This window comes from Mobula birostris, chromosome 31, assembly GCF_030028105.1.
Source record: "Mobula birostris isolate sMobBir1 chromosome 31, sMobBir1.hap1, whole genome shotgun sequence".
NCBI classification, from domain to species: Eukaryota; Metazoa; Chordata; class Chondrichthyes; order Myliobatiformes; family Myliobatidae; genus Mobula; species Mobula birostris.
This window is the reverse complement of record NC_092400.1, coordinates 3452359-3595939: the sequence shown is the minus strand read 5'-3', so window position 1 is coordinate 3595939 and position 143581 is coordinate 3452359. Positions and strand designations below refer to the sequence as shown.

Here is a 143581-nt window from a genome sequence, read left to right as displayed (position 1 = left end):
TTCACAGGCACTTGCCAGGACTGTATTAATATTCATCATTCATATAGCGAGGGCAACAGTACTGGCAATCAAAACCAAAGCCACCAAACATCCCATTTGATGAGAGTCTCCACTTGTGAGCACAATCTCCACTGCACAGATGTGCACTCCGGAATGCACTCTAGAGTTTACAAATTCAAATCTTCTCATGACACAACAGGGGTAATATATACTTAGTGCCACTTTATCAGGGACACCTCAATAATGCAAATATTTAATCAGCCAATCATGTGGCAACAACTCAATGCATAGAAGCATGCAGACATGGTCATGAGGTTCAGATGTTTAGACCAACTGCCTTGTTAATGAGGTCCTGTTACCTTCTTGTCTGCTTGAAACAGTCTGACCATTCTCCTCTGACCTCTCTCATTAAGAAGGCCTTTTCAACCACAGAATTGCCACTCATTGGATATTTTTCATTTTTCACACCATTCTGTATAAACTCTACTGTTGTGCATGAAAATCACAGGGGATCTGCAGTTTGAGATACTCAAACCACCCTGCCTGGCAATCATTTCACAGTCAAAGACACTCAGGTCACATTTCTTCCCAATTCTGAGCAACAACTGAATATCTTGACCAAATCCATACATTGTTATGCATTGAGTTGCTGCCACAAGATCAGCTGATTAGATATCTGCATTAACAAGCAAGTGTACCTAATCAAGTGGCCACAGAGTGTATAGGAAAGTACATGTAAAACACAACGTGAAGGTTAGCTGCTTATTCTGGCATGGTCTAGATGTGACTGCAACTCAATGTCACAATGTTGACTCCAATTTTTCCCCCCCACACAGAGGGTGGAGGATATATACACAACAAGCTGCCAGAGGAGGCTATGATTACAACAGGTAAAAGATATTTGGGCAGCTTAATGGATAAGAGAGGGTCAGAGGGATTTGGGCCATATGCTGGGAGATCAGACTGGCACAGCAAGGCACCTTAATCAGCAGAACAAGTGGGGCCAAAGGGCTTGTTTTCCTGCTTCTTAACTCTGACTCCATGACCCCACATCATAACACAGTTCAGGTGGAGACAAGGAACAGTAAGGCAATGAAACCACTGGTGGGAAAGGGTACAGACTCCCAGTCACTGAGCTGTAGGGCAGAGTAGTCATTAAGTCGTACTGGAGTTGGCAGGAACAGTGGTGCACGAACTGTGGGTAAATTTAATCTTAACATAAAGCCATTTCATGTTGATTGACCAACATTTCTCCATTACATAAAGCCTGCAAGTCTCTGTCAGTCTGCTGGGGAAGTTGAATCCCAATATCTGCGAATGCACGAGTCTGCTGGAGGCCGAAGGTGACCTGCCCTGGGGTTGGAGGACTGTGTATGCGCATTGTGGGCATGCTATGTTGCCATCGGAACGTGTGGCAACACTTACAGGCCGTCTCCAGCACATTGTTGGTTGTTAACACAAATGACAATTTTCACTGTATGTTTTGATGTATTTGTCATAAATAAATGAATTCTGAATCTGAATTTGAGTCACATGGGATTAGAAGTGGAATTCAAAGTGGCTTTCTAATAAGCATTTTATGTCCTTCCAAGTCATCCTTCCTAATATGCATAGTCTATAATTGCACACAAATATCCATCTCAGATCAAGTTTTGAGGAATAAGTAGCAAAGGTAGCTTTAAGGATAAATGAATTGTGTGAATTCAGGGCAGTTACTTAAAACATGATGTTATGAGCCTATCAGGGAATTATTTATTTTATGGTCATGCATAGTAAGGCTGGATTAATTGATTAATTTTCTCAGAGTGGGAAGAGACAGCACAACATGATAGAATGAAATATTTCATTTAGGAGTGAGAAACTTGGATGTGAAACCTGTGCCTTTAATGACAACAAATACTAACAAAGGATTGAAGGTAGAGTTGGTTTAAGTGGACTGGGGAAAGAGATTACAAGACATTTAACGAGATAATTCATGGAGAAATAGAGATTAAAAAAGACGGGGATAGTAACATTTTATTTTAATTTTTTTAAATTTAGAGATACAGTGCAGAACAGGCTCTTCTGATCCAATGGGCTGCAGCATTCAGCAACCAGTTAATTAACACTCGTCTGATCACAGGACAGTTTACAAAGACCAGTTAAGCTACTAACCATACATTGTGTAGTAAATGGACAGCCAGGACAGAGTAGCCCTGTGACCATTCCCCTCAGTAGTAGGTATAGAGTACTGCATGCTGTTGAACGGGAGGACCCTCCAGGGGCAGGGCGGGGAGCTGCAGCGGCCAGCTCTCCTACACTGGGGGTCTGGCGCTGCTGCTCAGAAGGGAAGGAGAGAGAAGAGGACTGCAGTGGTGACAGGGGATTCCATAGCAAGAGGAGTAGACAAGGTTCTGTGGACATGAAAGAGACACCTGGATGATATGTTGCTCAGGTGCCAGATATCTCAGATCGGGTCCACAGCACTCTAAAAGGGGAGGGTGAGCGGCCAGAAGTCTTGGAACAAATTGGTATTGATGACATAGGTAGGAAAAGGGAGGAGGTCCTGAAGAGAGAACCTAGGGAGCTGAAAAGCAGGATGTCCAGGGTGGTAACCTTTGGATTGCTGCTTGCGTCCCGTGCCAGTGAGGGTAAGGATGGGATAATTTGGCAGATGAATGCATGGCTGAGGAACTGGTGCAGGGGGGAGGGGTTCAGATTTCTGAATCATTGGGATTTCTTCTGGAGAAGGTATGACCCGTACAAAAATGAAGGGTTACCCCTGAACCTGAGGGGGCCAATATCCTCTTGGACAGGTTTGCTAGAGCTATTCAGAAGGAGTTAAACTAAATTGGCAGGGAGATGATAACCAGTGTGACAGGGCTGAGAATGGGGCAGTTGGTATTCAACCAGATGCAGCGTGCAGTGAGACTGTCAGGAAGGACAGGCCAACGATAGGGCAAAATTACATTCAATTGGATGAGTTGCAATGTACCATAGGGACAAAATCAAAAAGGTTGATGAATACAGGACTGAAAGTGTTACATCTGAATGCACGCAGTATATGGAATAAAGTAGATGATCTTGTAGCACTTCTAGAGATTGACAGGTATAACATTGTGGACATCAGAGTCGGGGCTGAAAGAAGATCATAATTGGGAGTTTAACATCCAAGGGTGTGGGCATGTGGCCAAATGGTTAAGGCATTGGACTAGCAACCTGAAGGTCGTGAGTTCGAGCCTCAGCCGAGACAACGTGTTGTGCCCTTGAGCAAGGCACTTAATCACACATTGCTCTGCGACGACACTGGTGCCAAGCTGGATGGGTCCTAATACCCTTCCCTTGGACAACATTGGCATCATGGAGAGGGGAGACTTGCAGCATGGGCAGCTGCTAGTCTTCCATACAACCTTGCCCAGGCCTGCACCCTGGAGAGTGAAGACTTTCCAGGTGCAGATCCATGGTCTCGCAAGACTAACGGATGCCTTTACATTACATTAACATCCAAGGATACACCTTATATGGAAAGAACAGGCAGGTAGGCAGGGGGTGGGATGGCTCTATTGGTAAAAAAAAGAAATCAAATCCTTATAAAGAGGTGAGATAGGATTGGAGGAAGTAGAATCCTTGTAGGTAGAGTGGAGGGTAAAATGACCCTGATGGGAGTCATCTACAGGCCTCTCAACAGTAGCTAGGATGTGGGCTACAAATTACAACAGGAAATAGAAATCGTATGTCAAAAGAGTAATATTACAATAGTGATGAGGGAATTTCAATATGTAGATAGATTGGGAAATTCATGTTGTTGCTGGATACCAAGAGAAAGAAATTGTAGAATGCCCACAAGATGGTGTTCTAGAGCAGCTTGTGGTTGAGCCCACGAGGGGAAAGGCTATTCTGGATTGGGTGTTGATTAGGGAGCTTAAACAAAAGGAACCTTTAGGAGCCAGTGGTCATAATATGGAAGAATTCACCCTGTAATTTGAGTGGGAGAAGCTAAGGTCAGATGTATCAGTATAACAGTGGAATAAAGGGGGTTATAGAGACATGAGGGAGCAGTTGGCGAAAGTTCATTGGAAGAGGACGCAAGCAGGCATGGTGGCGGAACAGCAATGGTTGGAGTTTCTGGGAGAAATTCAGAAGGATCAGGATAGATACATCCCAAAGAAAAGGAAGTATTCTAAAGGCAGGATGACACAACCGTGGCTGACAAGTCAAAAACATAAAAGTAAGAGAGCATATAATAGAACAAGAAGTGAAAAGTTAAAGGATTGGGAAACACTTAAAAACAGCTGAAAGCAACTACAAAAGCCAAAAAGAGTGAAAAGATGAACTATGAAGGTAAGCTAGCCAATAGTATCAAAGAAGATACAAAAAGATATTAAGAGCAAAAGAGGTGAGAGTAGATATCGGACTCCCAGAAAGTGATATGAGGTTATAATGTGGGACAAGGAAATGGCAGAAAACTAAGTAAGAATTTCACTGTGAAAGACACTAGCTGTATACTGGAAGTTTGAGACTGTCAGGGCAGAAGAGAGTGGAATTGCTATTACTAGGGAGAAGGCAGTTGGGGAGCTGAAAGGTCTGAAGGCAGATAAGTCAGCTGCACCAGATGGTCTACACCCCAGGGTTCAGAAAGTGGTGGCGGAGAGATTGTGGAGGCATTGGTAATTATGTTACAAGGATCAACTGATTCTGGCATGGTTCCAGAGGAATGGAAAATTACAAATGTCACTCCACTGTTCAAGAAGGGAGGAGGCAGAAGAAAGGAAAGTATAGGCTAGTTAGCCTGACCTCAGTGGAGAGGAAGATGTTGGAGTTGATTGTGAAGAATGAGTTCTCAGGGTACTTGAGGGCACATGACAAAATAACCCAACATCAGCATGGTTTTCTTAAGGGAAAATTTCACATGACAAATCTGTTGGAATTCTTTGAAGAAAAGCAAGCAGGTTAGACAAAGGAGAATTGGTGGATTTTGTGTACTTGGATTTTCAGAAGGTCTTTGACATGCACCTTCGGGGTACGGCCCTGTAGATGAAACGATTCCATGCCGTTGTGACTGACTGAAGCATCACAGGAGACCCGAACATCGAGACAGCAGATGCAGTTGATGGAGGCCTCTCCACTTCAGCGATTTCTCTTCCTCACTCTCACTCGATAGGGGGGTAGAATCAGCTGGTTCCTGAGTTGGGTGAGCTCGAATAAGTGACGCTGCAGACTGTAACATCAAAACAGTGAGCTGTTGGTCTCCCCTCTCACTGTGGAAGGAGTAATATGTCTCTCTCCCTTGTTAGTGAGAGAAAGAGCACCTGTGGTATGTCAAGGTGCTGGGTTATAACTGCTGATTTTCATTGACTCTAGGTCATGGTCTGTCTGGGAGCTTTGCTATTGCCTGTATGGTGGGTGATGGGGCTGATGTTAGAACAAGTGGGGCGAGGGTGAGGGAGAAGGGGTTTGCTGCTGCTCGTGTGTGGGAGAGGGAAGGGGCTCTGGGGTTCCAACATTTTTCTCTCATTCATTCTTTGCTAGTTTTCCTTTTGTTTCGTGGATGTCTGCAGAGAGTAAGAATTTCAGGTTGTATACTTCATACATTCTCTGATATGAAATGGAACCATTGAACAAGGTGCGACACAAGAGGCTGATTAACCAGGTAAGAGCCATGGTATTACAGGACAGAAACTGGCAATGGATAGAGGATTGGCTGATTGACAGGAGGCGAAGGATGGGAATAAAGCAGGCCTTCCATGTTGGCCACCAGTGACTAGTGGTGTTCTGCAGGGGCCCGTGTTGGGGCTGCTTCATTTTACATTGCAAGTCAGTGATTTGGATAATGGTACCAATGGCTTGGTGGCCAGGTTTGTGGATGACACACAGACAGGTGCAGGGGCAGTTTGTGCTGAGGAAGCAGGAGTCTGCAGAAGGAGAATGGGCATAGAAGTGGCAGATGGAATACAGTGTCAGGAAAGTGTGTGGTCATGCACTTTGGTCAATGAAAATCAGCAGTCATAACCCAGCACCTTGACATACCACAGGTGCTCTTTCTCTCACTAACAAGGGAGAGAGACATATTACTCCTTCCACAGTGAGAGGGGAGACCAACAGCTCGCTGTTTTGATGTTACAGTCTGCAGCGTCACTTATTCGAGCTCACCCAACTCAGGAACCAGCTGATTCTACCCCCCCATCGAGTGAGAGAGTGAGAGTGAGAGTGAGAGAAAGGAAGAGAAATCACTGAAGTGGAGAGGCCTCCATCAACTGCATCTGCTGTCTCGATGTTCGGGTCTCCTGTGATGCTTCAGTCAGTCACAACGGCATGGAATCGGTTCATCTACAGGGCCGTACCCCGAAGGTGCATGTCAAAGACCTTCTGAAAATCCAAGTACACAAAATCCACCAATTCTCCTTTGTCTATCCTGCTTGCTTTTCTTCAAAGAATTCCAACAGATTTGTCATGTGAAATTTTCCCTGAAGGAAACCATGCTGATGTTGGGCTATCTTGTCATGTGCCCCCAAGTACCCTGAGAACTCATTCTTCACAATCAACTCCAACATCTTCCCAGCCACTGAGGTCAGACCTATATGTTTCAAAATGTATGTAACAAATGAAGCTAATTTTTAATTTTACCTTGGGGAAAAAAAAAAACACTTGGCAAATGGAGTATGATTTGAAAAGATGAGGTGTCCATTTTGGTAGGAAAAATTGAAAAGCAGCCCACCGTGTACATGGAGGGTGACCAGCACCAGAGGATCTGGTTATCCTTGTACATGGGACACAAAGTTAGCATGCAGATATTGCACGTATTATGTAAAGTGGATGGAATGTTGGCTTCCATTGTAAATGGATAGATTGGAAAGGTGGGACGGTCTTGCCACTGCTGTACGACCTATCACTTAGTCTTCTTCCCAAACACGGAGGTTCATTGCAGTCAGCTCAGAGACAGTTCACTGGGTTGGTTACTGGGATGATGGTTGACTCATAAAGAATGGTTGAGCAAGTTTGAGCTCTGCTCATTGGAGTTACAAAGCAATGTGCAATCGAAAGGAGAGTCATAGGTCACAGACGTCCGGCAGGAAAGTGGAACTGAGGCAAATGTCAGCACGGCAGACCAGGCTCAGGGGGTGAAACATCCTTCACCTTCTCATAGTCATACTTTATTGATCCCAGGGGAAACTGGTTTTATGTTACAGTTGCACCATAAATAAATAGTAATAACACCATAAATAGATAAATATAATATGTAAATTATTTATGCAGGAAATAAGTCCAGGACCAGCCTATTGGCTCAGGGTGTCTGACCCTCCAAGGGAGGAGCTGTAAAGTTTGATGGCCACAGGCAGGAATGACTTCCTATGATGCTCTGTGTTGCATCTCGGTGGAATGAGTCTCTGGCTGAATGTACTCCTGTGTCCAACCAGTACATTATGTAGTGGATGGGAGACATTGTCCAAGATGGCATGCAACTTGGACAGCATCCTCTTTTCGTTTTGTTCCCATGTGGAAACATGGCTTGATGCACAGCAATATTCCACAGTAGTTGAGTAATAGTTGTTTTTGCAAGATAAATTGTGGGCAGGACAGCATTGCTTTGTCATCTGTAAAAGTCATTCAGGGTCTCAATCGCCTGTTTCTGACCAAACATAGCTCCTTCAACAGTGTGGTGGTTTGTATTGTAATGTCAGTCCAAGATTAAGTAACAAAATCTCAAAAATTACATTTAAACCCATTGACTCAAGGACAAATAGATAGAGGAATTTTTCCCCCCATTTAGAAGGTGGAAACCCATGCATTTACAGGGAGAATAGAAACAGAGAACCTACAGCACAATACAGGCCCTTCGGCCCACAAAGCTGTGCCGAACATGACCCTATCTTAGAAATTATCTCGGGTTACCCGTAGCCCTCTATTTTACTAAGCTCCATGTATCTATCCAGGAGTCTCTTAAAATACCCTATTGTATCCACCTCCACCACCATCACTGGCAGCCCATTCCACACACTCACCACTCTCTGCGTAAAAAACTTACCCGACATCTCTTCGGTACCTACTTCCAAGCACCTTAAAACTGTGCCCTCTCGTGCTAGACATTTCAGCCCTGGGAAAAAGCCTTTGACTATCCATATGATCAATGCCTCTCATCATCTTATACACCTCTATCAGGTCAACTCTCATCCTCTGCCACTCCAAGGAGAAAAGGCCTGACCAGGGTCCTAGAAAGCTGCAACATTACCTCTACTCCTAAACTCCATCCCACAATTAATGAAGGCCAATGCACCGTATGCTTTCTTAACCATAGAGTCAATCTGTGCAGCAGCTTTGAGTGCCCTATGGACTCGGACCCCAAGATCCCTCTGATCCTCCACACTGCCAAGAGTCTTACTATTAATAGTATATTCTGCCATCATAGTTGACCTACCAGAATGAAGCACTTCACACTTATCTGGGTTGAACTCCATCTGCCATTTCTCAGCCCAGTTTTGCATCCTATTGATGTCCCGCTGTAACCTCTGACAGCCCTCCACAACACCTCCAACCTTTGTGTCATCAGCAAATTTACTAACCCATCCCTCTACTTCCTCATCCAGATCATTTAAAAAAAAAAAAAAAAAAATCGGAGTAGGGGTTCCAAAACAGATCCCTGAGGCACACCACTGGTCACCGACCTCCATGCAGAATATGACCCATCCGCAGCCACTCTTTGCCTTCTGTGGGCAAGCCAGTTCTGGATCCACAAAGCAATGTCCCCTTGGATCCCATGCCTCCTTACTTTCTCAATAAGCCTTGCATGGGGTACCTTATCAAATGCCTTGATGAAATCCATATACACTACATCTGCAGCTCTACCTTCATCAATGTGTTTAGTCACATCCTCAAAAAAATTCAATCAGGCTCGTAAGGCACGACCTGCTTTTGAACGTACAGACAGCAGCAGGAACTGAACCATGATCTTACTCTGGCACTGTAAAGTGTTGTGCTACTTCACAGTTTAATTTTTGACCCTTCCCGAATGAATATTTTGCCAGTCAGCAACAGTTCCCAGCCTCATCAGTTTTGTAGAGCACAGGAAATAGTTAACTGCACGAACCTGAAGGCACAAGTTAATCGGTTGACAAACCTTGCTGCATGTCAGCTTCTTCAACGTGCTTGCCAATTGACGGCTTTTGAATGTCAAAGTTCAGAAGTAACTCTGTTGACCTTAGCCGGTATGTGCATTGACTGGGAAGCTAGTTGGCATGAAGCCAGACCTTGTGACTTTGCTCTGTTGTACTTTCAGGTGCCAGGGAGCATCAGTAAAGCCCAACTACTCCATAATGTAGAGTAAAGGTTCCACTCTCCTTCCACGACTGGCAGTCATGAACTGTCAGCCCCCAAGTGGACGCTGCTTTCTTGTAGAGCTCTACGCAAAACAGTGACTCTCACCACCAATAGAGACTCTAAGGCTATGCGAAACACACACCTGAACACAGCGAGCAGCTCAATTCTTGATCCTAAACAAGGCAGATTAGATAAGTTTGTGAGTGTAATGAGAACAGAAGGAAATGGGCCATGTGCACACAGAAAGGATTCATTATAGGAAGGATGTGCAAGCTTTAGAGGGTGCAGAGGAGATTTGCCAGGATGCTGCCTGGATTAGAGAGCGTGTCTTGTGAGGACAGACTGAGGAAGCTAGAGCTTCCTTTACTCCAAAGAGAAAAGGTAAGTGGCAACTTGAAAGAGTTGTAGGAGGTTATAAGAGGCATAGATCTGAGGAGACTGAGGCCCTTTCAAGTATGCAGGCCTCTCCTTCACGTGTTCTACCTGTCTTCTGTCAGCAGTACAATCTTCAATGTGGTGGTGTGCTGGGGCAATGGCATCAACACGGGTGATGCCATAAGGCTAAATAAACTGATTAGAAAGGCTGGCTCAGTTATAGGAGTCAAATTGGACACACTGGAGGCTGTGTAGAGCAAAGGATACATCTCCAGACCCAAAGGCAAGGTGCTTGTGTTAGCAACGGGCTGTTGCTAGGCCGGTGACATTGCGGCATCTGCACCCGAACTTCGGAATAAGAGGTACCAGGTTTGAATCTGGCTGCCTCCTTGCACGCTTTCCATCTGTGCTGCATTGAACATCAAGCTAGCAACTCAGACTTGTACGCAGACAAACACTAAAGAAATGGCAAGTTTGTCACCCGATGGCACCAAACAGGGCAGGAACTTTTCCTTGTTCACCACATGAGGAAAGGTTAAACCAGGCAGGATCTTTTTGTTTGGAACAAAGGAGGATGAGAGGTGACTTGAAAGAGGTAGGAGGATAGGAGGCATGGAATGAGCAGATAGCCAGAAACTTTTCCTTGATCAGAAATGGCTGATATAAGGGGACATAATTCTAAGGTGATCAGAGGAAAGTATGGAGGTGAAGTCAGTGGTAAATCCTTTTACACAGAGTGGTGGATGCATGGAGCACCAGGGGTCGTGGTAGAGGCAGACATATTAAAGACACAAGAACCTCTTAGATAAGCACATGCATGATAGGAAAATGTAGGGAGGGGTTAGATTGATCTTCGTGTAGGATTAAAGGTTGGCACAACATTGTTGGACGAAAGACCCATTGTGCTGTAGGCATCCTTGAAAGAAAGTCAGCAAGCTGGGCAACATTGTATGGAAGACCGGCAGATGCCCATGCTGCAAGTCTGCCCTCTCCATGCCACCGATGTTGTCCAAGGGAAGGGTACTAGGGCCGATACAGCTTGGCACTGGTGTCGTCGCAGAGCAATGTGTGGTTAAGTGCCTTGCTCAAGGACACAACACGCTGCCTCAGCTGAAGCTCGAACTAGCGACCTTCAGATCACCAGACCGATGCCTTAACCACTTGGCCACACGCCAACACACCCAATAGATACACCTGGAGGAAACCTGGTCAAGAAGGAGCTGCGCTACATGGGACCAAGCGGCGGCTGTGGAAGGAGAGACGAAACTATCAAAAGACCCAGCCACTAATGACAGCCACCACTTACTCTTGCCCACACTGCACCAGGATACACGGATCTGGGATCAGCCTCTGCTGACACCTGAGGACCCACCAATAGACAACCCCTGAGGAAAACATCATACTCATCTCGAGTGATCGCATTACTGCAACCGCGCGGCAGTGCTCTTTGTTCAGTGTCATTAGCTCTGTTAGGTTGGCATTAGGTGGGCTGATGGGCCTGATCAGCTACTAAACAGATCAACTGTATGCTTTATGTTCTATGGATGAAGAAGGTAAATGATCAGGAAGAACAACAGCTAAGAAGAGAAGCAGTAGCAGGTCAGCTGTCAACTCTAGCCTGCCCTGATGAAGACTGAACTACCCTAGGCCTCAATTTCTCTTCTGTATCAGCTCCTCATCGTGCTCAATTCCCTGATCTTTACAAAACAAAGTTATCTGCCTTCTCTTTATATTACCCCAGTGATCTAGCCTCTGGAAAGCTCTGAGGTAGAGTATTTCCAGAGGCTGGCCACCCTCTGGGAATGCTCTGTTTGGATCTGGTGATGGTGAAATGACATTGGAAAAAGAGCAGCCTCAAAAACATGACAATGAAAGAATCTCTCCAGCTTATCTTTACTGCTGTGTTATTGTTGGATCTGGGTACTTCTGGGATCCAAAGGTTCTTTGGGAGTAAAGAATGAGGCATAAAACTTGCTGCTTATGTGGGTTTTATTTAGTATTATAATAATGAAGAACAAACAAATGGACAGTTGAGAGAACAAAGAAAACAAAAGAGGAAAAAGTTGTGGTCATCTCACACTCAAACAAGAGATTACAAAATACCTGTGATTAAAAATTAACCTATAAAATAGCCAGATTCAAATAGCATGACACATACTACAGAAAACTTAGATTTTTCTAGAAAAATGCTGTATCATGATTACTGAAATTTTCTGAACAATTACATGTACATATAGGAGTGATTATATAAAAATGTAAGTATAGGAATGTTAAACTACAAGTAAGATAACATTTCTACATCCCTATCCAACAGTGCCTCTCAGACACTACCTCGGCAGAGAGAAAAGTGGGAGTGTGTCATGAAGCAACACACACAAAATGCTGGAGGAACTCAGCAGGCCAGATAGCATCTCTGGAAAAGAGTAAACAGTCAATGTTTCAGGCCGAGACTCTTCAGCAGAGCTACTGAAGGGCCTCGGCCCGAAGCATCGACAGTACCCTTTTCCATAGATGCTGCCTGTCCTGCTGAGTTCCTCCAGAGTTTTGTGTGTGTTGCTCAGATTTCCAGCATCTGCAGATTTCCCCTTGGGTGTAATGGGAACAGGTGAGGCTGGGGTTGTTTCCCTTCAAGCCTGGAAGGGGAAAGGTAGGTGCATTTGACGCTCCAAAAAGCACTAAGCATGCTGAAATGTGACCCCTGTTTTCATCCAGGGGGTCAGTGTGGACATGGTGGAGGATTACAAATACCTGGGGATACATATTGACAATAAACTGGACAGGTCAAAGAACACTGAGGCTGTCTACAAGAAGGGTCAGAGCCCTCTCTATTTCCTGAGGACCTTTAACATCTGCCGGACGACACTGAGGATGTTCTATGAGTCTGTGGTGGCCAGTGCCATCATGTTTGCTGTTGTGTGCTGGGGCAGCAGGCTGAGGGTGGCAGACACCAACAGAATCAACAAACTCATTTGTAAGGCCAGTGATGTTGTGGGGATGGAACTGGACTCTCTGACAGTGGTGCCTGAAAAGAGGATGGTGTCTAAGTTGCATGCCATCTTGGACAATGTCTCCCATCCACTACACAATGTACTGGGTGGGCACAGGAGTACATTCAGCCAGAGACTCATTCCATCAAGATGCAACACAGAGCATCATAGGAAGTCATTCCTGCCTGTGGCCATCAAACTTTACAACTCCTCCCTTGGAGGGTCAGATACCTTGTGCCGATAGGCTGGTCCTGGACTTATTTCATAATTTACATATTACTATTTATTATTTATGGTGCAACTGTAACAAAAACCAATTTCCCCCAGGATCAATAAAGTATGACTATGAAAGAATGAATAAGTGGAAGGTCTTCTGCTAACAGAAGGATGACAACCAATGCACATAGCATTAAGACTAAAAGCAAAAGTGACAAAGATTTATTTTATACAACAAGTAATTATCTGACATAGCAGAGTAACAGACCCTTTCACCCATGACCTTTTAACCTACTCCATGATTAGTCTAACCCTTCTCTCCTACATAACCCATAATCCTCCATTTTATATTCTGGAATGCCCAGATTAAAAGAGCAATGGATGAAACAATAATAACAGTCAAAGGAACTGCAGGAGTAGCTGAGGTAAAGAAAATATCACAGCTGCAAAGGAAGAATACAAAGTGTTGGAGGAACTCAGCAGGTCAGGTAGCATCTGCAGATGAAGAGTCTCAACCTGAAACATCAATTGTTTATTTCCCTCCACAGATGTTGCTTACATTGTGAAATGTAGAAAAATACTGTGCTTCTGTGAAGTTCAGTAACAGTTCCAGATTTCACATCTTCAGTCTCTGGCATCTCTTATGGGAAAGTCTAGACAACCTCCCAAGAATAGGCAGTACATGGCAGGGTAAGCAGCTCCCTTCAGTTGTTCTGTGACCTTGGGATGACTTCAGCTAGATGGTACCACATAAAATATAGAGAAGAAATATAGAAATTGGTCAAGAAAATTGCAGGAAAACTTTAACTGAGTCAGGGAGTTGTTGGCAGATTCTATCAGGGGTTCAATCATTGTCCTAATGATTCCTCCAGCTTGTCAGGCCTTGAGGCTTACAATGGAAAACCAGCCTGAATAAAGTTGAAACCCCTAACAGAGGGGAGCTTCACTTGCAGTCTTCAATATTCTGGCACCCAGGTTGATGGCATGTTGCTGGGATGTCAGATTTACTAACAGAATCAGAATAATTGTCACTGACATACACCATGAATGTTGTTGTTTGGCAGTAATATACATATACTACATAACCAACATATATTGGCCATTGAAACAGTTTGGCAATTCTTCCCTCACCTCTCTTATTAACAAGGTGTTTTTGATCACACAGCTACTACTCACCAAATGATCTTTGTTTTCCACACCATTCTCCATAAACTTTCAAGACTTGTACTTGTAAACCCCAGATCAGCAATTCCTGAGTTACTCAAGCCACTCTCTTTAACACCAACAGTCATTCTCTAGTTAAGGCAACATAGACCACATTTCTTCCACCATTCTAACCCAACCATGTCTATGGTTTTATGCAGTGAGTTACCCCACATGATTGGCTGATTGGATATTTGCATTAATGAGCCGGTGTACAGGTATGTCTAATAAAGTGCTCACAGAGTATATATCCAGTGAAAAAAAAAGGAACAGAGACTGTGAGGTAGTTTCTGCATATCTCAATACTGGTTTATCCCCCCTTGCTCAATCCCTTCCTACCTATGTTTGTGACACTTCTCACACTCTGAATCTTTTCAATGATCTTAAGTTCCCTGGCCCCTACCACTTTATTTTCACCATGGATGTTCAGTCCCTATATAGCTCCGTCTCCCACCAGGAAGGTCTCAAAGCTCTCCGCTTCTTCTTGGATTCCAGATCTAACCAGTTCCCCTCTATTTTCACTCTGTTCCGTCTAGCAGAATTAGTCCTTACTCTTAATAATTTCTCCTTTGGCTCCTCCCACTTCCTCCAAATTAAACGAGTAGCCATGGGCACCCGTATGGGTCCTAGCTATGCCTGCCTTTTTGTTGGTTTTGTGGAACAGTCCATGTTCCAAGCCTATTCTGGTATCTGTCCCCCACTTTTCCTTCGCTACATCAACGACTGCATTGGCGCTGCTTCCTGCACGCATGCTGAGCTTGTTAACTTCATTAACTTTGCCTCCAACTTTCACCCTGCCCTCAAGTTTACCTGGTCTATTTCTGATACCTCCTTCCCCTTTCTATCTCTGGAGACAGCTTATCTACTGATGCCTACTATAAGCCTACTGACTCTCACAGCTATCTGAACTATTCCTCTTCTCACCCTGTCTCATGCAAAAATGCCATCCCCTACTCGCAATTCCTCCTCTCCGTTGCATCTGCTCTCAGGATGAGGCTTTTCATTCCAGGATGAGGGAGATGTCCTCCACCATCAACTCTGCTCTCAAATGCATCTCTCCCATTTCACGCACATCTGCTCTCACCCCATCCTCCCGCCACCCCACTAGGAATAGGGTTCCCCTTGTCCTCACCTACCACCCCACCATCCTCTGGGTCCAACATATAATTCTCCGTAACTTCCGTCACCTCCAACGGGATCCCACCACTAAGCACATCTTTCCCTCCCTCCCCCCTGCTTTCCGCAGGAATCGCTCCTTGCGCGACTCCCTTGTCCATTTGTCCCCCCCCCATCCCTTCCCATTGATCTCTCTCCCGGCACTTATCCTTGTAAGCAGAACAAGTGCTACAGATGCCCCTACACTTCCTCCCTTACCACCATTCAGGGCCCCAAACAGTCCTTCCAGGTGAGGCGACACTTCACCTGTGAGTCAGCTGGGGTGATATACTGCGTCCGGTGCTCCCGATGTGGCCTTCTATATATTGGCGAGACCCAACGCAGACTGGGAGACCACTTTGCTGAACACCTACGCTCTGTCTGCCAGAGAAAGCAGGATCTCCCAGTGGCCACACATTTTAATTCCAACATCCTATTCCCATTCTGATATGTCTATCCACGGCCTCCTCTACTGTAAAGATGAAGCCACACTCAGGTTGGAGGAACAACACCTTATATTCCATCTGGGTAGCCTCCAACCTGATGGCATGAACATTGACTTCTCTAACTTCAGTTAATGCCCCTCCTCCCCCTCGTACCCCATCCGTTATTTATTGATCTTTTATTATTTTCTCTCTCTCCTTTTTCTCCCTCTGTCCCTCTGACTATACCCCTTGCCCATCCTCCGGGTTTTTCCCCCCTCCCCCTTTTCTTTCTCCCTGGGCCTCCTGTCCCATGATCCTCTGGTATCCCTTTTGCCAATCAACTGTCCAGCTCTTGGCTCCATCCCTCCCCCTCCTGTCTTCTCCTATTATTTTAGATCTCCCCTTCCCCCTCCCCCTCCCACTTTCAAATCTCTTACTAGCTCTTCCTTCAGTTAGTCCTGACGAAGGGTCTCGGCCCAAAACGTCGACTGTACCTCTTCCTAGAGATGCTGCCTGGCCTGCTGCGTTCACCAGCAATTGTTATGTGTGCTGTGAGGTAGTGTTCATTGGTTCACGGACCCTTCAGAAGGCCGATGGTGGAGGAGAAGAAACTGTTCCTAAAGCACTGAGTGTGTGTCTTCAGACTCTTGCACCTCCTTCCTGATGGTAGCAATGAGATTCCCCCATCCAACCAATTTAACTTTCCCTACTAATTTCAGCCTCCACCCACCCAAGGGAAAGAGTGAGTCAGTCTTTAGGAGGTAAGACATGAAATGTAGGAGCAGAATTAGGCCATTTGGCCATTCAAGTCTGCTCTATCATGGTTGATTACTTTCCCTTTCAACCACACCCTCCTGCCTTCTACTCCCAACCTTTGATGCCTTTACTAAGGAAGAGCCTATCGGCCTCTCCAAGACCATTCTATCTAGGTCTTTCAATATTCAGTAGGTTTCAATGAGATCCCCCTTCATTCTTCTAAACTCCAGCGGGTATAGGCCCAGAGTCATCAAATGGACCTCATACATTAACCCTTTCATTACTGGGATCATTCTCATGAACCCTCTTCAATTCAAGCACATACCTTCTTTAAAGAAGGCAGCAGAGCATATAACGTATTGCCTGTTATTCCTTTGCATAGGTAACGTATTACATCAGGGGCAAATTTCTCAATTGAGCTCTTAAGTTACTGACACCAGCTTACATATTAAAAGTCGAGCAGGGAGCGTTGCTGTTGCACACGGCACCAGGTGACTGAGCGTGGAAATCGGACTGCAGCATGCTGAAGGAGCTGGTACGACTCGATTACTATGTGACTCTACAGTCCGGTTGTATTTAATGCGCTGCAGGTGCAGGTCAAGGGGAATCTTAACTCTTATTTAGCTCACAGCCATTGGACGATGTTAAGATTAACAAAACCAAGTCAAACACGCGGCGATCTGAACAGCACTTTTCCTTCCCGGAGATCTCTTTCAGCAGGTTTGATACCATTACAGATTTGAAGAGAGTGGCTAACTAGGAGTAAAGAGATGAGCTAATGAGAAGTAATTGTTGCAATTTTGCATTTATTTACTGTTTGCCTAAAACTGAAAAGGTAATTGAAGTGAGAAATTTCTTATCTCAGAGATCATTGGATCACTGTAGAAATGATCAAGTGGAAGTCATGAGGAAGCTGTTCTTCTCGGTTCTCAATTTGCATCAATGCTTATCTAATATCATGCTAAAAATTTGTTTTGATCGACAAACCTGATAGAAAATATCTTCAGGTAAATGTTGTGTTTTATGTTGTCTTAACTAGTGGATGTATATTTGAAGGCCATATACAATGTGAAGTAGGTTACACCATCTCCATGGAGATTTATGACTTAATGTTATTTTCTTCACAATAGTAAACTACTGACTTCTCTGTTTCCAACCATGGGAATTCCAGAAATTTGTCAGTCAGAGAACATGGAAACGAGCCTTTCAGCCCAACTCATCCATGCTGCTCAAGATGCCTACCTGAGCTGGTCCTATTTGGTCCTTATCCTCTAAACCTTTCCTCTCCGTGTGCCCATCTAATAAATATTGTAATTGTACTCACCTCTACCATATTCCCTGGCAACTCATTCAATATGTCCTCAAACCTCTGTATGAAAATAGTGTCCCTCAGACACCCTTTAAATCTTTCCCCTCTCAACTTAAATCTGCACCCTCTAGTTTTAGACTCCGTTCCCTCAGGAAAATGACTGTCACCATCCATCTTACACCACTCATAATTTTATAAACTTCCACGAGGTCATCCCAAAGCCTCCTATGCTCCAGAGATGAAAGTCCCAGCATATCCAGCCCAAGAATAACTAAAGGACTTAAGCTATCAGTTACAACCCTAAAACTTGTTTGCTTAACAATGGAGTAAACTGCAGGACAAGCAAAGCTGGTTATCTAAATGCAAATTAATCGAGCAACCTGCAAACTAGCATAGAGTAAAAAAAAAGTCAAAGAGTTGAAGCGTGGTGAAAACTGATGAGGCGTTGGAACCAGCGAAGGGGGAAAGGACTAGGAAGCTGTACTATAAGGAAACCTTGCATTCAGACCACACAGAAACCGGTGCTATGGTGAGCCACACAACTCCAAAAGCAGAGTGGATTTCAAACTAAAGAGTGGGAGCAAGGGATGAAAGTTAGGAAGATACGATCAATCAAAGATTGGAGAGAAACTCCACAGGAAACCATAGAAATGGTGCAGAGGAGATTTACAAGGATGTTGTCTGGATTGGGGAGCATGTCTTATAGGTTGAATGAACTTGGCCTTTTTTCCTTGGAGAAATCGGCAGTAGCTGAACATTGCATTCACAATGGCCATAGGATTGATTGTGACGGCACAAAGCTTCTGTGCTGCGCCAGTGGCTTTTGGGACTGCCTGGTGAAGGAAGCCATTGAAACAAAGCTAGACTAAAAGAATTTTAACAAAGACAAAGGCCTCGCTCTAAGTAAGAACTGGAATTAAATTGTAAACAAGGTGGGAGAGCAGAAACCTGATTGGATAAGCACTAACCAATCAGGAGGGATGGATGACGGGAGTATATATACCAGCGGTCTAAACACGCCCAGGTATCATCCCTGATGAAGATAACAGAGTTTATCATTGAAACGTTGGTTAAAATCGATACTTGCAGCTGTCTGGAAGCCTGAGAAGAGTTTATTCATCATATTGAATCTTCGTAAATTCCTAAGGAAGTAAAGGTGCCACTGTGCTTTCTTTGTGATTGCTCTTTTGTGCTGGGCTCAGGACAGATCCTCCGAAATGAAAACACAGAGGAGTTTGAAGCTGCTGTACATCTCTGATCCTCCAATGAGGACTGGCTCATGGGCTTCTGCTTTCCTCCTCCTGAAGTCAATAAGCAGCTGCTTGGTCTTACTGACATTGAGTGAGAGGTTGTTGTTGTGACGCCACTCTGCCAGATTTTCAATTTCCTCCTTTCTGCTGAGTCATCACCATCTTTGATTCAGCCTACAACAGCAAACATGTATCTGGCATTAGAGCTGTGCTTAGCCTCACAGTCATGAGTGTAAAGCAGGTAGAGCAGAGGGATAAACAAACAGCCTTGTGGTGCTCCTGTGCTGATGGAGATTGTGGAGATGTTGTTGCCAATCCCAATTGACTGGAGTCTGCATGAGGAAATCCAGGACCCAATTGCACAAAGGGACACTGAGGCCAAGGTCTTGAAGCTTATGGATTAGTTTTGAGAAGGTGGAGCTGAGCTGTAGTCAATAAAGAATGTCTTGATGCATGCTTCTTTGCAGTTCAGATGTTCCAGGGTTGAGTGAAGAACCAGTGAGATGGCATCTGCTGTGGACCTGTGGAAGGCAAATTGGAGCAGATCCAAGTCACTTCTCAGGCAGGAGTTATGTTTCATCACCAGCTTCTCAAAACACTTCATCACTATGGATAACGGTACAACAGCTAATGAGTTTGTGGATGGGCTGCTTCATAAAGGATGTCTTTATGAGACTCGACTGTGTTCTGAAGTGAGTGTGTTGAATGCCCACACAACAATCTGGGAGTGTATTTCTGGATTCTCTGGAGCTTCCCATGATCTGCAGAGATAAATATCCCAACAGACAGTCCCACCAGGGCTTGTCATTCAGAGAGCATATAGAAACATAGAAACATAGAAAATAGGTGCAGGAGTAGGCCATTCGGCCCTTCGAGCCTGCACCGCCATTTATTATGGTCATGGCTGATCATCCAACTCAGAACCCCGCCCCAGCCTTCCCTCCATACCCCCTGATCCCCGTAGCCACAAGGGCCATATCTAACTCCTTCAGGATATCTAACAGGTTTGACAGAAAGAACAATGTCATAAAGGACTGAACGCCCATGTGAATGATAATCACACCACACTGTAAGGGCCGCAGATTATTAATCAGCCTAAGAGCATTGAAGATCCTATCCCATTTCATCGGACCCTTTTATGTGGAGCTCCACTCTGGATCTTGAGGGATATTCCGTGGGATTGATTGGCTCCTGTCCTGATACCTTTAGTGGCCAATTTTCCACCTGCAATAGGTTGGATTCAAATTGAACCCAGTGGACAGTTAAGTTATATACATTCACCAGGGCCAGCTAGTCAGTGTTTGAATATTTACACTGACTTAGAGTAAACGTATGCTTTTCCTGGTATTGTAGGATTTTGTGAAAAAAATACGTGTCATTTTTTTTGTGCTTCACAAAATCTGCAGCCCTTTACTTCCACTGCATCAGACACCGTCTCGTAAAGTGAACTCAACAAGTCAATGACAGTGCTTGTGAACGATGTAGAAGATTCTATTCTGAACAACACACATGGTATTACATCACCCTACAGTAACACACTTCAGCAAGAGTTTGGAACAGGCTAATAAACTGCAGAAAATCATAGATGCAAGAGATTCAGATGGTGGAAATCTTCAGCAGCATGCACAAAATGCTAGAGGAACTCAGCAGGTCAGACAGCAAATATGATTGGGAATAAACAGTCGATGTTTCGGGCTAAGATCCGTCGTCTGTCCTGATGGAATGTCTCAGCCTGAAGCATCAATTATTTATCATTTTCATAGATGCTACCTGACATGTTGTATTCCTCCAACATTTTGTGTGTGTTAGTAGGTTACAGTAAATGCCGAGTATACTGTATGTACTTGTGATGGGCTAAAATGCAGGAGGAGTTTACTTTCATTTTATTTAGGTGATATGACCTCATCAGGATGGCAGACTGCTTGTGCTCCTGCACCAGCTGGTGGGCTGACTTGTGCACTCCAGATAAAGATTAGACATTGGATGTTTCATATTCCCTAAAACCTTAACAATGATAAGACCCATCTGAGTCTGCAGTTTTAGGTTGAAGCTCAGATCACACTGCAAATCCTTAAAGCCAGTGGAATTTCTTGGCAGAACTTCCACCAAGTTGTCTTCCCCTGCCCACTGAGCTGTGCTGAGCTCAGATCTAAGCTGGAGAGGAGGGGTGGAGCAGGAGCACTGGGTGAGCTGTGTATATATGGCCAATCTCTCATTGTCACTTTCCACATTGACCAAATCTTAGATCGATCCACAGGAACATGTTTGATAAACAAAGCTGAACCAGGTTTAATATCACTGACATGTTGTGAAATCAGTTGTTTTATGGCCACAGCACAATGATATATATAAAATATACTCTAAATTACAATGAGCTATATACACACACTCAGTGGCCACTTTATTAGGTACACCTGTACTCCTGCTTGTCAATGCCAATATCCAATCGGCCAAACATGTGGCAGCAACTCAATGCATAAAAGAGGTCAAGAGGCTCAGTTGTTGTTCAGACCAAACATCAGAATGGGGAAGAAATGTGATCTAAGTGACTTTCACCATACAATGGTTTGAGTATCTCTGAAACTGCTGATCTCCTGGGATTTCCATGCACTCAATGCCAGAGTTTAGAAAGGATGCTGTAAAAATCAAGTTGAATAAATATTGCAAACAGAGCAAAAATGAGTGTGATAGTGTCCATGGGTTCATAGACTGTTCAGAAATCTGATATCAGAGGGGAAAAGCTGTTCCAAAAATGTTCTGTGTGTGTTTTTAGGGTCTTGTACAACTTTCTTTCTTTTCAAATCTTTTTATTATTATTATTATCCAAAATTAACAAGAGGACATTGAAGTAGGCAACACTTACAGTGTCTCAAAAGAAAAAAAAACATTGTTTTAAGGTTTGAAAAAAATTTTGGTGACAAAAAAAAAGAAAAATAAACCCTAATAAACCAAAGAAAAGTGAGGGAAAAAAACCATTAGGTGTTCAACCCCGGAGCCACGCGTCATACAAAAAGCTTCTAAAGATAAACATCAACTGCCAGCAAGAAGAAAAAAGTACCAAAAATTTACAATTAGATCGTAGAGGAAATCTATCAATTAACTCAAATGATAGTAACGAGCAAATGAACCCCATCTTTTCTCAAAATCAAACATAGGTTCAAAGGTTCGACTTCTAGTTTTCTCCAAACTAAGACATAGCATCACTTGAGCTATACATCTTCCCGAATGGCCGCAATGAGAAGACGGCATGTCCTGGGTAGTGAGAGTTCTTAATGATGGATGCTGCCTTGTTGAGGCATCGCCTTTTCAGGATAATCATCAAAGGATCATAAAAGAATCCGTTGGACGCACAGTTTAGTTTCAAGCTGCCTGTCATTTGGCTTCTACCCAGAGTAATGCTGAAGCCCCTTTCACAATGTCTCAAGATGAGCTAGGGTTATCTGCTCTGTGAGTGTAGGCAGAATCTGTTACAGGCTGTTTGGAGAATCTCAACCCAGGTACCCCCTCATCAGCAAGCACTGAGATGTTGTAGGAAGACATCAAAGGAAATACTGCAATGATTCAGCTCTCGTGTGCTGTGTTCAGTGCAGATGGATGTGAGGGGATTTCTTGCATCTTCTGGTCTCTCCTGGGTGATTACTGATGCTGTTAAGAATTGATGTTGGTTTGCAATGTTGAATTTTATTTTGAAGGGTCTTTATCCAAATTGTTGTTCTGCGAGAGTGTCTGATGCTCTCTGAGGGCAGTGTCCAAAAACATGGCTCAGTGGGCATATGAGGCGGAGCAAGAATTATCACTTGATGATATTGAAGATCGAAGCCCGAAGGTGATCAGAAGTACATAATTTGAAGCCCGAAGGTCAATCAGAAATCTAGAAGTTGAAGCCCAATGGCCAGAGACTGGAGACCAGAAGGTCTGCCCTGCAGTTGGAGAATGGTCTGTGTGTGTGTGGGTAAGTAGGAAGGAGGGTAGAAGGGAGGAACAGGGCTTGCTTTTTTCTTTGCTTGCTGTGTTCTGTATTGTTCTACCAGGCATTGTGGGCATGCTATGTTGGCACCAGAATGTGTGGCAACTCTTGCGGGCTGCCTGCAGCATGTCCCTAGCTGTGTTAGCTGTTATTGTAAATGATACTTTCCACTCTATGTTTCCATGCACATGTGATAAATAAATCTGAATCTGAAAATCGGAAAAGCAGGCTGCACTATACATCATACATTTCTCCTCAATGAAGTCTCCAAGATGCACACAGGAATGCAGCCAAAGTCCATTATGTCCCTGTGGCAAGGACCTCAGAACACCTGAACCTGTTTAGTGGAGAGGGAAAGGTGGAATGGGCCTTGGAAGAGGGAGAGGCCTCTAATGCTCCTTTTTCAGAATGTGCGTCAGCTTCCTGCACACTTACAGGAATTACTGTGGACAATGGTCATGGGGTTGGAGTGAAGTTCTTTGAGTCACGGACTATGCTGTGGGCAGCAGAAGCATGGCCACAGAGCATCAGCCTGGAGATGTCATGAAGAACCATCCGTGTCCCTAGTCTTACTATATACCAGGCCCTGAAGCAGGAGAAGCAGGCTCCTCCAGAGAATCTCCAGGTTACAACAAGTCCTAACAACACTGCCAGGACAGGATCCCTCCAAACCTTCTTGTCTGTCACCTCCTCTGCCTGTTTGTCTTCCATCTCCAGGAGCCTTGTGACCCACACCACCAGCTTCAGCAATAGTTACTACCCTACACCCAACAGGCTCCTGAACCAGTGTGGATAACTTCGCTCAACTCATCTCTGAACTGGTTGCACAACCCATGGACTCACTTTGAAGGCCTCCACGGTTCGTGTTCTCAGTATCATTTATTTGCTTCTTTTTTAATTTGTACAGTTTGTCTTTGTTCGCTCATTGATTGTCAGCCTTTATGTGCAGTTTTTCATTGATTCCATTGTATTTCTCTGTTCTACTGTGAATGCCTGCAAGAAAATTAATCTTCGGGTAGTATATAGTAACATTTACGTGGCTTGACGATAAATTTGTTTTGGTGATTTGATCTCCTGCTACATTTGTAATAGAGCTCACAACCAACTACACAACATCCAGATCCCTCTGGAGAGTCGCAGAACACCAGGGCAGTGCAGACGCCAGAATATCATACACAGGAGCTCCTGATGCCACTCTCCAGGATGTTTCTTGTGGTCCCACAGTGAAGAGGAAATGCCTTTTGATGTCCAGAATCAGCTGTTATGGTGATGGGGTGGCTGGCACGTCAGGACCACTGCAGCTTGCCTGAGAATAACGGAGCTCCCTGAAGACATTGACCATGAGAAAGCTCCCCGCAGTGCTGACAGGGCAGTGGGACGTTCGAGGGTAGGTCCCTTGGCTCCTCAAGCCTGCCCTCCCTTCACTATGATCACGGCTGAGCGATGCCATACATAGCTCATTGTCTGTACCAGTCCACCACAGCCCTCAGTTCCTCAAGCTTTCAAAAACGTGCCTATTGTCACCTTAAATATAAAGATCTGACTCCACCTCCTTCCGGGGAAGAAAACTCCAGAGAGTCCCAGCCCTCTGCGAGAAAAGATGTCTGCTCACCTCAGTTTTAAACCACCAGTCATTTATCTGGTAGTTCTGTTCCTGACTTTACTACTGGAGAAAACATCTCAACATCCACCTTGTCAAACCCATATAGGATGTCAGGACGAAGGGTCTCAGCCCAAAACGTCGACTGTACCTCTTCCTATAGATGCTGCCTGGCCTGCTGCGTTCACCAGCATTTTTTGTGTGTGTTGCTTGAATTTCCAGCATCTGCAGATTTCCTCGTGTTTAGGATGTGATATGTTTGATAAAGTTCCCCTCATTCTTCTAAATTCAGGAATACAGACCCAAGCTCTATTGAAAGGATCACCAGTTACACAACCTTGAGCAGACAGCATTGATGACCTCCATGCTGCAGTGAGCTGCTAGCTAGAAGGTCAGGACTTTTGCCTCTCGGGAAATGGAATAGAGTCCTTGAGAAAATGGTGCTGTAACCCAGTGGTCCGTCCACCAAGTTAATGGGCATCACAGACTCAGCACGAAATGTTGCAGGGTGCTGAATACATTGCGTAGATCTGTGCTGTTGACAGGGATGATCAGAGCAGGAGCTCAGGATGAGAGCTCAGCCCACAGCAGGTCACACTGCCTTAGGAGTCCTCCACCTTGGGTGTGCTGCTGTGTGGAAGACTGGAGATCTCTGGAGTAGTAGAAACAACCTATTTGCTGAACACCCTCAGAGGTTATATTGCATAGGAATGAGTTCTTCTCTCTTCCTTCAGAACCCCCAGGCCTAGTATTGCCTCTGGCGCCTGTAATATAGCTCGTAAGTGAACGGGCTTGTAAATGAGGAAAAGACTCTCCTCGCTCAGAGTCCAAGGAAATTTTTCAACAAGGAACCTTTTCAACTTGCCTCCAAAGTCCAGCAGAGCAAACTCACAGGAGTAGAGTAAATGGAAAGTAACCGAGTAACTCTTTAACTTTCGCAGCTGCTCCGAATGGTTGAGTAGTACTATGAGGTAAGCAGGGGCCACTGCACTGGACCAGAAAAAGCTCAGCCAGTTCCATCACTGGCACCAGGCTCCCCACCATCAAGGTCATCTTTAAAGCCAATGCCTCAAAAAGGTGTCATCCATCATTAAAGAACTCCAACACCCAGGACATGCCTTCTTCTCATTGCTACCATCAGGGAGGAAGTACAGGAGCCTAAAGGCAAACACACAGCATTATAGGAACAGCTTCTTCTTCCCTCCACCATCAGATTTCTGAATGATCCAGGAACCCATGAACATTATCTCACTATTTCTGCTCTCATTTGGCATATATATATATTTCTTATTCTAACTTATAGTAGATTTATGTCGTGAACTATACTGCTGCTGAAAAACAACAATTTTACAACATAAATCAGTGTTAATAAACTTGATTTTGATGAGTTTGCTTGTCTGCTTTCCTTTCTGCTCAGAGATTCTGTGCAATGCAAATGGATTCCTTCATCTTTCTTTCTTCTGTACCAGCCTATGGAATGGGTGAGGTAGAAAGCAAAGCGGAGCTGTTAAGGTGCCTGGTTTCACAGGAGGAGCTGTTAAAGGTTACAGACTCACCTTGGAAGGGAGATGCGTTAATCAACACGGGCGTCACTCTAGTGAAGCCTCAGCTTTAGTAATTCCCTTGGACTGGAGTCTTCTCAAGAACTTATTAGTTACTTCTTAAATGAAAAGTAGCAAACTATTGACAGAAATGGATTGGAGGAAGCTAACACAGATCTGATGTTTTTGAAACTGTTTGAAATTTAAATTTAAATAACGGTAGAGTGATGCAGCTGGAAACCAGCCCTTTGGCCTACCAAGACCATGCTAACAACCGAGTACCCATTTTTACACACATCATAGCCTAACCCATTTTATCCAACAGAACTTCCCCTTTTTGTGCCCCTCAATTTAACTGGAGCCTTTTTGGAGTTCACTGTGTTTGAAACAGGGGAGGAAAGGACATCAGCCTACAGCTATTTTGTTGGGCCTAGCGACAGCCCATCCCTAAACACAAGCATCTTGCCTTTGAGTTCCTCACTGGCCTGCTCTTCAATTACTGCTCAACCAGCCTCAGTCACCCTACAGAAACCCACCACTTAACTCATTCCTTTGAGGAATTTGGGGAGTTCCTTTCTGGAAGAAGTCTTGCTGATGAGAATCCTGCTTTAGATGAGACCCTAGAGGTGATTAAGCTGGTGTACAATGTAACCTTTAGAATGTATAACATAGAACATTACAGTGCCGTACAGGCCCTTCGGCCTATGATCTTGTGCTGACCTTGTAACCTACCCTTAGATCAATCTAACCCTTCCCTCCTACATAGGCCTCCATTTTTCTATCATCCATGTACCTATCTAAGGGTTTCTTCAATGTCCCTAATGTATCTGTGTCCACCACCACCCTTAGCTGGGTGTTCCACACACCCACCACTCTCAGTGTAAAGAACATCGCCCTGCACTTCCCTCTGATCATCTTAAAATTATAACCTCTTGAATTTCCACCCTGTGAGAAAGTCTCTGCCTATCGACTTGATCTATGCTTCCTGTACTCTTCTATATCTCTATCAAGTGAGTTCTTATTTTCCTTCGCTCCAAAGAGAAACGCTTAGCTTGCGCATCCTCTCCTCTCTAATCCAGGCAGCATCCTGGGGAATCTCTTCTGGGCGGCAGTGGGATGCTAAGAGGATGCAGGGTGACTTGGATAGGTTGGGTGAGTGGGCAAATTCATGGCAGATGCAATTTAATGTGGATAAATGTGAGGTTATCCACTTTGGTGGCAAGAACAGGAAAACAGATTATTATCTGAATGGTGGCCGATTAGGAAAAGGGGAGGTGCAACGAGACCTGGGTGTCATTATACACCAGTCATTGAAAGTGGGCATGCAGGTACAGCAGGCGGTGAAAAAGGCGAATGGTATGCTGGCATTCATAGCAAGAGGATTCGAGTATAGGAGCAGGGAGGTTCTACTGCAGTTGTACAAGGCCTTAGTGAGACCACACCTGGAGTATTGTGTGCAGTTTTGGTCCCCTGATCTGAGGAAAGACATTCTTGCCACAGAGGGAGTACAAAGAAGGTTCACCAGATTGATTCCTGGGATGGCAGGACTTTCATATGATGAAAAACTGGATCAACTAGGCTATGAATAGGTTAGGACTTTATTCCCTGGAGCGTAGAAGAATGAGGGGAGATTTGATAGAGGTATATAAAATTATGATGGGTATAGATAGAGTAAATGCAAGCAGGCTTTTTCCACTGAGGCAAGGGGAGAAAAAAACCAGAGGACATGGGTTAAGGGTGAGGGGGAAAATGTTTAAAGGGAACATTAAGGGGGGCTTCTTCACACAGAGAATGGTGGGAGTATGGAATGAGCTGCCAGACGGGGTGGTAAATGTGGGTTCTTTTTTAACATTTAAGAATAAATTGGACAGATACATGGATGGAAGGTGTATGGAGGGATATGGTCCATGTGCAGGTCAGTGGAACTAGGCAGAAAATGGTTCGGCACAGCCAAGAAGGGCCAAAAGGCCTGTTTCTGTGCTGTAGTTTTTCTATGGTTTCTATACTCTCTGGAATTTAGAAGATTGAGGGGGGATCTTATTGAAACGTATAAAATCCTAAAGGGATTGGACAGGCTAGATGCAGGAAGATTGTTCCCGATGTTAGGGAAGTCCAGAACAAGGGGTCACAGTTTAAGGATAAAGGGGAAGCCTTTTAGGACCGAGATGAGGAAAAACTTCTTCACATAGAGAGTGGTGAATCTGTGGAATTCTCTGCCACAGGAAACAGTTGAGGCCAGTTCATTGGCTATATTTAAGAGGGAGTTAGATATGGCCCTTGTGGCTAAAGGGATCAGGGGGTATGGAGAGAAGGCAGATACAGGGTTCTGAGTTGGATGATCAGCCATGATCATACTGAATGGCGGTGCAGGCTCGAAGGGCCAAATGGCCTACTCCTGCACCTATTGTCTACGTTTCTGTGTTTCTGCACCCTCTCAAAAGCTTCTACATCCTTCCCATCATGAGGCTTCAGACTTGTCATGTTTTAGTCTTGGGATTGATGTTGTTTTGAAAAATCTTATTTAAGTGCAGCAGATGCCGTGAGATAATACAATGACTCTTGAATTGGACACAGAAAAAGCCCACTCAATTCAATCCTTTGATAAAGCTTTCCCATAAGTGACAGTTCCCTGCTCTATGGTCAAGTATATTTTTTAATGCATTTTTGTTTCTCTTGTCTATATTTTTGAAGTTAAATCTACTCTGTTTTTTCCTTCAAGTCATTTATTTTAGATCTCAGTACTTTATACTGGAGGAAAGCGATGACTAGAGAGCTACTACAGGGATCAGAGTATTCACTGTCTGGATCAATGATCATATTTCCAGGTTTAATAATGACAATAAACCAGGTGGGATTGTGAGTGCAGAGCACAATTAAAGATTTCAAGAGGATATACGTAGATAAGCTGTCTGTGGTTAAGTGGCAAGGGATTGAATAGTTATGATATTCAAAGAGACCTAGACATGATTGTACTTGACACTACAGTCAAAATGTAGGTCCATATGTGATTAGAAGGGCAAATAGTTTGCTAGCCTTTATTGGGAAAGCATTTGATTACAGGAATGAAGAACTATCTTTGTATTTGTCTGTACTTGTAAAGAGCCCTGTGTAAAACCAAGTACAGTTTTGTTCTTACTTCAGAAAGAATTACCTGCCACGGAGAAACACACACAAAATGCTGGTGGAACGCAGCAGGCCAGGCAGCATCCATAGGAAGATGCACAGTCGACGTTTCAGGCCGAGACCCTTCATCAGACCAGCCATAGAGGGAGTGTGGCAAATTTTCACTGGACTGGCTGTAGGGACAGGAGTCTGTATGAGGAGAGAATGAGTAGATTGGGACTGTACTCTAGAATTTAGAAGGAAGAGAGATTGCTTCAAAATTTACAAATTCATAAAATGACTGACAAGTATCTGATGCAGGTAAGATGTTTCCCAGACTACAGAATGTAGGATACACTTTGAGGATAAGGGAACTAAGATGAGTGAAATGTCTTCACCCAGCAAATCATGAATCTTTATAATTCTGAGGCATTATATCTTTTTTAAATTAGAGATTCATGGACATTAATCAAATTAAGTTCAAAGTTTAAAGTACATTTATCATCGAAGTATGTATATTGTATACAATCTTGAGATTTGTCTTCTTGCAGGCAGCCACAAAACACAGAAACTGCATAGAAACCATTAAAAGCCCCACACATCAAAGACAGTCAAAGACCCAATGTGTGAAAAAAAGAGCAAATTGTGCAGACAATAAAGAAGTAAACAAATAACACACAGAAGATGAACTGCAAAGTGGGTGCAGAGCCAAAGAACCAGTTCAGTGCTGAGGCGAGTGGGGTCAGTCCAGGAGTCCAATGTGTGCAGGCTACGGCCACGGATGATTATAAACAGCTTCTTCCCCTCTGTTGTCAGATTCCCGAACGGTCCATGAACCCAAGAACACAACCTCGCTGTTAGGGGTATGAGGAGGGTAATAAGATGGAAGATTTACTGTAACGCTGATGGCTCAATGTGACTGGTTTCAGTGTGTAATTAAGCTTGTATCTTCTAATTTAGTTTTCAGCAATAATCACAACTACTTTTTAATTCACAGTTTCTGCGAAGCAAGTTTTTCTTGTTCATCTTCGTGGTAGGAATTGGAGGGAGTTTCCAATTTGGATTCAACATATCTGCCATAAATACACCATCAGAGGTAATTTACTGACTCAGTCCGTCCTACGTGCACTCTTACCGACACACCCCACAGCTGCTTACACTACTAATGGCAAGGAAGGCAACTTTCTGGTTACGATCCAGAGACTCAGAGGTGTTGTGTTCAATCCACCCAAAACACAGGGCTGTTTGCTCACATACTATCAGCAGCAGAAGCTATTGAATTACTGTAATGACATTAAAAAACAGAGTCAGAATCAGACTTATTGTCAATGGCATATGTCATGACATCTGTTGTTTTGTGGCTGCAGTACAGTGTGAGATATGCAAATTGCAGTAAGTTACAAAAATAAATTAATAATGCAAAAGGGGAATAGTGTGGTGGTCTTGGGTTCGTGGTACCCCGGTCCATAATGACGGATGCTGCCTTCTTGAGGCCCCACTGTTTGAAGGTGTCCTCAATGGTGGGTATAGTTGGGCCTGAAATGGAAATAGTTGAGTCTACAACAGTCTGCAGCCTCTTTCCACCCCGTGCACTGGAGCTTCCGTACTAGGCAGTCATGCAACCAGTCTGGATGCTCTCCACTGTACATCTGTAGAAATTTGCTGGAGTCTTTGCTGACAAACCAAACCTCCTCAAACTCCTAATGAACTATAGCTGCCAGTGTACCTTCTACATGTTTTCATCAATATGTTGGGCCCAGGATAGATTCTTTGAGATGTTGCCACCCAGGAACCGGAAGCTGCTCACCCTTTCCACTGTTGGCCCCTCGATGAGGACGGATGGGTGTTCTCCCAACTTCCCCTTCCTGGAGGCCATAATCAGTTCCTTGAGCTTGCTGACGTTGAGCACAAAGTTGCTATTGCAACACTCCTCAAGCAGCTGACCTATCATGCTCCTGTGCCATCCTTGTCACCATCAACAGTGGTGTCAATGGCATTTGAGCTGGCATTTGAGATGGCATGCGGCCTGACCACATAGTCATGAGTATAGAGAGCGTAAGAGCAGTGGGCTAAGCACAGGTCCACGAGGAGTGCCCACACTGATTGTCAGTATGACTGAAGATGGACTTTGCTTTCTTGAGCCAAGTGTAAAAGGCTGCAGAATGTCCTGAATGGGTGGGCATCACCAAGTGCATCTCAGCAGTGAAAGTCAAGATCAAAGAGAAGCTTATTGTCATGTAGCTCTGAGTGAAATGAAAAACTTACTCACAGCAATATCATAGACACATAGCATCATTTACACTACACTCATAAGAAACACATAAATTACTCACGGAGTTTACAAGAAAGAACACAATCAGAAGTGATAAAACAACGAAATCTGTTGTTGTGCAAGGTGATCAGGGTGGGCATATTGATGTTATACTGAGGCCATGGTTAGGGTTTTGGAAGTCAGTTCAGGATTTAAATGATTGGAGGGAAGTAGGTGTTCTTGAAGCTGATGGTGTGGAACCTCAGGCTTCTGTGTCTCCTGCCCAATAATAGCTGTAAGAAGATGGTATGGGCCAGATGGAGGGGATCCTTGATGGATGCTCCCTTCCTGAGACCCTGTAGATCCTGCTGATGATGGGCAGGGATGTGCCCATGGTGTATTCGTCAGTCTCCCACTCTCTGCTACTTCTTATACATTGGAATTGCGGTACCAAGCCGGGATATAACCAGTCAGGGTACATTGATCTGTACATCTGTAGAAATTTGATGAGAGTGTGTGGTGACACACTGAACCTCGTTAACCTTTTAACGAAGTCAAGACGCTGGCATTTAGGTACTGGGCCCAGGGCAAGGTAGCTCTGGGGTCTGAGCTAACCTGCTAGTCCTTTCCAGAAAGAGACAGTGAGAAAACCAACACAAAGAGATAATCACTCCTGATCTTATCGCCTCTGATCTACCTGCTGCAGATGCATCTGATCAATACATGATTGCTAGGAGTGACCAGTTTGCTGTGCTTGTGGAAAGATGGTCTTGCCCTCACACTGAGCTGACCCATCCCATCATTGTGCTTTATGGCACCTTCACCAGACAAAATGCCGGGTAACAGTGGAAGGGGCAGCTCAGGATGAAGGTTCCCATGGCATTGAACTGCAGCACAGTTTTGTTCCACCAGGATTTTATTTCCCAGAGGCCATGCAACATTCTCTCTCTCTCTCTCACACACACACACACACCTTTTGCCATGACTTAACACTAAAGAGCAAATTAAAAACCACTACTCAGCCCCATAATGTGTAGGGAGATTAAATCTCTGAGTCTTACATCAGAGTAGGGATCACTGCTGCTCAGTAACTCATCAGCTTTGTACCAGGTCTGAGGTCTTCATCATTGATCAGATGAAGATTTACCTGGCATATTGAATTTCAATGTCTGTCTTCACTGGTACATGCCTCCTAAGATTCAGGAAGTGGTTCACATATTTCAGGATTGTACCATGACCGTTGTTTGGCCAGAGGTGGTGAATCTGTGGAATTCATTGCCACATACAGCAGTGGAGGCCAAATCATTGGGTATACTTAAAGCAGAGGTTAAAAAGTTCTTGGTTACTAAGGGTGTCAAAGGTTATGGGGAGAAGATGGTTGAGTGAACTCAGCCTTTTCTCCTTGGAGCGACGGAGGATGAGAGGTGACCTGATAGAGGTGTATAAGATGATGAGAGACATTGATCGTGTGGATAGTCAGAGGCTTTTTCCCAGGGCTGAAATGGCTAGCACAAGAGGACACAGTTTTAAAGTGCTTGGAAGTAGGTACAGAGGAGATGTCAGGGGTAAGTTTTTTATGCAGAGTGGTGAGTGCGTGGAATGGGCTGCCGGCAACGGTGGTGGAGGCGGATACGATAGGGTCTTTTAAGAGACTCCTGGATAGGTACATGGAGCTTAGAAAAATAGAGGGCTGTGGGTAACTCTAGGTAATTTCTAAGGTAAGGGCATGTTCGGCACAACTTTGTCGGCCGAAGGGCCTGCATTGTGCTGTAAGTTTTCTATGTTTCTATGTTTCTAAGATAGAAGAATAGTGTTGAAAAGGATAATAAATTAGCCATGATGGGATGGTGGAGCAGAGTCAATGGGCCACATAGCCTAATTCTGCTCCTATGTCTTATATAATCTTATGAAATTATTCTCAGAAGTCAGTGTGATATAACAGAAGCTGGGTGGTAAACATCTTTGTCAAGAAGATATTGAAATTCAGTGACATTTGCTGTCAGAATGACCTTATGTACAGACATTCCTGTACCTAGCATCTCTCCGTGTACACACAATCAATCGATGTATGTAAGCTACCTTATGTAATTATATTTATTGTGTAATTTTATTATTGCGTTCTTTATATCAGTGTGTTTTATATATGCTGCATCAGCTCCGGAGTATCAAATATTTCATTCCCCTTTACACGTGTGTACCGGAAATCACATGAAGCAATCCTGAATTTAATTTAGTAAATGCAAATAAAATGTTACAGATGCTGGAAATCTGAAATAAGAACTGGAAATGTTGGAAGTACCCAGCAGGTCAGGCAGCATCTGTTTTTAACCTGAGACATCACTTCTGCTACTATTACACTTTCTCTTTGTGACACTCTCACCAATAATCATTGTATCTGTAATTGTACTGATGCCTGACACTGAGTGTGATTTTCTGTGTTAATCCATTCCCCCAGTTTATTAAGAGCTTCACCAATGAAACTTGGATTCATCGGTATGAAACTCCTCTGCAGGAATACTCATTGAGGCTTCTTTGGTCTTTCATTGTATCCGTGTACTCGGTTGGAGGGCTGGTCGGAAGCCAAGTTGCTGCAGTTTTAACTGTGAAGTTTGGAAGGTGGGAACAGCGGCAAAGTGCCTATGTAACATAGAACATAGAATATTATAGTACAGTGCAGCCTACAATGTATCTCTGACCTTTTAACCCACTCCAACGTCAATCTAACCCCTCCCTCCCACACAGCCTTCCATTTTTCTATCATCCATGTTCCTGTCCAAGAGTTTCTTAAATGCCTCTAATGTATCTGTCTGTAGCACCACCCTTGGGAGAGTGTTCCATGCACCCACCACACTCTGTATAAAATACTTACCTCTGACATCCCCCCCCCCCATACTTTCTGCCAATCACTTCACAATTATATCCCCTGGTATCAGCCATTTGCACCCTGGGGAAAAGTCTCTAACTGTCCGCTCAATCTGTGCCTCTTATCATCTTGTACACCCCTATCGAGTCATCTCTCATCCTCCTTCGCTCCAAAGAGAAAATCCCTAGCTAGCTCAGACTTTCCTTATCGAGCATGCTCTTCAATCCAGGCAGCGTCCTGGTAGGTCTCCTCCGTACCTTCTCTAAAGCTTCCACCTCAATCCTATACTGTAATGAGGTGATCAGAAAGTGTGGTCTAACCAGGGTTTTATAGAGCTGAAACATTACCTTTCGGCACTTGAATTCAACCCTCCAGCTAATGATGGACAACACACCATACACTCTCTTAACCACCCTATCAACTTGCATGGCAACTTTGAGGGATTTATGAACATGGACCCTAAGATCCACATGTAGTTAGCTGTGAAACTATGCACACTGAATTTGTCTCATTTTACAACCTACTTTAAACAGAAAATAATTACTTTTAATAGGGGTGCACTCTGTATTTGCGAACTTGAGGATAAAACACAGAAAGTTAAGTGGCAATAACTCAGGGGAGCAAATGAAGTCAAATTAATAGCGCTGATGGGATAGACATTGAAACTTGGAGGGACGGATTACAATCTGTGATTGGGATGGAGACATTGAGTGTTTGGAATTGAAGAAATTGATGTACTGGATTGAATTGGAGGAGTAGATTTTATAAGGATTATACAACACATACACACACAGATGTGTGTGTGTGTGTGTTTGTGTATATACAGTATACATACTCAATGGCCACTTTATTAGATACACCTGTACATCTGCTCGTCACTGCAAATATCAAATCAGCTAATCATGTGGCCGCAACTCGATGCATAAAAGCATACAGACATGGTCAAGAGGTTCAGTTGTTGTTCAGACCAAGCACCAGAGTGGTGAAGAAATGTGATCTAAGTGTCTAGACCGTGGAAAGATTGTTGGCGCCAGATAGGGTGGTTTGAGTATCTCAGAAACTGTTGACCTTCCGGACTTTCATGCGCAACGGTCTCTAGTGTATACAAAGAACGGCGTGATAAACAGGTCACCCACTGAGCAGAAGTTGCGTGAGAAAGTCAGAGGTTCCAGCTGACAGGGGTGACAGTAGCCCAACATTATCACCTGTTACAACAGTGGTGTACAGAAGAGCATCTCTGAATGCACAACACATCACGCCTTGGAGTGGATGGGACACAGCAGCAGAAGGCCACAAACAGACACTCGATAGCCACTTACTGTGGTCCAGGAGGAACCACTGAGTGTCTATACTTTTGGAGGGCAGAAATCACTGACGAATCTCTGTGTGAACAGTCTGTTTGACGGAGTGTATGTGGGGTAGCTTGATAAATAGAGATTGGAGGTGATAGGAAGGATACACCAAGGGGCTAGAGATGAAGAGAGATAAGAGTTAGATTGTCGTAACATCTGAGGAATTGGTGAGACAGTGACAGGCTGAATATAGAACATAGAAGATTACAGCACAGGAATAGGCCACTTGGCCCAGAATGTTGTGCCAAACCAGCTAAAAAACAAATCAAAAACACCCAAGCACTAACCCCTCCTCCCTACACAATGTCCATATCACTCCACCTATCCAAACATCTCTTAAAAGCCTCTAATGTATTTGCCTCTACCACCAGACCAGGCAGCACCTTCCAAGAGTCCATGACTCTCTGAGAAAAAAAACTTATCCCCTTGAACCTACCCCCTCACCTTCAATGCATGCCCTCTGGTAATAGACGCTTCAATTCTGGAGAACAGATACTCCCTGTCCACTCTATCTATGCCTCTCATAATCTTGTAAACCCTCTATCAGATCTCCCCTCAGTTTCCGGCGCTCCAGAGAAAACAACCCAAGTTTGTCCAGCCTCTCGTGATAACACATGCCCTCTAAAACCGGACAGCATCTTAGTAAACTCCTTCAACACCCTCTCCATCATTCTTCCCAGAGCCGGGCGCCCAGAACTCCATACAATACTCCAGATGGAGCCTAACCAGGGTTCCATAAAGTTGCACCATACCCTCCTGACTTTTGAATTCAATGCCTTGATTAATAAAAGCAAGCATTCCATAAGCCCTCTTCACCACCCTGTCAACTGGGACAAGCAGTCATTTTCACAATGGGCATGAATATCTGGAGGAGGTGTGTCAGAACGAGGTATTCTAAACTGATGGTAGATACAACAGCTATCTCGATCCGTCTCTAAGTTAACCAAAGGTGAACAATAATATTGTTGGAGGTCTGTGGGTTTGCAGAAAATTACTGCCACTGGTTAACCAGGTGAATCTGGTTTTCAAGTAAATTTGCCTGATAATGAATGATTTTAATTAATCTCTTAGGCTTAACAAAGATGAAGGCATTAAGTAGCATTTACTCCAAATGGAATAATTGAAGTGGTGACTGATATCAGCTGTTTATGAGTGACACTTGTCCATTGCTCTCTGTTTTAATTGCTTCTTAATGGTTCAATGAATAGAGCATACACCTGGGATAATCCTGCCTTTTAAAGTGAAGGAGATAATTTGCCTTTTGCTATTACTTTGGACATCTTGTAATTATTTTGTATATATTCATCTAAGCTCATTCATTTGTGTTTCAGGAAGAAATGCCTGCTGTGTAATAATGTTGTGGCAATTGGTTCTGCACTAATAATGGCATTTAGCAGGATGTCAAGGTCATTTGAGATGATTGTGGTGGGAAGATTCCTGTATGGAATTAGCACAGGTAATGCTAATATATATTGTTTACAGTTCTAAAGTACATTATCTTCAGAAAGTAAAATAATAGCCATCAAATGTTGGGCAATTCAGTTTCAACCATCACCGAAGACCTCAGAGCCACACTGCTGGATTGCAACATAGTGAGAAATGGCACTTTCTGTATATAGAATCTTTTAAATGGATTCAGGGAGCACATTGAATGGGCATCAGGGGTTTTGGTGGGGAGAAGGTGCTCACATAATCACATAGGATCTCAAGGGTGGACTTTCAAACATGACAATGATTTGGATGATGGAATTGATGGCTTTGTTGTGAAGTTTGCAGATGATGTGAAGATAGGTGGAGGGGCAGGTAGTTTTGAGGAAGTAGAGAGGCTACAGAAGGACTTAGATTAGGAAAATGAGCAAAGAAATGGCAGATGAAATAAAGTGTCATGGTCATGCACTTTGGTAGAAGAAATGAAAGGGTTGACTATTTTCTAAATGGAGAGAAAATACAAAAAACTAAGGTGCAAAGGGATGTGGAAGTCCTTGTGCAAGATTCCCTTTGTAGGTTGAGTCTGTGGTGAGAAAGGCAAATGCAATGTTAGCATTCATTGGAAGAGGACTAGAACATAAAAGCAAGGATGTAATGTTGAGACTCTATAAAGCACTGCTGGGGCCTCACTTGGAAAATTGTGAGCTGTTTTGGGCCCCTTATCTTACAAAGGAAGTGGTGAAACTGGAGAGGGTTCAAAGGAGATTCATGACAATGATTCCAGGGTTAAACGACTTGTCATAGGTGGAGTGATTGATGGCTTGGGGCCTGTATTCTTAGGAATTCAGAAGAATGAGGGGCGACCTCATAGAAACCTATCAAATGTTGAAAGGCCTTGATAGAGTGGATGTGGAGAGGATATTTCCTATGGTGGGAGAGACTAAAACCAGAGCACACAGCCTCAGATTAGAGGGACATCCTTTTAGATGGAGATGGTGAGGAATTTCTTTAGACACAGGGTGGTGAATCCGTGGAATTCTTTTCCATGGGCAGGTGTGGAGGCCAAGTTTGTATGTATATTTAAGCCAGGGGTTGATAGATTCTTGATTGGTCAGGGCATGAAGGGATACGGGGAGAAGGCAGGAGATTGGGGCTGAGAGGGAAATTGGATCAGCCATGATGAAATGGCAGAGCAGACTCAATGGGCCAAATGGCCTAATTCTGCTCTCGTATCTTATGGTTTTATGACCGCAGGATTTTCAAACTGAACCTCTGGACAAGGAGTCATTTTCATTCTGGGCATGAAATTGCAGAGGCTGGTCAATTTCCCTGGCAGGTGTTCATCTCCATAGGCCAGTTTTATGCTTGATTGGAAAAACAACAATCTACCCCTTTCAGCACATTTAACAATATCAAATTCCTCTTGAACCCTTAAACACCAATGAGCCGATGGCACTGTCACTCATCAATGCTGATCTACCCTTCGCTCTTCTGTCTCTTTTTATAAGGCCTTGGAGTGGTTGCTCATGGCTTGTACCTGGGAGAAGTAGCACCGAAAGAAATGCGAGGAGCTGTGTGTCTGACCCGTGCCGTATTTAATGCCATTGGGAAGTCGATGGGATTGATAGTTGGGCTCAGGTATGATTACATTAGCTAACCATCCACTATAATCTTGCTTGACTTGTTCACTTGCAAATCAAGCAATGCAGACCTTCATCACGGACCGAGCGCTTGCAATTCCTAAGGCCGAATAAGATTAGAGTTCACATGTTGGGGGCAGAGGTGGCAATGCAGAAGCTAAGAAGAGTAGAGTTGATTAGGTAATTCCATATTAGTCATACATACACACGTATGAATGGCTGGCAGTGATCTTATGCTCTTCGTTAAGCTATAAGTTTGGGGAAGTGAATGAGGTGTCCAGAGAGGGGCAACACCTCTGGTGAAGGGGCTTGTCATGTCCATTCTGGGGCAGCTCACTCACCTTTGGCCCCCACCAGACACTCATCTCTCTCCTGTGGCTCCAAGTAACTGTTTGCATGTGACAGCAGCCACATCCCAGTATATTGCTTCAACAGGCAGGCTGAACCAGGTGAGGGAAGCCAGCAGGCCTCAGGTTCTGGTGAGACAGGGACATACCTGTCCTATCACGTGAAATCAGCTCTGGCAAACTGTGTGGATTAGATCAACAGTGATTTCCTATGGCCAGGAAGGTGATTCTGCAGTGCTCCGTGGAGAGAGAAGGACACGACAAGGCATAGAAGAAGTCATGGTCGTCTACTGCAGCCGAGGAAGAGCCCGGTTTTTGATGACTACTCATACCACTAGGCCCAGACTTCCGAAGGAGTGGAACTGTTCCAGTGCAACGGCTTATCCTCTTAAAAACTGTCCCGCACAGCTCTCCCATGTTGTTGGATATGATGGACACTCAACAGAATTGTTTTTGAGAAATTGTTCTTTTTGATTGGACAGGTTTTTATCATTTCTATTTCCTCCACTCTTTACTGTTGGATTAGGGGGTAGAATTATTATTTTCCTTTTATTTTTCTTGTAGTTTAACTTTCCTATGCTTGTATTTTTATATAATTATCTGCCCTATATACATGAATTGCTCAGTGATTTTTTTTTTCCAGTAATTACAGTTGCTGCTTCTGTATTTTTCTAGAAACTTCCTAGTTTTCAGTAGCAGGTGGCATACTTCTTGAATCTGGCTTTTTATAGGTTAATTGTTAAGAATGAAATTTTGTTATCTCTTGTCTGAAGTTGAGATGCCCACGGCTGCTTTCTCCTTGGTTCTCTCAGCTCCTCTTTCTTGTTCATTTTCCACTCTTGTAACACTTCATAAAGTGATCATAAAGAATAAGCTTTATGCTTCATTCTTGTCTTCTGGAAAGCATCAGGATCGAACATTACCTGGACTCTGTTTCCTGATGCTGTTTGTGGTATGGTAGATGTTGCAAGGAATCATTCTGTCCTGCTTGTTCTCATTGCCTGCTGTGGAGTTGTCAGTAAATATCGTGATGGTACATACCCGTACCGGAGGAAAAGGAAAACTTTGTGCCAGCTCACCTGGTTGTGGTGGAGATGCTTGTGGGTTCCTGAGATCGCGAGATCGATGCAGTCTGAAGTTTAGGCATCTGGTGCGTGGTCCTGGTAGGGTCACACATGGCAGTAGGGTCAAGGCAGAGGTTCCAAACATAGTGAACCAGCCATGATCTCAGTGGTGGAGCTGGTGGGAGATGATGACACATCACAATGGCAGTGAACGGTCCCCAACCGACTCGCAATCCATCCCACTTGACTACTGATGACAGACTCACCAGCCTTACTCAGAGAGTGGTAGCTGTGTGGAACGAGCTTCCAGCAGAAGTGGTTGAGGCAGGTTCGATGTTGTCATTTAAAGTTAAATTGGATAGCTATATGGACAGGAAAGGAATGGAGGGTTATGGGCTGAGTGCAGGTTGGTGGGACTAGGGTAAGAGTTCGGCACGGACTAGAAGGGCCGAGATGGCCTGTTTCCGTGCTGTAACTGTTATATGGTTATAATTTCCTGGTTTCTGTTTAGAGCCTTTCTTAAACAGCAGAACAACACTGGCTCTCCTCCAATCCTGTGGTACCTCTCCTGTCACTAAGAATGATTTAAATATCTGTACTGGGTCCACGGCAATTTATGCACTTGCCTCCAGTAGGGCCTGAGGGAACACCTGGTCAGACTCTGGGGATTTATCCACCCTGATCTGCCTCAGGACAGCAAACACCTCCTCCTCTGTAATCCGTACAGGGTCCATGAAGTTGATACCACCTTGCCTCACTTCTGTAGACTCTGTGTCCGTCTCCTGAGTAAATACAGATGTAAAGAAGTATTTAAGATTCCCCCCAACTCTTTTGGCTCCACACATGGATAACCATTCTGATTTTCCAGAGCAAAATTTAGAAGGCCTCCCACTTACAAGGTACATATTTGCCAGAAATCAGCCTGTCCCAATCCTCACTTATCAGATTATTTCTGATACCATCAGATTTAGTCTTTCTCCAATTTAGAATCTCAGCCCTCAGATCAGACCTTTCTTTTTGCATATTTACCTTGAAATTAATGGCATTATGATCTCTAGATGCAAAGTGTTCCCCTACACAAGCTTTTGTCACCGGCCCTGTCTCATTCCCTAATAGCACACTCTCTCGTTGGGACTCCTACGAACTGATTAAGGAAACGTGGCAAACTCTATCCTATCTATTCGTTTTACAGTATAGCATTGTTCTGATTGAAATTTTCTTCAATGTGACTACAGATGAGAGTTTGCCGGGAGACGTTAGACTGTCTCTGCCCCAAACGCTAATGAGTGAAGGACATAGCAGTCATGTTTAATAGGAAGCCATTCTTCATGTTGTGCTTTCCTATCATGTAGAATGAAAGTACCAGGGCAACGGTTATGATTTAGGTGACGTTCACTAACTTATCAAATGGCAAACGTTACCAAGAACAACGGTGTGACTGAACAGGAGATTGGTCCCTCCTCTGCAATGCCCTTTGAACAGCAGTGGGCCAAGTGAGGTGACCGTCATAGAATCGCAGAGCACTACAGTTCTGAAACAGTCCCTTTGGCCCATCGAATCTGTGCTGAAACAGCTGGGTACTCGAGTAGCCATTTGCTGGTTGTGGTGCAGAGGATGCAAGTCCGAGTGTGCGCAATGCTGGCACTCTGTGTTGGTCTGTTCGAGCTTCTGTTGCCTTGGCCTGGATTTTTCCTCCTTCCCCTGTAGGGGCTTTGTGCTCTGCTAACCCACCCCACCTACAATAGCTGACCTTTAATACAAAGAGGCTGTGGGCACATGGAGTTTGAGGATTCCACAGCATGCGGATAAACGTAGAATGTGTGTATGCATTGCTGTTGGCTTCCCTGTATAACTGTGTGCTGGAATTGCTTAATAGGTGTGACTTGTGTTCATTTAACATGACATTCCAAAACTGGTCTAAGTTTTGAGGTGCTAGCCAATCATTACTCTTCATTCTTAGCTTTGGGAGCTTGGAGTACACAAATTGGCAGCTGGTTTTCCTATATTCCAAACTGAGACAATAATTCTTTAGCTGTAAAGTGTTTCAGGTTGCAAAAGATACTATGCTATGGAGTTATGGATCAGTACAGAGTTAATCCCCTCTTATATTCTGTCCCAGGGAACTTCTAGGTGATGAAAACAAGTGGCATTTATTATTGGCCTTCAGTGGGTTACCTGCCTTAATTCAGCTCATCACCCTCCCCTGGTTTCCAGAGAGTCCCAGGTATCTACTCATAGAGAAAGGAAGCAAAGCTCTCTGCATTGATGGTAAGTGAAGAGCATGTTGGCCAGGCCTACATGATGACCAATCTTCCATTGGTTACTCTCCTTCAATTACTGCTGTGATGTTTCCCCATCTACTATGAGGGTGCGGTGACGGAAGCTAATTCAGACTATAAGACAGTAAGACACAGGAGCAGAATTAGCCATTCAGCCCACCGATTCTGCTCCACCATTCAATCATGGAACATTCTCTTGCCTTCTCCCCATAGCTTTGATCAAGAACCTAGAACAACACTGGAGGAACTCAGCAAATCAGGCAGTATGTAGGTGGGAAAGGAGCTCATCACAGGCACAAATCATCAAACCTTCCAGCCCAGATATCCAAGTGCATGACTTCTGATGGTGGGTTACAGTTCCCAGTAAAGGTTGAGATTAGTGGTGATTTTCACTGTCAGGCATAGAAATATCTCTCTATGATGCTCAATTAACAAGTGTTTTTGCCATACTCTCAAGGTCAAAGAAATGGATGCAGGATAGATGTTCAGCTGGGGGATTAAAGCAACTCGTGTGTTTCTAAAGATAATGTGGGTAAAGGCAGACTGTGGTCTGTTCCAGGAGGGGTATATAAGTAGATTGTTGCCTTCTCTAGGAGGAGGTGATTTTTGACATGACATACTTCAGTCACAGTCTTCCTTATTGAGGCTGAGTCATCTCACACCCTGCGTCCTCTATCAGGACCAAGAACACAAATCTGTTGCTGCTAACACTCATCTTGTTGTTTTGTTGCTTTGCTTGTTGTGTTCTGTGTTGTTCCACCAAAGGATTGTGGAGATGCCACGTTGGCATCAGAACGTGTGGTGACACTTAGCACATCCCCAGGTTGTATTGGTGGTTAATGCAAATGACACATTTCACTGTATGTCTCAATAAATCAATCTAAATCTGAGCCTGTATCAGGGGTACTTTGCAACCCCCATACACTGCAGGAGTGCCTTCCCTGCTTTATTTTCAGCAGCTGCTATACTAAAATCCAGAATTGTGCTCGATCTAAATTATGGGGATGATTCGACAGACACAAAATCTTCACCGGTTAATCCTTTGTTTCAATAGGACAACAAGCTTTCCCTCAAAGTCAGCAAAACAAAAAGGCTGGTTACTTACTTCAGGAAGGGGGTGATGCACCATCAATAACTCCAAAAGACTGGAAGTAGAGTAAATACTGAAAGGCTTTTATAGCAGTAGAATGTGACCTCCACCATGCTGAGTATCTGCCCCTGGACTGAGAGGAGGAGCAGTGGCACAATCGCCTTTATTCAGGGGTCTGTGGGAGGAGCCACAGGGGCAGTCAGCAGAGGGGCGTGTCCAGACAGGTAACCCAGTTACAACATATATATGGTTTACCACAGGGGGTTAGAGCACATGCTCCTGTTTACATCAAAGGTGCTGAGGTGGAGATAGCTGAGTTCCTAGGTGTATATGTTAGGCTTAGCTAGTCATGATTCAGCGGCATGCACTCCACCAGTTCCTCTAGCTCCTCAGTTTTTATAATGCACCATAGAAAGCATCCTATCTGATGCACATGGCAACTGCTCTGCCCAAGACAGCAAGAAACTGTGGACATGTAAAGGCAAGAGATTCTGCAGATGCTGGAATCCAGATTAACACACACAATGTGCTGGAGGAACTCAGCAGGCCAGGCAGCATCTATAGAGAGAAACAAAAGTCGATCTTGTTTCAGGCCAAGACCTGATGAAGGGTCTCAGCCTGAAACGCTGACATTTTATTCCTTTCCATTGATGTTGCCTGACCTGTTGAGTTCCTCCAGCATTTTGTGTGTGTTACTCGAGAAACTGTGATCATAACTTAATGAATCATGAAAAGCATGCTCCTCCCCATTGACTCTGTCTACAATTCTCACTTCCTCAGTAAAACAGCCAAAAATATTCAAAGTTTGCACACCTGCCCCAAATATTCTCTCATCTTCTCTGTTCCCCCACCACCAAATCAACTTAATGATCTAGATGGATGGCATGCAAGACAGAGCTTCCCTCTCTAGCTCAGTACATGTCACAATAATGGACCAATTACCCAATTACTAAGATTTTTGTCAGACCTGGATATAAATAACTCAAAGCCACTTTGCCAAATTTGACAAGTGTTTTTGTATTTTTAAAACAAAGAATTAATTAGGTGCCGCAGTAGTGTAGTGGTTAGCGCAATGCCATCACTGCTTGGAGGTCAGGGTTCAAAGTTAATTTCTGACACTGTCTGTTAAAGAGTTTGCAAGTCCTTCCTGTGAGCGTGTGGGTTATCTTTGGGTGCTCCTGTTTCCTCCCATGTTCCAAAGACATATTGGTTAGTAGGTTAATTGGTTATTGTAAATTGTCCTGTGACTAGGCCAGGGTTAAACAGGCGGGTTTCTGGGTGGTGCACTAGAAGAGTCTGGTCTGCTCTGTATCGCTAAATAAATTAAAATAACAAGGTCTGGCTTTTCCTATCAATTCCTGTCAAACCTACCAGTAGAAAGTCAGTGACCAGATTATGAACAATTGTCAAATGAATGAGGAGATAGTTAGTCATTCAGGAATGTCTTACTCACTGTGTGAAAGGACAATATTTTAGCATAAGGAGCAGGAGTCCACTTCGTGCCATAAGTTATTGAGACTAGGGTTTACACTTAAAGAAGAAAGCTTCTAGACCATCGAGGGAGAGTGAAGAGGTTGAACTAATTGGAGGGAACCTATAAAGAGTCAGTAATACAACAGCCATAGTGGGCTGTGTTGTAAACTTCAATAATCCCTCATAACAAGCCTTCTTTTGGACAATATACCATGCAGATGTACGGAAAAAGATCACCGCACTTGGCTTGTTTCACTCCATCGTTCACCCTCACCCACCTCAGCACCGGCTTTGCAAACATTGGAGAAGTTGGCCTTTTATGGTTAAAGCCTCTCACTCAAAATGCATTCTGCACAGGGGAGACTTCACCGTGTCTATTTCAAGGCTTTAATCTCATTGGTGGATTGTTACACCCACCGGGTGACAAATTAGTCAAAAGTTTCACTTTTGCGTACTAGTTCACAAGTCCTTGTATTCCACTGATGGAGTTTTGTCCCTTTGAATAAGATGACTAGTATTCCAAATGTAAATGTGGGTGTGGTAAATAGACTAGCAGCAATAATGTAGATAATTCAACTGTGTTTTATAACTGCAAAATGCTAACAATTCTTAAAACTGCTCTGTTGCAGTTCCAATGTCTGTGGAAGTCTCAACATGAATTCCCCCCTCTCCCCATTTTGTAAATACTGTTTTTCTCCTCTACGTTGTGGAGGTCTCACTGGAGGGATTTCACCGCAAGGTGGAGAATATGTGTGAGGTGGGATGTCCATTTGCTACTCCATTTAACCAACCTGGTTTCTGGGACTAATAGGCTGACCAATGATTTTAGCCCGAGTGCACGGTAGCCTCTTGTATTTTACACTTACTTGCTAAAATAATTTGCCAAGTTTCTGCCCAAATTAGATGGACACTAAAGCCATTCACCAGGGCAGTAAATACTGAAGGATACCGCATCGTTTCTCATTATAGTCTCATGTTTTATTCACTTACCGAACTAGTTTATTATTCAATATCCAGTATGTATTGTTGATAAGCATTTGATCCAGTTATTTGACTCCATGCTCTCTGTTCCTCGAAGCTCTGCAGAGACTGTGGGGTCCAGGTGATTTCACAGAAGAGGTCGATGAAATGATGGCAGAACGAGCTCAAATGCAGGGGGCTACCAAAATCAATATTATACAGCTGTTCAGTGACAAAACGATACGGTGCCAGTTTTTAACCAGCGTGGCTGTCAGCGCAGGCATGCAGCTCAGCGGCATCAACATTGTAAGTATCTTGTCAGTTGCAAGCAACAGCTCCTACTCTTTCCAGTGTCGCCACACTTCCGGTGCCAACGTAGCATGCCCACAACTCACTAACTCTAACCTTGCGTCTTCTGTTTTGGAATGTGCAAGGAAATTGGAGCACCTGGAGGAAACCCATGTGGTAACAAGGAGAATGTACAAACTCCTTACAGACACCAGTGGGGATCGTACAGCTGCTGCTGTACAGCATAATGCTAACCACTACACTACCACGTATGCCAGCTAAAACCATTGTTCAGTCCACTAATCCAAGAAAACAGGTTGGACTTAAACTGGGTAGCAGATAGACATCTCACCTCAGCACATCCTCTCCACCTTGTGGTGAAACTCCCCCAGGGGGACCTCCAGTTTCTGTACCAAGCCCAGTAGTAGGATTCTTCAAAGTCATGTGTTGTGTGCTTAATATTTCAGTTATATTTGAGTAATCGTATATATACATATTGTTTGATCAAGCATTCTTGTTCATTTAAATAATTAATTATGGGTTATATGTACAAACACATTAACAGCATACGTCATCACACTATCACATGTTACGTCCATGCCTCGCTTAAAGAAAATATGAAGTTAGACCCATATTTCAGATTCCTGTGTCTTCCTTTGAATTAGGTTAATGCTTAGAAGTTACAAAGCGTAACATCATGTTTGCCCAATTTTACATCGTAAGCAATGAAAGTACAGGCCAAAGAAAGGTCTTTTTGAATGTAAGGATCTTTTCCTCAATAGTTTAAGATTGAAAGATATGCACTTCGTAGCCTTAATTGATTTAGACATCAAAGCAATGATCCATTTTACATTGTATCATGATTCTAAATCATGGTAAAATGGGGCACCATTGGATTATCGGTCATGGAAATCACGTGTAACCTCATGACAGCTGAGATTTCCTTGGTATGACTGTTCATCGCTTCAGCTTCTAAGGAAACGCCTTTTGTCACTGACAGCCAAATACAAGTTCTCTAAAAAGTTTTCTAAACCCATATTAGGCCCCAAAATTTGTTTCTTTGTATTGCTTTTTGAACCCTGTTTGTTTATCAGTCCAGAAGGCAAGATAGAACATGATACAGGGTACATGATAGATACATGATACAAGTACAGGCCCTTCAGCCTTTGAACCTACTCCAAGATTAGTATAACCCTTCCCTCACATATAGCTCTTCATTTTTCTTTTACCCAGGTACCTAAGAGTCTCTTAAACGTCCCTTATGTACTTGCCTCCAGCACCAGTCTTGGTAGTGCATTCCATGCACCTACCATTCTGTGTTTTTAAAAAGAACCTTCTGACATTCCCCCCCCCACCTATATTTTCCTTCAAGCACCTTAACAATAATGCCCCTTCGCACTGACCATTGTAACCTGGGAAAAGAAGGCACTGACTGTCCACTCTGTGCCTCTTTCATCTTGTACACTTCTACCAAGTCGCCTCTCATCTTCCTTCACTCCGAAGAGAAAAGCCCTAGCTGGCTTAACCTTTTCTCATTACACATTCTCTAATCCAGGCAGCATCTGCACACTTTTGTGATGGTGAAATGAGCGTCAGGAATGAGGTCTTACAGAGTTGAAACATCCTTGTAACGATGAGGCAGGAGGATGGATGCATCCTGCTGCTGAGAAGCTGGAGGGATTGGGTGGAGCTTTAAATTCCCAATCGGGAATTCTGGTTAATTAGCTGGGTGAAAGCTATCTCAGAATATTGAGATACAACATATCCCACCGAGTACAGGGCCCTGATTTGTGAACTGCTCGCAAAAGCAGCATCCATTCTCATCACCAGTAAGTCACACACTGAAGCCAGTCACATCGAAAGACAGGCTACTTAGGGAAGGTGGAATCACCTTTCATAGCCCTGGACAATCAGATATCACTAGACCAGAAGATCAGTTTGAAGAAGAGAGGGTTGATCGGAAGCTTCGAACAGAGGAAAAAAAAATTAGTGGGCACACCCCAGCCCATCGCAGGCAAAGTCCTCACCACGATGGATCACATCTACAAAGATTGCTGCCACAAAAAAAGCAGTATTTGTCATCAAGGACCCCTATCATCCAGGCCATGCACTTGCTGCTGCCATCAGGAAGGAGGTACAGGAGCCCTAGGTCCCACACCACCAAGTTCAGGAACAGGTATTACCCTGCAACCATCAAGCTGCTGAACCAGCACGTATAACTTCACTCACCTCAGCTCTGAATTGATTCCATAACCTATGGACTCACTTTCAAGGATTCTACACCTCATGTTCTCAGTATTATTTATTCACTTATCTGTTTTTTTGTTGGCACAATTTGCTGCCTTTTTGCAGATTAGCTGTTTCTCAGTTATTATTTGGGTGTAGATTTTCACTGACTCTATTGTCTTTCTCTGTCTTACTGTAAAGGCCGGCAAGAAAATGCATCTTAATGTCATATACAGCATAGTGACGTATAGGTACTTTGATAATAAACTAACTTTGAACTCTGAACAAGTTAAGAAATTAACCAACGTGCATGTTCTTGCTCAGAAAGGGAGGACTGAAACTAATTTTTTTCAAATAGTTCTAGTTTGTGAACAAAGCATATTTATCTATTTTCCTGTTCTCCAGATCTATTTTTATGCAAACGATGTTTACCAGCAGTTGGGATTTACCAAGGACAAGGTTCTGTACTTGGGAATAGGAGCAAGTGGAATTGAAATATTCACTTCAGTGATCTGTGTAAGTCCAGCCTCGAGATCATGGTGGTCCGCCGACGATTGAAGGGTAACAGTAACTTTATTTTTATAACCCTTGCTCTCCAGAAGGAGTTCCAAGGACTCAGCCTGAATAGAATCTGGAAAGTGAGCAGCCTCAAGCAGTTTCACCTCCCTCTCATATAAGCTGGTCGGGATCCCACCTTTAGATCCATTGATTCATAAGACGATAGGAGCAGGTGTAGGCCACTCAGCCATTCAAGTGTGCTGTACTATGCACTATGATCATGACTGTCTTGAGTTCCCTTCTGTCCCAGTTCCCTAAGACCCTCAATTCCTCAAATCTCAGATTCAGATTCAGATTTATTTATGACACGTGCATCAAAACATGCACCGAGCTGTGACATTTGTGTAAACAACCAACACACCCAAGGATGTTCTGGGGGCCAGCCCCAAACTGTTGACACACATTCTGACACCAATACAGCATGCTCACAATGTTCACACGAAACAACGACAAAACCACAATGGCAAAACAGGGCTCTTTTCCAATTGCCTCCCTCTAACTCTCACATCTCCAGTCTTTGGCCCAGTGCTCCCTGGTTCACAGATATCGGACCTCCAACTTCAGACTTCGCCCCAGGACTTGCTGATCATGGGTTTGACATTCAGACCTCCTTAGGAAACAGCATGTGCCCAAAAGCATGGGGGGTGGGGAGCGGGGAGGAGGCCAGACCTGCAGCTGGGGTCGTGACTCCGGGCTTTGGCTTGGAGAAGTTAGGCGTGCCAAGTGTCTGTAAGTCCCCTGAGTGAACCATGAAGAGAATAATACCAGCCTTCCTGAAGGAAGTGGGAGATGGATATGGGTTTTATTTATTCTGAAGCTCTGTGTAACCACCAAAGTCCTAATCTTTATCAGATTTAAAATATCACCTATGATCTTTATAAAACGGTGGAGGAGGCATAAGGGACCAATTAGGTTATCCTATGTAACACACACACACAAAGTGCTGGAGGATTTCTGTAAACCAGGCGGCATCTATGGAAAGGGATAAAGAGCTGACATTTCAGGCTGAGATCCTTCTTCAATACCCTTCCTGAGGAAGGGTTTTGGCCTAAAATGTTGGCTCTCTCTTCCTCTCCATACATGTTGCCTGACTTGCTGAGTTCCTCCAAATGTGTGAGATCTCCAGTTTTATATTGAGAACCTCACAAAATGTTGAGAATTCACACAAACGGTGTGTTTAATAGAAATCTGAACTGATAGCTCTGGTACGGGGAAATGAAGCTTAATCTCTAAAAAAAAATCCTTTTGCACAGGGATTCATTATTGATCGAGCTGGCAGAAAGGTCCTGCTCTGGAGAGGCTACTCCTTCATGGCACTATGGATGTTACTACTGATTATTACACTCTCTCTGAAGGTGAGCTTCTTAGAAGCCCTGTCCAACGTATGTATGATCACACAGAGGTAATGATTCCAATCTGCTCTCTCTGGTGGGTGTGGATGCCTATGTGGGAAATTACTAATGGCTAATGAATGCAAGAGCTTGTGATACAGCAGGGTCCTATCCCAGTGCACCTCCTATTGCCCTACGGGAGACCTAAGAATTTGCTCCTGGAGCAGCTTAATGAGATCCCAGTTGGAGTGCCATCTAACATTGATAGGCTCTATGTGGAGCCTATCTACGTGGGCCCTACGATGGAGATTTAGACATTACTGTAACTCAGCTCAATACAAAGAATTACAAACAGGAGGGAGCCATGGACAATTTGCTGTTCTTTCATTAGACTTACACAGTTTGATTTGGTAGAAATCTTTAAAGGCATAGATAGAAGATTAGTTCCTGTAGTCTAAAGGTATCGAATGTGGTGTTGAAAATCCAAGCAATCAAGAATAGAGGCAGGAGAAACAAAAGGAACTGAAACCTTGTCAAAGTGGGTCTTGGTTGGATAAATGTAGCTTGTCTTTTCCAGGGCTCCCGCCTGACCACGTCTCATGTAAGACTTAAACCACATTGCTCTTCCTATCTTCCCTCAGAGGCAGAGAAAGAGAGACCATTCAGCCCATTGTTCTGTGCTGTTGGTTTTAACAAATCCCAAGCGGCCTTGATGAGTGAACACAAAAGATTAAAACTCTACATTTATGTTTGGTTGAAAGTAAAAAGTTATCACTTTCAAGGTAACTGGAGTAACCTAGTGACTCTGAGCTGCAAAAGTTGGGAAGGAAACCCACGTTAAATATGTACTGGCCATTGGTCCTGTGATGGAAACTATGAGTTGTGTTTAGCCAATGCCTCAGACGTGTGTTGCCTCAGACGTGTGTTACCTCATCAACAGCCAACTCACACACCTCTTGTGTCTCCTCTTTCAGGAATATTTCACCTGGATTCCGTATTGTAGCCTGGTCTTGATCTTTGCTTACATCTTCACTTTTGGAATGGGTCCAGGTGGGTACACGCTGTATGGGTTCACATTAAACCCTTGCAGCCACTACAGGTTGGACGCAGGTCATAAATTTCCTTCGTACTGCTGAGATTTATGTTGCTGAGGAACAATTTGTTCTTGCATCAACAGTTTCACAAGCACTTAAGAGTCAACTTCTCTTCGTCCAGGAATGGATTTTTCTAACATTCTGTCTGCATCTGGTCACAGAGCAGTCCTCTAGGTGCTGGGTGCTCGTGTGAATATCTAAAAATTATTTAGAGACAGAGCACGGTAACAGGCCCTTCTGGCCCATGTGATTTATTAGCCTACTCATCGGTACGTCTTTGGAATGTGGGAGGAAACCTGAGCACCCAGAGGAAACCCAGGCGGTCACAGGAGAAGTTACCAACTCCTTACAGACAATGGCGGCATGTTGCTGGCACAGAAATAGTGTTATAATAACCGCTACACCACCGTGTTACCCGCTTAGTGTGGAAACGTAATGTGGGTGGGATATTACACCATCTCTCCACCCGCCAGCCAGAGGGAGTCTTCACTCAGCTGAAGTGCTGAAGTAGCTATTTTTCAGAGTGATCAATCACAACAAGCACACCCACAAGCTGGGTTGGGTAAATGCAGTATTTTGCAGAAACTCCCAAAGGATGAGACGTATGTACATTTAGAAAGAAGGGGCTGAACAGGGTTAATCAGCATTGCTTTGTGAAGGGGAGAACTTGCTTCACTAATTTGATTTTTTTTTGTATATAACTAAGATTGCTGAAGGCAAGGTTGCAGAGGTTAGACCATAAGACCATAGGTCACAGGAGCAGAATTAGGCCATTTGGTCCATCGAGTCGGCTCCACGATTTCATCATGGCTGATCCACTTCCCTCTTAACCCCGTTCTCCTTCCTTCTCCCCGTAACCTTTCATACTCTGACTAATGGAGAACCCATCAACCTCCACCTAAAGGCACCCAGTGACCTGGCCTCCACATTTCCAGTATCATTCTCATGAACCTCCTCTGAACCCTCTCCAATGTCAACCATTTCTTTCTTAACTAAGGGGCCAAATACTCCAAGTGAGGCCTCACCAGTATCTTGTACAGGCTCAGCATTAAACCCTTGCTTTTATATTCCAATCCCCTCGAAATGAATGCTAATATTGCACTCGTCTTCCTCGCCACCAATTCAACCTGCAAATTATCCTTTAGGGAATTCTGCATGAGGATTCCCTCGTCCATTTGCACCTCATTTTTTGAATTTTCTCCCCATTTTAAAAAACAGTTTATGCTTTCACTCCTTCTACCAAAGTGCACGACCACACACTTCTTGACACTGTATTCCATCTGCCGCTTCATTGCTCATTCTCCTAATCTGTCTACATCCTTCTGTAGCCTCTCTGTTTCCTCAGAACTACTTGTGCCTCTACCTATCTTAGTATTGTCCACAAACTTGGCTGCAAAGCCATCAATTTCATCATTCAAATCATTGACATATAGCGTAAAAAGAATCGGACCCCAACACCAACCCCTGTGGTGGACCACTACTCACCAGAGCCAATCTGAACCGGATCTCTTTATTCCCACTCTTTACCTCCTGCCAATCAGTCAATGCTCTGTCCCTGGTAGTATCTTTCCTGTAATACCCTGGACTCTTAATTTGTTTCACAGCCTCATGCATGGCACCTTGTCAAAAGCCTTCTGAAAGTACAACTGCACAGCATCCACCAATTCTACTTTGTCTATCCTGTTTGTTATTTCTTCAAAGAATTCCCACAGATTTGTGAGGCAAGAATTTTCCTTAAGGAAGCTGACTTTGGTCTATTTTATCATGTGCCTCCAATCACCTTAAGACCTTATACTTAATAAACAACTCCAACATCTTCCCAATCACTGAGGTCAGGCTAACTGGCCTATAGTTTCCTTTCTTCTGCCTCCCTCCCTTCTTGAACAGTAGAGTGACATTTGCAATTTTCCAATCCTTCAGAACCATGCCAGACTTTAGTGATTCCTGAAAGATCATTGCTAATGCCTCCACAATCTCTTCAGCCACCTCTTTCAGAAACCTTGGGGATAGACCATCTGGCCCTGCCTTCAGACTTTCCAGTTTCCCAAGTACTAACCATCTCCTTAGTAATAGAAACCACTCTCCCTTCTGCCCCGTGACACTCTCGAACTTCTGGCATACTGCTAGTGTCTTCCACAGGGAAGACTGATGCAAAATACTTATTCAGTCCATCCGGCATTTCCTTTTCCACATTACTGTCTCTCCAAACTCATTTTCCAGCGGTCCAATATCTACTCTCATCTCTCTTTTACTCTTTATAAATTTGAGAAAACTTTTGGTATCCTCTTTGATATTATTGGCTAGCTTACCTTCATAATTCATTTTTTTCACCCCTGAGTTTTTTTTAGCTGCCTCCTGATTATTTTTAAAAATTCCCCAGTCTTTAAAAACTTCCAACTAATTTTTGCTCTATTATGTGCTCTCTCTTTGGCCTTTATGTTGGCTTTGACTTCTCTTGTCAGCCATGGTTACATCGTCCTGTCTTAAGAATACTTCGGGATGTATGTATCCTGCAGCTTCCGAATTGCTCCCAGAAAGTCCAGCTATTGCTGACCCACTGTCATCCTGCCAGTGTTCTTTTCCAAACAATTTTGGCCAGCTCCTCTCTCATGCCTCTGTAATTCCCTTTAGTCCACTGTAATGCTGGTATACCTGACTTTAAGCTTCACCTTCTGTGATTGCAGGGTGAATTTCATCACATTATGATCACTGTTACCTAAGGGTTCATTACCTCAAGCTCCCTGATCATATCCGGTTCATTGCACAACACCCAATCCAGAATTGCTGATCCCCTCGTGGGCTCAACCACAAGATGCTCCTAAAAGTCATCTCAGAGGCATTACACAAATTCTCTCTCTTGGGTTTCAGTATCAAATTGATTTTCCCAATGTGTCTCCATATTGAAATCCCCCACAACTAATGTAACATTGCCTTTCTGACATGCTTTTGCTATCTCTTGCTGTACTTTGTAGACCACATCCTGACTGCTGTTCGAAGGCCTGTAAATAAACTCCATCAGGGTCTCCTTACCCCAGCAGTTCCTTCACTCTAGCACAAGGATTCTACATCTTCTGATCCTATGACACCTCGGACTAAAGATATGATTTCATTTTTTGCCTGCAGAGCCATTCCTCCTTTGCTTTCCTGCCTGTCCTTTCAATAGACTGCGTATCCTTGTATATTAAGCTCCCAATTAAAATTGTCTTTCAGCCTTGACTCTGTGATATCTGCAACGTCGTACCTGTTACACATTTTAATTGTGTCCTCGTTACACTGCAGCCCCTCCCACTGACTGCAATTTTGCCCTATCATCTGCCTGTCCTTCATAGCTGTCTTACTATACAATCCCTGGCTTGTAGAGCAACATCCCTATCCTCAGCCCTATCACTCCAGTTCCTATCTCCCTGCCAAATTAGCTTAAACCCTTTCCAGCAGCTCCAGCAAACATCCCACAAGGATACTGGTCCCCCCTGTGTTCAGGTGTATCCCATCCCCTTTGTACAGGTCACACCTTCCACAGAAGAGATCCCAATGATCCATAAATCTGAAGCCCTGCCTCCTCCACCAGTTCCTCAGACGCTCATTCATCTGCCAAATCATTCTATTCTTGCCCTCAGTGGTATCTGGTGCAGGGAGCAATCCAGAGATAGTTACCCCAGAGGTCCTGCTTTTCAGCTTTCTACCTAGCTCTATGAATTTTCCTCTCTTTTCCTTCCTGTGTCATTGTTACCAAGATATCTGGCTGCTCACCCTCCCCTTTTCCAATGTTGTGGACACGATCTGAAACCTCTCTGATCCTGGAACCAGGGAGGCAACATACCATCTGGGTCTTCCTATCACGCCCTTAGACTCTCCCATCTACTCTTCCAGTTATGCATTCCTCCCCTGCACCCTTCCCTTCTGAACTACAGGACCAGAATAAGTGCCAGAGGGCTGGTCGCTGTGGCTCTCCACTCCTCCCCGGGAGAACTTCTCCCCCAACAGCATCCAAAACTGTACACTTGTTATTGAGGGGAAGGGCCACAGGAATATTTTCCCTTCCCTTCCCATTCACCTGCCTCCTGCAACCTAGGGATGACTAGCTCCCTGTCACTCCTTTCTATCAGCTTCTCAGTTTCCCTTATGAGCCGAAGGTCATCTAGGTGCAGCTCCAGTTCTTAAACCTCAGCAAGGCATTCGGTAGCGTGGTTCTTGGGATTCAAGGTGAGCTGTCTGATTGGATCGAAATTTGCCTAAAAGATTTATAGATTAGCTTTATTTATCACATGTACATCAAAACACGCAGCGAAATGTGCAAGGATCAGCGAGGATTGTGCTGAGAGGCCACAAGTGTCGCCATGTAGCATGCCATCAGCTTATTAACTCTAACCTTATGTCTTTGTAACATCGGAGGAAGCTGAAACACCCGGATTAAACCCACACAGTCATGGAGAAAACATACAAGCTCCTTACAGACAGCAATGGGAATCGAACCCTGATCTGCCGTAAAGCATTGTGTGAACCCGCTGTGCTTCCATGCTTTGCTGGCAGGAGGCACAGACCAGGGCGGAAGGTGCCATTCTGATTAGAAATCTGTGACCAGTGGTATACTGCAGGGATCGGTGCTTTTGATCTATATTAACACTTGGATGTAAATATAGAAGGTATGATTAGTAACTTTATGATGTTGCGGATTGTAAGAACAGCTATCTATGGCTATAGGAGTGGAGCATATTCAGTATGTGGACGGATACTAAGGAATGTTGATGGTTTAGAGTCTGGTCCTTAGTTGCCTTAAAGTGGCAACACAGATAGTCAGGATGGTGAAGAAGACTATGCTTTCTTCCACAGGCTGGGACACACAATATAAAAGTGAAATGTTTGGTTCTATTATCTGAGAAAGGAGCCAAACTACAAAGTACAGATGCAGGTACTTTGCAGATATAGTTGATAGTTAATTGTTAATTTTTGAGACGCAAGGTAAAATTTCCATCATAATAACTGTAAATGAGAAAGTGTGACGGATAGACCTTGATCTCCAGAAGGAGTCAATCCATGCAAAGTGCAAATAGCTGCAGCTAATATTTGTTTTGTACTTTGCCGCAGCAGATACGATCGTTATGTCATTCCATTCTAGAGAGAAATAGTTCATTTTAAAGTAGAATGTAAAATTTATTCAACCGGTTACCAATTTATGTTTGTCAATAATGGGCTAACTTGTCACCTACATTAACTTGAAAGTTGCAATTAAATCTTACCTGTGGTAACCAGGCAGTCTGATTGTCAGCCAATCTCCTAAGCTTCCCTAGGTCTCCCTGTACGGCTGCAGTACCTTTAATTGTACAAGTCTTCTGAGATGCAGGCAAAACAAAGCCACCTCTGCAGGGCCGCACACACTGCAAAGCAAACGACTGCAGATACCGAGTGGAACATGTGGAAATCCTCAGTGGACTGGCAATGAAAAACAACACAGCTAAAGTTTAAGACCAACTTGGTGCATGTCGCTATTGCTTCCGTTCAAAGCCCATCCAAGTGTTCTGAGCTCTAACACGTGAAATATGTTGACTAATGGCACTTTGTTCTTCGTACAGGCAGTGTGAGTGGAGTCTTGCCTTTGGAAATATTTACACAGTCCGACCGAAGCATTGCCTTGGTGGCAGCCAACTCACTGCAGTGGCTGTCTCTCTTCGTCCTGGGGCTAGTGTTCCCTTTTGTTGTTGTAAGTCCATTTAAAACCTTAATTGTAAGTTGGTCTGAGTGGGACTGAGGTGTGGAGAGCAGGGAACATGAGGCTAAGTGACTTCATCCGGTATACTTGGCAATTACTCCTGCACGTGGTTACATCAACTGGGGTCTAACAAACTCAGATGTCCAGCTTAACTATCCTACACGAGCCAATGACAATCACAAACATTATCAACAAATAAAGAACCTGCCAATGGTGATGGATTTTCACCTTGCCTATCAGTAAATCCTTCTTCCTTCAACTGGTCTGTGGCATAGCTTATCACAGCTCACACAACTCATCTGTCATTAATGTTCTGTTTTAATTTCTACTGAAGACCATAGGACATAGGAGCAGGATTAGACCATTCAGCCTATCTCTGTCATTGTGGAATACACTGCCGGTGACGGTGGTGGAGGCAGATACAACAGGGTCTTTCAATAGACTCTTAGATAGGTACATGGAGCATAGCAAAACACAGGGCTATGTGGTAGGGAAATTCTAGGCAGTTTCCAGAGTAGGTTACATGGTCGGCACAACATTGTGGGCCGAAGGGCCTGTAGATTTCTGCGTTTCTATATTTCTATCAAATCTGCTCTGCCATTCATTCATGGCTGATTTATTATCCCTCTCAACCCCATTCTCCTGCCTTCTTCCCGTAATCTTTGACACCCTGACTAATCAAGAACCTATCAGCCTCTGCTTCAAATATACCCAATGACTTGGCCTCCACTAGAGGTTAGTGATTAGCACAGAAGCTTAGTCGTTCATGTAATTAGAACATCTCAGCTTTTTGTATTATTCTAAGACCTTCTCCCATCCCCAACCAACACATAGCATCAATGAAAATGGGAAATGTGGGGTTCCAATCTGCTTTCACACAAGGATTGCACTTCCTGCAATTTCCCTGACACAGACGGACAACAGAGAGGAACCTGGTACCAGACCACTCCTGCAGGCTCCAACTCTCCAATTCTATGATGAATTGAAAAAGAAATGTCGCCCTTATCTAGCAGAGTGGCACTTGAAGGAGAAATCTCCGAAGTATTCTGGTGCTCCCAGTGCAGCCTCCTCTACAGTGGTGATACCCATCGTAAATTGGGGGACTGCTTCATCGAACACCTCTGCTCCATCTGCCAAATGCGGAATTTCCCAGTGGTCAAGCACGTTAATTCCCATTCTCATTTCCTTTCCAACATGTCGGTCCATAGCCTCTTCTTGTGCTACGATGAGGCCAAACCAATTTCCCCCGGGATCAATAAAGTATGACTATTATATTCCGTATGGGTAGCCTCCAACCTGATGGCATGAATTTTGATTTCTCTTCCAATTTAAAAAAAAAAAATCCCTCCCTTTCCCCTCTTCTTCCATTCCCTACTCTGGCTTCTTACCTCTTTTCGCCTGTCCATCAGCTCCCCCTGGATCCCCAGCTCCTTCCTTTTCTCCCACGGTCCACTATCCTCTCCTGTCCAGATCCCTTCTCCTCAGTGCTTTGTCTTACCAACCCAGCTGGCTTCACCTATCCCCTTCTAGCTGCCTCCCTTCCCTTCCCTCTGCCTTTTTATTCTGCCATCTTTCTCCACCCCCTTACCTTTCCAGTCCTGAAGAAGGTTCTTGGCCTGAAACATCAACTGTTTATTCATTTCCATAGATGCTGCCTGACCTATTGAGTTCCTCCGGCACTTCGTGTGCGTTGCTTTGGATTTCCAGAGTCCGCAGGCTTTCTTGTGTTATTGCTGGTTTATAAACTTGTTGGATTATTGACCAACGTTGAGCAGGAAAAGACATGTTCCATTGGACAGTGTCTTCTTGTTGGCTTACAGTTTATGAAAAAAACAAACATTAAGCGACAGAATCAAGTCCAGAAATAACATGCAATGAGTTCTTAACCTCAGCTAAACTTTCTCAAGAATCTAGACTGTAGGAAAGCAAACAGTTTAAGTCTCATGCTCTCCAGCAGCAGAGAACAGGAGTCATGTCATCTACCTATGAGATCATTCCTGTAGCTCAAGTCAGAATTACAATCAAAATCAGAATCAGAATCAGGGTTATTGTCACAGATATGTCGTGAAATTTGTTGTTTTGTGGCAGCAGTACACTACAATACATAAAATACTATAAATTACAATAAGAAACGTATATTAAAAATTCTGTTGTGTTGGAGGTGGACAGGAAAAAGATAGGAAAAAGGTGCAGTGTATTCAGGAGTCTGTGATCTGAGAGGGTAAACTTTAAATTATTGCGTTAAATGCACTGGTGCTGGAACAAAAAAAAATCACAATAAAAGAAACCAATGGCTGCCGTGTCTTATGAATCCAATACGAACATGAATGATAACTGTGGTTTTATCTCACCCCGCCTGCAGTCCCATTCCCAACACAACATCTGACCAATGCTTAAACAGCCTGTACTTTTTCAACAGGTTCTCCATGTACTCAAAGTTCTAACATTCAAAGTAAACTTATTTTCACCATATACTATTGTGAGGTTCATCTGCTTGCAGGCATTCACAGTAAAAAAAATACAGTAGAACCAATGAAAAAGTACACACAAACACTATGCAAAACATGACTAACTGTGCAAATTAAAAAATAAAATAAATAAATAATACTTAGGTGTAAGCCCTTGCAAGTGAGTCCAGGGGTTGTGGAATCAGTTCAGATTTGAGGTGAGTGAAGTTACCTACACTGGTACAGGAGCCTGATATTTCAAGGGTGATAACTATTCCTGAACCTGGTGATGTGGGTCATAAGGCTCCTATATCTCCTTCCCGATGCCAGCAGCAAGAAGCATAGCCTGGATGGTGGGAGATCCTCGATGATGGATGTTGCTTTCTTGTGACAGCGTTCGATGGTTAGGAGAGCTTTGCTGTGACGCACTGGGCTCGTGTCTACCACTTTCTGTAGGCTTTTCTTTACATGGGCATTGGTGCAACCAGTCAGGATACTCTCCACTGTACATCTATTAAAGTTTGTCAAAGTTTTAGATGACAATCTGAATCTACATAAAATTCTAAGACTGTAGAAGCATAATCTCATTCTAATGCTCAATTTTTTGAAATGTATTTAAAATATGCGCTAACTTCCCACAAACTGACTTCTTCCCTCATAGGATGTATTGGGTCCATTCTCCTTCTTCCTGTTCTTTGGAAGCTGCACGTTTGCTTCACTTTTCATGTTTTACATCCTCCCTGAGACAAAAGGGAAAACACTTCTTCAAATCAATGAGGAGTTTCGCAACCTGCGCGAGGCGAAGAGAACAATGTGCCCGAGTCTCTGTAAGGAACCTGTTCCAAACCAGACAGTGGTCATATCTACAATACTGTGACCAAATGGGAGGTGGCATCTGAACAAAGGCTTCTTCTGGAGTGGACCTACACTCAATGCCACAGAGGCATCCCTCACATTTAGCTTGTCTCCTGTTAAGGTGAGACTCAGTTGAAGGGTCCTCTTCAATATTACAGGTTAAATGTTCAGCTTAAGGTCATAACTACGTGGTCTTCATCGAAGGTAATAAATAAAAATAACTCGTATTTACTGAAGTGTGACCCGTATTTATTTTGAGTCATGATATCTATCGGTGGTGCGAGTGTAGAATGACCTGCCACTGGAAAAGATGGAAGTGGATTCAATTCAAAGTTTAAGATTGGATAGGTACACCAATGGGAGAGGTGTGAAGGTCTATGGTCTATGTGCAGGTAGATCAGAGTAGGCAGAAAACCTGGACTGTTTGGGCTAGATGGGCCAAAGGGCCTGTTATGCTACTATAGTGCAGTATACCATTGGTTCCAATGCTTCCCTCTATGACTGATCAATAGAAACAAGGAGGGAACTGAGCCATTAAAAGCTACTTCCAGAAGCCAGCAGTTCTCACCCCATTTTATTAACACTCTGCAGCAGGGAGCACTTCTCTGTGTCTCGAATCTTGTGGGATGTTCACAAAGCCAGGACAGGACTTCAATTCTGATTTTGGTGTGCACCATCCCTAACCAAGTAGTGCCTGTTGATTAGAACCCAGGGAGATAATATCGCAGAGTACAAATCTTTAATGTTATTCTCACTGTTGCTTCAAATTGGAATTGGTTTATTATTGTCACGTGTACCAAGATACAGCAAAGAGCTTGTCTTGTGTACTGTTCATGCAGATCAGATCATTACAGAGTGGACTGAGGGAGAATAAAGTGTAACTTGAGACGACCACACACAAGCTTGTCTCACTTTAAAAACTAGCTGTAGGAGATAATTGAACTCTCTGCCAGAATGGGTTACAGTAAGATATACCCAACATTGGATCTTGAAGCAAGCTGGTTTAGAGGAACACCCTTTCTGGTGTGCTCCCTAGGTGGGACTCGGCAGAGGTCTGGGGGTGGGTGAGAAGGCGAGTAGCAATGAGGCAAGGAGGAGAAGGGTGTCAATCGAGTATTGGGAAGAGGCCAGTACAGTAATGGGCAGTACTGGCAAAGAAGAAAATAATTGATGGTGAGATAAATTGGTCTTCTGTTCAGATTAGTTCAATTCAACTGATGACAAAAACATCTTGGGAATCTTGAGGGTTCTCCTGGAACCTCTATATTTTCTGTGGGAGATCACACAACCCATAATAGACGCCAAAAAGCACTGAAAAGGATGTTGACTCATTTCAAATCTGCAGTAGGAAGCCTCTGCAGAATTTCACAGCCAATGTTCCAGTAATTATAGCTTTTTGGTATCAATGAATTTCCTCAAATCTTCTCCACGTATGTAACTGCTTCGCTCTCTCTCTGTCCATCCTTACAACGGAAACGGAATAAAAATCTTTCTGAGCCCAATGGGAGTGAAGTGTTCTTCTGTTCTCCAGACAAGGAATTTGGAATTTCATTAGATTCTGAATGAAATTTGAATGCTGAACATCACTGGTTTAATTTAACTCTCCTGACGTTCCTCACATTCCCATCAACACCCACCCCCCCCACCCCAGATTTTATTACTCACCGACACGAGGAACAATTTATAGTAGCCATTTACGTTTGGACCTGCATGTCTTTGGGATGTGGGAGGAAGCCAGAACACCAAAGGAAACTCACATGGTCATAGGGAGAAAGTGTCAACTCCACAAAGATAGCACCGCAGCTTCAGATCGAGCACAGATCACTGAGGCTGTGAGGCAGAAGCTCCACTAAATCTCCTTGTCATTGAGAAATGGCAACAAGCAGAGCTTGCTACATATGGTCTTGTCCAACCAAAGCTACATCAGCCCTCTGAAGATATTAGTGTGGTGTAAGCAATGGAGATTGTTTCCCTGTCTGGACATCCAAAGTTATATTCTAAAGTAATAAATGACAAACATTTTCCAGGTATTCGATTACAACAGGGGGCATTTGAGAACTTTGAATTAATTTCCATTTTCTCATCAAATATATTTATTATTCTCATATTATTTTATAATTTTTATGTTCTATATGAGAATTCTGTAGTGTTCTACAGGACACTCATATAATATTTACTATTGAGACAGCAGCATTGCTAACAAGGCTGAGATGTTTGAAGAGGAAGTGGCTTTCTGCCTTTTCACGTCACTGTAACCTATGATAAAGATGCTCCCACAATCCTGTTGAATGGACAACTCCAAAGCTTTGACCCAGCGGTACATAATGGTGTAATATTTCCAGGATTGGAGGGTGGCTAATGTAACCCCGCTTTTTAAAAAAGGAGGGAGAGAGAAATTGGGGAATTATAGACCGGTAAGCCTGACATCAGTGGTGGGGAAAATGCTAGACTCAGTTATCAAAGATGTGATAACAGCACATTTGGAAAGCAGTGAAATCATCGGACAAAGTCAGCATGGATTTGTGAAAGGAAAATCATGTCTGACGAATCTCAGAATTTTTTGAGGATGTAACTAGTCAAGTGGATAGGGGAGAACCAGTGGATGTGGTATATTTGGATTTTCAAAAGGTCCTACACAGGAGATTAGTGTGCAAACTTAAAGCACACGGTATCGGGGGTAAGGTATTGATGTGGATAGAGAATTGGTTGGCAGACAGGAAACAAAGAGTGGGAATAAACGGAATCTTTTTAGAATGGCAGGCAGTGACTAGTGGGGTACCGCAAGGCTCAGTGCTGGGACCCCAGTTGTTTACAATATATATTAATGACTTAGACAAGGGAATTAAATGCAGCATCTCCAAGTTTGCGGATGACACGAAGCTGGGTGGCAGTGTTAGCTGTGAGGAGGATGCTAAGAGGATGCAGGGTGACTTGGATAGGTTAGGTGAGTGGGCAAATTCATGGCAGATGCAATTTAATGTGGATAAATGTGAGGTTATCCACTTTGTTGGCAAGAACAGGAAAACAGATTATTATCTGAATGGTGGCCGATTAGGAAAAGGGGAGGTGCAACAAGACCTGAGTGTTATTGTACACCAGTCATTGAAAGTGGCCATGCAGGTACGGCAGGCGGTGAAAAAGGCGAATGGTATGCTGGCATTCATAGCAAGAGGATTCGAATATAGGAGCAGGGAGGTTCTACTGCAGTTGTACAAGGCCTTAGTGAGACCACACCTGGAGTATTGTGTGCAGTTTTGGTCCCCTGATCTGAGGAAAGACATTCTTGCCATAGAGGGAATACAAAGAAGGTTCACCAGATTGATTCCTGGGATGGCAGGACTTTCATATGATGAAAGACTGGATAAACTAGGCTTATACTCTCTGGAATTTAGAAGATTGAGGGGGGATCTTATTGAAACGTATAAAATCCTAAAGGGATTGGACAGGCTAGATGCAGCAAGATTGTTCCCGATGTTGGGGAAATCCAGAACGAGGGGTCACAGTTTGAGGATAAAGGGGAAGCCTTTTAGGACCGAGATGAGGAAAAACTTCTTCACACAGAGAGTGGTGAATCTGTGGCATTCTCTGCCACAGGAAACAGTTGAGGCCAACATTGGCTATATTTAAAAGGGAGTTATATATGGTCCTTGTGACTAAAGAGATCGGGGGTATGGAGAGAAGGCAGGTACAGGGTTCTGAGTCGGATGATCAGCCATGATCATACTGAATGGCGGTGCAGGCTTGAAGGGCCGAATGGCCTTCTCCTGCACCTATTTTCTATGTTTCTGTGTTTCCAAACCAGGCTTGGATACGAGTTGGAATGAAACATGGATGTGGTGATGCCAAAGGAGAACTTGGCAACTAGTTGGTAGTGAATACGGTCGATGTTTGGTTAATGGAGTGACAATCAGGAAAACTACTTTGTCCTACATGGTCTAGTGCTTCTTGGGTTTTGTTGCAGTTGGACCCATCTGTGCCTTTCTATCCTTTCCATTGAATGGTGACTAGAGGAGTCGAGTGTAATCTAATAAAGGATTGGTACCAATTTGGAACAACACACAAAGTACCAAAGGAACTCAGAGGTCAGATAACATTTTACGGATGGAAATGAATAGTCGATATTTTGGGTTAAGACCCATCATCTGGACTACTTGTCTATTTCCCTCCACAGAAGTTGACTGACCTTCTGAGATAGTCTAGTTTTTTGTAAGTTGCTCTGGATTCCAGCATCTGCAGTCCCTTGATACAGATTTAGCATAGCTTCCCCATTCGCCAGATCAGTCCCTCTCTAACTGACCTTCTGGGACTGGTGCTCGCTTTGCTTTTATTTATGCCCTCGCAACCTGTGGCATCACATTTAATGAATGCTGTGTTCTAAACTCACCTTATACCTATCTGGACTTGCTTCTTCCATCTGACCTCCATACTCTTTCTTGCCAAATTTTCATACCTTGCATTTATTTGTACTGAACTTAGCATCAACAAGTCATCCAACAGTCGACCTTCTGGGGAGTGGGGCAGGAAGTCAACTGGGCCAGTTCTTTATGTACAGTGGCTACAGGAACAGGTCAGAGGTCGAGTATTCCGCTGCAGCCCCGCACAGTGCAAGAGCACAATGGAGTTCTTGCCGCTAGCTTAGATAAGTTCAGTTCCAACCACTGTAATTGAAACAATCCAGGACAAAGCAGTCTGCTTTATCACACCTCTTTCACCACCCTAAGTATTTGTACCCACCAAAATTAGCATCCAGTGACTACAACATTACCAGCATCATCATCATGAGCTGTGTCACATGAAGTGGGCAATCATGGTCTCATGACCATGATTGTTCTTGGCAAATCTTTCCTACAGAAGTGGTTCGCCATTGCCTTCTTCTGGGCAGTGTCTTTATCAATACTCTTCAGAGATTGTCTGCCTGGTATCAGTGGTCGTATAATCAGGGTTTGTGATGTGCACCGGCTGCTCATACAACCATCCACCAACTGCTCCCATGGCTTCACGTAACCCAGCGTTTTTTTGGGTGGGGGGGAGGTGGTAGCTCAGCAGGTGCTATACCTCGCCTGAGGGTGACCTGCAGTCAGCAGAGTGAGGGAGCGCTTAGCTCCTTTGGGAGAGACGTATTTCCACCCTGCCACCCAGGACTACAAATTACACTGCAGATACTCACCAATGTTGTTTGAGCAGCACTTCCAAAAATCCTACTCAACGGTAAGGAGGACTAAGGTTTGCAGATGCTTGGGAACACACACTGGCCACAGGGCCTCTCCAAATCACAGACTTCTATTCTCAAAAATACATAAACACAAGAGATTCTGCAGATGAAATCCAGAGTACCACACACAAAATGCTGCAGGAACACAGCATGTCAGGCAGTGTCTATGGAGAGGAGTAAAGAGTCAACATTTCAGGCTGAGACCCTTCATCAGGACTGATATAGAGATATATTGCTAGTTTCCCTTTTTAGATCTCTCTCTCGTTGGCCAGAAAGAACAACAATATACAAATCATTAAACTCAAATGACCCAAGGACAGTGAAAATAGACAAAACAATTGTCTTTGTTCTTGCCACGTGATTGAAGGAATGGGAGGCGGTTGCAATTTTGTGAAGCTGCCCTGTAGCTTCCATCTTGTGGGCAGTCTCATGAACTGGTTTTGCTCAGGAATAGCTGTATCAAAGAGCTGCTGATATTCTACTGAATTAAAGGTCATTCCCGAGTAAAACGTTATTTGTGAGGTGTTCTTTGGTAATGTAGAAGATGCATGTTTATGAACAGGGGAGCCTGTGTCTGACCTGAATAGCTCGAACCTAGTCACTAGCGGGTTTGCTCCGATTCAGAACAAAAAGAGATTAATTAGAAGTTGTCACTTGAAAGAAGTGCAATAGATTGATGGTGGCTGGAGCAGAGCTGACGCACGCGAGCAAGATAGGCCAGAGCCAATAGGGAGCTGATACATGCGAGCAAGATAGGCCAGAGCCAATAGGGAGCTGATACATGCGAGCAAGATAGACCAGAGCCAATGGGGAGCTGACACATTGCGAGCAAGATAGACCAGAGCCAATGGGGAGCTGACACACATGAGCAAGATAGACCAGAGCCAAAGGGGAGCTGACACACGCGAGCAAGATAGGCCAGAGCCAATAGGGAGCTGACACACGAGGGCAAGATAGGCCAGAGCCAATGGGGAGCTGACACACAGGAACAAGATGGGCCAGAGCCAGTAAGATTGAAACACAGCATTTGAGCTGATAAGGAGTGTATAAAAGGGAAAGTCTTCGAATGCAAATCAGTGACAACTCCCGAGACTGAGTATGGCATATACGGATGACCCAAGTTAGACATGTGAAGATTAGATCAGGACCATGAGGAGTGGCTGGCCAGCGTTGACTCTTTTTCCCAGGTATTAGCTTTTCTATTCTTTGACCATGGAGGGTTATGGAAGCTGTGCACACTGTTAGTTTGTCGATTCACATGCTATGCTGTTGAGACAATGAAGATACTTGTCAGCAGGTACAGGATTCTCTCTGTGCCTAACTGATCATTATTACTGAGGGGTAATCCTTGTAGCACTCCTTAACAGCATTGTAGGAGCACCATCAGCAGCAGTGTAGAGGCTTCGCACCAGCTTCTCAAGGTGATCAGAGATAGGCAATAAATGCAGAATTTACACAGACTCCCAATCCTGTAAGTAGATAAATATAAAACATATGTAACCGGGTGACCATTGAATCTTATTCAGTATCATTAAATGTGTACTTAGGCATCCATCCGGGTAATGCAGAATAGTTGTCTGTGCCTTTAAGGGAGGCGGTGATGTCATTACGCACACGCGGGATAGTGAGGAGACCATTTTGTTTTCTGCTGAAGAAGCTGGTGGGGCGGTGGAATTGACTTCCTCCCAGAGATATTGGGCATAGTGAGGAAAGGTGAGCATTAATTTATAATATCCATGTGAATTCATTTATGCTTGTTGGCAAATCGAGAATATCGGTAATTTGACGTTTTACATGTGGATGCTTTAGATTTTCACGACTGAAAGCATGGACGCTGGATCGCGTGGCTTGTGCAAAGTTCCTCATCATCCAGGTAGGTCAGTCTTCCTGTAATTTAACTACCAGACAATACCTTGTAAAAGTTGTACCAAAGTGTACCCTTTGTCTAACTTTATTGTATCAGGACTGATTGTGCATGTAACCGCGTAATGTGAATGTTTAGTCTCTGTTCGGATGTTCAGCGCATGTGTACGTTTTAGATGAGATGTATTCGCTTACATTTTTCACTGATATGTATAAGATGCAGGGTGGGTGGGATTCTAATGTTGCTTGTATTGTGTTTCTTCAGGATTGCCACTACCGTATTAGCTCTGTATTAGTTTTGGGTGGTTTGCTTTATGTATTTTTATACTGCATACACAATTTGTCGCTACACAAGGGTGTGAATCAAAAGTTAAACTGAGATTGTAACAGCAAGAACTGCTTGTAAATTCGTTCGTTTTATTTTGCGACCCTCTTCTGGCACTTAAACTTCTAAAACAGATAAAGGAATTAAAACCCGAAAAAGTATTTGTTGTCCCGAATGTGTGCTTTTCCCCAGGCTACAAGATATATTTTGAAGAATCTAATGCAGACACAGTGGTGGAAAGTTTTGCGGTATAATTATGTACATTAACAAGGATTCGGTTTTCATTATGCTGAGCAAATCCCACAGGGGCAGGATTCCATCATTTGCTTCAAAGCGCTGCTAAGTTTGGAAGTACTTCAGCATCCAGTACCTGGGTACTAGCTCAAACCAAGTATTTCAGAGTTAGCTTGTTATAAATAACTAGAATCAGTTCAGAAAGTGGTGCATGTAAAATAATACTCTGTGCTAGAGATATGAGAAACGCTTTTTATTTTACCAGGGTTATTATCTGTTTTATTTTGACTAGAAGTTTAAATGGTGCTGGAATAAAATAAAAGCAGAAAGTACTGGAAACACTCAGCAAGTTAAGTTATATTCTTTAGCATAACGTCCTGTAATTTAATATTCCATCATCAGCAAAGCAAATCCAGTTAGTCTCCAAGTTGCACAACACCAGACACCAGGTGTTTGCTGGAAGAAAGTAGCATTAACTGTGCGTGACACCGGGGCATTTTAACCCCCACAGCTGGACTGAGGCAAACATTGCCACCTGCACATCAGGGTTTTCAGAAATTTGACATCTGCATATCCCTGAGGGTACCATCTGCTGTTACGGTTGACAACACGCCCCTGAAATTCCGAGTTCGAAATTCTTGCTCGATTTCCACAAAGGACTTGTTTTTAGTTTCCGGCAGGACAATGTAGACGAAGAGTGTGACCAGCAGGCACTCGACGAAGAAGACGAGGAAACAAAAATGCTGCATGCTCTCCTGGCACCAAACACAGACAGGAGAAAGCTGAGGTTAAATGTGGTAGAAGCATCCCTATCCTCAAAACACAGTGAGGATCGTGTTGGGATGGGGTAATGAAAGACGAGGTGCACTGGGATAATCAGAGGGTGGAATGATTAAAAAAAGAAAGTTTGGCTTTATTTGTCACATGTACATCGAAGCTAAGTGTGGAATTTTGCATCAGTGGGGACTGTGCTGGGCCGCCAGCAACGTGTGCATGCCTCCAGCACCAATATAGCATGCCTACTACTCACTAACCCTAACCATGGATTGTCGGAATGTGGCAGGAAACCGGAGCACCCAGGGTCAAGTGGAGGGCCTACACACTCTTGAGAGACAGCAGCAGGAATTGAACACCAATCTCACAGTTGGCATAAACACAAGAGATTCTGCAGATGCTGGAAATCCAGAGCAACGCACACAAAAACACAGCAGGTCAGGCAGCATCTGTAGAGGCGAATGAACAGTCGACGTTTTGCACTGGCACCTTTCATAAGGACCGTTTGTGTGTCTGATAGTGGCACTAACTGCTATGCCACCTCAGTGGTGTCCCACACTGTACGGGACCCCCACATTAACATTTTTCCATCTTTTCCCTTTTACCTTCTGTCTGGACGTTGCAAGTGTGATGGGAGAACAGCTGAGAGAACCAAGTGGGTGGGGTTGAGTGGAGTGGAGATCGGGGGCTGTAGAGTGCAACATAAACACATCACCGGAGGAACTTATCAGGTCAGGCAACATCTGTGGTGAGAAATGGACAGTCGGGCCAAGTCTCATTTTGCTGAACTCTATGGGTTTCTAGGGGCCATGAGATACCACGAGCTCATGAGATAAACACTGGTACTTACCACAATAAATGGAAATGTGATGCTGATAAGAAAGAAGCTGAGCCAGTTCATGGCTCCACTGGCCATGTAGGCAGCTGGACGTGCTGTCTGTGTGAACAACTCCCCTGTCACCGTGTTAGTAACACCCCCTGGTGAAAGACAAGGAACTCATTAAAACACAAAGAGCAACCAGACTGAGTCAATGGCATAACATCCTTCCACCGAACCCTGTTAGGTTAGCATTGAGCTTACAAAGTCAATTCCATCTCAAATCTCAGACCTATCACTCCTCCGTTTACGGAGGAAATGTACAGAAAGTTTTCCAGCGACCAGCTCTGTATACCCACAACACATTGATAAGTATGTTAGAGTCCCTGCAATAACATAATAAAAAAAGATTTGGCTATTTGCACATTTTACCCTGCTGCACCATCTTGCAATATCAGGGTGGGAAAACACCACTTCCAATGACTTGCCCCAAATCCCTGGATTCTCCTCAAAACCCTATTGATATCTGCCTTGAATAAAATCAGCAACTGAGCCGCCACAAACTTCTTACATTAAGAAAATCCCAAAGACTCATTTCCCTCTGGGTAAAGAAATTTCTTCTTTTGGTTTTGATTGGTTGAGCCCTTACTTCAGGATAGTTACCTCTGTGCTGAGACACCCATCCCAGAAAACTTCATTCCTGGATCTATCGTCCACATGTTTAAATAAGATCACCTCTCATTCTTCTCAAGCCCAGCCTGCTTACTTTCCCTTTGTCGGACAATCTCCCAATCCCAATAGTTAATCCAGTGAACAACAGGAATTCTGCAGATGCTGGAAATTCAAGCAACACACATCAAAGTTACTGGTGAACGCAGCAGGCCAAGCAGCATCTGTAGGAAGAGGTGCAGTCGATGTTTCAGGCCGAGACCCTTCGTCAGGACAGCAACTGTTAATCCAGTGAACCTTTGTTAAACTCTCTCTGGCACAAGGAACCAACTTCCTTGGTTAAGAAGATCAGACCTGGACACAGTATTCCAGTGTGGAGACTGTGGAAATATGTATTGGACTTTGAATTTTTTCTCTGCCATAGATCCATGCTGACTCTGTCCAAAGATTTTTAAAAAATTTTTTAAAGCCCTGTTACTATATCCTTAATGACCGAGTCCAACAACTTCCCTACTTTTGGCATCAAACTATTTGGTTTGCAGTTCCCGAATTTTTCTCTCTCTCTCCTTTTAGCACTGAGGGTACACTTGCTACTTTCCAACCAATCTTTAAATGAGCATTAGGTAAAATAATCGTCTTGAGTAATTAATGGGACAGAAAGCTAATTTCTTTTAGCTACCAATTCATTCTGGACCTATTTTTCTTAACTATTTGCAGAAGGATCTTTTGTGTCATTGATATTAAATTCTTTTGCCATTTCCTTACTCCCCCTATAAATTTTCCTGTCTCAGTCTGCAAGGAACCCAGATTAACTTTTGTAAATCTTTTCCTTTTTAAATAACTATAGATGCTTACAGTCTATTCTAATATTTCTCGCCTGTTTACTGTCTTGCTCTACTTTCATTTTCTTCATTATTGACTTCATTTAATTCATGGATCTCAAATCTTACCAATCCTCAGGCTTGTAGTTTCCAAATTAAACTAAATCTCTTTAAATCATAGTCCAAAATTGAATGATTTTATGATCACTATTCACAAAAGATTCCTTAGCTCTCACATCATTAATTAACCTTTTCTCAAGGCATATTTCCGGATTGAAATTAGCCAAATTGTAACACCTTTTTGATTGTTGTGTATTTAGTATTTCAGTAATATTTTAAAAATGTTGTATTGTTTAATTAAGCATCCTTTGTTGTTTACATAGTGTATTGTGAGTTACTTGTAAGAGTACGTAAAGGGCATATGCAGTACACCACCACATCATATTTGCTTGCCTCACTTAAAGTAAAAACAAAGTTAGACTCGCATTTCAACTCCTCTGTTTTTCCTTTCAATTAGTTGTATGTTTTACAGTTGCAGGACATAGCAGTGACAGTGAGGAAGTTCTGAACAGATCCAAGATGCCTACCTACCTGATGAAGCGCAGTGAGTCACTGGAGATTTAAAAAAATGCAGTGAGAAATGGTTAAGTAAAAAACTAACAGCACAGAACATGCTTCTTTGGGAAATGACAGAATCATTCAACTTTTTAAAAAAGGCAGGAAAATGGAAAAATTCACGTGTTCATAAAAGGTAAGTTCTGGGTGATAATAATTATCAATAAAATAAAACAGCAGAAGTGGCCGGCTACATTTGATAGATGCACTTGATTGCACAAGAGATAACTCGGTCACATATGCACAACAAATTGAACAGTATTCTGAAGCAAATGAAATCACCAATGAAAAGTGAGTGCTAGTTTTCATGAGTGCATTCGATGGAAGAGTGTGTTAGATTAGATTGCTCCAACCAAGCCAGCTGAAATAAGCGTTGCTGATGTCATGAAAGTAATGCAGGAACATTAAGAACTAAAATCATTGCTGACTGCAGAATGCTTTAGGTTTCATATGCAGAATCAAAAGGAAGGGCAATCCACTTCAGCATATAGTACATGGCCGAATTGACAAGATTGTCTGAGCATTGTCAGTTCAGACAATGATGCACTGAGGATTGTTTGGTCTGTGGAATCTTACAAGAAAGCATTCAAAAACGGCTCATAACTGAAGCACAACTTACATTTAAAAGAGCAGTTGAAATAGCTGTATCAATGGAAACAGCAGACAGAGACACAGTTGAGTTGCAGTCAGGAATGAAAGTGAGTGCAAACAAAATTGCAAAGTCCAAGCAGAAACCAGCCTGGCTGAACAAATTCTATTACCTTTGTGGCAGGATTCACATACAGAAGACCAACGCCGATTTAAAGGTGAAATTTGCAGAAGATGCAACAAAGTAGCATGTCAGGCAGACAACAATAAATGGACTGCACAGGGAAGAGAAAAAGATAAAAAGTCAAGTTGCAGTTTCAAAATGAGCACTAATCTGCATGAGGGTGACTCTGGACTGCGTAGCCTTTAGATTTCCAGTGTGAAAACTAACAATAGAAAAGCAATATGGATTATACCAGGTGAACAGCAAATTAATTAAAATAGAATGGACACTTGCTAGTCTGTTTCAGTCATTCCACAAAATGAGTTTGAGTGACATCTCAAAGATGCCGAACTGAAAGCTCAGATATTCGACTAAGAACTGATACTGGAGAAAGGATAATTCCTGTGGGAATGACATTTGTAACAGTGAGGTACAACAAATAACAAGCCACATTGGCTTGTATGTGATGGGGACAAGAGGGCGAGCATTGTGAGGGTGTGATTGGCTGAGGCAGCTGTAGCTTGAATGGTGATTGATCGATCCACCACTTGTATGCAATAGAATCAACTGCAAGTGAATTAAGAAAGGTACTGGATGATACCACAACTGTCTCCATGCTGTACACCATGAACCAATGCTCAACAGAGGACAAACAGGTGTTGGTGCCAACCTCTGTCCCTCTGATTGGAAAGCACAATGGACCAAGAAAAACCATGCTGCTCAGAGGAATTGTGAAAGTGGTGAAAGCAGTGGTCTTGAATACAACAGTTTTTGTAGGCAACGTGTCTGAGAAAGCTTCTGATATGTTAATCAGGCAGTTTCTTGCAAAATGTGGCTTGGTTTTAAACTGGAAGAGAGTTCAAGGAGCTTCAGGAAAGTTGCAAACATTCAGCTTTTGTGGGTATAAAGAACCAAAATCTACTCTGCGTGCATTAAGGTTATTGCATGAACTTCAAGAGGGATACAAAACGTTGTTTGTAAAAGTAGATGCAAAGACCAAAGCCCAGCTGGATGAATGAAAGGCTATAAAGAAAGAAATCAATGGAGGCATGAAAACAAAGGGTTGGTCTGATGATGTTGTGGATGAGGAAACCAAGAGGCGAGATCAGTTTCTAAAGAAAGCAAGGAAAGGGTTAATAAGAGAATACTTCAGTGAACTAAATGGATCTTCCCAAGATCGAAATGCACAAATGAGAAGAAGAAAAAGGAAGGTGTGAATGAGAGAAGGAATGGGAGAAAGAAAAAATAGTGGAAACAAGAGCGTGTGTTCGGGACCAAGACTGTGATAGGAATCATGAGAGAACAAATAATAGGAAAGGGAGACTGATCAGCTCTGCAGTAGTGCATCTAAGTGTGTAACTGCCCCTTAGACATCATGTCAAGGTACCTGTTCCCCTTCCTGATGCATTACAGTAGCTAAATCTCCAAATCGTCAAATCTGATCCAAACTTCTTCAGGGGTGATTGCCATGGATCACATTACTGTCTATCAACTCCCATGTAGGGTGGTTGCCACATATCCCTTGTACTACATGAGCTGTCTTAACTGAAATAATCGTTTTTTAAAATATGCATTTGCTCTTCTTTCACTGAAATCCGTTACTCCATAATGATCCAGAGTCAGACTGAGATTTATTTATCACGTGTACATTGTAACAGGGGGCTCTGGATAGAGGATGTAGTTTTATGTCTGGCAGCTGCACTCTACCTCGTAGAGTGGACGGCCATCGCTGGTCCTCATCCATCTCCTAAATCTCTCACGCCCGCCTCCAAGTGGCACACCCCGGTACACCGCTTCAGCTGGCGGGCTAAACGGCGTGAGGGGGTGGAATTAACTCGGCACCTCTGGGTGAAGGACCTTGTTGACGAAATCACCAGCCATGGTGAATGAGTTCCCCGAAGAAGATATACAACGGCCACGTGTTGGAGACCAGGGTGAGCCACTGAGTTGGAGGACGTCGGCTGTGGTCTGGCCTGGAGAGGGATGAGTGTCACAAGGCCTTGCTAGCCCAGGACACGCGAAAGCACCCCCACGACCCATGAAAAGGGTTGCAGTATCCAAACTGAACATGGAAACATACTGTGAAATGTGTCGTTTGCGATAACAAGCAACACGCCCAAGGATGTGCTGGGGGCAGCCTGCAAATGTCGCCACTCATTCTGTGCCAAAATATATACCCATCCACAATACTCGGCAGAACAAAACGCAACATGCATACCAAGCAACAAAGCAAGCCCCATTCCTCCCTCCCTTTCACCTCCTTGTCACCTCACACCTCCCCACCCATCCGCAAACACAATCGTCTAACCCCAGTCTTTGGCTTCCAGCCTCCAGTGGACTCTTCCTTTCACTGGGCAATTTGAGGCCGACTCTGGATCCCAACTTCCCCGGTGAATTCACTTGGGACACTGGCTCTCAGGCCTCAACCTCTGGGCTTCTGACCGATCTTCGGGCTTCGATTTCCTGTTTCGACCCAGGACTTAGAAATGATGAGAATCAAGGACACTGCTGACTAATGCTCACCCTCCAAAGACACCGGCCTCAGTAGACACTGTATACCACAGTGCCTGAGCAGGGTCCAGAGGTTTATTTTCATGGACATCACAAGCTGAGGCAGCTGATAATAACTACATCCAATTTCAGTTTGTTACGTAATTAACTGCGAGTATGGTTTATCCCCACAAATCTAAAATAGAAGATTAATGAAATCTCATTAATATTTCAAATTAAATTTGTGCACAACTATTTTTTCTTGAGGGCACCGGCACAAGTTGACGTATAAAAGCTGGATTTGCAACTGTTCATACAGTTGAATTGTTAACCGAGGGTAATTCAGTGTAGGGGGTAGTATTCACTCCACTGTATCCTGATCCCTCTACTGCAATCCCTCCAACCACATTCTTACTGACTCTATTACTCTCTCCCATCCCGATTCACTCCCACAGACTCGGTGAATTATTTCAGAATTCCACCATTCACTCTCCCCATAGAGCACAACTACGTGGAGAGCGTCACAGGAAAACAACATCCTTCGTCGTAGATCTCCACCACGCAGGCCACACTGTCTTCTCACTGCCTCCATCGGGAAGAAGATACAGCAGCCTCACTCCCAGGTTCAGGGAATAACTTCACTCAACTTCACTTGTCCCATCACTGAATTGTTTATACAATCTACAGACTCACTTTCAAGAACTCTTCAGCTCATGTGCTCCCGATGTGGCCTGTTATATATTGGCGAGACCTGACGCAGACTGGGAGACCGCTTTGCTGAACACCTGCGCTCTGTCCGCCAGAGAAAGCAGGATCTCCCAGTGGCCACACATTTTAATTCCACATCCCATTCCCATTCTGACATGTCTATCCACGGCCTCCTCTACTGTAAAGATGAAGCCACACTCAGGTTGGAGGAACAATACCTTATATTCCGTCTGGGTAGCCTCCAACCTGATGGCATGAACATCGACTTCTCTAACTTCCACTAATGCCCCACCTCCCCCTCGTACCCCATCTGTTACTTATTTTTATACACACATTCTTTCTCTCACTCTCCTTTTTCTCCCTCTGTCCCTCTGAATATACCCCTTGTCCATCCTCTGGGTCCCCCCCCCACCCCCGTCTTTCGTCCCGGACCTCCTGTCCCATGATCCTCTCGTATCCCTTTTGCCAATCACCTGTCCAGCTCTTGGCTCCATCCCTCCCCCTCCTGTCTTCTCCTATTATTTTGGATCTCCCCCTCCCCCTCCAACTTTCAAATCCCTTACTCACTCTTCCTTCAGTTAGTCCTGACGAAGGGTCTCGGCCTGAAACGTCGACTGTACCTCTTCCTAGAGATGCTGCCCGGCCTGCTGCGTTCACCAGCAACTTTTATGTGTGTTGCTTGAATTTCCAGCATCTGCAGAATTCCTGTTGTTCTCTGTATTTATTTACTTATCTATTATTGTTATTATTTTGCTTGCTTTTTTGTTATTTCTTTGTATTTACTGTGAATGCCCACAAGAAAATGAATCCCAGGGCTGTATATGGTGACACATATGTTCTTTGATAATAAATTTATTTTGAACTGTACTTTGAACTTGAATTGATTATTCATTTATTGATTATTTATAATAAATAGAAACATAGAAACATAGAAAATAGGTGCAGGAGTAGGCCATTCGGCCCTTCGAGCCTGAACCGCCATTTATTATGATCGTGGCTGATCATCCAACTCAGAACCCCGCCCCAGCCTTCCCTCCACACCCCCTAACCCCCGTAGCCACAAGGGCCATATCTAACTCCCTCTTAAATATAGCCAATGAACTGGCCTCAACTGTTTCCTGTGGCAGAGAATTCCACAGATTCACCACTCTCTGTGTGAAGAAGTTTTTCCTAATCTCGGTCCTAAAAGGCTTCCCCTCTATCCTCAAACTGTGATCCCTCGTTCTGGACTTCCCCAACATCGGGAACAATCTTCCTGCATCTAGCCTGTCCAATCCCTTTAGGATCTTATACGTTTCAATCAGATCCTCCCTCAATCTTCTAAATTCCAACGAGTACAAGCCCAGTTCATCCAGTCTTTCTTCATATGAAAGTCCTGCCATCCCAGGAATCAATCTGGTGAACCTTCTCTGTACTCCCTCTATGGCAAGGATGTCTTTCCTCAGATTAGGGGACCAAAACTGCACACAATACTCCAGGTGTGGTCTCACCAAGGCCTTGTACAACTGCAGTAGTACCTCCCTGCTCCTGTACTCAAATCCTCTCACTATAAATGCCAGCATACCATTCACCTTTTTCACCGCCTGCTGTACCTGCATGCCCACTTTCAATGACCGGTGTATAATGACACCCAGGTCTCATTGCACCTCCCCTTTTCCTAATCGGCCACCATTCAGATAATAATCTGTTGTCCTATTTTTGCCACCAAAGTGGATAACTTCACAATTATCCACATTAAATTGCATCTGCCATGAATTTGCCCACTCACCCAACCTATCCAAGTCACCCTGCATCCTCTTAGCATCCTCCTCACAGCTAACACTGCCACCCAGCTTCATGTCATCCGCAAACTTGGAGATGCTGCATTTAATTCCCTCATCCAAGTCATTAATATATATATTGTAAACAACTGGGGTCCCAGCACTGAGCCTTGCGGTACCCCACTAGTCACCGCCTGCCATTCTGAAAAGGTCCCGTTTATTCCCACTCTTTGCTTCCTGTCTGCTAACCAATAGAACAGTCAATGTAACATAGAAATACACTCAAATCAGCATGAGTTAATCAGTTTGATGGACTGGTGGAAGAATCTGTCCCGGAGCCTGTTGGTCCTGGCTTTTATGCTGCGGTACTGTTTCCCGGATGGTAGCAGCTGGAACAGTTTGTGGTTGAGGTGACTTGGGTCCCCAATAATCCTTCGGGCCCTTTTTACACACCTGTCTTTGTAAATGTCCTGAATCATGGGAAGTTGCAACTACAGATGCACCGGGCTGTCCGCACCACTCTCTGCAGAGTCCTGTGATTAAAGAAGGAACAGTTCCCGTAGCAGGCAGTGATGCAGCCAGTCAGGATGCTCTCAATTGTGCCCCTGTGGAAAGTTCTTAGGATTTGGGGGCCTTTACCAAACTTCCTCAACTGTCTGAGGTGAAAGAGGTGCTGTTGTGCCTTTCTCACCACACAGCTGGTGTGTACAGACCACGTGAAGTCCTCGGTGATGTTTATGCCGAGGAACTTGAAGCTGTTTACCCTCTCAACCCCAGATCCATTGATGTCAATAGGAGTTAGCCCATCTCCATTCCTCCTGTAATCCACAACCAGCTCCTTTGTTTTTGTGACATTGAGAGAGAGGTTGTTTTCTTGACACCACTGTGTCACGGTGATGACCTCTTCCCTGTAGGCCACCTCGTTATTGTTTTGAACTATGTAGCTCAAACAACCTTAGACTTTCACTGATCCCTGCTAATCTGCTCCAAGTCTCAACACTTGCCTCTACTTGACACAAACCCTGGAACGCTTGGCAGGCAACTGGGCTAGAATCTAGCTCCAGCAGTGACACAGCACTACAAATACTCAGCGTGGGCTCCTCCAACACATTCCACTATTGTGGTTGTGGATGCGTGCTGGACTTGTTGTTTGCTAAACATTTCCACCTAACACATCTCCTGCCGCATTATCGCTGAGCTCGTTCTACACTTTTCCATATCTCTCCCCAGCTAGATTTTGTGATTGCTAAACTTCTGCAACCAATATGTCAACCAAGAAATTCTTGAATTTGTTCTGTATCATCCTGTTACTTTATCTTCCTCTCCCACAGTTTTATCTGCCATTGAAGCAACTGGGATATTCTCATTTTTATCAGTAGTTAAATTAAACATTCAATTAATTCAATTTCTGCACTCCAAATGCAGTACTGGAAATGTAGTGGACAATTATCCCTCACATGGAACAAATCACTAGTTCATAATCTGCTTTGGAACGGCCAAGAAAGCAGTTAATAATGACTTGGCTACATGCTTATTGGGGTTGGAATCCGTTTATAGAACTCCATTCTCTCCTGGAACAAGGACAATGTTTGGAGAGAGCGATGCTTGGAGTGATTCTTTGGGTAGATTTCCTGCTCTGTCCTCGCACTTCTTTCTGATTCCGATTCAGCTTTATTTATCAATTGCCAATCGAAAAATTTAGTGTAATGTGTCACCTGTGTTAACAACCAACACACCCAATTATGTGCTGGGGACAGCCAACAAGAACCAGATTACATTCAATTCCAGAATCCATCATGTATTTGGAAACCAAATCCTGCGCAACATGTTGTTTCTAAGTTTGAAATGTCAGTTCCAATGGGATTAGAAAATTAGTGGCAAGCCTGACCGTGGACTGATAGACCCCAACATTCTTGTCATAGCTGGTCTGATAATACAATGCAAATCATTGAAGTACCATATTGGTTTTATAACATGACAGGTTTTAAAACTGCATTCAGAGATACAAGGACATTTTTACAATGGGTAAAAACATCAAATAGATTGCAGAATGTCCTGTGGAAAGCAATACAGCGCCAGATAAAGTGAGTATACTGACAGAAAATAAAAACTTGCTGACCCCAAGGTATCAGAAGGAAAGCAGCTACCTGTTATCACTTTTTAATTTAAGGGTAAATACAAGTATACCCACCTGATCCCAGGCCAAAGCTCAGAATAAACGCAAACAAAAAGATTATGGTCATGTAGGGCACCCAGAAATAAGAAGCCTGCAAACACAAAAGTCAAAGGACAAGGTTACAGAACAAAACAGTGGAGACAATTCATGACCTCACACTCATTCGGGTCGAGGACCTCAATCCATATTAGAGATCACCATCTTTGAATTGTTGATGTCTGTGGGCCATGGGATGGTTTGATTCTTAACACTGAAGATAGAGAATGCAGTGACTGTGGCCATGTTGTGTGACTGTTACATCGATTCATTTACTGGTTTATTTTTGATCACATCTATCCAACACTTGATGTAAGTTCAATGATCAAGAAAGAAGCTTCCCCAAAGTCAGACTTTGAACTAGATTTCAATATTCATTACAAATCATAAGTAATTAATTGAAACCAAATGTTCATTTTCCCCAGAGGATGTTCTGGATAGAACACACGTTCATACAGTGCCTGTCAGAGTTTTAGTGCAAAATGTGATCATTTGTCAATCATCTGTAAAAAGATTGGAGTTTCATTGATGAATTACATCAGCTAATATAACATTTTATAGGATCTTATTCACGTAATATATCATTCTGTCCCATGTCGCATGCCATGGGTGATCATGGTCTTCTGTCTGTCTTTAATGCGGGAGTTTCTAATAAACTTTTGTCTGTCCATCCCTTGATGTAACTCATGATTGCGATGTTCTGTTAATTGCAACTTCTTCTTCCATCATCTTTTACCATCACTGCAAGATGATGGAGCTTCTCTTTCCCCAGTACAAGTCCCTGAAATTCCAGCTGCCATTTCCTGATCGATGATATCAACTCTCTTCTTATTCCAGCTTTTTGCAACACTTCCTCATTTGTTACCCTGTCCTTGCACGATATTTTCATCATTCTTCTCAAAAACCACATTTCTCAAACTTCGAGCCTTCCCTCATTTTGCTTTGATATTCACTACAAATCATTGTCTGAAGACGCATATAACGAGGATAGGGTGTAACTATAAACATACAATAGCTTATATACTGTACATAAATGGATTGTATGTCCATAAAGAGACACCAGGCACAGGAGTGTCTCAGGTGACTGACGGGAAATGATAAAGTAGTGATGGTTGGGGGTGTGGAGGGGTGAGTTAGTAGGTGGACGTGTTGATCAGCCTTACTGCTTGGGGAAAGTAAAATGTTTCTGAGTCGGATGGTCCTGGTGTGGATGCTATGTCACCTCTTCCCTAATGGAGTACAACAAACAGTCCATGAGCAGGATCCTTCACGATGTTACTGGCCTGTTTCCAGCACCTTTCTGTGTATGTATATACAGAATACATATTGTATTCTGGCGGGAGGAAAAGATGGCAGCGCGATGCAGCTCGCTGCAGCCGCTGCGGAGGAGATATCTGTTATCTGTCAAGTAGGGTGCCGTACACAATCCTGATTTGATGGAGACAGATGTGAGAGCACAGAGGAACATCTGCTGAAATTTCTGAAATACCTGCTTCGCTGCCGCTGCTACTGTGTGATCCAGAATCTCCGGAGGGGAAGTCCCCGAGTCCTCGGCTTTGCTTGTTGCTCGGCGGCCGGGGCGGGGTCGACGCGCTCGGCAGAGACGGTACTCGGTGCTCAGTGTTGGAGGGTTGGTCGGAGGCTCGAAGTTTTGCGACGGACTCAGAGTCGGACTGTGGTCGGGTGCTTCCAGGATGCTGCATCTGCAAGTTTGCAGCGCTGGAGGTTCATGGCAGGGAGAGTTTTTCTTCCTTTTACCGTCTGCGTGAGATGATGGGCTATCAGGACTTGAGACTTTTTTTACTGTGCCCATGGTCTGCTCTTCATCAAATTACGGTATTGCTCTGCACTGTTGTAACTATATGCTATAATTATGTGGTTTTGTCAGTTTTAGTCTTGGTTTGTCCTGTGTTTCTGTGATATCTTTCTGGAGGAACATTGTATCATTTTTTAATGCATGCATTTCTAAATGACAATAAACGAGGACTGAGTGTCCCTCATAATCTAATCTAATGTGTCCTTGATAACAGGAAGGGTGGTATCAGTAAAGCATTGGGCAGTTTTGACTATCTGTGGTAGAGCTTTCCTGTCTGCCACAGTGCAGCTTCCATACCACGCAATCATGCAGCTTGTTAGGATGCTCTATACTACACATCTGTAGAATGGTATGCAAAGTCCAGCTCTCTTCAGCATTCTCAGAAATTAGAGGCGGTGATAGGTTTTCCTGACTGTGTAGGATGTGTTCTTGGACCAGGAGAGGTTGTGTGTGGTGTGCGCTCCTGGGAGTTTGAAACTGCTTGTAGTTTTCACTGCTGTGCTGCCAATGTCTGCTGAAGCCGATAACCATCTTTGTCTTGCTGACATTAAGGAAGAGGCTATTTGCCTGGCACCAGACCTCTAACTCATCCACCTTCTCTCTGTGGGCCGCCTCGTCGTTGTTGGTGATATTGGCAAACCTGACGATGTGATTGCTCGGTGCTTTTCCTGTGCAGTCATGTGTGAGCAGAGCATACAGCAATAGCCTCATCACACGGTCCTGGGAGCGCCTGTGCTGGGGTGATAGGGAGGGAGGAGCGGTTGTGATCCTGACTATTTGAGGTCAGGCTGAGGACAGTTCGCAGGAACAGAGCTTTTATATAACCTGTTTGCTTCACACTCAACTGAGGTGACAGATTCACACAGTGTTTGAGCATCTAGCCATTCTCTACTGGTTAGGGCAGAAATTAACACTCACACTCCTAATGAGCAAGATCTCAAACACACAGCGTTTCTCTGTAAAGTTTTCTCAGTATCTTAAGACCGATGTGCATTTTCAAAAGAAAGTTCAGCAACATCAACTCTGCAAATCTTTGATCAAGGTGCTTGATTCTCTATACAAGCAGAACTCCGGTCAATTATTTAATTTATCTAAATAAATACTAAATTGTATTGCCTACTGCAGCTCCAAAACATAAAAACTAATTGAAAGAAAATATGGAGCCGGGAGATAACTTCGGTGCGTTTAGTTTCGTTTTAACTTCTAAGCGAGGTGCACATGTATGATGTGGTGGCATGATAACGTGTGCCATTCACGTACTTCATACATATTACCATAATTAATTAACTAAATACACAGCACTTCTTCCTGCTTACTATAAACTCCAACTCTGTATAGAATGCATCTCAACTTATATATACTATATATAGAGTATACTATATAATACAACTACTATGTATAGAGTATACTATATAATACAACTACTATATAGACATCCACAGCATAGTAAATTTTATATTGTCCCATTTGGGCCTAACGATTTTATCGCTATGGAGGATTTCTTACTCTTGTGGGATAATGATTTCCTGATAAGTGGGATCACTCTGCTTGACAGGTGAGACTTGTGGCTGTGGAACAATCTCAGGTTCTGCAGTCTCCACCGTGGTGGTTGTAGGAGTTGATTCTAAGACTGCAGGAAGTGGTTCTGACAGCTTCGGACATCTTTCTTCTCCTTATCTCAGTTTTTCTCTCTGGGTCTACTTTGATCCTTGCTTCTCTCCCAATCCCGGCTTCTTTCTCTCCCTTTATCCAGCTCTCAATCCCTTTCTCGATCATGCTTCCTTTCCTTATCCTTGGTTCTCTTACAATCCCTAACATGGTCTCATTCATGGTCTCAATCCCACTCATACTCTCATTCCCGACATTTTTCTTTCTCACTTTCCTTCTCTCTTTCACACCTTTCTCTTTTCCTTCTTCTAGTTTCTGGTGAGTATCTCTGAACTTGTTAATTTCTCAAGAAATTAGGTCTTGTTTATCCTCTTTCATTTCCATAGCAATTATGTCATCCTCCTCTTTCTTTCCCTTTTTCTTCTTTCTAGGATGTACAAGTTCATCTTGGGAAGGTGAATTTAGTTCACTGGAGCGCTGTCTTATTAATCCTTCGAATGTCCCCTTTACAATCTGATCTCTCCTCTTGGTTTCTTTATCCACAACATCATCTGACAAATCCTTGGTTTTTGTATCTCCATTGACTCCTCCTTTCTTTCTGGCCTTCTATTCATCCAGGTAGGCTTTGGTCTTTACATCCACTTCTACAAGCAGTTTTTTGTCTCCCATTTGAAGTTCATGCAATTACCTTAATGCATGCAGAGTAGATTCTGGTTCTTTATATTCACAAAAGCCAAATGCTTGCAACTTTCTGGAAGCTCCTTGAGCTCTCTTCCAGCTTGCCTTTGGCACTTTCTCGATTCCTCTGATCATGCTCCTTCTTTGGTCTAATATGCTTTCCAACTACAGGCAGAGGTTGGCACCAACATCTGTTTGACCTCTGTTGGCCAAGTGTTCATGGTGTACAGCATGGAGACAGTCACTTGGTCTATCTCGGACAATTCTCTCCCCTTTCTCGATCTCTCGGTCTCCATCTCTGGAGACAGACTGTCCACTGACATCTTCTACAAGCCCACTGACTCTCATAACTACCTTGACTATACCTCTTCCCACCCCGCCACATGCAAAAATGCCATTCTCTATTCCCAGTTCCTCCGTCTCCGCCGCATCTGCTCCGAGGATGAGGTTTTCCATTCCAGGACATCTCAAATGTCCTCTTTCTTTAAGGATCGTGGTTTCCCTTCTGCTGTCATCAATGATGCCCTCACCTGCATCTCCTCCATTTCCCACACTTCAGCCCTCACCCCATCCTCCTGCCACCACAACAGGGACAGAGTTCCCCTTATCCTCACCTACCATCCCACCAGCCTCCGGATCCAGCACATTATCCTCTGCAACTTCCGCCACCTTCAACAGAACCCCACCACTAAGCACATCTTTCCCTCTCCACCCCTCTCTGCTTTCCACAGGGATCGGTCCCTCTGCGGCTCCCTGATCCACAAGTCCCTCCCCACGGATCTCCCACCTGGCACTTATCCCTGTAAGTGCAAGTGCTACACCTGTCCCCACACCTCCTCTCTTGCCACCATTCAGGGCCCCAAACAGTCCTTCCAAGTGAGGCAACACTTCACTTGTGAGTCTCTTGGGGTCATCTATTGCATCTGGTGCTCCCGGTGTGGCCTCCTCTACATCGGTGAAACCCGACGCAGATTGGGGGACCGCTTCGTCGAGCACCTCCACTCCGTCCGCCACAACAGACAGGATCTCCCAGTAGCCACCCACTTCAACTCTGCTTCCCACTCCCATTCAGATATGTCCATACATGGCCTCCTCTACTGCCACGATGAGGCTAAACTCAGGTTGGAGGAGCAACACCTCATATACCGTCTAGGTAGTCTCCAGCCCCTTGGTATGAACATAGAATTCTCCAACTTCCAGTAATTCCCTCCCCCTCCCTTCCTCTATCCCTATGTCACTCTGCCCCCTCCCCCAGCTGCCTATCACCTCCCTCATGGTTCCATCTCCTTCTACTACCCATTGTGTTTTCCCCTATTCCTTCTTCACCCTTCCTGCCTATCACCTCTCTGCTTTCGCTCCCCCACCCCTTTATCTTTCCCCTTCCTGGTTTTTCACCTGGAACCTACCGGCCTTCTCCTTCCCACCCTCCCCCCACCTTCTTTATAGGGCCTCTGCCCCTTCCCCCTACAGTCCTGACCAAGGGTTCCGGCCCGAAACGTCGACTGATCGTTTCCACGGATGCTGCCCGACCTGCTGAGTTCCTCCAGCGTGTTGTGAGTGTTGCTTTGACCCCAGCATCTGCAGACTATTTTGTATAGTAGGGGTATCATCCAGTGCCTTTCTTAATTTGCTTTCAGTTGACTCTATTACAAGGAATGTGGCGTGCAAACGGTGGATGGATCTCCAACCAAGTTGCAGTCAAACACTTAAGCAAACAATGCTCTTCCACCAATATCACCCAGCAGAATTGGCATTCACATTTCATTGGCTATTTCATTTGCTTTAAAATGCTATTCGATTTGCCCAGTATACAGCATCCATTTATGAGTTGTGCAATCAAACCATTTATCATTCCTAGGTAGCAAGCCATTTCTGCTTTTTTAAAATTTATAAATATTGTCCCCGGTACTCTCTGTTTATGAACATGTGAATTTGTCTTTTTTCTGCCTCATTTTTAAATCCATCGTCTCCTTTTCCCATGAAGCACATGCTGCATTGTTGTTGTTTTTTACTTGACCTTCTGTCATTGCACTTTGCTTTTTAACTCGAATGTCTCACTGCACTTCTACAGGTGGGTCCGTTTACAAACGTACTCATTGCCCCTGTCATGCTTTGCAACTCCAAATCATAAAAACTAATTAAAAGAAAAAGATGGAGCAGGGAGATAACTTGTGTACGTTTAATTGTTTTTGCTTTTAAGCAAGGTGCGTACATATGACATGGTGGTGTGATTACGTATGCCATTCATGTATTTTGTACAAATAACCATAATGAATTAATTAAACAACAATGAATGCTTAATCAAACAATATATTTACAATAATACTCAAATACTACTGATATATTAAATACATGACACCTACTTTTAAAATGCTGGAAGACTGAGAACTGCCCCCATCACTACACCACAGGGTCAGACATGAGAAACACTGAGTCTGACTCCATCAGATGCATTCCATCAAAGACTCCCAGCTGAGTTCCAACCTGGACTTACTCAAAAAGAAATTTCTTAACTGTGTTCTTTCAGCTGCTCACCAGTCCTGGATAGTAAAGGGTTAGACACTAGGCAACATCTATCCTTGGGTAAAATTGATGTTGTCCATCTCCTCTAGCCTACTTTTGCCAAGTTCTCTCAGGTCAGGTACAGTAATGATTTCTCCATCACACACCATCAAGTAATTCTATATCCAGCATTATTTAATTTTTACATTAATCACAATGCCTACTTCAACTTAGCATCCATTTAATTAGATTTTAAAGATTTTTAAAGATCATCTTTTATTGGTTGAAGCATATAGTGAAATGTGTCATTTTGCGTCAACAACTAACACAGTCTGAGAGTGTGCTGGGGTAGCTCCCTAGTGTCGCCACACCTCCGATGCCTACATACATAGCATGATCACAACTCACTAACCTTAATCCGAACCCATACATACATGCTCACAACTCACTAACCCTAAACCTAACCCATATATACATGATCACAACTCACTAACCCTAAACCTAACCCATACATACATGATCACAACTCACTAACCCTAATCCTAACCCATATATACATGATCACAACTCACTAACCCTAACCCTAACCCATACATACATGATCACAACTCACTAACCCTAAACCTAACCCATACATACATGATCACAACTCACTAACCCTAATCCTAACCCATACATACATGATCACAACTCACTAACCCTAATCCTAACCCATACATACATGCTCACACAACACACATCAAAGTTGCTGGTGAACGCAGCAGGCCAGGCAGCATCTCTAGGAAGAGGTACAGTCGACGTTTCAGGCCGAGACCCTTCGTCAGGACTAACTGAAGGAAGAGCTAGTAAGAGATTTGAAAGTGGGAGGAGGAGGGTGTGATCCAAAATAATAGGAGAAGACTGGAGGGGGAGGGATGGAGCCAAGAGCTGGACAGGTGATTGGCAAAGGGGATATGACAGGATCATGGGACAGGAGGCCCAGGGAGAAAGACAAGGGGGGGGGGGAACCCAGAGGATGGGCAAGGGGTATAGTGAGGGGGACAGAGGGAGAAAAAGGAGAGAGAGAGAAAGAATGTGTGTATATTAATAAATAACGGATGGGGTACGAGGGGGAGGTGGGGCATTAGCGGAAGTTAGAGAAGTCGGTGTTCATGCCCCACCTCCCCCTCGTACCCCATCCGTTATTTATTTTTATACACACATTCTTTCTCTCACTCTCCTTTTTCTCCCTCTGTCCCTCTGACTATACTCCTTGCCCATCCTCTGGGTTCTCCCCCCCCCCATCTTTCTCCTGTCCCATGATCCTTTCATATCCCCTTTTGCCTATCACCTGTGCAGCTCTTGGCTCTATCCCTCCCCCTTCTGTCTTTTCCTATCATTTTGGATCTCCCTCTCCCCCTCCCACATTCAAATCTCTTACTAACTCTTCCTTCAGTTAGTCCTGACGAAGAGTCTCGGCCTGAAACGTCGACTGTACCTCTTCCTAGAGATGCTGCCTGGCCTGCTGTGTTCACCAGCAACTTTGATGTGTGTTGCTTGAATTTCCAGCATCTGCAGAATTCCTGTTGTTTGCGTACATGCTCACAACTCACTAACCCATACATCTTCGGAATGTGGGAGGAAACAAGAACACCCGGAGGAAACCCATTCCATCATAGAGAAAATACATAATCTCCTTATAGACTGCAGTGGGAATCAAACTTCAATCAGTGATCACTGGCACTGTAAAGCATTGCACGAACTGCTATGCCACCGTGCCACACTGTTTGCCAGATTTTATTAACGTGCAGATCAGGAAAACTAAGGGGTAGAATCAGACATGTCTCTTTTAACCCTCTTTGTCCTGAGAAATAGTCTCTGCCTGAATTCCATTTCTGGCTTAATGCTGCAGTCTTCCTTTCCAGCAACACTGGGTTATTACCATCCCTGGAAACAGGCAAGTCCTCCTCTAAATCTCAGTGTCACAACGTCGCAGTGACATCAGCACCGGCAATGCATTTTAACTCCTGACGTGGAGTATTTCAGTTTTAAGAAGAGACTGGATAGGCTGGGTTTGTTGACCGGGGGTGGAGGAGACCAGGAGATGACCTGATGGAGGTAGATAGTATTATGAGGGGAATAGACCAGGTAGATAGCAAAAATACTTTTTGCCATGGTTAAGCTGTCGAAGACAAGCAGGCATAGATTCAAGGTGAGAAGAAGGTATGGAATGGATCAGTTAAGAAAAATAATATTTAGAATGGAGGTTGAAAAATCACATACTTTTGATTTTATTTATTAATTGAATGGTATGAAATACAGTACAAAGAAAATCTTCAACATTTCCTAAACTTTTAAACTCAGACAGCGCTAACATTCAGCAATTTATTAACAATAAGCCATCGACTTCTATTCTGTGTTTATTGTTACAATTTCTAACAATGATGTAACTTGAAACACTGAAATGTAAATGCGCTGAAGCTCTAAAAAGTTTCAAAGTAAAGGTTGTGGTATGGTTATTATTTAGAAAATTTATGGATTATATTCATTAACACATAATTAGGGTATTGAACAATTATATTAAAATAGATTTCAACATTATATTAGTATAATTTCAAAGTTATGTTAACATTATAAAAAAGAAAGTTCCAGCTGCATGGCAACAAAGGCTATGTGCACAGGAGCATTTCGGTTAACACGCAGCCACGCACCTTCGCAGCTTTGGGGCAGCAGTATACCTGACTATGTTCCTTCAGATCCTTTCATCCATTTCTTCCTAGGCAGTTTATTAATATTGGCAAAGTTATGAGAAGAATGACAAAATTAATGTGAAAACCCAGAACAAATTTATCTTTGGAAACTATGAGCTGCATTTGAAACTTTTTTATGCAAACTGATCTAACCCACATCATTAGGGAAATCAGATTAACTGGTTCTCAACACTCCCGGTTCTGTCTTTCAAATGATCAGACTGGTTGACACTGAGGAGTTCCAATACTAGTACATGATTCCTCTTTGCAAAGCAAGTAGGTGCCTGTGTCATAAAATACTGATATTTGGCATAGGTACTACAGTAACACTTTTGTTTTGGGAATTAGGGATCTCTAAAGAAACACCATTAAATATGGGAGCTGACATATCTGGAAATCAGCATGCCTCGACCTGAGGACATTTGGTATGTCACCAAGGACTCTTGCAACTTTTTACAGATGTACGGTAGAGAACATTCTGGATGGTTGTATCACAGCTGGTATGGACGCTCCGACACGTAAAACATAAGAGGCTGTAGAGTGTTGTAGATTCCATCACAGGCAGGCACAAACCTGCCCAATGTCAACGATTTCTTCAAAGGGCGGTGCCTCAAGGAAGTGGCGTCCATCACTAAGGACCAGACCCCACCATCCAGGAATTGCCCTCTACTCATCACTATCAGAATCAGGTTTAATATCACCGACATACGTCGTCAAGTTTGTTGTCTTTGCGGCATCAGTACATTGCAATACATAATAACAAAAACTGTGATATACACGAGTATATGTGGTTATCTATATATATTAAAAAGTTAGGTAAGTAGTGCAAATAACTAGTGAGGTAGTGTTCATGGGTTGAAAGTCTGTTCATAAATCTGATGTTGGCGTATGGCCAAGTGGTTAAGGCGTTCGTCTAGTGATCTGAAGGTCGCTAGTTCGAGCCTTGGCTGAGGCAGCGTGTTGTGTCCTTGAGCAAGGCACTTAACCACACGTTGCTCTGTGACGACACTGGTGCCAGCACTAGTGCCCATCCCTTGGACAACATCGGTGGCGTGGAGAGAGGAGACATGCAGCATGGGCAACTGCTGGTCTTCCATACAACCTTGCGCCGTGGAGAGTGAAGACTTTCCATGCGCAGATCCATGGTCTCACAAGACTAACGGATGCCTACTATATTATAAATCTGATGGCAGAGCTGTTATCAGCGAGGAGATACAAGAAACCTCAACATTTTCAGAACAGCTTCCTCCCTTCCACCATCAGACTTCTGAAAAGCTCCTGGACTTTCATTCCTTTTTTGCACAAATTATTTATTTCTGTAATTTTTAGTGATTTTATATCTTGCACTGTACTGCTGCCACAAAACAACTTCTCTGTAACACAAGGAGGTGATAATAACCCCGACTCTGATTCTGTACTGAACAGATGCAAAAATCTCCGTCTGTGAACGTTCAGTGTGGCAGAGTGGAATGGAATATCCCATCCTTTAAACGTGAATATTGAAGTGAATAATGTTAAGTAATAGCAGTAAATGACAATACAGGAGGCCTCTTACCTGATAGGTTAGTGTAATGGTTATCAACGTGCAGCACAGAGCCATAAGTAAATAACTGCCAAGGATGAGAGCTCGCCTGCCAAGGCATTCAATCAAAAGGCCCTGGAAAAGGAGACTATCGTTAGCATAATCTAACACAGGAGAAAGACTCAATGTCTGAGTAAACAATCTGTAATCAGCAGCAATAAGTGATGCCTCAGTGCATCATACACTGCATCTGTTCAATGCTACAGCGCTGGTGTGGATGTTGTTGGTCTGGTGCATCGTCTAGCTGCCTCTGTGAAGTTGGGGATGTTTCTGAGATGATGCGGCCTTCCTGAAGAGGGCACTCACTCTAGACTAGGAGTCTCAGGTTGTATGAAGATCATAAACATCTGCAGATCCTGAAAATTTAGAGGGTGAATGAATCACGCCCCCTCCTTCTCTTCAGCTTAACCACTGTCTTTTGTCTCCTTCCCTGTCCCAATGAAGGGTCCCTGGCGTAAGATAATTCTCATTTCTCTTCCCGTGGCCTGGCCTGCTGAGAGTGCGTCCAGCCCTCCCTGTTTTTATTTCAATCTCATGTTTTACCACAGTGAAAATGAGGGAAGGGCAAAGTGCCCCCAAACCAGGATGGTGGATAACTCAGGGGGGTCTTGCAGTTTCTGTACACTAACTGCAATTGTCCATCTACAGCCAAAGAGAGACACAACACATTTCAGCCACCAAATCCACACTGACCAACAGCCACCCATTTCGATTCTCATTCTCCCCACAGTCCCATCAACTGACCCCAGATTCCGCCACTCACCTTCACACCCAGGTCAGCTTACAGTGGCCAATTAACCTGATCAGCCTGGTAACTGAGAGCATTCACTCCTGACTGCTGAGTAAGTGGTGGAAGTACTGTCGGGGCTCAGGAGGTGAATTAGTTGCCATTCAGAATCCAGCCACTGACCTGCTCTTCCAGACACAGCTCCTACACAGATGGTCCAGATCCAGGTAAGGTTCTGGTCAATGGTGCCACCCCTGCCCCCCCCCCATGAATTCCCATTTCCAAACGCTTTCCGTATGTTGGTGGTGAATTCCCTGATGGTAATACCAGTGAAGACGAAAGGAGGAGGTTCAAACCCTTACTTGTTAGAGATGGTCACTGCCTGGCACTGGTACAGATGTTACTCATGGCTAATCACCCACACCTAAAGACAGGTCAACCTTAGCTTCCAGTGATACAAAATAAACTGAATTATCTCACACATTTGAAATTTGCAGGCATTGTGTCATTGACCACCTTTGATGTTAATCTACCTTTTACAACCAGTGAGTCTTAACTTCACCCAGCAATAGCTTGAACTTTCTCCCCTTTGTCTCAAGATTAGCATCTCTACCTGTGATGCATCTCGGCACTTCGTCAGGTGTGCCCTGGGGCTGCTCGTTCTTGGGTGGGTATTGGACATCCTTCTAATGGGCCCTCGTTGCCACTTGGACCTTACATGCTAACAAAGGTCCATGTAAATGGTGAAATGTTAAAATCTATCTTTCGAAAGTCTTGGTAATAAATTATAATAAACAAGTGATGAATGGGCTGAAATGACAAAGATGTAGATAGCCTGAAGTTAGTTTTAAAAGATATTTTGGAGCAGATTTTATTGGTTAGATCTTAATCTGTGAGTGCAAAGAGCTGGATATTCCCTGTGATACAAGATGGAGAGAGACATTACTGTGGGCATTACTGTGCTCGCTATTCTAACAATAAACAGTACACTATACAGTGGTATTGGAGAAGAACATAATCCCTGTCCTATCTCCAATGATTTTCATTCCCATCTCAATTGTACAGGTTACCTAGACTTGTGTAGGTCCCAGCAAAGTCAAGTCAAAGTCAAAGTACATTTGTTATCAAAGTATGTACAGACCACCAGATACTACTTTGACATTCATTTTCTTGCGGGCATTTTGGGTGGCGGGTTGGAGATACACCTCTACCAAAGGAGGTGTAGCCGCCCCTTCCCTCCGCTAGCCTGTAAGTCACCCTTAGGCAAGGTGTAGCACCTGCTTAGCCCCCCGATCAGGGTCATGTTAAGCCACAGGAGGAAGTGGTCAAATGAGCAGCTGGTGCACATCACGTCCTGATTATGAGGCCACTGATGCCAGGCAGACAATCTCTGAAAAGTACTGGTAATAGCTGGGGTCACCCGTCCTGTAAAGACACTGCCCAGAAGGCGACAATGGCAAACCACTTCTGTAGAAACATTTGCCAAGAACATGAATGGTCATGGAAAGATCATGATCACCCCCATCATATGACATGGCACACGATGATGATGATGATGTTGGCATTTACAGGAAAGTAAAGAAACACAAAGAATATGTGAAAAATTATACATAAATAAAGACTGACGAACAACCAATGTGCAATGTGCAATGTGCAAGACAAACTGCAAATGAAAAATAAATAATACTGAGAACTTGAGCTGGAGAGTCCTTGAAAGCAGAATCAGTTCAGAATTGGAGAGAGTGAAGACATAACACCCATGCTGGCTCATAATCCTGATGGTAATAACATTATAGGGTAATAACCGTTCTTGAACCTGCTGGTGCGGGACCTGAGGCTCCTGTGCCTCCTGCTGAATGCTCGTAGCAAGAGAGCATGGCCTGGGTGATTGGGGTCCTTGATGATAGACGCTGCTTTCTTGTGGCAGTGCTTCATGCAGATGTGCTCAGTGGTGGTAGGGCTATTCCTGTGATGGACAGGGCTATATTCAGTTTGTTAAAGTTTAATTATTATTTGACCATATATGAATACCTATGGATACAGCCAAACAAAATATCATTACTCCAGGGCCAAGGAACAAAACACAGAACCAACAGTCACACACAGCACAAGACACGTGTAACAAGTATAAGAAAGCAAGCACATACAAGATATCAGTAAAATAGAGTCACACAAAAAAAACATAGTCCAAAACCTTGAGTCCATGAATGCTGCAGCAGCCTGCAGTTGAACACAATACAGCTTGTCTTCTGCCGAGTGAACACTGGGGGGCAGCACTGCCCCAGCACTCCAGTGGAGCACCCCGACTCTAACGCCTCTCTCCTGGGCAGCTGTAAAACAGGCGACACCGTGGCTTGGGGCTGTAGGGTGGCTCCTGGAAGAGGCAGCAGGGCACCCAACTTAGTGCCTGCTCCGTACCCAGCAATCAAAGGTGTCTTCCCACAAGCTGAGCCACGTCTTGAACTCCTGTGCAAATCAGCTCCCTTCATCGGCAGATGACCACCTGACTGAGAAACTCATCAACTTGCCCACACCACTTTTTCAGGCAAGTCAGAAATTCAGCTTCTGTGGGATGTTAGTGAGTGACGAATATTTACCATGAGATTGGACTCCCAAAGATGCTGGGAGCAGATTGTGCATAGGGGCACTGGGCACTGCTACCCCCTGCATTTAATTCCCTGAGCTTTCCGAATGGGCAGATACGGAATATTCATACCTGCTGCAAGGAATTTTCCTTATCTACAAAATCATTAGGGGCTGTCATGTTCCTAGGAATGTAGAGCTCTTGATGTCCACGCACATCAATGAACTGAACACATGGCCTTTAGCCAGTCACCTGTTCTTTGGATTGTGACTAGAAGCTATGCAACACAATGACGCATTGGTTATGTCAAAGTATTCTTGGAAACTTGAAGATATGCTTCCACTGAACAGAGCAAAAAGGGCTCTGCAATCTTCTCCCAGATGTAAATCGTGTAGTTTTTCTCAGATCTGCCCAGCACAATACCCCCCACCCACCCATCCACAAAAATCTGAACACAGATCTCCCTGCAAGGTTACTTTATGGACTTTCATCAGGGCCACTTCTTGAAGGATGAGTCAGCACAGGGAATAAATGGATCTCCTCAGTGAAATATCCACCTTTGTTTTGCTGTCTCAAAGCTCAAAGTAAATTTATTATCGCAGTAAATATCCATCCCCATATACAATCCTGAGATGAATTTTCATGCAGACATACACAGTATATCTAAGAAGCACAATAGAATCACGGAAAGCTGGCACCCAACAGGATGTGAAAAAGCCAACTAACAGGGCAAACACAAAAGAAAAAAAGTAAATAATAATAATAAATAAATAAGCAATAAATATCAAGAACCTCAGATGAAGGATCCTTGAAAGTGAGTCCTTAAGGTTGAGGGAACAGTTCAGTGATGGAGCATGAAGTTGAGTTACGTTATCCCCACTGGTTCAGGAGCCTGATGGATGAGGGGTAGTAACTGTTCCTGAACCAGGTGGTGTGAGTCCTGAGGCTCCTGTACCTCCTTCCTGATGGCAGCAGTGGGAAGAGAGCATGTCCCGAGTGCTGGTGGTCCCTGGTGATGGATGATGGATGCTGCTTTCCTCTGACAGTGCTTCATGTAGATGTGCTCAATGGTGGAAGGGCTTTACCCGTGATGGACTGGGCTGCATCAGGATTTTCCATTCAAAGGCATTTGTGCTTCCAAACCAGGATGTAAAGCAATCAATTGATATACTCTATAACATAACATCTATAATATACAGATATATTCTATATATAGATATAGATAACATCTGTAGAAGTACGTCAAACATTTACATGACATGCTGAATCTTTGGAAACATCTAAGTCAGTAGAGGCACTGCCGTGTTTACTTTGTAATTGCACTTACGTGCTGGGCCCAGGACAGATCCCCTGAAACGGTAACAGCGAGGAATTTAAATTTGCTGATCCTCTGATCTCCTGACGAGGGCTGGCTCATGGACCTCTGATTTCCTCCTTCTGAAGACAATAATCTGCTCCTCAGTCTTGCTGACACTGAGTGAGAGGTTGTGATTGTGGTACCACCCGGGCAGATTTTCAGACTCCCTGCTCTACGCTGAATCATCACCACCTTTGATTTGGCCTGTGGCAGTGGTGACATCAGCAAATGTGAATATAACATTGAGTTTGTGCTTAGCCTCACAGTCGTAAGTATAAAGCAACTAGAGCATGGGCTGAGCACACAGCCTTGTGGTGTATCTGTGCTGATGGAGATTGTGGAGGAGATGTTGTTGCCAATCCAAACCGACTGGGGTCTGCAAGTAAAGAAATCGAGGGTCCAATTGCTCAAGGTGGTGCCTCTTTTTCATTCCATTCTTCCAGGCTAACCCTGAAATTCCTGATCTAATTTGAAGGAGCAGCTTATTTCTTGAAATGCACATCTTGAGGATCAGCAGCATTGCTGCAGGCTATGCTTCTGGCATGCAGAGGGTCACTGTATTGGAAAACAGTCCAGAACTACAATCAACTAAACCCTTGTGTGATGCTGCAAATGTAGGCTGCATTTTCTAGAGTGACATCTACCATCTGGCGCACATCATGTTGCTTAGTGTTTTTAGATAGCACTGTTCTAGCAACATCTTGGAGACTGGAGTCCCAGGACTAGCTAGACGTCCTTTTCACAATGGCACTGCATCAATGAGATCAGCAACACTGAGCAGAGTTGGAAATAGCTCGGAAAATGTGTAGTTCAGGTGGATGGTGGTTGGGTTGAGTTGTTCTCCGATCTTGGTAATCTATTTGCAAACATTTCGTCACCGTATGAGGTGATACCATCATCACCAATACTGTCTCCTGGTATGGTGACGAGATGTTTGCAAGTGGATTGCCAAGAACGGGGAACAACTCAACCCAACCACTGAGCAGAGTGACAGTGGACCATTTTTAGGCATCCTTACAAAGTTCAAAGTTCATAGTACAATTATTATGAAAGTACATGTCAGCATATCACTATATACAGTGCTACCTTGACATTACAACAGAATCAATGAAAAACTACACATAAAGACTGACAAACGACCAATGTGAAAATAAAAACAAATAAATTAAATAACTAACCTTGAGAACATGAGTTGTAAGGTCCTTGACAGTGGGTCCACAGATTGTGGAATCAGTTTAGTGAGGTGAGTGAGTATCCACATTGTTTTAGGAGTCTGATGGTCGTAGGATAATAACTGTTCCTGAACCTGGTGGTGTGACACCCAAGACTCCTATACCTCCAGGTACAGCATGTCCAGCTGGAAGTTCTCATAGGAGTTTTATTAGCAGAAGAAACTTGTTCACAATTTCATCTATCCCCAAAGGACAACAGGAATAGTCTGATACCCAATATTTATCCCCAGCTCAATCTCATTGGTGTGAAAACTAACCAACCTTCTATGCCACACTCCTGCTATCCAAAGGACAGACACTTAGACTTTTGGCAGGAGCCCTACGGAGTGAACTGGCCTTGTACTTCCAATGACTTTCCTACAATCAAAAACCTACTTCAGCTGTGGATGTGTCAACCTCAAACACCACTACTAAATCAGAAATCCAGATAGATACTCATGAGGTCCTGGTGGGAGGAGGCATTAAAGACAATCAGATTCAAAATACCCTTAGCTCACCCAGGGTTAACAAGGTCCAATGCTCAGAGCTAGACATCTCCATGAATGCCTATACAGACTAGGCTTCTCTGAGACAGTAAATGAAAATATTTTTTTAAAAACTGCAGATGACATAAGTTGGCAACAAGAACAGAGCTGCTCGGCAGGTCAGAGAGTGTGTGTAGAAAGAGAAACAAGTTGCAGGCCCTTTGTCAAAACATCTGTAGCTGGAGGAGTGCTGCAGTGTGCATGTCCCTTTAAGAGCTGAGTCCTGAGATTTGCCATTACCAGATCTTACAATAATCTCACTACAATTGGCACAGTTCCCTGCATCTCTGCAAAACTGTTCTGAGAAACATGCTTTAGGCCCCAAACTCTTACTATATATTCCTGGCCTTTTCACTGGTTCAATGTCACAATCTCACCTACCTTTACTACTTTCTTCTTGTTTGAAAAGTATTGCATATGTTTCCCTTGTCCTTCACCCTTGCAGTTATTCGGTTCCAGATTATACCCACACTAAGAAAAGGTATCCCACACACCTGGTGTCCTTCTCTCACACTTACCTGTCCATCCAGTGTTCTTCTCCCTATGACCACCCCCTGCTACCCCTGGCTCCATCTGCCCAGATGGTTCCACTCATCATCTACCAGCCTCTATCCCACCCCTCCCCCTGCATTGCTATTACCTTACAATCTGTCCTGTTCCCTCTCAGTCCCACACCCTGACCTAAAATGTCAACTCCACCTTTTGCCTCCTCACTGGGATTTTCCAGTGTTCTGTTTTAGTTCCAGATTCCAGCACCTGCAGTCTCTTTTGCCTTATATTAAAATCATCTCTCTTCCGTGTTCTTTTGACATTTACTTTAAACCTATGTTCAAGTCTGGTTGAATTTAGCTAAAGTCTCAAATGAAAGTACAGCATTCAGCTCCACTGATATCCTCGAAGTTATTCCTTTCTCTACGAGGAGGATATCAATCTGACAATGAAAGCAGTCTCACCAGCTGCTGATAAAATGCTTGGCTGTTGATGGGTTTGCAGATATCTTCTACTTACACAGCATAAGGCTGAGAAAAACTCACAGACCCCCGTTCCCATAGTAACATATGGGATGTATGCCTGGCCAATTCCAGCTGTCTCGAATACGTAAGTGGCATAGAAGTAAATCTGAAAAATACAGAACATTTTAAACATTAGAACTACTTAAGCACATCATTTCCTGACTGATAAATAACTGGAAAAGTAAACGTAGACTGCTGCACTTGCTTCTTGTCCACTTGGCTTCCGTTTCAGATTCGGAATCAGATTTATTTATCGCACAGTTGGCCAGGCTCCCTCTGAACACCAGAACTGCTCATGGTTGGCTATACTGTACATTTTTACTAGGATGCTGCCTGGCTTAGAAGGCATGAGCTACGAGAAGAGACGGGTCAAACTGTCATTGTTTCCTTTGGAGTGCTGGATACTGGGGGGAGTTCTGATGAGTACATAGAGTTATGAGGGGCATAGAGGAAATAGAGTCTTTTTACCCAGGGTAGGAATGTCAAATACCAGAGGAGCTGTGTTTAAGGTGAGAGGGGAAAGTCTAAAAGAGATGAACAGGACAAGATTTGTATATAAAACATGATAAGCACCTAGAATGGGCGGTCAAGGCTGGTGTTTATGAGATCATAAGAGATAAGAGCAGAATTAGGCCATTCGCTCATGGCGTCTGTCCCATCACTTCATCAAGGCTGATCCATTTCACTCTCAACCCCATTCTGCAGCCTTCTCCTCATGCCTGACTAATCAGGAACCTATCAACCTCCGCCTTAAATACACACAATGACCTGGCCCTCACAGCCTCCTGTGGCAACGAATTCCAAGGATTCGCCACCCTCTGGCTAAAGAAATTCTTCCTCACTTCCATTCTAAACGGACATCCGCCTATTCTGTTGCTGTGCCCTCTGATTCTAGATTTCCCCTCACAGGAAACATCCTTTCCACATCCATCCTATCTAGGGCTTTCACCTTTCAACAGGTTTCAATAAGATCCTTCCCTCATTCTTTTAAATTCCAGCAAGTAAAGGCCAGAGCCATCAACCACTCCTCATACAATAAGCTGTTCATTCCTGGAATCAGTCTCACGAACCTCCTCTGAACCCTCTCCAACATCAGCACATCCATTCTTCTTTACAGGGCTCAGCGCTGCTCACCATACTCTAACTGAGGCCTCACCAGAGCCTTAAAAACTTCAACATTACATCCTTGCTGTTATATTCTCGTCCTCGTGAAATGAATGCTAACGTTGAATTTGCCTTCCTCACCACAAACTCAACCTTTAAATTAACCTTTAGGAAATCCTGCACGAATAGTCCCAAGTCCCTTTGCTCCTCAGATGTTTTGAATTTTCTCCATTTAGAAAATAGTCTATGCTTTTATTTCTTCTACCAAAGTGCATGACCACACACTTCTCAACACTGTTTTCCATCTGCCACTTCTTTGCCTATTCTCCTAATCTGACCAAATCCTTCTGTAGCCTCAGCTCTACCTGCCCTTCCACCTGTCTTTGTATCATCCACAAACTTGGTTGCAAAGCTACCAATTCCGTCATGCAAATCATTCAGATACAATGTAAAAAGAACACTGACCCCTGTGGAATACCGGTCACCAGCAGCCAACCAGATAAGGCTTCCTTTATTCCCATTCTTTATCTCCTGCCAATGAGCCAATGCTCTATCCATCTTAATAGCTTTCCTGTAATACTATGGGCTCTGATCTTGTTAAGCTGCCTCATGTGTAGCACCTTGTCAAAGGCCTTCTGAAAATCCAAGTATGTACACAACATCCACATACTCTCCTTTGTCTATCCTGCTTGTTATTTCCTCAAAGAATTCCAACAGATTTGACTGGCTAGATTTTCCTTTAATAAAACCTAGCTGACTTTGGTCTATTTCATCATGTGCCTCCAAGTACCCCAAAACCACATCCTTAACAGTTGACTCCAACATCTTCCCAACCACTGACCACTGAGGTCAGGTTAACTGGTCTATAATTCCTTTCTTTTGCCTGCCTGCTTCTCTACTGAAAGAGTGGAGTGACATTTGCAATTTTCCAGTCCTCTGGAACCATTCTAAATCCAGTGATTCTTGAAAGATCATTACTAACGCCTCCACAGTCTCTTCAGCTACCTCTTTCAGAACCCTGGAATGTAGTCCATCTGGACTATGTGACTTAGCTACCTTCAGACCTTTCAGCTTCTCAGGTATCTTCTCCCTAGTAACAGCAATGGCACTCATTTTTGTCCACTGACACTCTCGAACTTCCAGCACACTGCTCGTGCCTTCCACAGTGAAGACTGATGCAAAATCCTTACTCAGTTCATCCACTATTACCTCATTCAAGGGTTCAAACGTTCCGTTTATTATCAAAGTATAAATGCAAAATACAACTCTGAGATTTGTCTTCTTCAGATAGCCATAAAATACAAAATAAAATAGAAGTAGTTGAAAGAAAAGACATCAATCACCAACCACCCCTGCTCAAAAGAAAAGGAAACAAAAATTCACAAACCCCAAACCCGCGACCCCTCCCTCGCACAACAACTAACAGATCACCCACACGGAGAAACAGAAACAAGACCATCAAACCCCAAACCCCCCAGCCTGCCAATCAGTAAAATGAAAAAAAAACAAAGAACTGAAAGTGGCCAATATGACCTACAGTTAGTTTCAGCTACACTCCAATCCACAAATCTCAGGTTCTCGATAACATTTCCAGCAGCATCGCGGATGGCAACCGCTCAAACCCAGCAGCCCCACCAAGGGGAGCGACCATTCCGTCTATGCTGGCTCCAGGAACAGCTCCATCAATCCCTTTTCCCCACCTCTTGCCTGACAACTTAATCTCCCTCACAAGCCCAGCAGCTCTGCCCCAAATCTTCCACCACCCATACTGAAGGTAATTTATATTCATTTGCTTGTCTTTGGGATGTGGGAGTACCCGGGGAGGCCCACAGGGTTACAGAGAGAGTATGTTAGTTCCACGCAAAGGACACTGGAGACCAGGATTAAATTTGGGCCTGTGGAGCTGTGAAACAGTAGCACTATTTACTGGATTATCTTGAACCCCAGACAGTCTAATTATCCATTCCAAGCAGCCTTATTAAGCCGATTTGCATTTATTTCACCATTTTCTTCCAAGGCACCTGACAGAAAGTGACCTTAATAATCTATGGTTTTACATGTGCCTTTAATCTATTTTGTATTGCTATGCTGGCAATGCATTTTGAGCATCATCGGTCTGGCTAGAGAGAATGTCCATGGAAAGAAGCAGCGGGATTTTGGTCTGAACGACTGCATAGAGATGGGAACATTTGGCACAAGTATCTCACTCCCAGTACAAAAGACCCCTGGACCTTAATGAGAGAAATAAACACAGAATGTGCTGGGAGCACTCAGCAGGTCAGGCAGCATGTACAGAAAAAGAAAGTCTCCTGAAAGAGAAGCACTGCTTCCATCTCCACAGATGCTGTCCTACCTGCTGAGTATTCCAAGATTTCCAGGAGGATGTATTATCAATTAGCATGTGATCCTCAGCAGCAGAACTTTCCCTTTGCCAGATGCAAAGGCAATAATGTAAAATACCCATTCACACAGCAAGGTTGCAGTGTGGTTAAGAAGCCGTATGAGGAGCGTTTACACTGCAGGTCACAGAGTATTTCTGACTGCTAACCAATGGAAAGGTCTAAAAGTCTGGTGCACTGACACAGGTAGGTCATCTGCTCCAACCTCCACAAACTTCAGATCAGAATCCTCTTCAGTCATTTAAAACCCGGCCTGAGAACCAGATCTGTTCAAAGAATTTGGAGTTTGATTTTAACTTTGTTCAATACTTTTAATCAAGCCAAAAGGGAGAAGGCTGGAGACCTCAGGCCCAGAGGCCCGGTCGGAAGTTGGAGGGGTGTCCACGTGTGTTAATGGGTGGGAGGGAGGAAGAGGTTTTGTTGTTTTCTTTCGTTGCTTGTCGTGTTCTGTCGTTCTGCTGAGCGTGGTGAGCATGCAGTGTTGGCGCTGGATTGTCTGGTGACACTTGTGGACTGCCCCCAGCACATCTGTAGCTGGTTTGCACTAACACGTGGCTGTTACTGCAGATGAAACATTTCACTGCGTGTTTCAATGTACATGTGACAAATAAATCTGAATCTGATAAGTTTTCAGTTCCAATTGGAGCTAAAAATCGGGTCTGCCCACTTGCTGCCATGCATTTTGTACAATCTGTGGTTTCACTGAAAATTCCTCTCCTGAATCTCCGTTGTGACCTCAACTATGTCTGTGTGCTCAAGGGTGTGCAAGTGTTGTCCCTGTTCCACCGACTTTTGCAGGAACCTTCACTGAACTCAGTAAAAAAAAGAAAAGCATAATTATTGGTTTTAATGTGTAATGTTTTTGGATTTTGGCACTGTGCTGATCATTGGAACAAATCCAGAAATTCACAGAGCACAAACTGAAGTGCTGAGTCATAACTGCCAATGGCCAAACGCAGACAAAACCTCCGGGGAGCCTGCAGAGTCCTCCCACGGGAGCATACGATCTCCAGCTTCTGCATCTATTCCTAAGTACCGTATCTGAGACCAGGCTGCATCGAAGCACAGTGTAATGGCTGGTTTGCTCATGTTCATGAAGAAATGGACAGTTAACGTCCCTGCAAGCAAAACTGACATAAAGATATTCATTGACAGATGCTGAGTGGTTACAGCCCAATTCAGTTACACACTGCACGTAATATAATTAAAACATTTCCGGAATTCTGTCTTATCATTTGCTAAGGAACAAACAAAGGGGATCATAGAATCGTAGATCAAAGAAGGTGCATAGACCGCATCCATGAAAATGTCAACACTTGTAAGAAGATGCACGTGACCCGACCTGTATACTTACAGCGTTGATGCCACTGAGCTGCTGACCGATGTTAATCAAGATGACGGTGATCAACTGCCATCGAGTCAAGCCATCTGTGAGAAGCTCCCATAGTCTCTTTGATCGTTGTAGCTGTATCACCACCCTCTCCTTCTCTATATCCTCCAATTCACTCAAGTAGGAACGAGCACCATGCAATTGCCTGAGACCTGAGAGAGAGAAAACAGTTTTCAGGGACCCAATAGGTTAAACATCTTATAAAATGGGCAAGTTCCTTCCTCATCAAAGGGACATGGCAGGTAGTTCATTACAACAGGACTTCCTGCTGAAGACAAGCGGAGGTGAACCTAAACTATGATGGGTCAGTACAATGAGCCAATTTGGAAGTGGAAATGTAAACGATACAAAAGGTTTCATCAGTAGTGTTAGAGAAAGAACTGTGTCAACAAAATACTTCAGTTACTTTCACCTCTGAAGAAACTCACATACACTCAGTATCGGGGTATGGTACAGTGAGCTGTGCTGACAAACACTGAAGTACATTTAAACAACAGTTCGTAGTAGTGTGAGAAACTCTGCAGTCAGTTTACCCGTTGCGAGGTTCCACAATAACTGAGACATGGAGCAGATCACGTGAACCTAGAGGGATGTTTGGCCAGTATTCTAGTGGAATCCTCTCTCCTTCTTCAACATAGTACTCATGATCACTGGTCTGATCAGAGAAACGGCAGCTGTGGATGTGAACTTCCCTCCATTGAGGACATTTATAGTAGCAGGTGCAGAAAGAAGGCCTGGAAGATCGTCAGGGATACCAGTCACCCCAACCATGAACTGTTTCAGCCGCTTCCATCTGGCAAACAGTGCCACTGCATTAAAGCCAGGACCAACAGGCTACAGGACAATTTCTTTCTACAAGCCATTAGACTTTTAAATTCACGTGTCTGGACATTGCGACAGGATCATAATGCAAAGATTTTTACTCCCTCACGTCGTGGGATGGATGTAAGATTAAAAATAATTCTAAATTCTAAGAACTGTCCTACACACCTGGACAGCTCTGCCCCAGAGTGTCTGCCTGGATCATGTGCTCAACTTTCCACCATACACATTGAACCCACAGGGAGGTGAGGTGCAAGAGGGGTCCTGAACGGGTGTCCTGCCACTATAGAGGTCATAGGTTTAGGGTGAAAGGTGAATGTTTAAGAGGAATCTGAGGGGAAACTTTTGAATCGTACACACTGTATAAAGCAGGTTGGCACTATGGTGCTCAAAGCTGAACTAGTCTTCTAAGGAATTCTACAGACAAATGTAATACGTACTCTGGAGGGCTTTTCTTTCCAGTCCTTTGTCAATCAAGAGGTACCTGGGGCTCTCGGGACACCACGGCAACAGCAGAAGCTGCAGAAGAGCTGGGATGCAGATGGTGGACAGCAGGATGTGCCAGTATTTCTCCCTGCCCAGCAACTCCCTGCAAGCATGAGAGACTACTATAAAAAGCAGCTCGGCACAGAAACGTTAACCCTGGTTCCTCTAATTCACGGACTGCTAAGCAAAGAGCTTTCCTCAGGTTCAATGTTGTGAGCTGTACAGGTAGTGTTGGATTGGGGTGTAGAATTGTCATTTTTCTTGTAGTTTAACTTTCCTGTGCCTGCTTCTATTTTAATATAAATCACCTATATACATGGAATTGTTCAGTGAATTTTCCAGTAGTTACGGTACAGTTGCTTCTGTATTTTTCTAGAAACTTCTTAGTTTTCAACAGCAGGAGTCACACCACTTGAAATATCTATTTTATAGGTTGATTGTTATTAATGGAAAATTAGTTATTTTTGGTCTGAGTCTGAGATAACCACAACTGCTTTCTCCCCTGTCTTTTCTTTGTTCTCCCAGCCCCTCTATCTTGTACATTTTCCAGCTGTAAACTACAAGTTTTATGCCCCATTCCCCATTTCTTGACTTCAATTGCAAAAGCTTTAGGATCTGATAATAGGGCAAATGCGTGCACACTTTTCCCCTCAGGTTGGATGAGGCTAGAACTCGAGGTTGTAGGTTTAGGGAGAAAGGTGAAATAGTCAAGGGGAATCTGAGGGGAGTCTTGTTCATCCAGAGGGTGTTACAAGTGTGGAATGAGCTGTCAGTGGAAGAGATAGATACAGGCTCAATTGTAACATTTAAGACAAGGTTGGACAGACACATGAATGGTCGTGGTTCAGAGAAAAATGGTCTTGGTGTAGGTAGACAGGACAAGGAAGAAGATCAGCTTAATATGGACCAGAGGCCAAAAGGCCTGTTTTTGCTTCAGTGTGTGATGACCATGACTCAATAACACTATCATTTATAAATCAGGGTTTCTATTCAAGATGTATTGTATTCATGTTCAACATAACAGTTCATCTCATCTCCTTAGCACCTATTCAAAGACAATATCTTAGAGGTTTAAACTAAAAAGTCTTGACTTTAAACACAAGTGAGTCTGTAAATGCTGGAAAACTTGAGCAGCAAACACAAAATACTGAAGGAACTCAGCAAGTCAGGCAATATCAATGTTCATTTATTTTAAATTTAAGTGCAATCGTGAACAATAGCCAGATCAGAAATGCTGATCAAGTCAACTAGTTCCCAAAGAGAACTCTGATAGGCCAATCAGGTGGTTCACAGCTGCTCAGTGATAGAACACAACAAAATCATGTGTACAATTAAGAAACATTAAAGAATAGTAGAAATACTATTTACAAATGATGATCATGATGAGGTCTGCTGGAGAGAGATATTTATACACATGCCGTCCTCCATAATTCAAAGAGATTGAAGGATAAGGTTGCAGGGTGACAAAACGTGGCAGGAGCACTTGGAACTAAAAACTAATCCCTACCGGGAGAAAACAGCACCTGCTCTTTCCGCACTGTTCTCCAGCAGTTTAAGGACTAAGTCCAGCCGGAACATAACTCACAGGTGCTCTTGAAAGTCGGGTATTAACCCTACCTACCAACAACCAAGCATTGCCATCCTGGTCCCCTTCATAATAGCTTATGAAGAAGCATGTGACTTCCCTCCCAGAGATGATAGGTGTTTGTGCACTTGACTCTTGAAGGCTTGGACCCCATCGTCGCAGGTGTTTCCAACCACAGCTTCTGGAAGGTTGTTCCAAATTCTGACAGCACAGTGAAGGAAGTTTCTATCCATAGAAACCATAGAAACTACAGCACAGAAACAGGCCCTTTGGCCCTTCTTGGCTGTGCCGAACCATTTTCTGCCTAGTCCCACTGACCTGCACACGGAGCATATCCCTCTATACACCTCCCATCCATGTATCTGTCCAATTTATTCTTAAATGTTACAAAAGAACCCGCATTTACCACCTCGTCTGGCAGCTCATTCCATACTCCCACCACTCTCTGTGTGAAGAAGCCCCCTCTAATGTTCCCTTTAAACTTTTCCCCCCTCACCCTTAACCCATGTCCTCTGTTTTTTTTCTCCCCTTGCTTCAGTGGAAAAAGCCTGCTTGCATTCACTCTATCTATACCCATCATAATTTTATATACCTCTATCAAATCTCCCCTCATTCTTCTACGCTCCAGGGAATAAAGTCCTAACCTATTCAACCTTTCTCTGTAACTGAGTTTCTCAAGTCCCGGCAATATCCTTGTAAACCTTCTCTGCACTCTTTCAACCTTATTTATATCCTTCCTGTAATTTGGCGACCAAAACTGAACACAATACTCCAGATTCGGCCTCACCAATGCCTTATACAACCTCATCATAACATTCCAGCTCTTATACTCAATACTTCGATTAATAAAGGCCAATGTACCAAAAGCTCTCTTTACGACCCTATCTACCTGTGACGACACTTTTAGGGAATTTTGTATCTGTATTCCCAGATCCCTCTGTTCCACTGCACTCCTCAGTGCCTTACCATTAACCCTGTATGTTCTACGTTGGTTTGTCCTTCCAACGTGCAATACCTCACACTTGTCAGTATTAAACTCCATCTGCCATTTTTCAGCCCATTTTTCCAGCTGGTCCAAGTCCCTCTGCAGGCTCTGAAAACCTTTCTCACTGTCTACTACACCTCCAATCTTTGTATCATTAGCAAACTTGCTGATCCAATTTACCACATTATCATCCAGATCATTGATATAGATGACAAATAACAATGGACCCAGCACTGATCCCTGTGGCACACCACTAGTCACAGGCCTCCACTCAGAGAAGCAATTCTCTACCACCACTCTCTGGCTTCTTCCATCGAGCCAATGTCTAATCCAATTTGCCACCTCTTCATATATACCTAGCGACTGAATTTTCCTAACTAACCTCCCATGCGGGACCTTGTCAAAGGCCTTACTGAAGTCCATGTAGACAATATCCACTGCCTTCCCTTCATCCACTTTCCTGGTAACCTCCTCGAAAAACTCCAACAGATTGGTCAAACATGACCTACCACGCACAAAGCCATGTTGACTCTCCCTAATAAGCCCCTGTCTATCCAAATGCTTGTAGATTCTGTCTCTTAGTACTCCCTCCAATAACTTACCTACTACTGACGTTAAACTCACCGGATTATAATTTCCCGGATTACTTTTCGATCCTTTTTTAAACAACGGAACAACATGAGCCACTCTCCAATCCTCCAGCACTTCACCCGTAGACAGCGACATTTTAAATATTTCTGCCAGGGCCCCTGCAATTTCAACACTAGTCTCCTTCAAGGTCCGAGGGAACACTCTGTCAGGTCCCGGGGATTTATCCACTTTAATTTTCCTCAAGACAGCAAGCACCTCCTCCTTTTCAATCTGTACAGTTTCCATGGTCTCACTACTTGATTCCCTCAATTCCATAGATTTCATGCCAGCTTCCTTAGTAAATACAGATGCAAAAAACCTATTTAAGATCTCCCCCATTTCCTTCTCGCATCAGGCATAGAAACAGCATGAACAGGCATAGATAAACTTGATCGTGTGGTGTGCCGTCCCTGTACAATCAAGAATCTATCAACCTCTACCTTAAACATACATAAAGACCTGACTGCCATAGCTGCCAGTGGCAAAGGATTCCAGATTCACCACTCTCTGGCTAAAGAAATTCCTCCTCATCTCTGAAAGGACACCCCTCTATTCAGAGGCTGTGTCCTCTGGTCTTAGTCTCTCCCAGGGTAGGACACATCCTCTCCACATCCACTCCATCAAAACCCTTCACCATTCAATAGGTTTCAATGAGGTCACCCCCCACGATTCTGAACTTGAGCGAATACCAGCCAAGAGCCATCAGACGCTCTTCATATGACAAGTCATTCAATCCTGGAATCGTTTTCGTGAGCCTCCTTTGAACCCTCTCCAGTTTCAACACATCCTTTCTAAGCTGAGGGGCCTAAGGCTGTTCACAATGTTCTGTATTTGGCCTGTGTTCCTTTTAAACCTTTCCCATCTTGTATGTGTCTAAAATAAACATCACTGCTTCATTTTTTATAACTTCAGATGGTGATCTGAATTTAAATTGTGCTGCTATTATCAGACCATAAGCCATAGACATAGACATAGAACAATACAGCACAGAAACAGGCCATTCGGCCCACAATCTTGTGCTGACCCAGTTAAAAGGCAACCAAAACACCCAAACTCTAATCCCTCCTACCTACACCATGTCCATATCCCTCTACCTTCCTCGCATTCAAGTGCCTATCCAAACGTCTCTTAATAGCTTCTAAAGTATTTGCCCCCACTACCACACCAGGCAATGCATTCCAGGCATCCACCACTCTCTGAGTAAAAAACTTACCCCTCACATCCCCCTCGAACCTTCCCTCTCTCACCTTCAATGCATGCCCTCTGGTATTAGACATTTCAACCCTGGGAAACAGATATTCTCTCCACTCTACCTATGCCTCTCATAATCTTATAAACCTCTGTCAGGTCTACTCCCACCTTCCGCAGCTCCAGAGAAAACAACCCAAGTTTGTCCAGCCTCTCGTAACAGCGCATGCCCTCTAAACCAGGCAGCATCCTGGTAAACCTACTCTGCACCTTCCCCAAAGCCTCGACATCCTTCCTATAGCAGGGTGACCAGAACGACAATACTCCAGATATGGCCCAACCAGACTTTTGTAAAGTTGCAACATAACCTTTTCACTTTTGTGGAATGGTTCTGGGCATGACCTCCATCACTCCTCCTCGAGTTCAGTTCCACCTTTTCTGGGCTTCATCATCCTAACTACATACTTACCACACGGAAGGCCATTCAGCCCTTCACTTCCATGCCTGCACCAAGGACAGCAATACCATTCACCTTCCACATTTCCCTACACAACATCTTATTCTCTCCCACGCCCATCAACTTCTCTATGATTGTTGTGCCACACAACTAACAATGCAGTAATCAGATGATGCCAACTGACCTACCAATCGGGAAGGAAAAATAATTACCAGAAGGAGAAACCAACATTTATGCCATCAGGTTGGAGGCTACCTAGAGGGAATAAGAGGTGTTGCTCCTCCACCCTGAGAGTGGCCTCACCGTGGTAGAGGAGGAGGCCGCGGACTAACAAGTCAGAACAGGAATGGGGATAAGAATTAAAATGGTTGGCCACCGGGAAATCCCACTCCTGGAGGATGGAGTGGTGATGCTCAACACAGTGGTCCCCCATTTACGTCAGGCCTCAGCAATGCAGAGGAGGCCACATCGCATTATTCCCTCTCCCTTCCCTCTTCTATTCCCCATTCTGGCCTCTTACCTCTTCTCCTCACCTTCCCAGTACCTCTCCCAGGCCCTCCTTCTTCCCTTTCTCCCATGATCCACTCTCCTCTCCTGTCAGATTCCTTCTTCTCCATCCCTCTGCCTTTTCCACCCACCTGGCTTCACCTAACACCCTCTAGCTAGTCTTCCTTCCCCTCCCGCCACTGTTTTATTCTGGCATCTTCCCCTTCCTTTCCAGTCCTGAAGAAGGCTCTCAGCCTGAAACCGACTGTTTATTCGTCTCCATGGACGCTGCCTGACCTGCTGAGTTCCTCCAACATTTTGTGCGTGTTGCTCTGGATTTCCAGCATCTGCAAAATCTCTTGTGTTATATGTAGAGTGATACTTTGTGTAACAGAGACAGTGAATCAGATATGGAGTATTGTAGTGAAATAGTATCAGCAGATTGTAGTGAAGAGACATCCAGTTTACCTAGGTGGCATATGGATAAAACTCACCTATCAGGTACTTAGATTCAATGGTACATTACCTGATGATACACCGAGTGTACCTCCTCTATCTAATAAACTGGCTACTGAGCGCATGTTCGTGTCTCCTGCCTCCCCGTAGCCCATCCACTTCAAGGCGCGACCGATTTGCGTGAACCAGCCTGGCCATTCTCCTATGCCCTCTCATTTTCACCCACAGTGCCACTCACTGGATGTTTTTAGCTTTTCACACCATTCTCTGAAACCTCGGGAGACTATTGTGGATGAAAACGGTGGGACATCAGCAGTCTCTGAGATACTCAAACCACCAACAATCATTCCATGGTCAAAGTCACTTGGATCACACATCTTCCCCATTTGATGCTTGGCCTGAACAAGAATAGAACCTTTTGACCATGTCTGCATGCTTTTGCACATTGAGTTGCTGCCACATGACTGACTGATTAGATATTTGCATTAACGAGCAGGTGTACGGGTGTACCTAATAAAGTGGCCACTGACTGTAAACTTCCTAATAAAATTATTCATGAGTGCCAAATGTTCACTGCCTTACCTTTGTCCTATCACCTGGCCAATTAGAATTCCTAACGATAGGGATATTGAGGTTCCCATAGATATGGCTCCTCTCCGGGCCTTGGGAGCGATTTCTCCCAGGTACATAGGCTGCACACACAGGCTGACTCCTGCAAGCAGGTGAATGGAAAAGTAACAGTTAGCATTCGTTCCACAAGTCCGTGTGTGCCTCTCTCAGTACTCAGTGTTATAAACCTGCCAATGGTCAGTGTTTCCTGAGGTAAAGTTTGCCCAACCTTAATGGGCAGGATTCAAATTATTGGGATCTGAATTCAGTATGAGATTATGCGCATAAGAAAGTTTCGGGGAATGAATTTATGATCTCTGATGCACAGGATCTCTCCTGACAGCAGCCTGGAACTCTGAATAACTTCCTCCTACTTCACTTCCATGAGCACTGTTTAAGCTGATGAGGCCATGAAGGTCTTACACAGATGAAGCTGGAGGTACCTGTTAGTGTGTGCAGTTTATAAAGTGGTGTGCCCTCGTCCAGCTTGTGCAGTCACTGCCTTCTCCTGATGCAAGACCTCCAGCTTGGAAATACCATCCCAAATACTCCTTCTCCACTGGGCTAGCAATACCCAGGAGACAGTAGGCATGGTGCACTTGTTTTTTCAAAGATACCCTGAGCACATCTTTGAATCCTTTTTCCTGTTTGCCTGGTAGGGTAGGGGAGCACGGTGATCCTGTTTGCCTGATAGGGCAGCACGGTGAGCGTAAGCTATAACAGCACTAACAACCTGGGTTCAACTCCCACTGCTGTCCGCAAGGAGTTTGAACGTTCTCCCCATGACCGCATGGGTTTCCTCTGGATGCTCCGGTTTCCTCCCACATTCCAAAGACCATACGCTAAAGGAGCAGAATTAGGCCATTTGGCCCATCAAGTCTGCTCTGTCATTTCATCCTGGTGGATCCAGTTCCCTCTCAGCCCCAATCTCCTGCCTTCTCCCTGTATCCCTTCATGCCCTGAGCAATCAAGAATCTATCAACCTCTGCCTTAAATATATCCAGTGATTTGGCCTCCACAGCTGTCCGTGGCAACAAATTCCACAGATTCACTACACACTGGCTAAAGAAATTCCATCTCATCTCCATTCTAAATGGGTACCCGTCTATTCTGAGTCTGTGTCCTCTGGTCTTAGACCCTCCCAACATAGGAAACATCCTTTCCACATCCACTCTGTTGAGGCCTTTCACCATTCGAGAGGTTTCAATGAGATCCACTCCCCTGTTCTTCTGAATTCCAGTGAGTACAGGCCCAGGGCCATCAAACACTCTTCATATGATAAGCCTTTCAATCCGGCTATCATTTTTGTGAACCTCATTTGGACTCTCTCCAATGTCAGCCCATCCTTAAGGGGCTTAGAACTGCTCACAATACTCCAAGTGAGGCCTCACCAGTGCCTTATAAAGCCTCAATATTGCATCCTTGCTTTTATATTCAAGTCCTCTTGAAATGAATGCTAATATCACATTTGTCTTCCTCACTACTGACTCAACCTGCAAATTAACCTTGAGGGAATCCTCTCTACGATTCCCAAGTCCCTTTGCACCTCAGATTTTTAAATATTCTCTCCAATTAGAAGATAGTCTATGCTTTCATTTCTTCTACCGAAGAGCATGACCATATGTCTCCAGACACTACACCCCACCTGCCACTGTCAGAGTATGTTTTTGTTACACGGGAAGTGGCGGGTATGTGGATCACTCTGCCAGGGCTGGTGGTAGAGGCAAATATATTAGAGACATTTAAGAGACTCTCAGACAGGCACAGGGATAATTAAAAAAAAGGAGAGCCATGTGGGGCAAAGGGTGAGGTTGAAAGGTTGGCACAACATCATGGGCCAAATGGCCTGTACTGTGCTGTAGAGTTCTATGTTGGAACATGCTTTAACAGTTGGCAAATGATAGATGGATCTAGAGGAGGCAGATAGAGGAGGGAAGAGTGGAAATAGTGACAAAGACTGGGAGGTGACACGAGGCAACAAAGGCTGAAGAGGATGGAGTCTGATATGAGAAGAAGTGGAGCATGAAACAAAATACAGGAGGTGGGGAGGGCAGATGGGAACAGTAGTGGGAGGGGACCCAGTGAAGGGCAGATAGAGTAGGTAGAAGAGGGGAAAGAAACAGGTACAAAAGGGGGGGATGCGTATGGGTGTGTGTGGCTCCCTGAGGTATTGGAAGTGGTCAGCAATTTCTCGTGTTTCACTTTATTACCGGTGGACCGTGTGGTGCAGCAGAGTATCCTGGTTACAACTCTCCATCTTGTGGGTGTTTGTAAGGCCCATGGGCTCATATGCTGCAGTGAACACACTGACAATGGCTCTGGGCTTGGCTTCCTGCTGTACACAAATGCATTCACCTTGGTCCAACACCAGTCTTCACCGAGATCGGAGCTGTTGTAAACCCTTTGCTGAGTATCATGCCTTGTTTTCTGCTTTGGCGATGGATTTCCATCGGTGGCCATTTGCAAATCTTAACTAACAGAACCAAAGAATTTAAAAAGATTGAAAAGGCCATTTACAGACCCTACTCCTACTACTTTTCTCAAAGTTGTTGAGCAGTGAAAATAGTGTTGACTGTGCCCCTCCAGGAACGCACCCTCACTTTGAGGAGCATTCCAGAGCAGACAGGGAAACCACTCTGTCTCTCACCAAGGTCTTTTTTGCTTTGTTGAAGATGTTCTGTGCTCCCCTGGAACAATCTCCTCTTCCCAGGCATGGACAATGTGATTGTGGATGTCTGACAGAAGTGCCTCATTGCCAAGTTTGTGATTTCATGGAGATCATCTCTGCTCCTGAGAGCTTGTCATTTTTCATTCAGGATGCTGCTGTGTTTGATCTTTCATTGTTCAAGAGTGGTGGTAAATGTAACCCAGCTAGATTGCTGTGGGGTGTTGTCAGGGGAGTTTATTTCAAGAAGAGAGCTGTAGTTGAGGAGACCCTTCTAGTGTCTATTGACTGCCCCTCTGATGAACTCATTGCCCTTGTTCTTGGTCTTTGATGTTTGTCTTCAATGGGGACGTTACAATGGAGGTGAACTGGTGCCTGTCATGGCTCGCACTGAATGACACTGAGTAAGAAAGGCCAACTCTAACAGGTCCTTCTCTTTATTACGAAGCTTGGAGCTTGAAGTGCAGGGGGCCGGCTGTTGAGAGCACGCAAATATTCCGGAGGAAATTCAGAATGAGAGCAAAAGTCTCACGGTGGAAATTCTAATACATTGTAGTCCCACTCTGGCTTTGGGTAAGCTAATATGTGGATAAACTCATCTTTGTTTCATTAAATACCATTCAAAACCAAGCACCTACATTAATCTGAATGTTAGTTCATGAATAAAGCCTTCCACTCCCATCTCTCACACTCCTCAACAGATGCAAAGATTCTTTCTTCTCACTGACTTGCAGCTGACAGGTAAGTAAAGCTCAGGAGGAAACATTGAGGCCTTCTGAGAGTCTGGGCTGATTTTCCACCAGGTTACAAAGGCAACGTGAGAGCGGCAGGACTTACAGGACCTCATTCTCTGGAGTGGAAGAGAATGAGGGGATATTTGACAGAGGTACAGTATATAAAATTAAGAGGGGTACAGATCAGGAAAAACCAAGCAGAGATTTTCCGCTGAGGTTGGGTGAGACTAGAACATAAGGTCATGGCTTAACGGTGGGAGGTGAAATGTTTAAAAGGAATACGAGGGGGAATTTCTTCACTCAGACAGTGGTGGAAGTGTGGAATGAGCTTCTGGCAGAAATTTCAACATTTAAGAGAAACTTAGATAAGTACATGGATGGGAGGGGTTTGGAGGGCTATGGTCCGGGTGTGGGTCGATGGAACTAGACACAATAATAATTCAGCATGGACGAGATAATCTGAAGAACCCACTTCTGTGCTATAGTGTTCTGTGACTCTATGAAATTCAGGAAGGAACCGCAACCCATCCATCAGGATATGTAGAGAGAATGCAAAGCTTTCTTTTTTTGAAATCTAAAGGAGAATAAAGACTGGTCTGGTCAAATGGGCTATGACAGGTCATTGTAACTCAATGCAGTAATGGGAGTCTACCCGATTAGTGCCTCATGGCTGGGGTTTCACAATACAGCTAGGGCTTTACTCTTTGGAGAGAAGGAGGATGAGAGGAGACATGATAGAGGTGTACAAGATAATAAGAGGAATAGATAGAGTGGATAGCCAGTGCCTCTTCCCCAGGGCACCACTGCTCAATACAAGAGGACATGGCTTTAAGGTAAGGGGTGGGAAGTTCAAGGGGGATATTTGAGGGAAGTTTTTTACTCAGAGAGTGGTTGGTGCGTGGAATGCACTGCCTGAGTCAGTGGTGGAGGCAGATACACTAGTGAAGTTTAAGAGACTACTAGATAGGTATATGGAGGAATTTGAGGTGGGGGCTTATATGGGAGGCAGGGTTTGAGGGTTGGCACAACATTGTGGGCCGAAGGGCCTGTACTGTGCTGTACTATTCTATGTTCTATGTTCTAAACCTCTGAAGAGGCTTCACAGAAATTTGTGCCCAATTATTTCTTCCAGAACCAAATATTTACAACTCAGAAACCAGCTGCTTTACAACAATTAGCTTCTGCCTTAATTCACTGGGAGCAGTAAATAAGTAGAAAATCTTAAACCACTAGTCAGCAGCAGATAATGTTACACATTGCTAAGCGATAATGGTGAAACGGATTCACATGAAAAGTCTGATTCAGCTGCCACTTGGGGGTAAGTTTTCCTGAATGTATGGAAGAGTTAACACAGTGTTCCCATACCTGAATGTAGTCCCACAAGAAACCTGCCCACTATTAAAAATTCGAAAATGCCAGCAAGTTTACTTGCTCCCATCAAGGTGGATCCGGCCAGGGTAAGGATGTTGATAATCAAGAGCGTCCCTTTGCTGAAGCACAGAAATACAATGGTTAATGCACACAAAGGCAAAGGTCGTCAGCACTACTCTACCCACCAGCCTACCCACCAAGGACATAGGGATCTACAGATAGGTGCCAGAAAAGGGCCAGTAACTTCACAAAGGATCCCAGACACCCCACTCATCAATTGCTTATCCCACTCCTACCAGAGTGGAGGCTACATCGCACCTACACCAGGACCACCAGACTCAAAACCAGCGGCTTTCCCCAAGCAGCAAGACTAATCAACACCTCCACCCACTGACTCCACCACTTCTTTTTTATTTCCTGTCAGTCACCTTATGTACAGCCTTGTGTCACTTTATGGGCATACAATCAATCTACACTACATAGGCTCTCTCATTCATTTATATTAATTGTGTGTTTTCCTTTATTATTATGTTCTTTATCTTTGGTATGTCCGGAGTAACAATTATTTTGCTCTCCTTACACATATGTACATGAAATGAGATTAAACAGCCTTGAATATGTTGGTCTCTAATGAGCTAACAGACCCAACTTGATCCGTTCCACAAAGAGCGCTGGGCCATAGTGCATACAGACAGAAAGTATTCAGGTTTGATAGCTGGCTGAGTAAATCAACCTCTGTGCCTACAGCAGCAGTCCCCAAGCACCGGGCCGCAAAGCATGTGCTACTGGGCCGCGAGGAAACGATATGAGTCAGCTGCACCTTCCCTCATTCCCTGTCACGCACTGTTGAACTTGACCATAGGGTTTCCAACTGTCCCTTATTTGCCAGGACATATATTGGGGTAAATTAGTTTGTCCCATACGGAACCACCCTTGTCCCATATTTCCCCCGCTAAGGTAGAGCGTTCCTATGAAACCGTTTGTAAGCCAAAATGGCGTGAAGTGAAGAAGCAATTACCATTAATTTATATGGGAAAAATTTTTGAGCGTTCCCAGACCCAAAAAATAACCTAACAAATCATACCAAATAACACATAAAACCGAAAATAAATAACACTAACATATAGTGAAAGCAGGAATGATATGATAAATACACAACCTATATAAAGTAGAAATAATGCATAGTCGGGAAGAAGAAGGCAAAACCGATTTGTGGGGAAAAAAATTGGCATGTACATGTATGCGCACACAGGTGCAAGGCTTCATGGTCTTGGTAGTCTTTCCTGGGGTAAAGTGTCCCAGGATTTGACTGCTACTTTTGTCCCTTATTTGGGAGTGAGAAAATTGGCAACCCTAACTGTAAAAGACATGTTGAGGTGAGTTTAACCCTACTTGAACACTGCCCCCCCCCCCCCCCGGTCGGCCGGTCCACAAGAATATTGTCAATATTAAACCGGTCCACGGTGCAAAAAGGGTTGGGGACCCCTGACCTACAGCACTGACAGTTCCTGATTCCATTTATGTTTATTTGACGAAGTATCTGTTTACAGGGACGGGCAAGAGCCGAGCAGCCACACTTGACCTGTTCTTGGGTTCCATGAGGAAGTTGACAGAGACCTTCTCTTGGAACTGGCCTTTCCCTTTACTGTAAGAAGTGAATCAGAGCCCTCGATGATGCCACGTGAGAGACTCTGGGCTGTTCCAAAACTTCGGAAAATGTAGCATAAGGAGCTGCTGGTTCCCCCCTTGAGCTCAGTGTTGGCTCTAGTCTCCACCTCAGTGGTCCTTAACCTTTCTGAATGAAGGCCCCACGTGTTTACATCATTCTGAGAGCTAGGGCTGCCCTGGGAGTTCTGAGGAATGCAAGTAGACCCAAATCGGGGTAGCTTTTGCACCCAATATACTTTGCTTCTCCACAGGGATCTGGTCTGAGACCACGGCTCTTTGTGAACTTTATCAATGACTTGGATGAGGAATTGGAAGGGTGGGTTTGTGAGCCTGCAGATGACACGAAGGTTGATAGTGCTGTGGATTGTGTAGAAGGTTGCCGTGGTTACAATGGGACATTGACAGAACGTGGAGCTAGGCTGGGAAATGGTAGATGGAGCTCAATCCAGAAAAGTGTGAAGTGATTCACTTTGGAAGGTCGAGCATGAAGGCAGCGTGTAGGGTTATATCAAGATTCTCAACAGTGTGGAAGAACAGAAGGATCTTGGGGCCCACGTCCAGGGTTCCCTCAAAGTTGCAGTGCAAGTTGATAGAGCGGTTAAGAAGGCATTTGGTGTGTTGGCCTTCATTAGTCAGGGGATTGAGTTCAAAAGCCACGAGGTAATGTTGCAGCTCTACGAAAAGTGTGGCTAGACCACACTTGGAGTATTGTGTTCAGTTCTGAACACCTCATTTTAGGAAGGATGTGGAAGCTTTAGAGAGGGTACAGTGGGATTGATCAGGATGTTGTCTGGATTAGAGAGCATGTCTGATGCAGATAGGTAGGGTTTTCCTCACTGGAGCTAGGGAGGATGAGAGGTGACTTGATATGTATGTACAAGTAGATAAGAGGCATAGATTGAGTGGACAGCCAGGTGGAAATAACTAGTACGAGGTGGCATAATTTTAAGGTGATTGGAGGAAAGTACAGAGCAGCTGTTAGAGTTAAGTTGTTTTTTTTTTTACAGAGACTGATAAGTATGTGGAGCGTGCTGCCGGGGTGGTGTAGGAACAGATATATTACGGACATTTAAGAAATTTCTAGACAGGCACATGGGTAGTAGAAAAATGGAGGTCTATGTAGGAGGAAAGGATTAGATTGATCTTAGAGTAGGTTGAAGTGTTAGCACAATGTCATGGGTCAAAGGGCTTGTACCGTGTTGTAATGATCTAGCAGTATTAGATTTACACCTAAAAAAAAAACACATCCTAGCCTGTAGAGACTTCACAAAGCGTCAGTTTGAAGACACTGTAAAGATCTGGAAGAAGGTCCTGTAGTTGGATGAGATTAAAGTGGAATTTTTTGGCCTCTACACTAAGTAGTACCTTTGCTATAAATCTAATACTGCACATCAGCCAAGTAAGCCAGCCCTACTGTAAAGAATGGTGTGGGTGACATCATGTTATGGGGATACTTCTCAGCAGCAGGGACTGAAAATTTGGTCAGGATTGAAGGCAAGATAAATGCAGCTAAATACAGAAAGATCCTAGATTTTTTGAAAAAAACTGCTGGCCTCTATCAGAAAGCTTAAGCTGGGGAGGAAGTTCATCTTTAAGCAGGCCAACAACCCTAAGAACACTTCCAAAGCAACCACGGAGCAGCTTCAAATGAAGAAAATTGATGCCCTTGAGTGGCCCAGTCCAAATCCTGATGTGAATCCGATAGAACGTGCCTGGCAAGGCCTGAAGTCCCTGTCCACCGTCGCTCCGCAACATGCCTGGCACAGCTTGAGCAATTTTGGGCAAATCTTGCTCCATCGTGTTATACAAAGCTAATAGAGGCTTATCCAAAATTACTACTGGCTGTATTAGTTGCAGGGTGCAGGAGATGATTCAGCTAAGCACAGAGCAAAAGAGATGAATACTTTTGAACTGCTGGCATTTCAGTTTCTGAATTTTTAGTCTTCATATTTTTCCCTGTTTTTGGGCTCTACTAAAAAAAAAGCACACGATTCACAAATAAAAATTCTCAGTTAAATTGATCAAAATCCCTGGTTGTAATACTCATTTATATGAACAAAGGTTTGGGGGCTGAATAATTTTTCAAGGCAGGGAAATGGTAAGAATGAAACTTCTTAAATCATATACTTTCGCTTTTGTTTTTTTAATTGAAAGGTATAATGAAACACAGTGCAACAAAGTTTCATAAACTTTTTCTAGCTGCGCCCAGTTCCAGCTGCAGAGCAACAAAGGCTACGTGCACGGGAGCATTTCAGTCACCACGCGGCCATGCAACCACGCAGCTCAGAGGGAACAGTGCCCCACAGTCATGCAAACTCCCCACAGACAGCACCCAAGGACAGGATTGAACCTGGGTCCCTGGAGCTGTGATCTACCTGCCCCACCTGCAGTGACACTGTGCACATTTGCTACTTGCTTACTGAAGCAAACCATCCCACAGCACAAAGATCAGTGGAAGTTCTTTGACCGGAAGTATTAATTCTGTTTCTCCTTACACAGGCGCTGCCTGATCTGCTCAGTGTTTCCAACATTTTCTGCTTTCATTTTCAGATTTGCATCATCTAGAGTCTCCTTCCCCCCACACACTTCGTCGGAAATTATTGAACAAAAATCCAAATCTTGCAGCTCTGTAAAACTCAGGTTTGGCCAATCTTGGAATATTGTGTTCAATTCTGGTCGCCTCGTTATAGGAAGGATGTGAAGCTTCAGACAGGGTGCAGAGGTGATTTACCGGAACACTGCCTGGATTAGGGAGCATGTCTTATGATGATAGGTGGAGCAGGCTATAGGGTTTTTCTCTTTGCAGAAAAGGGAGGTGAGAGCTGATTTGATAGAGGCATACAAGATAATACGAAACATAGACTGAGTGGATAACCAGAGAAATTCTCCCGGGGTGGAAATGGCTAGTACGAGGGGGCATAATTTTAAGCTGATTGGAGGAAAGTATAAGGGGATGGCAGAGGTAACCCAGAGATTGGTGAGTTTGTGGAACATGCTGCCAGGGCTGTTGTAGAGGCAGATACATAGGGGTATTAAAAAACACACACGGATGATAGAAAAACGGAGAGCTACGAGGGGTGATTGATAAGTTTGTGGCCTAAGGTAGAAGTAGTCAATTTTAGAAAACCTAGCACATTTGTTTTTCCTACATTTACACACTTAGTCCAGCAGTGGTGGGGCATACGGATCCCTTCTTTGTAGAAGTCGGCATCTTGGACCTCCAGAAGTGGTTCACAGCAGGGGTGATTGATAAGTTTGTGGCCTAAGGTAGAAGCAGATGAGTTATTAACTTCAAACTTTCTGCATAATCACTCAAAGAGTTGAACTGCACGTGCATGTAACGAGAGCTGTGTAACTCATCTCCTCCTACCTTAGGGCACGAACTTATCAATCACCCCTGCTGCGGACCACCTGGAGGTCCAAGACACTCTCATTACATGTACGCGCAGTTCAACTCTTTGAGTGATAATCCGGAAAGTTTAAAGTTAATAACATCTCCTTCTACTGTAGGCCACGAACTTATCAATCACCCCTCATATGTGGGAGGGAAGGGTTAAATTGATCTTGGAGTAGGTTAAAAGGACAGCACAACATCATGGGCAGAAGGGCCTGTACTGTGCTGTAATGTTCTTGTTCCGGGGTTTGAGCCTCATGAAGCGATATTAGGACAGATGACCAAAAGCCTGGCCAAGGGAATATTCTAGAAGGGGAGAGGGGCAGAGTGGCCCTGAAAGGGAGTTCTATGCTTTTCAGCCTTGGAACTGACAGTAAAAGAGGACTGATTAAATTTTAGTGGACTCAACAAGATGAGTACAGAAACTTCCAAAGCTTTAGATGTAGAGATAGGGACATTTCAAAATAGAGGTATACTGTATGTACTTGGAACTGAAGCTGTTCAATAAAGGATAACGGGTGAAAGGTTTCTCAATGCAAGTTAGTGAGGAGGGGAGTAGTGTTCACGCACTACTGAGCTGCAGAAAATAGGTAATAATGGACATAAAGAGAATGTGGTGGAGTCTAGGACCAGAAGGCACAGCCTCAGAAAAGAAGGATGTCCCTTTAGAACAGAGATGAGAAGGAATTTCTTTAGCCAGAAAGTGGCGAATCTGGGGAATTCATTGCCACAGATGGCCGTGGAGGCCAAATCATTGGGTATATTTAAAGTGGAGGTTCTTGATTACACCAGGAACGATACATTAATTAGATTAGATTAGATTAGATTTGCATGCTATGGTGGCAACATTTTACAACGTCAGCTGCAAGATTGGTGTTCAATTTCCAGCGCCGTCTCTAAGGAGTTCATACGTTCTCCCTGTGACCATGTGGGTTTCCTCTGGGTACCCTGGTTTCCTCCCACACTCTAAAGACGTACAGTTAAGGTTCATGAGTTGTAAGCTTGCTAAGGTGGCACTGAAAGCATGGTTTGATTTAATGTAAATGACACATTTTGCCGTACCTTTTGATGTATATGTGATAAATAAAGCTAATCTTTAAAATCAAATCTTTACATTAAAAAAGTGCAGACTTACCGACCAAATTTGATGGCTAGGTGCACTCCCAACCATGCCCCAAGAAATCCACCAAGTGTAAAAATTGAAACGATGATCGACCACAGAAGCTTCAGGAGACTACTATCCAGACTAGTACTGGTCCGGACAAACCAAGTCTCATTAATGAAAGCCTGCGCATCCTGGAGAGTGGATACAAGGCAGACACTGAGAACAAGATCACCACTAGATTCCAAACACTGCAAACCTGTAACGTTACAAACACACACATCAGGAGCAGGATTTAGTCGTAAGATCATTGGCTAATATGACTGTGACCTCATCTCCACATGAAAGAAAGATTAGCTTTACTTACAACACGGACATCAAAACATACAGCGAAACTCGCCAGTTGCATCAAATCAGACCAGCAGCTTGCAAGTGTCGCCATGCTTCCGGCTCTAACAGAGCACGCCACGGCCCTCGAACGCTAATCATATGTCTTCGGAACGTGAGGGGAAATGGAACACCCAGAGAAAACCCACGTGGTCACAGGGAAAACATGCAAACTCCTCACAGACAGCGACAGGGAACTAACCGTTACACTTCCATCCCGCACCCGTTTATCAAGAATCCATCTGCCTCTGAGTGTGCAGCATTATCTCAGTGCTGGTCATGTCCTCTGGTATTTAATGTGGGGCTTAAACTTTTCAGTTCATGTTACAACAGGCATCCACGTCTAAACCGGCAATCAGAACAGAGAATCTCTCCATATGGGGGACAACATGCACTAGACAGTTAGTCCACCAGCCCAGGCGTTTTTAGAACTGGGAGGAAACCAAAGTACTTGGGCGATACCCACACAGTCACAGGGAGAACATGCAAACTCTGTGCAGAAAGCACCCGAGATCAAATCTGAATCCAGGTCAGTGGAGGTGCGAGCCACACACACGCGGTTTTAATGTCTCCAGGGGAAAGGAAACGGAAGCCAGCACTCACCCTGGTCGGAGCGTTAATGATGGAAAGATTATATCCATACTGAAAAGTTCCTCCGATGCCTGCAGAAAACACTGCCAAAGCGATGTTAGCGCATGGAAGCTGTAAAACAAATATCAGTAACTGGTGGTTGGTTTATCATTGTCATGAGTGCCAAGATAGAGTGACAAACATTGTTTTACATTGCCGCTTATCCAGCTCACTGCAAAACTTTTTTTTATTCATTCATTTATTGAGATACAGCGTGTTTCGGGTCTTTCTGGTCCTTCAAGCCATGCCACCCAGCAATCCCCCCGTTTTTCACCGTAGCCTAATCACGGGCCAATTTACAAGGTCCAATTAACCCCCCAACCAGTGCGTCTTTGGGATGTGGGAGGAAAGGGAGGCACTCCTGAGTACATCGAGGTCGTAGACAATAACAGAACGCAGGATACAGCGTCACGGCTACATTCACAGAGAAGTGGCAGGTAAAGAACCATGCTGAAAGAGCCATGATGAGACAGATAGAGAGATAAAGAGTTTGTCTTCCTTTTCAAGGTGGCAATGAGCTGTGGTCGGCATTGAGGTTACTGCTCTCAGGGCTTTTTTTTAAGGTTCGTAGGGATGGTTTGGGGGACAGTGAAGAGAGTTAGGGGTCAGGTTAGGGCTTATGGATAGTGATGTGGGGAATTGTAGGACAGGCTGGAGTCTGTCTAAATCCAAGTCTAAGCCTCCACTCGAGCTTAAAGGCCAGCAGCACAGGCTGACTAGAGTTTGAGGCCTAGTTTTTGGGGTCCCACTATTGGCGAGTCTGGCATTCAAAGCATTGAGTCCAGGCCCTCATCCAGGCTCTTCATTCGTCGGTGTCTGCGAGTCCTGGGCCGATGCCAAAGATCAAAGTTGGAAGGTCAGAGGCCCAGATTGAAGCCCAAAGGTCCACTGGAATTTCAGAGGAACCCTAAATTTGTGAATCCACTGTGGAAGTCGGAGCCCAATGTTTGTGAATCCAATGTCTGCTTGAGGTTGTGTGGGAGGAAGGGAGGAACAGGGCTTGTTTCACTGTCTTTGCTTTGTTGCTTGCTATGCTCTATTTTGTTGTGTTTTCTGTAGTTCACCGAAAATGGTGAGCATGCGATGTTGGCACTGGAATCTATGTCAGCACTTGCAGGCTGCCCTCAGCACACCCTTGGGTGTGTTGGTTGTTAACGCAAATGACACGTTTTATTGTGCGTTTCAATGTCGATGTGATAATAAATTAATCTGAATCTGAGTTTTCATTGTATGGCAGGTTCATTCAAGGGTCTCGTAACAGTTGAATAGAAGCAACCCAGGGCCTGGCGGTGAACATCTTCTGTCTGGCGGGAGAAGGAAGACGAGAGAATGAGCTGGGTGGGTGGGCACTCGGATTACATTGGCTGCTTTCCTGAGGCAGCAAGTGTGGAGGTAGGCCCCGGAGGGGGTAATATCTTTCAACGCACATAGAAGTGATGTCTGGAACTGATTTCAATAATTTTCAAGATTTCAGATTGATTGTCAAATGATCTAATTGCACCATGGCACCTGTGTCTTAGATTTGGAGCACCTTTATAGATTGTGACCCACAATGCAAATGAACGGTCTCAACACAAAATATTAACTGTCCATTCCCCCTGTGGGTGCCACCTGACCCAATTAGCTCCCCAGCTATTAGTTTTTTGCAGCCTGACGGTAACGTTTAAATTAAATTCTGCATAGATTAAAACTCTGATTAATATTCTTGCTGAAATCCTGAGACAGAATAGAAAGACATTAAAATAATTTGACTCCTGTTCCTTATGTGCGGTCTTTCATTGATTCTATTGTGTGTCCTTGTATTTACTATGGATGCCCACAAGAAAATGAATCCCATGGTAGTATATGGTGACACGTACAGAGTGTACTTTGATAATGAACTTATTTTGAACTTTGAAATTTCATTGCCCTCAGCTTTACACTGCACTCCAAACCCAGTCTATACTTGCTCAGTCTGTCTTGAATGAAGAACAATAAGGATATTCTTTGGAGAGAGTGAGAAGGCCACAGATTGGCTCTTGATGGAAGAGCTCAGAAAGGCTGAAATGGAGATCACTGGGGTTGTGCCAAACAAAGAGTTTCCAGATTAATTCTCAAGTTTGCAAAGGGGAGAGAGTGTGAAAACAAATGGTCATATTTCCGTACTCAATCCAGTACTTGAAGGTGGTGGCTTGAGAGCTTGTGGATGGCTTATTAGGTTTTCCACCCCTGAAGAGTCTAAACATCCTGTAATATTGGCAGAGGATCTTCGTATCTCAGACGTTCTCTGAGGCATGTACATCAAGAAGGAGGAACAGGGGAGAGATTGATCGGGTCTTTGCGAAACATCCACCTTGAAGGTACAGAATGTTGATGAAGAGGGTTTCCACACAGTCCTTTGCAAAGTAGATGCGATTAAGGAGGATGCTGTCTAAGTTGCATGCCATCTTGGTCAATGTCTCCCATCCACTACATAATGTACTGGGTGGGCACAGGAGTACATTCAGCCAGAGACTCATTCCACCGAGATGCAGCACAGAGCATCATAGGAAGTCATTCCTGCCTGTGGCCATCAAACTTTACAACTCCTCCCTTGGAGGGTCAGACACCCTGAGCCAGTAGGCTGGTCCTGGACTTATTTCATAATTTACTGGCATAATTTACATATTACTATTTAACTACTTATGGTTCTATTACTATTTTTTATTTATGGTGCAACTGTTACAAAAACCAATTTCCCCCGGGATCAATAAAGTATGACTATGACTATTATCAATGGTCATCAAATGACTATGGCATCCTCCGATCCCAATAATCTGGAAGCACTAACAGCCAAACATCTGTTGCTTCTGAAGATCTCACCATCCTTGCCACCATGAGAGTTCCAAAAGGAAAACATTTATGTTCACCGTAGATGGAAGCAGGTCTAATACATGACAAACTTGTTCGGTATACCGTAGGTCAAGGAGTACTTAGCACAGTCATAGGAACGTCAGACATGGGCAAATCTAAAACACAATTTCTTCTCAGTAGACAGCGCCTCAAAACTCATGGGCCATGGGAAGAGTCATTCAAGTCTTTCCAGACAGAAGAGGATGTGTGTGGCAAGTGCACATCAAGACCAAGACCGGGTATCTGGACAGGCCAATAACCAAAATCTGTCTTCTACAGGAGGCCAAGGTTTGAGAAGCTTCATGACTTTGACTTGACACAGAGTGGTGGTAAAGATCACTCTGCACTGGGCCAAGGGCTGGTAACCTCTGGCCTGGATGACTGTTACATGACTTGTTGGAAGCAGAAAGAAGAAAGAGAACCTTTGCCTAAATGGTAAGATGTTTATCCTTAAGATTTCAAGTCTCCTGCTTTTTGTAGTATGTAGTTGTAATTATTATAGTGTAATAATTAGGGGCTGGAATGTAGGGCCATGTATGTATTTTCTGTGTGTTTTATATTTTGTCTTCCATTCTTATTATGGGTTTCAGTAATTTGTCACATGGTTGAGGTGTGGTAGAAGTAAATGAGTATAGTTACATATTGACACTTTGTCTTGGTTAGTTAGTTTAGTTGAGAAGGAGCGAGCCAGGGGTGATATTTTTTGTTGACTGGATAGTTACTCTAATTTGAATGCAGTTACTCTTATGTTTACCATATTGCTAATTTAGTTTTGTTAGTTTTTTAATTGCTATAAGATCGTTCGTCTTGCTGGTTTCGTGATAAAGGATCGAACACACTTTTCTCAGCTTGGAACTCAGCTATTTGGAAGCGCGTCACACAGTGTCAATTCCCTTACTCCGTCTCTCGGTGGTTTTGGTTTGTTTTCAAGTCAACGCAGCAATGCCAGCATTTATCCATCTCGCTTTACAACTTCTCAACTTCCCAGCGCATAACTCACCTCCTAAAAGACATTTTTGAATTTCAGTCACCAGTGCTTCGTAAGAAATTAGCGGTGACAATAACCATGTAATTTTGCTTTCTACAGTTAGACGAGCTGAGTAGACTTACTCTTTGAATGAACGATACTAAGATTGCTCTCTGGAAAGGCTATCTTCCCGAGATAAAGCCGGTTCAAATGCTGTAACCAGTTTAAAATCAATGTTATTGTAACAATCCTACTTCACTGAGGGTACAGACGGAATCACTGTTCTGCTCTTCACTATGTTCTTCTTAAACACCTCTTCCACTTTCTCAATTAACACTCACTGTACAGAAGAGCAAACCTTGGCTCTGGCAGCAATAATATTCAAAACAGTTTTTTACAAGTACAGCCATTAATGAATAGAAATAGATCTGGTCTTGGCTTAACGTAAGTTTATTAAACAGAGGCTCATGATGTTAATCACATCTTATGATGTAAAAAACTTGAATTATTCGCATTATTGTAAATACTTCGAAGAGACACCTCATGACAGTCTCATGATAAATAAGGGAGTTTTATTTGCTACATGACTTCAAAGCAGTTGTGGCGTTTGCACATAGAACATGAGTTTTCTCAGCTCTTTCAGTCTGACCCACGAGGGATGGTCACAGACAATCACAGACTGAGAGGGAAGGCCATCTGACATGCAGAGAGCTCATTCCAAGGCTTGAGGCTATACATCAGGAATGTCACAAGACACACGTAAACCTCACAGGTTTAAATAGATGGTGTATACCTGAACTTATGGTGTAGTGCTATGTTGTGGAATTTTAAGAAATGAACTGGACAAATCTATACTCCATGACTGCAGAATGATAGAATTATGGTCACTGGCACGAAAATGGTCTCACAATGGCATATTGACCACTTGCCCAGACTCAGTCATAGAGCACTACAGCTGAGAAACAGGCTACTCTGCCCATCTAGTCCATGCTGACATAGTCTTCTGTCTAGTCCCATCTGCACCCAGACCATATCCTTTCAAACTCCACACCCCCATCTATGTACCTATTCAAACTTCTCTTAAATGTTACACATGAATCCGTATCCACCACTCCTGCTGGCAGCTCGTTCCACATTTACTCCACCCTCAGAGTAAGGAAGATCTCCCTCAGATTCCCCTTATATATTTCATCTTTCACCCTAAACCCATGACATCTATTTCTAGTGTCACCCAACCTGAGGAGAAAAAGCCTGCAAGCATTGACCCTGTCTATACTCCTCATAATTTACCTCTATAAGAGCTTTCCTCATTCTCCCGCACTCCAGGGAATAACAACCTAACCAATTCAACCTTATAACTCATCCTCAGGTCCTTCACAACATTCTTGTAGATGTTCTCAGCACTCTTTCAAGCTTATTGAGATCTTTCCTGCAGGTAGATGACAAAAACTGTACATGATACTCCAAATAATGTCTCATCAAGGTCTTGTACAACTTCAATATAACATCCCAACTCCTGTACTTAATGTCCTGATTTATGAAGGTCAAAATATACTAAAAACTCTCCTTCCAACCCTATCTACAGGAGATGTCTAAGAGAAGATTGGTGTAGCTCTCGATGAACTTAGAACATGGACCGGCACATAGGATTGTGACATTATAGACAGTACGGAAACGTGGTCGAGGAGTGGGAAGCTGGCTGGCACATTGATGCTTCTGGAATGGCAGGGGTGACAGGGAGGGAGGCAAGAGAGGAGGGGTAAATTACACTAGTCACATCATAGCTGTACTTGGAGACAATATTCTGGGGGGAAATGTCTAGCAAGGTTATATGAGTAGAACTTGGGTTTAAGTAAAGTGCAATGATTTTGATGGTACTACACCATAGGGCCCCAAGCAGTCAGCAGGAATTAGAGGAGCAACTATGTAGGAAAATCACAGTTAGATGCAACAATGATAGGGCTGTGACCGGTGATGGTTATGTTCCCTGATATCGACTGGGTTCTGAGGGATTAGGTGGGGAAGATTTTGTTGAACATTTTCTGAAACAAAAGGTAGATGGTCCGACGAGAAAGGGAGCTTTCTCACATTTAGGAAGTGAAGCTGGTCTAGTTGTTGAGGTAACAGTGTGGGACCACTCCAGAACAAGTGACCATAATTCTATTAAGACACACACTGCAGCCGTAGGGTGAGGACTTGTTCAGTTATAGAGATGTGGAGTCACAGAGTAACAGAACATGGGAACTGACCCCTCGTCCCAACTCATCCATAGTAACATGGTGCCCACCAAGCTGGTCCCACTTGTCTGTCATTGGCCCATATCCCTCTAAACCCACCTACCCAGGTACTTACTCAAATGTCTTTCGAAAGTTGTTATTGTACCTGACTCAGCACCTTTCTCTCGAAGCTCATTCCAGATACGCAGCACCCTCCGTGCAAAGTAGCCCCTTAGATCACTTTTAAATCTTTTTCATCTCAGTTTAAACCTATGCCCCCTAATTTTGAGTTCCCCTTTCCTGGAGAAAAAGACTCTGTGCATTCATCCTACCTATACCCTTCACGATTTTATACACCTCAGTGAGGTCACCCTTCAATCTGCTACCGTCCAAGGAATAAAGTCTGAGTCTACAAAAGCTCTCCCTGTTACCTGGCTTTGAGTCCTGGCTGTGTCCTCATAAATCTTCTCTATGCTCTTTCCAGTTTAATGATGTTCTTCTGATATAGGGCAACCACAGCAGTACACAATACTCCAATTACAGTCTCACCAATGCCTTGTACAACTGCAAAACGACATCCCAGCTCCCATATTCAGTGTCCTGAATGATGAAGGCCAGCATGTCAAATGCCTTCAACCTATGATGTCACTTTCAGCAGCCAACGTACATGAACTCCTAGGTCCCTCTGCTCCACAGCACTGCCCAGGGCCTGACTATTCACTGTACAAGTCCTGTTCCAGTTTGATTTCCCAAATGCAACACTTATCCAAGTTAAAAGTTGGTGGGAGGAGAAGATGGCGGCGCGACACAGATCGCAGCAGCACTCTGGTGGCGATATCTGTTATCTGTCAAGTAGGGTGCCGTGCACAATCCTGATTCGATGGAGACAGATGTGAGAGCACAGAGGAACATCTGGTGAAACTTCTGAAATACCTGCTTTGCTGCTGCTGCTACTGTGTGATCCAGAATCTCCGGAGGGGAAGGCCCCGAGTCCTCGGCTTTGCTTGTTGCTCGGCGGCCGGGGTGGGGTTGAAGTGCTCAGAGAGGCTGTGTCGAAGAGCTGGTCAGAGGCTCGAAGTTTTCGGACAGACTCAGAGTCGGCTGTGGTTGGGTGCTTCCAATGCATCAGCAAGTTTGCAACGCTTGGAGTTCATGGCAAGAAGAGTTTCTCCCTTCTGCCGTCTGCGTGAGATGATGGGGCTATCAGGACTTGGGACTTTTTTTTTAAACCATGCCCATGGTCTGCTCTTTATCAAATTACGGTATTGCTCTGCACTGTTGTAACTGTATCTTATAATTATGTGGTTTTGTCAGTTTTAGTCTTGGTTTGTCCTGTGTTTCTGTGATTCTTTCTGGAGGAAAATTGTATCATTTTTTAATGCATGCATGTCTAAATGACAATAAATGAGGACTGAGTGTCCTCATAATCTAATCTGAAAAAAAAGTCATTTTCCAGTCCTTGGCCCACTTGCCGAGGTGATCAAATTCGCTCTTTGACTTTTTTATATATAACCTTCACTTTCTATGATCCCATCTATTCTGGCACCATCCAGAAATTTACTATTTACAGAAATTCCAAATCATAGCACAAGTTGAAATGATTGAACTGCACACCTTGATTATTGAAGTCAGTAGATTATGAAACCTATCCAACATCTAGTTAAGGTCTAAATCTGGGAGGAGATTTATCTATGCCTTTTAATATTTCTGAAGAATAGCCTCAAGATTTGGAATGAGCTCTTTATAGGTCAGATGGTCTCCCTATGAGTCTATGATTATTTCCAACCATCATTCATGAATCAGATAGGCAAGTTGTAAATACGAATCTCCCACATGCAGAAGCCACAGTGGCTTTGAAGTTTCAGAGCTGATAAAACTCCCTTACATGTCATGAGGCTATCATGAGGTGTCTCTTAGACATATTTACAATAGTACAAATAACAACATTTTATTTCAACATAATGTGTGATTAACATCATGTGCCTCTTTCATAAATTAATATTAAGTGAAGATCTGATAGTTTTACTCATGGACAGCTGGACTTGCAAAAAGTGTTTTAATTTTGTGGCGAGTGTTCGGTCTATGACGACCGAGTAGAGAAGCTCGTTTATCTCAACTGCGGGTTTTATTGCGACAGTGAGAAAAACAGACCGGGTGCTAAGTCCCAGGCAGAGAACAAACTCAGTCACATACAGATGGGGGAGGTGATTATTACACACCCCGGTGACAGTCAGGGTGACCCACACCACAGACAGAGGTGTGAACAACTGTATAACCCCAGCTAAAATGGAACATAGAAAAATAGAAACATAGAAAATAGGTGCAGGAGTAGGCCATTCGGCCCTTCGAGCCTGCACCACCATTCAGTATGATCATGGCTGATCATCCAACTCAGAACCCTGTACCAGCCTTCCCTCCATACCCCCGATCCCTTTAGCCACAAGGGCCATATCTAACTCCCTCTTAAATATAGCCAATGAACTGGCCTCAACTGTTTCCTGTGGCAGAGAATCCACAGATTCACCACTCTCTGTGTGAAGAAGTTTTTCCTAATCTCGGTCCTAAAAGGCTTCTCCCTTATCCTCAAACTGTGACCCCTCGTTCTGGACTTCCCCAACATCGGGAACAATCTTCCTGCATCTAGCCTGTCCAATCCCTTTAGGATTTTATATGTTTCAATCAGATCCCCCCTCAATCTTCTAAATTCCAACGAGTACAAGCCTAGTTCATCCAGTCTTTCATCATATGAAAGTCCTGCCATCCCAGGAATCAATCTGGTGAACCTTCTTTGTACTTCAAACAATAAATGAAATGGAACATCCCACCAGAATCCCACAAAAGCATTTTAAAACAAGAACAATAAATAATGCTGGCCACTGGGAATGGGCTTTTGACCACGCTCCCCCCAGGGTACCACACTGCCCCCACCGCGCAGTGTGCGGGGTGTGTGCACTGTGGCAACCCCAGAGTCCATGAAAAAGTCCAAAAGTCCCAGTAGGGGTCGACACTGCCACCTGCTTGTGTGAGGCAAGAGGCAGGGCACTCGGAGTGTCACCTCCTTGCTTCAGCTGCGCTAGGTCAGTGAAGGCCAAGGGCTGACACGGTGCCAGCCGGTCCTGGTGCAGCACGACTGCCTTCCGCCGCTCAGGCAGCAGTACCTGGTATACCACATCAGAGGTGCAGTCAAGCACCTCTCCCGGCCCCTTCCAGTGGCTTCCAAGCCTGGGGGATAGTCTGGGAGGGGCAGTAGACCCATACTGGGGCCCCCACCATGACCTGCTACATTGACATCCTAGACTGGCGGCCCAGCCCCTCTGGGACTTGCAGGCATCGCAGCCGTGCTCAAACAGCTCCACATTCTGCCTGTCCCCAGGCCAGTAGAAGCGTTCACTCAACCTGCCCAATGTCTTTGCAACTCCAAAATGGCCCGTGGACCGGCCATGGCGCAGAGCCCACGGGGAACCACCGGCTGCAGGCAATGTCTGTCATCATTGGGCAACTGCCACCGCCTGGTCAGCAACCCGCCACACACCACCAGCTTTCCCCTCTGCCAGTATGGGGCTTTCTTTTGATCCAGGGCACAGACCCTGCGCCCACCCCGGCCACCGCCCCACGCTCAGCCACCCTGGCACAGGATCGCTCGGGGGCTCGATGCTCAGCTGCTCCTGGTCCACCGCGTGGAGGGTGTTGCTGGCCGTCACTGTAACCGGTCCCTGGGAAGGGTGTTGCGTTGGGCCTGTGCGGGGTGTGTGCACTGTGGCAGCCGCTGTGAGGCCGGCGGTGGTTGCTGCTGCCCCGGTTGGGTCCGTCTTCCGGAGCCGCTCTGCCAGAGACGCCCGGCTTCAGCGCCCGGGTGGAGTGTGGCCCCCGTCACATCCACACGGGCCCCCCAGCAGGACAACAGGTCCAGGCCGATGATGTCGGTGAGCCGCACCTCGTGTCCACTGTGTTTTCCCCCAGTGCGATGTGCAGCCTCCTCGCCCCTCTCATCACGTAGCCAGCTGGACCGCTGTCTTGTCCACCCAGACCCGTGATGGCAGTAGTTGACCCTGCTTCTGCTAGCACCTCGTCCAGTGATCATGGCGACGTCAGGCGAACACGCTGCTGAAGATGCTTCGGTGTCAGTGCCTTTACAAAGACGTGGAAGGCAAGCCCTTCCCGGGTCGCGGGAGGGAACTGGGGGTGGCCATGCTGAGCACGGTGGCGGAGATCTGCCGCAAACACCCTCAGGTTTTCTCCCACACGGCGCCGTCTGCTGCCCAGTTCTTCCCTCATTGCTTCCTCCAATGGTCTCTGCCCGAAATGCCGCTCCCATGCCGTTTTGAGAGCCCTGCAGTCACACTGCTGATCTGGCGTTAGGTCGAGGGAATGCTCCCTTCTAGCACCAGGGCAAGGTGAACCACCGTCTCGCTGTGGCATGCGACAAGTCTGACTGCCAGAGAAGGCCCCAGGCGGTCGGTGCCATTGTATCTGGGGATCTTCAGGGTGGGCTTTGTGGCGGGAATTGCTGAGGCCCGTTGGCCTTCCGGTGGTGCCCACCATGTTGCCCATCCTCGCATGGCTGCGGTATCTTGCCCTCCCCAGAGAGGACCACGAGGGAGGTGGGTGGTGCTCTCCGCCGTGTCCCCTGGGTTGGGAACTTGCCCCCTTGGAGATTCTGGGAAGGCACGATGCTCGGTTCCCAGGTTTTCCTCCAGGTCGGTGTTCCGTATTAGGGATCCCGGCCCAGCGGTGCACGGGAGGCATACTACTCAGTCCCTTGACTTAAGGTGCCCCGTCTGATGTCGTAGCTCTTTAATCCCACTGCCAATTTCTAATCCCACTCCTGACACTAACGTGACGAGCATTTGGTCCGTGATGACAGACGGGAGAAGCTCGTTAAGCTGAACTGCCAGTTTTATAGTGACCAGCATGAAAACAGACCGGACGCTACGACCCAGGGAGAGAACCCAGTCACACACAGACGGGGAAGGTGAGTATTACACACCCAGGGTGACACACAAACAATCAAGTGAATAACTGTACACGCCAATCTAAAATGTAACAAGAAATGAACTTGAACATCCCACCATAATCCCACAAAAACATTTTAACACAAGAACAGTAAATAGTGCTGGGCACTGGGGAATGCTGGGGTGTCGACACCGCACCTCGCCAGAACACTACGGCCAGAGCCAAGCTTTGCTCTTTGAGAGTGGTGGGAGCGTTAACTGAGAAAGTGGAAGAGGTTTATGATGAGAAGAACATTCTGAAGAGTAGAACAGTGATTCTGAACTGCAGTGGTCTGTACCCTAAGTGAAGAAGGACTTTTTACAGTAACATAGATGAAACCAAATTTCCCTCAGGATTAATAAAGTAAATCTATCTATCTATGTATCTTAGACTGGATACAGCATTTGAACCTGTTTTATCCCCAGAAGATCAGAGTTAGCCACTCCAGAGAGCCATCTCAGTGTCATGTATTCAAGGAGCAAGTTAACACAGCATGAATCCAACTGTATGAGAAAAAATTACCTGTTTTTTGCATACTACTGGGACCAGCACACAAGTGCCATCGTAAAGAACACACGACAGTCTGTACTTTCTTACAAGTTTGCCTAGATTTGGCATGTCACCAAAACTTTTGACGAACCTCTATAGATGCACAGTGGAGAGTGTCCTGACTGTTTGCATCATGGCTAATGCCCAGGAATGGGAATGTTTCCAGAAAGTGGTGGATACGGCCCAGTCCATCGGAGGCAAAACCCTCCCCACCATTAAGCATATTTACATGGAGCACTGCTTCAAGGAAGCAGCATCCATCATCACGGACCCCCACCATCCAGGCCACGCTGTCTTCTCACTACTACCATCAGACAGGAGGTACAGGAGCCACCAGGTCCAGGAACAGTTATTACTCTACAAACATCGGGCTACTGATACTTCACTCTCCCCAACACTGAACTGACAAGCTCCACAAGCTACAGACTCACTTTCACGGACTCTGGAACTCATGGATCAGTATTATTTTTGCTCAGTTTGTCTGTTTTTGCACATTGGTTGTTCATTAGTCCTTATGTTATAGATTTTTCATAAATTCTATTCTATTTCTTTATTTTCTTGTAAATACCTGAAAGAAAATGAAGTTTAAGGTAGTGCAGTATATGGTGATATATATATAGATACTTTGATAATTCATTTTCTTTGATTTTGACTGAACTTCAAAGATACCTTATTTCCTCTGAACTTTGTGCTGGGCTATCTCAAGTTTGTGAAAGGAGATATGTAAATACCGTCCATGTATAAAACTCAGGATCCCATGTGGCACTTTCCTCACAGAACAATGCAACTAACTGTCAATGGTAAGTGCTTAGACATCTGCAGATTTCTCTTTTGCACTTTTTTAAAAGCAAGGAGCAATGCAGCAGTCACTGTCCGTTGCATGAGTGAGAGACAGCAAGGCTGTCTGCTTCACTCATGTCAGCCAGACACTGGATACACTGAGACTGACTATTGATTAACCTGCACTGCTATATCAATCAGCCTGGCCCCAAAATAGTAGAGGCAACAGAAAAATGGTTTCAGGGAAATCAATGTGAAAAGTGCATGGATAGTTCACTCAGGTAACGACCAGACTGCACCTGACAACTCTCATTAGACAGCAGAACTTCAACTGGCTTTTCTCTTTGGAGTGAAGGAGGATGAGAGGTGACTTGACAGGAGTGTACAAGACAATAAGAGGCATAGATTGAGTGGATTGCCAGAGACATTTTCCCCAGGGCAGAAATGGCTAATGTGACAGTGATTGGAAGAAAGTGTCGGAGTGATGCTTTTTACACAGAGAGTGGTGGGTGCGTAGAATGCAGGGGTGGTGGTAGAAGCAGACTCATTATGGATATTTAAAAGACTCTTAGATGGGCACAGGCATGCAAGAAAAATGCAGGGCTATGTCAGAGGGAAGGGCTAGATTGTTCTGAGAGTAGGTTATAAGACGTGCGCAACATCGTGAGCCTAAACGCCTGGACTGCTGTAGTTCTACGTGCTATACACTGCCCTGAAGTCTGGCAAAATAAGCAGCGGTGGAGAGGTATGGAACTCCAGAGTGACTAGGAATGCAATGCCACTATGAAGCTTCTCTCTGACAAATTACAGACGTTCAGCTGGGAGCTCGCCTTGCTGCAGTGATGGATATTCACTTTCCAGAGCCCAGAATCAGAATCGGGTTTATTATCACCGGCATGTGACGTGAAATCCAATGGGATGATTGTAAGCCTCAGCTTTTCAGCACAGCTGCATGACCTTTCCAAAGGGCCAGAGGTGTTCCTGGCAAAGTTCAACTTCTAACTAAAATCCCATGCTCAGTCTCATGTCATAAACAAGTAAATAATGAACTACTTGTAGGCCATACTTAATCAAAAGAAACAATGGGCTCCACATTATCTCATTAAACACTGCACTCACCTAGCCTGATAAAGGTAAATGAAAACTATCTCAGCAGATGATAGCAAAACAGCATAAATGTTAGAAAACAGTTGAGATTGTTAGGAATGACAAAGAGGATGATAGAAAGAAGAACTAGAATTCACGTGCTGTAGTATTCTATGTTCTATGTTAAGTGCAAGGACCAGGCAATAGACAGGTAAATTCCAACAATCCACTCTCCACATTCAGAAATCCAGGTGTTCCAGCATCTAACTCAATGGTGCTGTTTCCCATCCTCCCCGAATCTCACCAGGTGTCTGTACTCCCCTGAGATACCACAACTCCTCGGGCAGTGCATTTAATATTTCACTAATATTTGAGTTGGGTGTCGGGGTGGAGATACATCTCTATGAAAGGAAGTGTAAGGCGTTCCTTCCCTCCACTCGCCTGCAGGTCACCCTCGGGCAAGGTGTAGCACCTGCTCAGCCCCCCGATCAGGGTCAAGTGAAGCCATGGAAGTGGGTGGTGGATGGTCGTATGAGCAGCTGGTGCATATCACAAGTCCCGGTTATGCCAGGCAGACAACCTCTGAAGAGTATTGATAAAGGCTGGGGTCACGCTTCTTGTAAAGACACTGACCAGAGTAAAGCAATGGCAAACCACATCTGTAGAAAAATTTGTCAAGAACAATCTTGGTCATGAGACCATGACTGCATCTGTCATACAACACAGCACATAGTGACGCTGATGAATATTTGAGTAATATTGTAAATATATTGTTTGATTATGTATTCTTTGTTTGTATACATAATTCAGTACGGGTTATTTGTACGAAGATGTGAATGGCATACGTCATTAAACCACCATGTGAGCACCTCACTAAATTTGCGGATAAAACATCCCGACTCCCAGGTTTTTCTTTTGATTTAGTTTCTGGAATTATGAAATCTAACAGCGGTGATCAGGAAGTTTTAACACGACCTCCTACCTGTTGAAGTGCAGCACATTGTTTCTTTGGAAGGAGGAGAGAGACACTCGAGTTGTTAAAAAAAAGCAGCATGTGTTGCTTTGGAAAATGAGAGAGAAATGATTGAGTTAAAAAAATGTAGAAAATGAATGAAGTTCATCGGTTCAGAAACAGCAAGTCCCAGGTGATAATAATAATTGAAAAAGCAGAAATGGCTGGCTACATTGGAAAGATAGATACATTTAATCGCACAAGAACTGGATGATATTTATTGAATGAATTGAGCAGTATTTTGATGCAAATGAAATAGCCAATGAAAAGCCAGTCCCAGTGTTACTGAGAACAGTGGGTAGAAAAGCATACAGTTTGCTAAGAGGTTTAACTGCTACCACCAAATCATCTGAAGTGAGCTTTGCTGAAATTGTGAACGTAATGCAGGAACATTTAGAACTGAAACCAGTATTGATTGCAGAACTCTTTAGGTTTCATAAGTGGAATCAAAAGGAAGGGAGTTCATTTTAGCTTATGTAGCTGAACTGGAGAAATTGTCCCAGCATTGTCAGTTCAGGGTTGCACTTAATGATGCACTAAGAGATTGTTTAGTGTGTGGAATCTTACAAGAAAGTATTCAAAACTGAACTGAAGCAAAACTCCCATTTAAAAGAACAGCTGAAATTGCTGTATCAATGGAAACAGCACCCAGAAATGTAAATAAATTGCAGTCAGGAATGAGGGTGAACATGAACAATATTACTACGTCTAAAAAGAAACCCGCCTGGTAGAACAAATTGTGTTACCATTGTAGCAGAGACACACACATACGCCGGACCAATGCAGGTTTAAAGGTGAAACTTGCAGGAAATGCAACAAAGTAGGACACATACAAAGAGCATTTCAGGTAGACAAAAATAGACAGTGCAAGGAAGAGAAAAAAATAGAAGGTCATGTTGCAGTTTCAAAAAGAGCACCAATCTGCATGCTGTTGATGAAAAATCTGATCATGATGAAAGTGACACTGGACTGTGTAGTCTTGATATTTACACTGTGAAAATTAATAATAGACAAGCAATATGGCTTACACCAGAAGCGAACAGCAAATTAATTAAAATGGAATTGGACATTGGCTCAGCCGTTTCAGTCATTCCATAAACAGAGTTTGAACAAGAAGTTATACTGGAGAAAAGGTAACTCCTGTGGGAATCACACACATAGCAAAGAAGTACAATAATCCACATTGGGCTTTTATGTGGTATAAACAGGAGGGTCAGCATTAAGGGGCCATGAGTGGCTGAGACAACTACAACTTGATTGGAGATTCATCCACTATTTACATGCCACATCTCCTGCAAAAGAGTCAATTGAAAGCAAATGAAGAAAGGTGTTCAAGGATGGCATTGGAAAACTCAAATATAAGAGTAAAATAGTGTTAAATGAAAATTCCGCACCCAAGTTTTACAAAGCCCGTCCTGTTTCTTATACCATCTGTGACAAAGTGGCCAGTGAGCTAGATTGCATGGAGGCTGAAGGAATTCTTTCCAAGGTTGAGTGGAGCCCATAGACAATGCCAATGGTCCCAGCAGCCAAGAAGAATGGATCTGTCAGGATCTGTGGTGATTTTCAGATCACCATCAACCCAGTACTGAAAGTAGATAAGTACTTTCTGCCCAGGATAGAGGATACCTTTGCAAACCCGTCTGGAGGGAAATGCTTCAGCAAAGTGGACTTAGCTAAGGTCTACCTACAGATGGAAATGGAAGAAAACTGCAAAATGTTTCTCACCATAAACACTCATAACAGCTTTATCACTATAATAGGCATATTTCTGCAGTATCTTCTGCACCTGCACTCTGGCAGAAACCTGTGGACCAGGTGTTGCAAGGCTGCCCAGGCACTCGATATTACCTGTTGACATCATTGTCGCCAGTGAGGATGATAAGGAAATTCTCCAAAACCACAAGGCAGTGTTGAAAAGATTAGAAAATTATGGGCTCAGAGCCTGACACAGTAACTATGAATTCTTTAAACCAAGCATCACCTACTGTGGTCACACCATTGACGCACAAGTATGACACAAGTGTGCTGAGAAAATTCAAGCAGAGGTGGATGTCCCAAGACCAAAGGGCTTGTCTGAGCTGCAGTCCCTTTTAGGAGTTGTCCATCACTATGACCGGTTCCTGCCAAAGCTGGCTACTGTGCTCCACTCCTTGAACTCTTCACTACTAATCAGGAAATAACGGCAATGGGCAAAGCAGTGTGTATTGGCTTTCAAAATGGCAAAGAAATTGGTGACGCCAGACACAGTACTTACACATTATAATCCTCATTTGATGTCTCTGAGCTTGCACTCATTGGAAATTAGAAGAATGAAGGGAGATCTCATGCAAACCCATCAAATATTGAAAGCCCTAGATAGAGCTCAATGTTCAAAATTTCAAAGTAAATTTATTATGAAAATACATGCTGTATATGTCACCATATAATATTCTCGAGATTCATTTTCTCACAGGCAATCACAGTAGAACAAATAAATACAATAGAATCAATGAAAAACTACACACAACAACTGACAAACAACCAATATGCAAAAGACAAACTGTAAATACAAATAATAATAATAATAATAATAATAATAAGAGCAGACTAGATGTCAACAAGGAAACATCGAATGCCTGGCACAAATTTGGAGACATCTTCCCAGAAATGGGGGGTTCATTTTGGCAATAGAGGACCAGATAGCTAACACAAAAAAACCAAAAATACATAATAAAAAACCAACAAATTCACAATGATATATGCAGAAAAGGTCAAAAGAAATGAGAAACAAATCGAACCCATTACGGGATTCTGCAGCAGTTAAACTCGATCCAATTACTTACACCAGCAGAATTAAATGGCAAACATCATTCACCAGAATCTTGCTTTAACTCATAAAAGACACCACACCTTTCTATAAATAAAAACCTGATCCAGTTTTAGAGTTAGTGTCCCACAAATTACGTTATGACTGATTACATTACAGGTGGACAATTCATAATAATCATCTGGATATAATATTATAGGATAAACAAGCAACTTATTTCATAGATACAGTATACCATTCCAAACACACATAGTTTACTGCAATCAATAAGAGAAAAAACACCAGAAATATCCTGAATTAAAAATGGAAATTGGAAGACTATAGAACATGAACAGGGTAATCATTCCAAAGGCATGACACAATAGCATTAAAACATTGGTCCTACACAGCAATATTTATATAAGCCTTCAGAAACCCACAATATCAAACACCACTCGAATAGTCCGAAAGTCCCTAGCAATTGAGAAATGCGTGTGTTTGGCTATGCCTGTGCCTTAGGTTTGCCCAGCTTCAGCTGAGAAAAACTAAAAATATAATCATGATAATAAATAAATAAATAAATAATACAGAGAACACGAGTTGTAGGGTCCTTGGAAGTGAGTCAATTGGTTGAGGAATCAGTTCAGAGTTTAGGTGAGTGAAGATCCATGCTGAATCAGAGCTGAAACTGTGAGGCTGTACAACCGCTTCTTTCTCCAAGCTGTTAGACTTTCCAACACCCTGAGCCACCCTGCTGGACAACACCACCAATCCACCCCCCACAACTCCCCAACTCACTAACACACTCTCATCCTGGACTTTTCATCCTTTATTGTTGACGTTCCACATTTCATACAACTGCTTGTTTATTATAATAGTGTCAGTAACATTATACTGTTTACCTAAACATGCACCTTGCAGTTTTTGCCAAGCTGTCAACCATCACACCCTGCCACTCAGGGTCTCATGGTGATATTATTTTGTGACAGTATGTGCTGGATCATAACTCTATGTGATGTGTGTGAAATGTGTACTGCGTTTTGCACCTTGGCCCCAGAGGAACAATGTTTCATTTAGCTGTATACATGTGAAGGGTTGAATGACAACAGACTTGAACCTGAACTTGGTCCGGGAGCCTGTAGAGTAATAACTGTTCATGAGTCCGTGGAGTGAGACCTAAAGCTCCTGCACTTCCTTCCCGATGACAGCAGTGAGAAGTGATCATGGCCTGGGTGGTGGGTATCCTTGATAATGGAGGCTGCTTTCTTGAGGCCCGTCTAGTAGATGTGCTTTAAGGTGGGGAGAGTTTTTCCTGTGATGGGCTGGGCTGTACCCGCTACCTTTTTGTAGGTTTTCCCATTCATGACCATTGGTGCTTCCACCGGATACTCTCCACTGTGCATCTATGGAAGTTTGTCAGAGTTTTAGATGACACGCCATATCTGCAGAATCAAAGGCACTTAAATGCCGGTCCCAGAACAGATCCTCCAAACTGATAACGCCAATGATTTAAAGTTAACAACGCCCTCAATCTCCAATTTACAAATAGAGACTGGCTCCTTCCTGGAGATCTGGTTTCTTCTTCTTGTGGTCAATGATCAGCTCTGGTTTTGTTGAAGTTGAGTGAGAGGTTGTTGTCGTGGCACCATTCAACCTCTCAACTATATGTCGATTTGTCATCTCCTTTGATTCGGCCAACAACAGTGGTGTCGTCAGCAAACCTTAATGGAGCTGTACTTACTCTCGCAGTCGTCACTTTAAAGCGAGTAGAGCAGGGGACTAAGCACCAGTGCTGATGGTGATTGTGGAGTAGTGAGTGGACTTTGAGAGTTTGTTTCCTATAGTGGGGTGAGTCTAGGACGAGACGGCACAGCCTCAGAGTACAGGGACGTCCCTTTAAAACGGATATTGGGTGAAATTCTTCAGCTAGAGGGTAGTGAATCTGTGGAATTAATTAGCACAGACGGCTGGGGAGGCCATGTTATTGAGTACATTTCAAGCAGAGGTCGGTAGGTTCTTCATTAATGACAGTGTCAGAGGTTACGGGGAGAAGGCAGGAGAATGGGGTTTAGAGGGATAATGAATCAGCCATGATTTAATGACGAAACACACTCTACTGGCCGATTGGCCAAACTCTGCTCCTTTGTCTAATAGCCGAACACTCACCTGTGGGGGTCACTAGTGAATTCAAGAGTGGGAATCAAGGAGACTTAGGGAATTCAAATAAAACTAATGATGTACGTATTACAAGAATTATTTACGAAGACTAACAAGAGCTCGGGCAAACAGTACTGAATCTGGATGAACCTAAATCACTGAAGAGTTCGGTCTGAGTTTCAGCCGACCAGGAGCCACAGCGACCCAGCAGAAAGAGGTTAGCATCACCCCCTGTAGTCCACCCTGGAGCACGTTGGAATTCCCAACATTGAAAATAATATGCTAATTAAATTATCCCAAGTTAATGAAAAGTGATAAATACAAAGAGTTTAACTATATCCGTTACCCCAAAATAATTTTTTAAAAAACAGAGCTAGTGCAAAGAAAATTAAACGCAAAAGATACACAATCTAAAGGCAGCCTATATCCACAAGTTGACATTGTGTATATACAGACCACATAGTAACTGACAAAAAAACCCTGTCGACACCATCCTCCGGCAATCACCTTCTCCAGTCCTCCTGAAGTACAGTGACCCCCCAACACCAACCCCGCCGTTTCTCAGGACCACCTGTCAGGGAAGACAGATACTGATGAGAGAGTTCACCACTACCTTTCAGCCGATGGGTATCTGAGGGAAAGTGCTTGAAAACCAAGCCTTGAATCCAACACAAAATCTTTGGTCAGCTGGACCGCAGTGATCGCGTCCTAGACACTCAGACGTGGCTACCTCGCGTATCTGTCTCCGAGCACTGGAGGGACGTCCATCAACGCTATCAATGCAAAACACTCCTCATCCAGTGGGATGAGTAAAATGCGCCAGCGTCCTCTCCTCGACCAACAGCCCCGGTTACCGTGCCATTCACAATCCTTGCACCAGACCTCCGCAGCCAGACACTGCTCCGACGCGCGGAAGTTAGCAGGCAGACGGGAAGTAAATCCAGGCCAGTGAGTGTAACATCTCCAGCGGGGAGCTGCTGCCCCCTCTCCCCGGCCGCGATCGGAATGCCCGGAGATGCGTGTTCTGCAGCTCTGGAATTTAACTCAAACTTTTCGCCTTGGGCTGAGTGATGGACAGATCTATGGCAGGAAACGAACCAGCTTTTCTTGTTAGGCCTTGGGACAGCGAACAACCCCCCACCTCCACCCCCACTTCCTAATTCAAAGCTACCCACGGCGAGAACCGTTGCCCTGCTTCTCGAAACCTGACCCGGTTCTGTACACCTCCACCAGCGCTTTGACTGCTCCCCAAACGCTCCCTTTTGGACATTAGCTGGGGCCATCAAGCCAAAAACTCCAATCGCAAGTCCCACCTTACCCCGTGTCCTACCTTGCCCCGTTGCTCTTTACTTTTCTTCAACAGACTCTCTAATTCCATAATGATCCGTACTGCAGTCGGCACAACGCTGATTGCGAAGTCCCTCTCACCTTCGGGTGTGCGCCCGAAATCATGCTGTGACAATCCCTCTCTCTGACCTTCTATTTATTAAAAAAAAACTACTTCTGTATTTTGTCTTTTCATCGCTCTACGTCAGGAGATAATTAGATGAAGAATTGTTAGATTTGGATTTCGAGTCGGATG

General features: G+C 44.1%; 2 protein-coding genes and 1 long non-coding RNA gene across 4 annotated transcripts; 2 read left to right on the top strand and 1 right to left on the bottom strand.

Annotated features, from left to right (window-relative positions):
- The first annotated feature begins 16848 nt into the window (after positions 1–16848).
- On the top strand, positions 16849–60661 carry LOC140190941 (solute carrier family 2, facilitated glucose transporter member 11-like). Of its 2 annotated transcripts, none has more exons than XM_072247921.1 (12): positions 16849–16943; positions 30175–30273; positions 33884–34044; positions 36975–37099; positions 38580–38709; positions 42242–42390; positions 46043–46230; positions 48844–48954; positions 50250–50351; positions 51302–51377; positions 56992–57119; positions 60237–60661. In XM_072247921.1, exons 1-12 carry the CDS (start codon positions 16929–16931, stop codon positions 60450–60452), a joined length of 1500 nt encoding a protein of 499 aa, XP_072104022.1. In that variant the 5' UTR covers positions 16849–16928; the 3' UTR covers positions 60453–60661. The 2 variants fall into 2 exon arrangements, with proteins under 2 accessions (XP_072104022.1, XP_072104021.1); XM_072247920.1 differs by lacking the exon at positions 16849–16943 and adding an exon at positions 19445–19659.
- Positions 60662–66741: 6080 nt separating this feature from the next.
- LOC140190943 (uncharacterized) lies at positions 66742–124311 on the top strand. The gene is made up of 3 exons (XR_011883723.1): positions 66742–66829; positions 67452–67515; positions 123819–124311. It is a non-coding gene; the product is annotated as an uncharacterized lncRNA (long non-coding RNA).
- slc2a11b (solute carrier family 2 member 11b) lies at positions 68449–123030 on the bottom strand. The gene is made up of 12 exons (XM_072247885.1): positions 122986–123030; positions 122555–122653; positions 121598–121758; positions 115395–115519; positions 110604–110733; positions 104189–104337; positions 102891–103078; positions 98029–98139; positions 90570–90671; positions 79661–79736; positions 69689–69816; positions 68449–68819 (listed from the first exon to the last, which is right to left on the bottom strand). The coding sequence occupies exons 1-12, from the start codon at positions 123028–123030 to the stop codon at positions 68616–68618; spliced, it is 1518 nt and encodes a 505-aa protein (XP_072103986.1). The 3' UTR covers positions 68449–68615.
- Positions 124312–143581: the final 19270 nt, after the last annotated feature.

Bases quoted from the DNA above. Each gene is read 5' to 3' on its own strand.
- slc2a11b (XM_072247885.1), bottom strand. From the start codon at position 123,030: ATGGTTCTTTACCTGCCACTTCTCTGTGAATGTAGCCGTGACGCT. The intron at 104,338-110,603 runs GTAAGGCAGTGA...TCATGCTTGCAG, and splicing joins GGCCAGGTGATAGGACAAAG to GGAGTTGCTGGGCAGGGAGA. The intron at 79,737-90,569 runs GTAAGAGGCCTC...TTGTGTTTGCAG, and splicing joins CCATTACACTAACCTATCAG to GCTTCTTATTTCTGGGTGCC.
- LOC140190941 (XM_072247920.1), top strand. From the start codon at position 19,471: ATGGCATCTGCTGTGGACCTGTGGAAGGCAAATTGGAGCAGATCCAAG. The intron at 34,045-36,974 runs GTGGGAACAGCG...TTTGTGTTTCAG, and splicing joins TTAACTGTGAAGTTTGGAAG to GAAGAAATGCCTGCTGTGTA. The intron at 50,352-51,301 runs GTGAGCTTCTTA...CTCCTCTTTCAG, and splicing joins TTATTACACTCTCTCTGAAG to GAATATTTCACCTGGATTCC.